The sequence below is a fragment of the Alnus glutinosa genome, chromosome 3, assembly GCF_958979055.1.
Source record: "Alnus glutinosa chromosome 3, dhAlnGlut1.1, whole genome shotgun sequence".
NCBI lineage: Eukaryota > Viridiplantae > Streptophyta > Magnoliopsida > Fagales > Betulaceae > Alnus > Alnus glutinosa.
Window position 1 is genome coordinate 32,866,543 of NC_084888.1, and position 144,179 is coordinate 33,010,721.

Sequence of the window (144,179 nt, forward strand, 5' to 3'; positions counted from 1 at the left end):
AAATATGGAAACTGCAACACACTAAAAAAAATTAGATTAAATTTAACTCCCTTACATTACTTACACAAGTTCTATATACTTGGTAAAAATGCCAAGAGAGGTTAAATATATCACAAGTTAATGTGCATAAATCATTAAATAATAAATCACACATTACCTTAAGTCTTCATGTCTTGATGAAAATAATATTATACAAAATTTAAACAAAATAACATAGTCCACCTATCCCACATAGTCCTCAAACCAAATATATAGTTATATAACTTATATGACAACACTTCAAAAAATAAAAAGAGGCAAAGAACACTAACAATCAAATTGCCTCTGGCAAAGTTATCTCCACCTCCCCTTCATTTTGATCATCCTAAGATTAAAAAAAAAATTAACTATATAAGTAATTAGTATTTAGTACAATATAAAAGTAAAACTAAATTAACAAACACCATTAGAATATATAAAAATAAAACAAAAACATACCCCACACTTCTTTTTAAGCCCATACAATGATCTGACCCAATCAGCCCCACATAACAACTTCTGAACTGTCTCAGTTGATAATGATGCTCGATGTGGATCAATAACCCTTCCTCCGGCACTAAATGTAGACTCTGAAGTTACAGTTGTAATCGGTGTTGACAAAATATCTTTGGCCACTTTAGACAAAACATTATACTTCAGAGTATTCGCTTTCCACCAATCCAAGGCATTAAATTCGATGTTCTTGTTAGGTATATATACACCCTCCTCAAGATACATTTCTAATTCAGATTTCATAGGTTGAAGCACAGTTTCAGCACTTTTGAGAAATGACTCCCAAATTTCCACACCACCCTCCTCATCATGAACTGCAAAGACTGAACGATTACTTGAAGAGCTTTCTTGAACTTTGCTTGCAAGATCCTGTTCCTTGAGATTTAAATTATGTTCATGAAGATACACATCATATATCTCTTTCAAAATTCTTTGAACATATTCAATATTCTTCGTAGCTTCAGCCTCTTGATAAATCTTCGGAAAGCAGAATCGTATGAACACCAACTTAAACCTCGGATCCAAAATTGCCGCAATTGCCATCAATAAATTGCACTCGCCCCAGTATTTATCAAACTTGGCTTTCATTCGATGTGCCATAGATCTAATGTAGTCATTTCCATCATCACATTTATTAATTAGAACCTCTTTCATTCGCCAAATTTCAGGAAGGAATAAATTTGATGTTGGATAGTCACTACCAGATACAATCTTGGTTACTCGATTGAAGACTCCCAAAAGTTCACAGACAGATTTAACTTTATCCCAATCTTCTTGCGATGGCACCCAAATAAATTGATGGTCGTTGTATCCATACATAGAAAATACGTCCTTAAACTCATATGCAGCAGATAACATCAAATATGTACTATTCCAACGAGTAGGAACGTCCAAAAATAGCTTCTTAGATGACAAATGCAAGTTCTTTGCAGTTTCAGTAAATTGCTTTAATCTTCCCTCTGATGCTACCAAGAATTTTATTCCATCCCTCACACAATCAACAATATCACCAATCTCACTAAGACCATCCTGAACCATCAAATTAGTTATATGTGCACAACAACGCACATGAAACAACTTGCCCCCAACCACAAGCGATTTTCTCATATTAAAAACATCTCTCAAGTGCCTTAATGCTACATCATTTGCCTTGGCATTGTCTACGGTGATTGAACAAACTTTACTCTCTATACCCCAGTCTCTAAAACATTTATGAAGTGCATCAGCAATAAGAAGTCCAGAGTGTGGAGGCGGAATATTACAAAAGTTCAACACACGCCTATTTAACCGCCATTCAGAATCTATAAAATGACATGTCACAACCATATAAGAAACCTTTTGACAAGAAGTCCACATATCAGTTGTGATGTTAACTTTGGGGACCCGATTCAATAAAGTTCTCAACTTCTTCTTCTCAAATTCATAAGTGGCAAAGCAAAGACTCTTAGCAGTAGCTCGAGAAATTTTTTTCCAATGCGGGGTACAAGCTTTCATAAACTTATTAAACAACACATGCTCCACGATTCTAAAAGGATATTCATGATACAAGATCATGTGAGCTAAGAGTTCTCTCACCTTACTTTCATCAAATTGAAAATTTGAAATAATGTCCACACCACCAGACTCCTTACAATCAACTGACAAAACCTTTTGCTTCTTCTTTGAACCAGCATACTTCAAACATGACTCCAAGTGTCTACCTAAAGTAGATGTACAACTTGATTTTGATATGGTAAATTTACTCTTACACCATTTACATTGATTTTTTTTTACACCACAGACCTCAACTTGCTCAAAATGATTCCACACAGTAGAAGTCTTCCTCCTAGGCTTTCTCTTATATACATTCTTTTCATTTGGATCCTCATTAATAGCAGTATCTTGAACCAACTCAATGGTTGCATCAACAGTAGCACTATTACTAATTTCAAGGGAATCCTCGTTCTCATACTCTTCTTCTATAGGCTCAAGTTCATGCGAATCACTCTCCATGCCTTTTAATTTTTAAATTCTATATTAGATATTGTTATGAAAAAAGAAAAAACAAGTATTCAAAACTTAAATGTAGAATTTAAGTTTACATATCATATGATTGTTCATTGTTTTTTTGTTGATTGTTAAAATAGAGAAATTCAAATCTGTACAGATTGTTCATTTTCTTTTTTAATTGCCAAGGAATTGCAATTTTTTTTCATCTTCAAGTTTTGTTATTAAAAAACTGTATAACTTATAAAATTATAGTTTTCTGCCCCTAATTTTTTTAGAAAACAGATTGTTCATTTTTTTATAAATTGCTAAGGACATTCAAATTTTTTATGTTCAAGTTTTGTAATTAAAAAACTGTCTAACTTTTAGGATTATAGTTTCTGCCCTATTTTTTTTTTAAACAAAAACAGATTGTTTATTTTTGATAAATTGCCAAGGAACTTCAAATTTTTTATGTTCAAGTTTTGTACTTAAAAAACTGTCTAACTTTTAGGATTATAGTTTCTGCCCTATTTTTTTTTTAAACAAAAACAGATTGTTTATTTTTGATAAATTGCCAAGGAACTTCAAATTTTTTATGTTCAAGTTTTGTACTTAAAAAACTGTCTAACTTTTATATAGTTTCTGCCCTATTTTTTTTTTAAACAAAAACAGATTGTTTATTTTTGATAAATTGCCAAGGAACTTCAAATTTTTTATGTTCAAGTTTTGTAATTAAAAAACTGTCTAACTTTTAGATTACAAAAAACTGTGTAACTTTAAAGATTATAGTTTCTGCCCTATTTTTTTTAAAACAAAAACAGATTGTTCATTTTCTTTTTTAATTGCCAAGGAATTGCAATTTTTTTCATCTTCAAGTTTTGTTATTAAAAAACTGTATAACTTATAAAATTATAGTTTTCTGCCCCTAATTTTTTTTAAAAACAGATTGTTCATTTTTTATAAATTGCTAAGGAACTTCAAATTTTTTATGTTCAAGTTTTGTAATTAAAAAACTGTCTAGCTTTCAGGATTATAGTTTCTGTCCTAATTTTTTTTTAGAAAAAAAAAAAACAAAACAAAACAAAAACCGATTGTTCATATCTTATAAAAAAACTATCTAACATAGAGCATACATTTCTAAATTCAGTAATAAAGCAAAACTCAGCATTATATAATCAGAAGATTCAGAACATACATTTCCAAATTCTAAACATTGTGAAAATTTGATAAGCATTATAAACAGTTTTCAAACATAGAGCATACATTACATAATCACAACATAATTTGTAAAACATAACATATTGTTCATAGAAGGATTTGCTAATTATAAATTTATAATCATTAATCATAACAAAAAAAAATAATAAAATAACGTAAAGAAAAAAAAAAATGTGAAACCTGAGTTGTTTATTAACTTGCAAAATCAATGAGGACCTGAGGTAGTAGTCTAGTGGAGGATCTAAGGCTGAACGGACGTCCCTGATTCCTGAACAATCATACGGCATATCAACATTAACATTAGAAATTTAGAACTTAAAAATATTGACAGATTAGCTACTAAGTGAAAGAAAAAAAAAAAATTGAAAACATGAAAATGAAATGATGAAAGAGAAGTAGAGAACAAATATCTGATACTTAACTAACTGAGATTTGAGTCTTAATTCTTGAGTACTGAGGAGTTGAGCGGCTGAGTCTTTTGACTCTCTTGCTCTCAAATTTATAATTGAAATTTGAGAACAAGAGCATCACACGGTTCACACGATTCACACGCAACTCATGTAAAGTCCAGTACTTGACTATTACCACTTCAGTCAGATCAAGAGTGTTCTTGGTCGCTGGACTTGCTGCCATCGATCCGTGTGAGAAGAATAGAAAAAAATCACAAAAGTTGGGATTTGGCTGCGCAGTGGAAAGATGGAACATCAGATGATTTAGATAGATCGGTTTCTTTTGGTTTGATTTCAACTACAAATGTAAAGAAACTCTAACGGATTTCAAAACTAAATCCTGTGAAAAGATAGAAGCCACTCGATCAAAAAAGAAAAATAAATCAAAGGCTAAAAAACGAAGAAGAAGAACTGGATAGACGAGGGTAATTGAGAGAGAAAACTTTGCATTCAAAGCAAAGCATTAATTGTGTTCTGAACCATCAGCAACCACAATAAATTTTTTGCAGGTTTCCTGTGTGCAGACTGCAGCGTGAGAGACTGAGAGTGAGAAATTAAAAATAAAAGCTAAGTTTGAAAGGAATTTCCAAACAAATGAACGGTTTGATTAGAATTTGTCTTCTAATTTTTTGAACAATCAACGGCTTTGAATCATTCGGTCAGAGAAACTGAGGAACGAGGAAGACAAAAAAAAATAACGTCCATTTTTCAAAATCAAAATTTTAAATTTCAAAATTTTTTTATTTTATCTATAATTAATAATTAAACAAAAAAATCGTTTTGAAAATTATTCCCTACCCCCGTATACAAATAAAACCGGATCCACTTATAATCCTAACCGTTGAGTATTCTAATCAATTTCAAGATCAAAACTGAAGTCGTTGGATCTCATCTAATGAGTGTTAACACGTGATAATCGAAACACCAAATAATTTCTCAGAGTAATAGTTGAGTATAGCTGTAATCCATTGTTTCAAAATGAACGGCTCAGATTCAAATGATAATTTGCCATGGACGATCGGACGACCAGAAAAATCTCGAAGATTGAAGTGTCACGCGTGTCACGGCGTGTTTCTCGGGCCCTCGGCAACTGGAGCGTCAACGCGTCAGTCGTCAGGCGTCAGCGTCAAGTCCAAATTTTTTTTTTTTTTTTTTTTTTTTTCCGTTTATCTTTAAATAAAAAAAAATTGTATGCACATGCTTACAAATAAAATTGGATGTAATTTAAATCCTAACCGTTTATTAATATAATCATTTTCAAGATCAAAATCTAAGTCGTTGGATCTTATCTAATGAGAAGTAACACGTGATATTTGCAACACCATATAATTTCTCGGAGTAAATAGTCGAGTATAGCTGTAGCCCATTATCTCCAAATGAACGGCTCAGATTCACGCATGATTTGGTTTGAATGATCGGACGATCTAGAAAAATCACGAAGATTGATGGAATACACGTGTCGGCGTCTCACGGTCTTGGCCTCGGCACTGCAGCTTCGTCACTCGACTCACTCCTCCGGCGTCAGGTCAGGCGCGTCAGGCGAGGTTACTTAGGGCATTATAACCTAGTTCCTAGACTCAGTAGACTGTTATCATTTGGTGAAAATCGGCTACACACGGGCAGACTGAAGACTACAGTTTTGTTATTATAAACGGTCACGATGCAGTGTAGGCCTGTAGCTGTTGAAATCATTTTTTGATGATTCAATTTAAGTCGTAGGATCAGATTAAATACCGTGTAATTCGTGTGTGAGAAACACTGTATAAATTGTTATACAATTCGTAATTTCAAGCGATAAAAACGATTCGTTTCATCTATCAAATATGTTATATGTACAATTGTACAAAATCAAATATGAACATTACTCAATGCTCATTTATTATTTTTGTTTTTTTTTAAAAAAAAAAAAAAAAACTACGTTTCAATTTTAAAACACAACATTAAAAAAAAAAAAAAACAAAAAAAAGCATCCTACTCACACTGGCTGAGTGGCACATCACACACTGTCTTTTAGCTCTTTTTTAAAAAAATAAAATTATTTTCTAAATTTTCATTAAGAGTAATTTTTTCATTTTTTCGCAAATGAAAAACATTGAAACTCCGGTAAGGCGGTAATAATTTGATGAGACATTGCACAAATTAAAAATAATAGTTATAATTTAAAAAATCGTATATAATATAAAGTACTACTCAAGAATTTCACAATATATTAATTTAATTGTATAGTTTATTCCCCAAGTAAAATAAATGAAATGACAATAAAAGCTTTTTCAGTTTTTCATATCTTTAAAATAAAAAAATAAATTTAAGGAAAAACAACTTTTATCTGTAATTTAATTTTTATTTATATATTAGTGATTGATAACAATTTTATAAAAAATGGCATCGTATGGAGAATAGGAAAACATAAATTCATAAAATAAAAATTGTATTATTCTGAAAATATTGACGAATTATAAAATAAGATAATTAATATATATGAAAAATTCAAAGTAGACAATACCACTAATGAATTTTATATATATATATTATCTAATATGTTGTGAAAGTATGCATTTGGCACGGATGGCAAAAGCTTGTGAATCAATAAAAATAACAAGTTCAATTAATCTTGACTCTTTAAGGTAGCCGGGTAGGTGCTACCATGGTATGTTGGCAACGCCCATAATGTCGGAATCGGAAATTCATGCTTGAGGAGGTTGAAATGAAACATGAGTTTTTCAATATCTTTTATAAATTATAATTATAAGATTACAAATTTACTATACTTACATGTGATGTGGTCCATGTGGATTTAGTCAATACTTACATTAGTTACATACTTAATAAGTTAATATAGATAGTCTAAGGTAGATATAAATCATATACATGATAATGAATCAATGATGTTTTCATATAATCTAAACACTATCATATGATCTCGAATAAAAAAATATTATCATTTTATTTTTGGCATTAAAAAAAAATGAACAGTCAATATAAAAACTAACTAACTTATATTAAGTTAAAACATTAACAATGTCTTACAATGATAATTATTATATTATCATATAGTCCTATATGGCTATATGATAATACTAATCAAATCATATCTAACAACTAACGGTTATATAGCACAAATGCACAATTTTAAATCATATGATCTAAATTATAAATTTATAATGATAATTCATAACTTGTGAATTGTGATTACAAGTTATGAATTATCATTATAATTAATATATAAGTAATTCCAATCCTAATAACTTAATTTTGGATTGTATGAATCACATTATTATTATATATGAATAATATCATTAAGTTTCATATGAATCATATGTGTCATTATATTATATGAATAATGTGAATTCATTGACTCATTGCATCTAAATATTACTAATAATTATTAAATACTTAAAATCATAAATCATACTTATTGGGTGTATGAGTGTATCTAACTAAGTATCTAAATACTAAATCATTATATTAGTATGAATTTGTATACTATAGTCTATATCATATATGAGTCATATGACACTATATAACTATAAATTCTATAATTATATATGTTACTAATATAGTAATATTACTAATATGTATATATATTTATGATTATAAATTATGAATCATATCATATCACTTGATTTATGGTATTATCTATGAATCTATAATAAGTAATTAAGTATGATTATTATAAATTTACGAGTAATAAATCATAATTATCAAATTTATCATAATTCATAATTACCTACAAATAATACTAATATTATATGATCCTATGATCTAAGTATTATCATATGATAGTATATTTAACATATTAACATGATCTAACAATCCGTATGTAATGATTATTAAATATTTAATGATAGTACTCATAGCATATAGTAAAGTGATTACATATTTTATATTTACATCAATTACATGTCATATGGTAGTATGGTACTATGGTACAATGTTATATTATTATATAATCATATAATCCTCTAAATTATAATCTTATTATATTACATAAATAATTTGATTAAGTATCTAGATTGTCATTATATCATATGACTAACAATTAATTATTTATATTATTCATTTTTACTATTTTATATAAATATGACCAATTAATATATATTGACCAATAACTATTGTTATTTGTTACTTAATTTATGCTTACATAATATACATAGTAATTAGTAATGAATCTAATGATAGTATATTATTCATTATATATATATATATATATATATATATATATATATATATATATATATATATACGAGTCGAGCCTTAATAAACGAGTCGATCCTTATACGAGCGGGTTCACGAGCTTTAGTCGAGTCGAGTCGAGTTTATACGAGTTTGCATCGTTTAATAATCGAGTTTGATTTTCGTGTTCACGAGTAGCTCATTTAATAATCGATTCGAGCACGAGTCGAGTTTATTCGAGCCGATCTCGAGTAAGCTCACGAGTAGCTCAGCTCGTTTACACCCCTACTTGCAGACAACAGAGAGAGCTCGTCGTTGCTGGGGGAGGGAGGCCTCCCTCCTTCCCCCAGGTTTTGTTTTTGTCCCTTAGTCCTCTTGGACTAAGGTTTTGTTTCCTCCTGAGCTTTTCTCAGTGGAGGCTAGCTTTCTCTCAGCCATTAGGGCTGTGGAGCTGTTGTCCCCTAGCCTTGTTAGGCTATGGTGGTTTTTTTCTGTGTTTTCTTGTCTCTTTCTTTTGTTCTTTGCAGGAAGGCCCAAATGGAGGTGTTCTAGCTTGGGAGTGCGGCGGGTTTTGTGTCTTTAACGGAGGTTCTGGCCGGTTTTATTCAAATTTTCTTCTTCAACTTTGAAGCCAGATCTGCACACCTCCGGCTATTATTCGAAGACACGCGCCCCCCAGCCGTGTTCACCGTCGTCGTTCGCTCCAACCGCCTGAAGCTCAGGCCACGTCGGTAATCGGTTCCCGGCGCGTGGCCGGCACGCGCCAGAGAGCTTGCTGCTCTTCGGCGCGCGTGTCGGCTACGCTTCGCCTTTTCTGGCCGTGCACGGTGATGGATGGGGTCTACGGTGGTCGATCCTCTGCTGGGTGGTACCGGTGACGGCGCGTGTCCTCCACGCGCCGCCGTCTCCGGCGAAATCCGCCACTGTCTCACTGCCGGCAGCTGCTTTGGGTTTTCTCTGTTTTCATTGTACATTCCTTTGTGTCTACTGTGGATCACAGTTTGTCTATTTGTAATGCACAAATGTTCATGGACTTATTTGGTGTCTGGGGTAGACTAGGCCAGTTTATTTGATGTCCTTGTAATATTTGTGGATTGTACTTAGGCATCTGCTTCAAGTCAGACTTATTTCTGACTTAAGGTTTAGGGGGGTCTTGTACCTCTAGCCTTGTTCCAGCCCTTGGGGCGTTTCAGTAATATATGGTAGCACATGCTATCTTGTTCAAAAAAAAAAAAAAAAAAAAAAAAAAAAAAAAAAAAAAAAAAGTTTATCTATTTGTCTTAAGTGATATATATATATATTATAAGGGATAATTGCACCGTTGGTCCATGTGGTATGCCATAATTATTTTTTACTTCCTATGGTTTAAAAAGTTCATGAGATGTCCATGTGATATACAATAATTACATTTTACTCCATGGGTCGATTTTTCGTCCACAATTTTGACGGAATCTATTAGCCCTACACGTCAGCGATACGTGTTGCCATCTTAATAAAAAAATATAAATTTATTAAAAAATAAATAAATAAACTTATTTTTTAAAAAAAAAAAAAAAAAAACAAAAGAAGAAAAAAGGGCAAGCTTGGGGTGGCCTAATAGATCTAGGGGTGGCCTGGCCACCCCCTTGCCCCCATTTTTGTTTTTTTTTTTTTTTTTTGAATTTTAAATTTTTTAAAAAATAAGTATTTTTATTTATTTTTTAATAAATTTATATTATTTTATTAAAATTAGACATGTCAGCACCACGTGTCACCAATAAAATAACGACACGAGGCGCTGACATGACATTTGACGGAATCTGTTAAAAACTTTAACAGAATTTGACGTCAGTGATCGATTTGTAATTATTGCATACCACAAGGATCTCCCATGTACTTTTTAAACCATAGGAAGTGAAAAATAATTATGACATACCACATGAACCAATGGTGCAATTATCCCATATTATAATTCACACAAGGAAATAAGATTCTTGAATGCAATTTTGTAAGAAGATTTCCTATATATATATATAAGCTAATCATTTCTAATCGAATTTGAGAGCATTTAAAACACCTACATACTGTCAACAAATCGGGAAAACAAAAACAAAAAATAATAATAATAATAAAAATAATAATGATGATGATGTTGGTGGGTTGGCACTTGGTATAGTTTGGACACTCAATGGACAGTATGAAAAGAAGTAGATCCAAAAGGGCCTCCCTTGGTGGAATTGAAATTGAGAGGTCTTGTGAGGTTACACTACCGACACAAACAACCAAAAGTCCAAAGCCATAGCCAGATATTTTTGTAACATGTCTAAGTTGGAAAAATATGGACAAATTACTGTTGGGTAGCCGGAAAGAAAGACCTTCAGAATGACATGCCATCATACCAAATTTCGCTACCCCAATGAATTGGGATCGCATGCAAAAATAAGGAAAGGATCACTAAAACGGCCCGCCTTGAATTAGCGGTAGCTTTTTACAGTCAAGTTAGTATTTTATCTGAAAGAGATAAAATAAAGAGGATTTTTTTTTTGTTTTAATTGAAAATGCGGAGAAATCGAGGAGAGTGGCTATTTTAGCCAAACGTGACTATGATAACACTTGTCTGTTAAAACCGCACAAGACAGGTCTAGACGGTAAAAACTTCATGTGCTTATTTAAGTCTAAGGGATCCATAGATTGACTCAGCCCTATCAAGACATAAATGAGACCGAAAAGTGATTAATACTAATCAAGTTTGTGAATTTCTATTGCAGGAGTCGAACCCACATTCACCCTCGTAGTTATCCAATTGCATAGGATTGGAAAAACTGTTAGAAATTTTTTTTTTTTTTTTTTTTTAACTTTCTGAGATCAGTGCTTTGGTTCGCTTCCGATAAAGTTGCTTTCTTTTGTTGTTATTTATTTATTATTATTATTTTGGTGGACAGTGAACTGAATGAAGGGCTATCTGAGATGGGAAATGCTACCTTGTACACTGAGATCCCACCCCCATCCCACCCCTCCTACGTGGACAGCCTTTTCTCTCTTATTTTATTGCTTAAATAAAAACCAAACCAAAAAAGTAAAAAGAGGTAAATGGGCGGACAAACTGAAGAAAAAGAAAACAAAATTCAAAATTTTGTCCTCTCCTCTGACTCTTTCTCTCTCTAAATTTACTGACTCTCTCTCTCTCTCTCTCTCTCCGGCACTCCCTCTTCCCGGCCGGTCAGCCGTCCTTCACCGGATTCCGTCTCTCTCTCTCTCCGGCACTCCTTCTTCCCGGCCGGTCGGCCGTCCTTCACCGGATTCCGTCTCCACCGGTCGGCTGTCCTTCTTCATCGGATTCCGTCTCTCTCTCTCTCTCCGGCACTCCCTCTTCCCGGCCGGTCGGCCATCCTTCTTCACCGGATTCCGTCTCCACCGGCCGGCATCTTTCTCTCTCTCGTCCGTACTTCACCGGCGAGAAACACTCTCTCTCCTCTCCCCAGCCAACCATTCCTCTTCACCGGCAGGGACCTTTCTCCACCGGCAAGGTAGCATTTCCCTTTTTTTTTTTAACAGAAGCACAACCTTCTTCTTCCTCTTTTTATTTTTTTTGCCCTTTTCTGTTTTTTTAACAGAAGTCACGACCTTCTTCTTACTCTCTTTTTTTTTTTTTTTTTTTTTTTTTTAACAGAAGGCACGACCTTCTTCTTCCTTTTTTTTTAAAAAAAAAATAAAAGAAAAACATTTTCTAACATTTTCTTTGTTCTGGGTTTGATTTAGTTCATGGGTGGAAGATGAAAGAGGCTGGCGTTGGGTGATACATTTTGACTCTCTGGGGATCAAGAAGGGTCCTAAAATCAGCTATGATGTGTTTGCCTTTCGTGCTTAGTTGCTAGAAGTGGTATATAGTAGAAGACTGGTGGATCCTAAAGCATTGCCTGGGAAGCTAAGAAATGGTCCTCTGTTTGCACACTATAAAACAGGGGAGAACAGAGGGTTTTCTAGCTCCCTTATCCTACGTGATTCCTTGGTTGAAGTTCTACGTACCGCTAGTCTATAGCATTACGCAGCATGAGTAGAAGAAAAGAAAGATCAAGAAGGAAATGTATCTGTAATCTGTGTGTGAAGGGAAACTTGCATGGGCTTGTAGAACTGAGGAAACAGCATGCAAATGTACATTCTAAACTAATTATAATATTGCCACTGAGAATTTAGATGTCTGAAACTGTGAGAAAATAATGGCTATGGTTGAATTTAGATGTCCAGAGATCTCATGGGTGCATGCGTTGAGAGACTTTGAATAATGGTTTGGAAGACAGTTTATTTTGTTAAAGCTCTCTACATTTTGGTCTGCTTGTTTCGAAACTAGATTTTATAATAAATTTCTCTTTGGTTATTTTAGTAGCCATTGGAAAACAGTGCAAGTTTGGCCAATTCTGGATATTGCAACAAATGGAAATTAGCCATTTATGAGTATTTCTTCGTTAGCGGGATGTGCATGAAGTTGTACGAAACAGAGTTGGCTAGAGAGCTTGAAAAAGTGGTGGGCGAAACAGAGTTGGGCATGCTATTTGGCCCAGAGCAAGCACTTCCTCCACCATGCTCCCACGTTAATGTTTAAGAGACTATGCTGCTAGAGTTTTCTATGATTAGTACCAACTTTGTATTCAAGACATTCAATTTAAAGAATAATTCATTGTTGTATTCCTGCCATTCAAGTTCTATTGATATGAAGTTTGCATTGCAATCAAACCTGCCAAAATCACATACCATCACAGAGACAAGTTCTGTATTTCTTATCGTTAAACCGGCAACTCAAATGTTAAAAGACAACAAATTCAATATAATAAAAACATAAAAGATTGCGCTGCCAAGAAAATATGCAAATCTCAGATAATCCAAAAGAAGAAGGTTGTGCCTACTGTAAAAAAAATAAAAAATAAAAAATAAAAAATAAAAAATAAAAAATAAAAAAGGAAAAAAAAAATTGGAAGAAGAAGGTCGTGCTTCTGTTAAAAAACAGACCAAAAAAAAAAAAAAAAGGATTGAAGAAGGTCGTGCCTTCTGTTAAAAAAACAGAAAAGGCCAAAAAAAAAAAAAAGAAGATAGAGGAAAACAGAAAAGAGAGGAAAACAGGAAAAAAAAAAAAAAAGGAGGAGGAAGAAGAAGGTCGTGTCGTGCCTTCTGTTAAGAAAAACAGAAAAGAGAAAAAAAAAATTAAAAAAAAAAAAAGACGAAGAAGAAGGTCGTGCCTTCTGTTAAAAAAAATAAAGGGAAAAAAAAAATATCTTCATTCAGAGATTTGCTGCTCTCTTCTGTTGGGGGAAAGGGCCTCGCCGGTGGAGAAAGGTCCTCGCCGGTAAAAAGGAACGGCTCTGGAGAGAGAGAGAGAGAGAGATGACGGCCGGTGGAGACGGAATCCGATGAAGAAGGACGGCCGACCGGTGGAGACGGAATCCGGTGAAGGACGGCCGACCGGCCGGGAAGAGGGAGTGCCGGAGAGAGAGAGAGACGGAATCCGGTGAAGGACGGCTGACCGGCCGGGAAGAGGGAGTGCCGGAGAGAAAGAGAGAGAGAGAGAGAGAGTCAGTAAATTTAGAGAGAGAAAGAGTTAGAGGAGAGGACAAAATTTTGAATTTTGTTTTCTTTTTCTTCAGTTTGTCCGCCCATTTACCTCTTTTTACTTTTTTGGTTTGGTTTTTATTTAAGCAATAAAATAAGGGAGAAAAGGCTGTCCACGTAGGAGGAGTGGGATGGGGGTGGGATCTCAGTGTACAAGGTAGCATTTCCCATCTGAGATAGGGCCTGTAGAAAGTGTGGAAGGACCAGGGCCAGCATCGCCTTTGCTCTTGCCCCAATGAAAGGGATTAGGCCACCACGTGCTTCCCAAGGCAGGCTTTCGAGCCTCACTCCCTTAATACATTTGTTACTCCATTGTTCAAAAGTGGACTTTTAATCCAGTATATATAGGCCGTAATTAACGTTTAATAATTATTAATAATTAATCATTTAGAGCAGGGTAATTAGTAGTTAAAAAAATAAGCAAATGCGGTTAATAACAACTAATCACTTATCTTTATATATAATATATTTTTTTTAAAAAAATTATATAAAAAAAAAAAGACAAAAAAAAGTCGTTTTGATAAAAATGTCTAAAAGGCCCATCCTTGCCAGACGGTTATCACGGTGCAGTTTAAACATTAATAACTGTTAACCCGCAAAACTACTAATGGCTTAAGATAATGTGATTATTAATTAGAGAGAATAACTGCTAATAATCACGGCGTGAACAGCCCATTGACTGTGAGCAGTGATCGTTTACATTCAAATTTTACAATACGTGGCAATATGAAACGTGTCCAATAAGGATACGAAAGACTTTTTTTGTTTGGTTTAGCAGTATTTTAAAAAGTAATTAAATATTTAATAAATCAACAAATGGGATCGAGTTTGGCCTTGTAATGAGAAAAGAATATAAATAGGGACACGTGTTGGATAAAGGGTGGAAGTGTGTCAATTGAGAAATGTATATGCCATATGGAATACATACAGCTGAAGAGTAAGCGTGAGAATTGAAGATTATGGAGTACAGCTGGAATACTAAACGCGGGAAATCGTGCAGAAGCTTGTAGAAGAAGTTTTGGGCCGGGCAGGAACCTTCTAAGAAAGGAATCATCCGTATAATGCAATTGGGCCTTTTGGGCTATTTGTTTAAAAGTCTTCTTTTCAATTTGGTTTGGAGATTAGACTATACTATTTTTAATCGGTACATTCGTCGAGGGACTTCGACCCGATATCAGGAGAGAATTCAAGACTTATAGATTGTGGACCATACTAGCTGCGTTTTCATTTGCAATAGTACAGGAAGAAAAGCTTAGTGAAGAAACACTCCAAACAACTCGGGCTATCAGTAGGCAAGCCACCGATGAGAATGGCTCTTCTTCAGCGCCAACCCTGAGGACTGCCCATTTGACCCAAGATAAAATTAAAGAAAAAACAGCTAGAAGGCTTTGTTGGCATTGTGATGACAAGTGACATAGAGGGCACGTATACAAACAAGGGAAACTACTAATAATCAAGCTGATGGTGGAACAAATAGCGCCAGAAACGGACAGTTACAAGGCTACACAAGAAGATGATGAGCCTATTGGTGGAGACGACGGTGAGGTGACTTACACAGTACATGCCTTATCCGGCTACTCAAACCCGCAAACCATGAAGGTTAATGGTCTCCTTAAGCGCCAGCAAGTTACAATATTGATTGACACCAGTAGCACTAATAATTTCCTTGATGAGAATATTGCACAAAGATTCTCAATCCATTGGAGGATTGTGAGCCGTTTGATGTCACGCAAAAGTAAGTACTCAAATGTTAAGTTAGCATTGCAAGATCTGGAGTTGCGAGCTGATTTGTACTTCTTAGCGCATGGTGATTACAAGGTGGTCATGGGCATTGAATGGTTGATGACTCTTGGCGATGTAATGTGGGATTTCTCCAAGCTAACCATGAAGTTTACTCTGAACGGGAAAATAGTGATAGTCCAGGGGAAACGTGGTAACAACATCACCACTGTCAGTAGCCACTGCATGGAACACATTTTGAAGAAGACCTGCAAAGGCTACTTGCTACAATTGAGAAGTGAAACTACAACAATGTCCAAAGAATCCAGGTCCCATGATCACCGGATTCCCCTCTTGCTCGGGAGTGCACCAACCAATGTGGGACCGTACCGCTACCCTTACTTTCAAACAACAGAGATTGAAAGGATTGTGCAGAAGATGCGGGTTGCTGGCCTTATCAGATCTAGTATCAGTCCTTATTCTTCTCCGGTATTACTAGTACGCAAAAAGGACGGATCCTAGGCATGTGTGTGGACTACCGTGCTTTAAACGGTATTACTGTTAAAGATAAGTATCTTGTTCTTATGATAAATGAGTTACTTGATGAATTGGGAGGAGCACACCAATTCTCTAAGCTAGATCTTTGCTCGGGTTATCATCAAATTCGAGCCTATGATGACGATGTGCCAAAGGCCGCCTTTTCATTGGTACCCAACCTGAGGGCAAAGTTGACTTTAAGGGTGGGGGAATGATAGGATTCTCACTTCTCGAAACTTCCCCTTTGTTGAGTCCTTATGCCTTGAACATTTCCCTTTGTTGAGTCCCTATGCTTTTGATTGTTTAATTTTTGCAAGATACAATGTCTTTCATTAATTTTTTTTCTACAAATTATAATGTTCTCATTAAACTCAATCAGTTTGTTCTCCCCTATATAAAGTTGTAGATGCCGTATGGCAAGGACATTGAAAAAAAAAAACTACCTTTGCTTGATCCCTTCGAAGTGATCTCTTCTTTCTCCTTTTCTTCTATTTCTTTAATTTCTTTGTATAGAATCCATTCGATCTTATCAAGATGAGAGGAGCTAAACGCCATTCTGAGATTGAAGATGAAGCACCGTCTGTGAGTAACAGTGTGCTCGAGCTCAGTGTTATATTTGTGTATTTTTTGGTATTTTACTGAACAAATGAGCTTATGTATTTAATGTTCTTACTTCAATTCGATTAATGAATTTAGTATGAGTTTTGGATATGATTTCAATCATGTTTTTCTCATTTTTGGAACGATCATCATTTATTTAATTGCTTGGGTTTTTCCTTTCAAAATATTAAAGTTGGATATCCTTTGTCTTTTTCTCTACGAGTGGATATGTCAAATGATTTGATTTTATTCTTTTAAGTGAAGAATAACATTCAAAAGATTGTCATGGAGTGCGTGGATTGGGAGGGTGCTGGAAATTGGAATAGTTGACGAGGTTGACAAAATCGCAGGGGCTTTAGGTGTGGTGTGGCAAATTGCATCTTGTTTGAATTGTCGTCTGGTGTGCGTTCAAGGTTGTTGATTCGTGATGCACTTCAACCTCCAACTTCTCCTTTTTTGCTGAAGATTATGGTTTGTCGAACATATGATCCCAAACAGCATTTACCCACTTGGCTAGAGAACCCATTTGATGCGAGAGAGATCGAGATCCCAGTTGCTGGATCACATCAAGTAACAAGTCATCACGTTGTTGTTAGCTTAAGTTAACTATCATCGTAAGAACGCCGCTTAGAGTATTCATCGTGTATGGTATATATCGCGATCAATAACAAGACAATTAAAGAGGCAATGTAGAAATATTAGAGAGAAAAACTAGCAAAAGAATGGTGTCATACCATCAAAGCACGAGAATCACACTCGAGATTTCTGCAAATAAACTTCTTTGTTGATTTCATAGACCAGTACATGTACATGGTATATTTATAAATAATGCCTATTTATTATTGCTAGATACGTAAAAAAAGACTACTAAAGAGATGTACATTAAATAACTTAAAGCAGCTAACATAAAGGCATAAATCCAATACTCGTGCAAATAAAAGACATTCATGACTTACAGTGTTATTGTTTCAAAAGAGATCCATGAGTAGAGACTTATTTTTCCTTCCACATTTTATGCACAAAAAAAAGACTTCTTCAAGACTTACACATCATTTTTGCGATCCACGGCCACATAAGACGCTTTAATAAACATAAAGTACTGATTGTAGGCAAACTAAAACCCTGCTACGTCAGTATGCTAGGATTTGTTAGAAGAATTATTTTTTAGAAGAGTCTAAGGTTACGTTTGGTACGCGAAACAACTATTATAATGGAAGAATGTGGAATGAAATAGCCTTAAAATAGCCATAAGAAAGAGTAGTTATTCCTCCATTTAAGGAATAAGCATTCCAAGTGTTAGACCCTTATCATATACTCTAATTAACACCAATGTTATTCTATCCTATTTGTTTAGAAAAGTCATGCAAATATCAGTTGTTCAACATCAACATTCACGCCCTCCTACAACACGTAATCATTAGCCATTCTTTGCATTTCAGTCAGCGGATACCCAATATCATCTATTACATACTTACATTCTTCAAGTAGACTTGAAGGTCTGGCTACTTTTAGGTAGCCCTTATCCCCTCATTGCGTACCCATTTTATCGTATAAGAATTAGTGTTTTCTTCGTTCGTTCCAAATCCAATTAGTATCACAGAGTGAAATCCAACTTCTTTTTATTATGTGTTTTCTTTTGTTTGGCCTTTATAGACGGAATCCTGTTACATGATAACGAAATTATATCAGGCAAATTGATAGTGTTACAAAAAATGTAAGGGAAATACACTTACCCCTTTACATTTGTAAAAGCCATTGCAAAGCTTCATACAACCGTAAAGAGGTTGTATTTCAATTCGTTCCATCACTTGTTCTTCCTCTTCGTGATCTATTTCTTCAAATCCACCACCACGTATCAAGTTTCTCATCTATAGGAAATAAACATTCGAATAAATAAAAAATTTAAAAATACATAAAATTAAGAGAGACGTTTTTATTTCTTATACCTGCTCTCTTGTCTTTCGTTTGAATTTTCATTCTTTTCTTGTAAAGGAGCCATAATACCTATCTTCTACAATTATGTTCACTTTGATGTAGTAAAGAGTCGCATCAACAGTATATGTATACACTCCCTCATGTTCACGTTTGCAACGGCCATATTCACGTTCTCCTACAACACGTGATCATGAGTCATTTTTTGCATTTCAGTAAGCAAATACCCAATATCATCTATTACATACTTACCTTCTTCAGGTAGACTTGATGGTCTGGCTACTTTTAGGTAGCCCTTCTCCCCCCATTGTGTACCCATTTTATCGTATAAAAATTGATGTCTTCTTCGTTCGTTCCAAATCTAATTAGTATCACGGAATAAAATCCAACTTCTTCTTATTATGTGTCTTCTTTTGTTTGGCCTTTATAGACGGAATCCTGTCACATGATAATGAAATTATGTCAGGCAAATTGATAGTGTTACCAAAAATGTAAGGGAAATACACTTACCGTTTTACATCTGTAAAAGTCATTGCAAAGCTTCATACAACCGTAAAGAGGTTGTATTTCAATTCGCTCCATCACTTGTTCTTCATCTTCGTGATCTATTTCCTCAAATCCACCACCACGTATCAAGTTTCTCATCTACAAGAAATAACCATTCGAATAAATAAAAAATTAAAAAATACATAAAACTAAGAGCTACGTTTTTATTTTTTATACCTGCTCTCGTCTTTCGTTTGAATTTCCATTTTTTTCCTGTAAATGGGTCATAGTACCTATCTCCTACAATTTCGTTCGCTCTGATGTAGTAAAGAGCCACGTCAACAGTATATGTATACACTCCATTGTGTTCACATTTGCAACAGTCATAATCACGCCCTCTTACAACACGTGATCATGAGTCATTCTTTGCGTTTCAGTCAGTGGAAACTCAATATCATCTATTGCATACTTACCTTCTTCAAGTAGACTTGATGGTCTTGCTACTTTTAGGTAGCCCTTCTCCCCCCATTGTGTACCCCTTTTATAGTATAAAAATTAGTGTCTTCTTCGTTCGTTCCAAATCCAATTAGTATCACAGAGTGAAATCCAACTTCTTCTTATTATGTGTCTTCTTTTGTTTAGCCTTTATAGACAAAATCATATCACATGATAATGAAATTATGTCATGCAAATTGATAGTGTTACAAAAAATGCAAGGGAAATACACTTACCATTTTACATTTGTAAAAGTCATTGCAAAGCTTCATACAACCGTAAAGATGTATTTCAATTTGTTCCATCACTTGTTCTTCCTCTTCGTGATCTATTCCTTCAAATCCACCACCACGTATCAAGTTTCTCATCTATAGGAAATAAACATTTGAATAAATAAAAAAATTAAAAAATACATAAAATTAAGAGAGACATTTTTATTTCTTATACCTGCTCTCTTGTCTTTCGTTTGAATTTTCATTCTCTTCCTGTAAAGGAGCCATAATTCATATCTTCTACAATTCCGTTCGCTTTGATGTAGTAAAGAGCCACGTCAACAGTATATGTATACACTCCCTCATGGTCAAGTTTGCAACGGACATATTCACGTTCTCCTACAACACGTGATCATGAGTCATTATTTGCATTTCAGTAAGCGGATACCCAATATCATCTATTACATACTTACCTTCTTCAGGTAGATTTGATGGTCTGGCTATTTTAGGTAGCCCTTCTCCCCCCATTGTGTACCCCTTTTATAGTATAAAAATTGGTGTCTTCTTCGTTCGTTCAAAATCCAATTAGTATCACGGAGTGAAATCCAACTTCTTCTTATTATGTGTCTTCTTTTGTTTGGCCTTTATGGACGAAATCCTGTCACATAATAATGAAATTATGTCAGGCAAATTGATAGTGTTACAAAAAATGTAAAGGAAATACACTTACCTCTTTACATTTGTAAAAGTCATTGCAAAGCTTCATACAACTATAAAGGGGTTGTATTTCAATTCGTTCCATCACTTGTTCTTCCTCTTCGTGATCTATTTCCTCAAATCCACCACCTCGTATCAAGTTTCTCATCTACAGGAAATAAACATTCGAATAAATAAAAAATTAAAAAATACATCAAATTAAGAGAGACATTTTTATTTCTCATACCCGCTCTCTTGTCTTTCGTTTGAATTTCCATTTTTTTTTCCTGTAAATGAGCCATAGTACCTATCTTCTACAATTCCGTTCGCTTTGATGTAGTAAAGAGCCACGTCAACAGTATCTGCATACACTCCCTCATGTTCATGTTTGCAACGGTCATATTCATGTTCTCCTACAACACGTGATCATGAGTCATTTTTTGCATTTCAGTAAGCGGATACCCAATATCATCTATTACATACTTACCTTCTTCAGGTAGACTTGGTGGTCTTGCTACTTTTAGGTAGCCCTTCTCCCCCCATTGTGTACCCCTTTTATCGTATAAAAATTGGTGTCTTCTTCGTTTGTTCCAAATCCAATTAGTATCATGGAGTGAAATCTAACTTCTTCTTATTGTGTGTCTTCTTTTGTTTGGCCTTTATAGACGGAATCCTGTCACATGATAATAAAATTATGTCATGCAAATTGATAGTGTTACCAAAAATGTAAGGGAAATATGCTTACCCCTTTACATTTGTAAAAGTCATTGCAAAGCTTCATACAACCGTAAAGAGGTTGTATTTCAATTCGCTCCATCACTTGTTCTTCGTCTTCGTGATCGATTTCCTCAAATCCTCCGCCACGTATTAAGTTTCTCATCTACAGGAAATAAACATTCGAATAAATAAAAAATTAAAAAAAAAAAAAAAAAACATAAAATTAAGAGAGGCGTTTTTATTTTTTATACCTGCTCTCTTGTCTTTCGTTTGAATTTCCCTTTTTTTCCTGTAAAGGGGCCATAATACTTAGCTTCTACAATTCTGTTCGCTCTGATGTAGTAAAGAGCCGCATCAATAGTATTTGTATACACTCCCTCATGTTCACGTTTGCAACAGTCTATTAGATATTAGGCTTACAATTTCTTTAGAGTTTCGCCATCTTCAATTTTTAATATTGATGCGAATACCTCTGTGGCGGTTATGACCCAACAACAATCTGACAAAAAATATAATTAATTTTTGAAAAATGGTAATACAATTAAAATGCCATATTTTAATAAAAATTACCAATAACATACTAGCAAAATTTTTTGTATAATTAATTTAATTGAAAACATAAATTAAAAGTTGTGCATCACTTACTAGTTGTGGGATTACAAATTGGATGTAGTACTTCAATAGGTTGGCGACGCCAATCCCACTCTCGAATCTATAAAATCATGCCATGTATAGATCTTCATATAAAGATTGTCAAAATCATGGTAAGCAATAATTAAACTAAATATAAAATGTCAATTCACATGGTATTAGATCTAATCGGATGCCATACCATGATGGAAAACAGTTCATTTCAACTATTTAGTATGATATATTACAATACATATTTCACTATGTATGGAAAGAAGTGTTGGCTTTAATTTTGTATGGTATTGTTATCATTGCAATTATAATTTATAATTATGGATTTTACATTTTTTTTGATAAATAATAATTATGGATTTTACATAAAGTTTACAAACATTGAAACAACCCTAATAATATGATAAATGATAAATGTTACATGTACTAAATGATGTGGCAGTAAAAATTATCATTGGATCCAAAATCAATGGTGATCTATTCAAATGTAATGGTGATTTTTAAATAACAAGAGATTACATAAATGAAAATATATTCAACACAGACTAGGGGAAGCAACAAAATTTCATTAGGAAAAAAGGAAGAAAAAAAAATCAGAACAAACGCTTAATAATAATGAGTCTCAAAAGAAATAAATCACGGTTAACTAACTGATATTAACCGATGCTCAAATAAAAACTATTTATTGGTAGAGTTGAATCTCTAGATGATAGCACCTAATTAAAATAGTCAAAATCACTTGTTGATACCATATACTTACTTGTTATTTCCTGAAGTAGATTCCCGTAAATTCTTCTCAATATGGGAAAAATAATTATCACGAAATTGTAGTGAGAATACAAATACCTATATTGTTATCTAAGCCATAAGTTCTCCACTTTTTAACAGCGATAAAAGCTTAGAAAGGGCTGTATTATCATAAAGATTAAAGACAATTTCATGTATTATGTCAAGTTGTAGGTACGCTACGTCTATCAAGTCAATGCAGCATAACCATCTTCTGCTGATAACTAAGCTTTTGAACTTCAGAGCATGACCCCAGAACCACTTTCCACGATACCAAATAAAGTCTCAAGAAAGAAAGTTTATTAATTTTGCATCAAATGCCAACACATAAGTGATAGGATATTTAACGAGGAATACATATTGCTATCAAATAGATCAAAATACCTAAGCTTCACCTACATATGTTGAATCCTCATCCGAAGATGTATCCTTATCTACATCTTCATTAGTATCTTCAGTCTTATCCATATCTTCATTAATATCTTCAGCTTTATTTGGCTCCACAATCTTCATCTGTTTTGCTGCAGTACCGTCAGGCTTTGCAGCTTGTACAACTTGTAATTCAGATTTTCCTACATGAGAAGGAACAAAACAAATCAGATGACAAGACTTAAAAATTTGGAAAAAGAAATGAGTGTTGCTTACAACTGTGATGGAAGGCGACCGACAAATCCTCATCTGAATAAGATTTTGTATCAAAGTAACCATTAGATTTTGAAAGTAACAAACACGTGTAAGCATAGAGAATTAAATCAAATATGAAATAACAGTGAAATACTAGAACAGTGACTCACCAAAAGATGTATCCTTATCCACGTCTTCATTAATATCTTCAGTCTTATCCACATCTTCATTAATATCTTCAGCTTTATTTGGTTCCACAATCTTCACATGTTTAGCTGCAGTACCATTAGGCTTTGTAGCTTGTAATTCATATTTTCCTACACAAGAATGAACAAAACAAATCAGATGACAAGACTCTTAAAAACTTGGAAAAAGAAATGGGCGTTGCCTACCACTGTAATGGAATGCGACCGACAAATCCTCCCTTGAATCAAATTTTATATCATAGTAACAACCAGATTTTGAAAGTAACAAACAAGTGTAAGCATAGAGAATGAAATGAAATGAAATGAAATAATAAATAACAGCGAAATACTAGAGCAGTGACTCACCAGAAGATGTATCCTTATCCACATCTTCATTAGTATCTTCAGATTTATTTGGTTCCATAATCTTCACCTGTTTAGCTGCAGTACCATCAGGCTTTGTGCAAATCCTCCTCTGAATCAAAGTAACCATCAGATTTTGAAAGTAACAAACATGTGTAAGCATAGATAATGAAATGAAATATAAAATAATAGTGAAATACTAGAGCAGTAACTCACCAGAAGATGTATCCTTATCCACATCTTCATTACTATTTTCATATTTATTTGGTTTCACAATCTTCACCTGTTTAGCTGTAGTACCATCGGGCTTTGTAGCCTGTACAGCTTGTAATGCATATTTTGCTACATGAGGAGGAATAAAACAAATCAGATGACAAGACTCTTAAAAATTTGGAAAAAGAAATGGGTGTTGCCTACCACTGTGATGGAGGGCAACCGGCAAATCATCATCTAAATCAAATTTTGTATCAAAATAACCATCAAATTTAAAAGTAACAAACATGTGTAAACATAGAGAATAAAATGAAATATAAAATAACAGTGACTCACCATAAGTTGTATCCTTATCCACATATTCATTAGTATCTTCAGCCTTATTCACATCTTCATTAGTATCTTCTGCTTTATTTGGTTTCACAATCTTCTTCTGTTTAGCTGCAGTAACATCAAGCTTTGCAGCTTGTACAGCTTGTCATTTAGATTCCTACACGAGAAGGAACAAAATAAATTAGATGACAAGACTTTTAAAAATTTGAAAAAAGAAATGGGTGTTGCCTACCACTGTGATGGAGGGCGATCGGCAAATCCTCCTCTGAATCAAATTCTGTATCAAAGTAACCATCAAATTTTGAAAGTAACAAACATGTGTAAGCATAGAGAATGAAATGAAATGAAATATAAAATAACAATGAAATACTAGAGTAGTGGCTCATCAGAAGATGTATCCTTATCCACGTCTTCATTAGTATTTTCAGCCTTATCCACATCTTCATTATAATCTTTAGCCTTATCCACATCTTCATTAGTATATTTAGCTTTATTTGGCTCCATAATCTTCACCTCTTTAGCTGTAGTACCATCAGGTTTTGCAGCTTGTACAACTTGTAATTTAGATTTTCCTACTTGAGAAGGAACAAACAAATCAGATGACAAGATTCTTAAAAATTTGGAAAAAGAAATGGGTGTTGCATACCACTATGATGGAGGGCGACCGACAAATCCTCCTCTGAATCAGATTCTATATCAAAGTTACCATCAGATTTTGAAAGTAACAAACATGTGTAAGCATAGAGAATGAAATGAAATATAAAGTAACGGTGAAATAATTGAGCAATGACTCACCAGAAGATGTATTCTTATCCACATCTGCATTAGTATATTCAGCCTTATCCACATCTTCATTAGTATCTTCAGCTTTACTTGGTTCCACAATCTTTACCTGTTTAGCTGCAATACCATCAGGCTTTGCAGCTTGTACATCTTGTAATTCAGATTTTCTTACATGAGAATGAATAAAACAAATCAAATGACAAGACTCTTAAACATTTGGAAAAAGAAATGGGTGTTGCCTACCACTATGATGGAGGGCGACCGACAAATCCTCCTCTGAATCAGATTCTGTATCAAAGTAACCATCAGATTTTGAAAGTAACAAACACGTGTAAGTATAGAGAATGAAATGAAATATAAAATAACAGTGAAATACTAGAGCAGTGACTCACCAGAAGATGTATCCTTATCCATATCTTCATTAGTATCTTCAGCCATATCTACATCTTCATTACTATCTTCATATTTATTTGGTTCCACAATCTTCACCTGTTTAGCTGTAGTACCATCGGGCTTTGTAGCTTGTACAGCTTGTAATGCATATTTTGCTACATGAGGAGGAACAAAACAAATCAGATGACAAAACTCTTAAAAATTTGGAAAAAAAATGGGTGCTGCCTATCACTGTGATGGAGGGCGACTAGCAAATCCTCCTCTGAATTAGATTCTGTTTCAAAGTAACCATCAGACTTTGAAAGTAACAAACATGTGTAAGTATAGAGAATGAAATGAAATGAAATATAAAATAACAGTGAAATACTATAACACTCACCAGAAGATGTATCCTTATCCACATCTTCATTAGTATCTTCAATCTTATCCACATCTTCATTAGTATCTTCAGATTTATTTGGTTCCACAATCTTCACATGTCTAGCTGTAATACCATCAGACTTTGCAGCCTGTAAAGCTTGTAATTCAGATTTTCCTACATGAGAAGGAACAAAACAAATCAGATGACAAGATTCTTAAAAATTTGAAAAAAGAAATGGGTGTTGCCTACTACGGTGATGGATGGCGATCGACAAATCCTCATCTGAATCAGATTATGTATCAAAGTAACCATCAGATTTTGAAAGTAATAAACATGTGTAAGCACAGAGAATAAAATGAAATGAAATATAAAATAACAGTGAAATACTAGAACAGTGACTCACCATAAATAAGAATTGCTGTGGATCCAGGATTCCGGAGAAGGGTTGTTCAGACAAGAATTTAAATAGGGACACGTGTTGGATAAAGGGTGGAAGTGTGTTAATTGAAAAATATATATCGAATACAGCTGAAGAGTAAGCGTGAGAATTGAAGATTATGGAGTACAGCTGGAATGCTAAACGCGGGAAATCGTGCAGAAGCTTGTAGAAGACGTTTTGGGCCAGGCAGGAATATAAAATGGATTTGAACCTTCTAAAGAAAGGAATTATCCATGTAATGCAATTGGGCCTTTTGGGCTATTTGTTTAAAAGTAAAAACTTTGTATTCTTTTCAATTTGTTTTTGGAGATTTTAATTCATTTTTTAAATTTCATTTTACAAATAATAATGCTATACACCACAATTTTATTATACAATTATCTCACAATATTGATGTGTCTCAACCGATATCTATTTTTTTTTAACAATAATTAGTTGGAACTGTCATATTAATATTGTGTGATAATTGTAGCCAAATTTCTTCCCGTCTTAAAATTGACAAAAATACAACGCATGAAAAAGAAATACAATTCAGAATTGACCGACATGATGCCTTTTTAGGTTTATTTATTTATTTTATTTTTATCTTATATAAGGTATTTGTTGTTATTTTTTATTGTGAAATAGGGACATAATAACACCAATAGTATATTAATAAAATACGTTAACCAAATTAAAAGACGTGAAAAACATTGTAGCTTGCGGGTAACGGGCAAGTATACTTTCCCTTTTTATTTACTTTGGAAAAACAGTAGTAAACGATTGACTATAACATTTTTAAAAAGCCTTATTTCTTTTTTTTAATAAAAAACACATCTTTCAAAAAACAATAAACATTTAATATTCATTTGAACAAATTTTTAGTCCCTTTCTTTCTTTCTAGTAATCATCCGTACTTATTAGACACAACCTTCATAAAAATATTACATCAATAAATTTGACATTTTCAATAATAATTTTTTGAAGCTACTAGAAATGCTTAAAAGGCCGAAACCCAGTATATTTTTTTATTTTTTCCCCACGAAACATTGAAGCCGGCTGGAATACTTATATATATATATTTTTATTTTATTTTATTTTATTTATTTGTCAGAATAACATCACTTTCGAAGACTTAAATGCATTGAGGCTAATTGGGCAGTGGAGAGAAGCCCACGTTATCTTTGATTCTCTCGCATGGCTTCTGCTTTCTCTTTGTCTTTTTTACTTTCTACTGACTTAGGACACACTATATATAATAAACAAATGTTCCGGCTGCCAAAATGCCAAACCAAACCACACGTTTTTAGAATTTTAGGGTATTCAATTAGAAGTGAAAAACATTGTGCTCTACTATGCATCAAAAGAATATAAAAATAAAAATAATTTTTTTAAAAATGTTTAGATTAAGGTGATATGTGTGTAATTTTTTCAAATTAAATAACACGTCTTAATTCAATAAATTGGGTTGGATAAAATTCTTTGAATGAAAATTTTGTCAATGCATTCTAAACATATGTCAGTTTAATGGACTGAGTTAAAAAAAATTTCTCCAAACTCAATTTAAACAAAAATTTTGTCTGTAATTTAATTAGAATTAGAAGCACTAAGGCCTCGTTTGGTTCGCGGAATACACTCCTAGAATAGAACGACTATTCCTATGGAATAATAATTACGTCGTTTGGTAGATCGAGGTCTATTCCTTGAAGTAACTATTCAGTTGCGAAGATGAATAGTTATTCCTCTAAAAAGATTAGATGAATAGCTATTCTTAAATGAATAAACTACATTTTTCAGAAAAATCACTAATTATTTTCTTCTTTCTTTCAATTTTTCATTTTTTTTTTTTTAAAAAAAAAAAGAAAACCCCAATTTACAGTGGCTAGCGATATGAAGCCGGGGTGCTGTGACCACCCCCGAAAAATTTGGGGGTGTCCTGGCCACCAACTAGTTTTTTTTTTTAAAAAAAATAATAATTTAACTTTTTTTTTTTAAAAGAAAATAATAATTTAGGATTTTTTTTAGTAATTTTGATTCGATTCCAATTAAAGTATATGAGTTGTTATCAAACTAAAGAGTAAAATATTCATTCTGCAAACCAAACGATACCTAAAAGAAATTTAGATTATATTACTATTTTAAAGTGATAAATTAGTCTTTACTTGATTGAAAAAAAGGCTCTTTAACTTTCTATTAAATGTTGAAGTCATGTGTCTTAGCATTTTTGGACTTGACTTAGGTGCGGTAAAAAAAAATTAAAATTTAATTATACATTTTTCATGAGAAAGTGAGACAGTAAAATTAAATATGAGCAGTTGAAAAGCTGTAACTTTTTTTTACGGCACCTAAGTTAAATCAACATTTTCTCAATCCCCCAAACAAATCAAATTTTCGACTTTTTGAAAACTTATGTGCCACAAATATAATACTGGAAATTGTAGATGCATAAACGTAAATTTCTGGAGAAGGAGGTCCTGCGTAATAAAATATGTGGAACTACGAAAGTTGACAGTTTCAAAGCTTGAAGCTTGAAAGTGAGCGCTCGGGCACGTGTTCGGTTGCGTCCCAAAGAGAAAGCCAAAGGAATCGTACGTGTGAGTCCGCACGTGTCGTGGCCGACGTAGGCAAAATTGTCGTTTGGTAGTTTGACTCCGTCTTGGGGCGAGCTGAAGTGGGAAAACTAGTACATTCTGGGCGGGAAGCTTGAGATTCCCAAAATGTCAGCGATTATTACTCAAATTTCTTTCAATTTTATTGCTTCTCAAAGCAGATGCTTTATAATAGACTTAATAGTTCTTTTTTTTTTTTTAAATATATAAAAAAAAAAATTTAAATAAAAGTTCAAAATAGCTTTTACAGCAAATACCATAAATATACATGTTTTTTTTTTAAATTTTTGGTAACTACAGTATTTCTTTATATATAAGGTAGTGCTGTACAGGGACGGAGGGAGGGGGGGGCTGGCAGGGGCCATGGCCCCCCCTCCCCACAATTTCCTTAAAAAAAAAATATTTTTTAGATAGAGAAAAAAAAACACTCTAAAAAATTAAAAAAAATATAAGGTAAAAATCAAAATTTAGCTTATTTGGCCCCTACCAAAAAAATTTTTTTGCCATCGGCCCCTGCCCATAAAAACTTCTGGCTCCGTCCCTGGTGCTGTAGCTACCCAATATACTTTATAATAATAAAAAATTGACAAAAAGTAAAAAAGAAAAAAAAATAATTGGTTGGTATAAAATACCGTATAATAAAATGATAAAAAGTAAGAAAGCAAACAAAATAAAAATAAAAATAAAAAAGAATATTTAATTGATATAAAAAAAGATAAGATAATCTATTGTGAAGTATTTTTTTTTTATAAAAAATAGTAATAATTTTATTTCTTAAATTTATGAAAAATTATTGAGTTTTTTTTTTTGGTTAGTAAAAAATGATTGAGTTAACTACTACCGGTTGCTCTTATAATCGTTTCCTTCCTTAAATATGAAGAAAATTTTTAAAAAAACTACAAAATAACTTCCACAGCAGTAGATGCACTAAATTTACATAACTCTCTTAGGTAGCTCGATATTTTAATAAAAAAAATGTCTCTCTCCTCTCTCCTTCACGCCCTTGTCCTCCCTTGTCCTGGCACAGATCTCTCTCTGTTTTTCTGTCGTCACACCATGTCCACAACCGCTGAAGAACATGAATTGCAGACACGAACCAGCACTCAATTCTTCACTTTTCTTTGTGGTTTGAGAGCTTACACAGAAATAAAGCCCCAATTCAACAAATAAAACCCATTGCCCAACTCGGACTTCAAAATATGCAACCTGATTCAAGAAAAGAAACTCCCAATTCAACAAAGAGAAACGTGAAATCCATTGCCCTAGATTTCCATATTCTACGCCATGATACTCGACGAGTTGCACTACGGCTCCCTGTACAAGAGGATTTGCTTCGAACAATAAGGGCTACGCCATTTTAGCCAAAAAGTCCTCGATCATCTTCGGATTCCGTCTTCGAACAGCAAGCCCTATTTGGAAATGGCGGGACAATCCACTTTTCTTTGTGGATTTGCTTCACATGATGTGAAGACGGAGATGAGAGAGAAGACAAAATAATGAAGACGCTTCTGGATACTGAAATAAAGTTAAAAAGGAAAAAAAGAAAAAAAAAAAAAAAAAGTAAAAGGTGAATAAATAATATGTTAATATATATAGGAAAATATAAAAAGAAGCTGTTTTATAAAAAAAAAAAAAAAAAGAAAAAGAAAAAAAAAAGTAGTTTGATTCTTTAAATTTTTTATAAATTAAGAAAAATGGTTGGAAGTTTATTGTTAGTGATCTTAATAGAAACAATTATTCCAGTAAAATCAAAATTAATTTCCAAAATAATTGCTTGGCCAGATTTATTTCATTAGTCAATAATCCCGGATCGAACTCAAGTAATGCTCCAACTGAAGTCCATAGTCAAACTCTGTTCATGTAAAAAGTCAACAAATTGTTTAAATTACCAAAAATGCATTAAGAAAGCATAAAATGTGTAGTGTACAATTACTAATTTAGTACCTATGTGTGATGTGTCCATTTTACGGTCTAAATTTTTTAAATAATGTAATATCATTTTGTTCATGTAGTAATATATAAACAATTGGATGTAAACTTTAATATGAAGTATGAAATGGATTATTTTTATTTCTCTGACCCTATTTTACCTTTAACTCATCTAATTCAATACAAAAAATAAAAAAATAAATTATATATCACATTTTTATCTTGCAACTATTCATAAAGTTGACATGACAATTTTGACAACCCTTAATTTTTTTTTAAAAAGATATAATAACTACTTTAACTATTTAAGGGTTGATTGTGACCAACACGTTAACATTATCATATAATATGAGATAAAAATATGGTTTTTATAACTTTTGGGCATTAATGCATAGAGCCATATAGATATAGCAAAGGAAAATAAAAACAAGAAAAAACTTGAACACCAATACCAACTATCAGTCCAACCCAAGTGAATAACTTTGGGTCTCAAACTAAAGTCAGAAAAAAAAAAAAAAAAAAAAAAATCAATCTGAGCATCAATTCAAGCTCTCTCTTGCCACATTATCCTTAACACCTAAATAAATCTAGATGGTACAAAAGCAGCAAATTCAAATTCGAAAGACATATCCAATCAAAAATTAAAAACGTAGTAACTTTGACTTTGACATCCTTGAGGATCCTAGGTTGAGATATTATTGTTTCATGGACCTAGTAAAAGTAAATCACATGTTAGAAGTAAGGAAAATGATTTTTTTACGTCACATTACCCTACATTAATTTTACACCAAGACACATAAAATGTATGATTTATGCATGTGGGTCTTACACTCAATGTGTCTTTGTGTAGAGTTAATGTAGGATAATGTGATGTAAAAATAACACATCCCTATAAGTAAACTATGGGGTTTGCCATGTGAGCATGAAAGTTAAATCAATGTCGTGGATCTTAGATTTTTATGATGTGTGTTTCTTTTCTTGTCTCAGAGGCAAATTATTATGTTTTTTTAGCCGAAGAACAATAATATACAAGTTTTGTTTTTTTGGGTATTAAATCATCATTTATTTAATTGAATTTGGGTGAATGACTGAAACAATGTTCGAATTCATGACATTTGGCTCTGATATCATGTTAAATCACCACTTATTCAAAAAGCTTCTACTGAAAATGGGAGGTCCATAGCATAGTTTTTTTTTTTCCAGTGCAATAAAGTTACATATTGTCTTTTTTTCGTTGATAAATGAGTATTTTCATGGGTTGGCCTTGGTATCGTGTTCATACTGTCGTATTGAATGATCCGAGTCATTTGCTTTCTGTCCATATAATGCATACAACTCTAGTTGTTGGTTGGGCCAGTTTGATGGCTCTATATGAATTAGCGGTTTTTGATCCCTCTAACCCTGTTCTTGATCTAATGTGGAGACAAGTTATGTTTGTTATACCTTTCATGACTCGTTTAGGAGTAACTAATTCATAGGGCAGTTGGAATATCACGGGACGGGCTATAATGAATCCGGGTATTAAACTAATAAAAAGAAAAAAAAAATGATTAATCAATACTTTAATATTTTGATATGTGAAACCACAATTCCAATCAATAGAGTGTGTCTGTAAAGTGTTTGAAGGAGTGAGCAGGAAACATCAATGAGAGAAATAAAGAGAGAAATAAAGAGAGAAATAAAATGAGGAAAAGATAGAAAATTTTGAATCAGGTCATTTGAGAAACTGGGGTTAAAAATGGACAAAGATTTTTAATATCTAGTAAATAAATTGGGCTCATAAATTTAAATTTATCATGGGTATTTCATAACTCAGTACCAAGTTTATGGCAAGCAGGGGCGGAATCAGGAAGGTGGGGTCATGCCCTCCATTTTTGAAAATATTCCCATATATATATATGTATGCACACATATATATGGGCTTAAAAATTAATTTGGTTTTTCATTAATGCTTTTATTAGTATTAAAATATTAATTAAATGATTAAATCAAAACTTTCTGATAAGTTAAAGTTTTTAGAATGACTTATGATTTAACATGATATTAATATGAGTTTGAACATTATTTTTGTTATTCACTCCGCATTTCAATAAAACATTCTATAAATTCGGGGATTGAGGAATTCTCTTTGGCTCTTATTTCTTTTATGTATAGAGAGTTAGTTTTATTTCTATCATTGCCAAAGAATCCAAAATTGACCTAAAAAGGTAAAAGCACTCATAATGAACTATTTATATTTAGTTTTTTTTTTTTTAATAAAAATTACAAAAATGTCAAAATAATAGACTCTTTAACAAACATTTGTCAACTTTTATCTTTAGATTTAAAGAGCAAAAAAGACAATGTTATAATTTTTTTTAATAATACTTTTTGTAAACCGTGTCAATATTCTCACATTTTCTAATGAATAAAAACTGCTCCACGTGATAATGTTATTCTGAATGATTACAAAATAGTATTTTATTTTAAGCAGATAAATATTTAAAAAGTTTGTTGTTTGATGGTTTAAAAAAATGACTAACTAAAACCCTTAAAGTAGATTTTGAGAGTTTAATTTAAATAAATTATGAATAGGTCATTGTAAATGCTCTAATAGTGTAAGTTATTCTTATATTGTTTATGGAAAAACTCCTATAAATTGGTTTGAAATAAATTATTCGTTTGTTAATGCTTTTTTTTAGATAATAAATTTTTATTTAAAAATTTGTTTGAATATGATATAAAAGTGAAAGTAAATTTGAATGTTTTTTGTTTTTTGGTTGTTTGTTAATATTTATATTTGGAGAAAATAAAATAAAATACATTATACACTTTGTTTTTATAACACTTTTTTTTACCTTTTTTTTTGTTTTCTCTTTTCAAAATAAAAATATTAACAAACAACCTTAACACAAAATACTCTTAAAAATATGAAAACAATTTTCACATTTATATCACATAAAAAAAAAAATTAAAACAAAAAACAAAAAATACCTCACAAAAGATATTAACAAACAAAGCACTTTTAATTTAATATATTAAATTAAATACAGGTTAAAATCAAATTATTTATTAAAAATGTATATAAATGTCACATACACTACAAATATATTTTAGTTTAAACTGAATAAAAAATAAATAAATCCAATTTAAAGGATTTTTTTTTTTTTTTTTTAACAAAATGATTTTGCTGGTCATCCTGTCTTGCAAGTTAATGTACGGGTCATGTGTTTGTAGAAAACAGTACTGATGGTCTGCAGAAGTAGTGTCTAATTGTCTATACCATTACTGACATACTTTGGAGATGCTTGTGTTTTACAGCATTGAGGCATAATTATTAGTAAAGACCTACCTTTTTTCTGAGACCAAGATGTATGCATACCTTCATGGGATGCATCCTACCCAATTCTTCCCTGTGTCGGGTCGGGTCGGGGTCAGTAATAATCCGTGCTTCTAACAAATTTGAGCGGGTGGCTCCAAACCTTACCAAAAAAAGCCAGTAACAACGAGCTTATATATGGAAGGAAATAACCTTCACCTTGTATGCATTTATAACCTCTATTCAGACTTTGTTAATTAGCTTATCTCTTATCCTTACTAATTTAAGTATTAATGGTGGTTCCTCTCTAACCTATTGTTGGAGAAATAATTGGCTCCAAAGACACGTGGGCCAAGCCCATCGGGTCGGCCCGACTAGATCAGACCTAAGTAAAAGACCATTCGTTATCTCCAAAAAGACACATATCCCGAGTATATCAATATAAGACTTTTATCAAATATGGGATAAGGTACATAATAGTATGGCATCAGCTGAAGAGATATTGTCCTATCCAGTTTGGACTTTACTACCCAATTCAAATTCTATGAAGACAAGATTAAAGACTATGTGATCTAGGACTCAGACTCCTAATCAAATTATGCTCCAAGTATTCTAGCAGTTTTATAATTGTGAATTGTGAGCCTATAAATAAGACTACTACGCCAAGTATTTGAAAAAAGACAGGCAGATTCTCTAAGCTCTGAGATTATTGATACTCTCCAGAAAATAAAAAGTTTGAATTGACTTAGGCATCGGAGCAGAGGTATGGTCGGCACCCCCACGAGAGGAGAGCGAATATCAAGGAAGGCAACGAATCACAAGGCAACACGTCACCGTACCGAAAATTGTACCAAAACCTATTATCCTACTTTTAGCTATTTTGGTTATTTATCATACCTTACTGTATCAACACACATATTTATATAACATGCTTATTCCTTTGTGTTTGGGTACCGACTATATACAAGCTCCATACATTAACTCAAAACCAAAATGTATATAAAATATTTTTATTAAAATTTCTACTCTCAATTTCAACTGTCATCCATGATTTTTGAACTCAAAACGAAGGATAAATTATGAAATGATTGGTAATTAATATCAAGATCAGTTTACTTGCCAACCACTTAATAATTTTTTATTTTTTATTTTTTGAGTTTGTTTTGTGTTTTATTTCTGTGCAACACACAATAATTAATTACTAATGTGACACCCGAATTTGGGTCAAGCGTTATTAAAAATTTAAATCGATTAAATAAAAAGCCATTTATAGACCCCCCCCCCCTCCCAAAAAAAAAAAAAAAAAAATTGTTCCTCTAATGGTTTTTTTTGGTTATTTTAAATGAGTAGACCTAATACATACCCTTTTATTTATTGGGGTTTCAGCTCTAGCCAGTTGGGATTAAGGGCCACGTTATCACGTCACCCATCAAAAAATCCATAAAGTTCAAAATTTTAAAACTGTGGCTAGGTAGTTGACACGAGGGTGTTGTCATTCTGATAAGTAACCGAGGCTAAAACCGTCATAGCGGAAGAAAAAGGAGGAATGCGGGCGCGTGCGCAGCACCGCTACCTCCTGTAAATACCCCCCAAACTAGGGGCGTTTTCCCTTGTCCTAACGGGGACACAGGGGGCCAGTGTAAAAAGAAAAAGTTGATTGATAAGAATAGAAAAAGGAAAAAAGATAGACAGAGAAATAAATTAAACAAAATAAAATCACAAAAAATAAATATTAAAAAAAACAGAGATTTGATTTTTTTATGAGCGGACGCGAAATAAGGTTGAATACAGTTTAATGGCGCCGTTGAGATCCGGAGTACCAATTTCTCTCTCTTTCTTTTTCTCTCTCTCATGGCTCTCTTTGTCCCTTATCGGCTCACGTTCTCACATTGTCGCTCCAAAGCCAGAGTTTCGTTCACCGCCAGCCAAGGCAGAGGAAGAGAGAAGAACGACATCAAGCCCTAGAAGAGAATCAGAATCCATGGCTTCGACTCTTCTATAGGTAACCTTCTTCGATCCGGTTCTGAAGAACTAGATATCAAGCGCCGTCTTCGCTCAGGTTCGTGCGGTGCGGCGCTGGGATGTGGCATAGGGTTGGCGTTCGATCTGAGGTTCAGCGCTGTGTCTTTTCGGTTCGTGAAGTTGGGAGCCCTAGATTTGGCGCTTGTTGGGTGTGAACACGGTTTCCCGTGCGATCTGGGTTTGGAAACCACAGGGATTCCTTCTCTCGACGGCGTTTGTGTTGTTTGGCTTTCTCTGTGACTGCGGATTGGGGTTGTGGCTGCCCATGCGATTGGGCTGGTTTTCATGCCGCCAGAACCATTGCCTTGGGATCGGAAGGACTTCTTCAAGGAGAGGAAGCACGAGAGGTCCTCGGAGTCGCTAGGGTCCGTGGCTAGATGGAGGGACTCGTCGCATAACGGATCTCGCGAGTTCAATCGCTGGGGATCCGCCGATTTTCGCAGACCACCAGGTGAGTTCTTACAGTGTTTCAATCAGCCTCCCATAGCCCTTTATCTCTTTCAATTAGTCCCATTTTTGGGTGATTATGATGATATTTGGTGTTAAATAAATCCATACGTGGCTCATGATTCTATGTGTCTCAGACCTTTTTTATAGCTATATATTTCTTAGATAAAGAACGTTAGGACTTTGTACGTTTTCCACGGCCCGACGACATGATGGTAAAATTTTGTGACTTTTGGGTTGATTCTGAGGGACTTTTGATAACTTGATTGGTTTCTTATCCCCAGAACATGTCTGATTTGATGTATTTGATGATCCTGTCTGGTTTTGGATTTTTTTTTTCATTATTATTGCTTAGATCTATGATTAGCGTGTCTCGTTGTTTATTTCAGATCCGGGGTTATAATTTTTATTTGGGGAATAACGTAACATTTCTGGGATTTTTTTGGGGAAATTATTGTCTGTCTATTTTTTTTTTTTTGGCGAGATTTTCTATTTAGCTTGTGTTGATATGTTGTTGTTTGTTTTTTTTTTTGGTTTAAAAATTTTCTGAAGGTCATGGTAAGCAGGGTGTTTGGCACCTTTTTTCCGAAGAATCTGGTCATGGGTATGTGCCTTCTCGGTCTGGTGACAAGATGCTGGAAGATGACAGCTGCCGGCCTTCTGTTTCGCGTGGGGATGGAAAATATGGCAGGAGCAGTAGGGAAAATAGATTGGGTCAGAGAGATTGGAAAGGTCATTCCAGGGAAACAAGCAATGGTTCTCCAAATACGTCTGGCAGGCTGCTCGATGTGAGTAATAATGATCTGAGGTCAGTGGATGATATGATAACTTGCCCCTCTCATCCTAATTCCGACTTTGTGAATACATGGGATCAGCTTCACTTGAAAGACCAGCATGATAAGATGGGTGGTGTCAGTGGGTTGGGAACAGGCCAGAGATTTGATAGAGAGAACTCACTGGGCTCGGCTGATTGGAAACCTCTAAAGTGGAGCCGTTCCGGAAGCTTGTCTTCACGGGGTTCAGGTTTCAGCCATTCAAGTAGCTCGAAGAGCATGGGGGGTGTGGATTCCAATGAAACAAAGGCTGATATGCAGCTGAAAAATGCAACTCCTGTCCAGTCCCCTTCAGGGGATGCTGCCGCTTGTGTGACGTCTGCTGCACCATCTGAAGAAATGACTTCCAAGAAGAAGGCTCGACTTGGATGGGGTGAGGGACTAGCAAAATATGAGAAAAAGAAAGTTGAAGGCCCTGATGTTAGTTTGAGCAAAGATGGGACTATTGTTACAACTTGTAATGCAGAATTCACCCATTCATTTGTTTCAAATATGGCCGACAAAAGCCCCAGAGTTGCAGGGTTTTCAGATTGTGCATCACCTGCAACTCCATCCTCAGTTGCATGCAGCTCCTCACCAGGTAGGTTTCCGAGTTTTTTCTTTTTAACATTTCTCTGAAGTTATTGCCAAGTATCTACTTTATCTACTTTACTGTTTACACACAAGGAGAGCTCTCCTTTCTGAAGCCTTTTTGAGCCACTTATATGTTTATTTTCTATAAGTTTCAAATGTTAATAAGATTTTCTTTAGAGGAATAGATTTGAAGCTAACTGAAATAAAATATATAAATTCTTTGTTGTAAGGACCATGGCATGGCATGGCCTGTGCCACTATCTAGTGAGTATCAAATGGAAGGGAATGAAATAATAATGCTTCCGTTTGTTAAACCATTTTCTCTCTCTTTTGTTTTCTGTTTTCAAAACAAAAACATTAGCAATCAATCCAAAATACAGAACACTTCAAAATATTTTCACCTTTATGTCTCATCAGAACGCTTTTTCAAATAAAAATAAAAAATCACATTCCAAAATACATTAACAAACAGAGCCAATGAGATTTATGAAGTTTAGCTGAACTATTGCATTTTGTTGGTGTATTTTTTTTCACAAGTAATTGGTCCCAAGGGGATTTTGTTGGTGTAATTTATTACAATAATTAGTTGACCCTTGGTCTGAAATATTGTTGATTTATGGTTTTATTTTTAGGCTAGAAGTTTATTACACTAGTAATTTGCATCTCAAAGAAATTTTACCCATTTCATTTGGTATATACCGTAAAAGTGATTTGTTAGGTAATCCAATTATCGTAGGACCCACGAGAAGTTTATTACACTAGTAATTTGCCTCTCAAAGAAATTTCACCCATTTCATTTGGTATGTACCGAAAAAGCGATTTGTTAGGTAATCCAATTATCATAGGACCCAAAATTTAGACTTTGTGGAAATGTCTTATTGTGTTTTTCTTCCTTCTTTTTAAATGTATTTTTCCTTTGTGGATTTTCCTTATTCATTTTTAGCTTATCATAAAGATGACGACAATGACTCTTTGGATACATTATCAAGGTTTTTTCTCTTTAAAGATTTGTGTTGCTTTTTAAGTAGTTTGCTATTTTGTAATTTGGTTACTTTGGCAAACAAGTTTTTCGCCTAGTACTTGTGTCAGAAGTTTAGGTAATTTAAATGGAGAAGGAATTTAAAATGGAGAGAGATGGGCAAGGGAGTGGGAGGGAGGTAGTAAATTGGCATTGGCCTTGGGGTGACATACCAACAACTACAAGCTACCACTGTCCTTACTGCTACAGACCATCTTTATCACCTTCCTGCCATTACTTTTTTTTGATAAGTAAGAGAATTTCATTAAAAAAGCGTAAGGCGCCCCTTTTAATGCGCTATAATCAACTCAAGGACTTAATTTTTATTTAAAAGGCACAGTTTAAGATCATACATGGCTAGGTATTTAGATAGAGATGGCCGTGGTTTATGTCTTATCAGCATGGAGAGGTTTTCTCTTTCTAATTAGGTGTTTCCTTGTATATTCCCAATGTACCAAGGGGCGCCTTACGCTTTTTTAATGAGATTGGTTTCTTATCAAAAAAAAAAAAGCATGGAGAGGTTGGAAATTTCGGTCATGATTACAACAGTGCATCTTCTTGTGTGAACCTTAAGATGGAATATTTTGTTGAAAAGTTAAGATTGTTTTGGACTCCATAATCTAGGTTATTGGGATTTAGATCCACCCCAAATCCAAAAAAGAGAAATTGTGTGGGATAGGAAAGTGAAGGTGGAAGTGGATGATAAGTGGCAGTTGTTGGTGGTGATGATGTGTGAGAGGTTTAAGAAGTTGTATGAAGTTGATAGATATGGGTGCTTGTGTCAAGTGATATGAGTTGAAGAGTTGAAGGTGGTTGAAGTCTGTTGGTTGTGGGAATTTACTGGTAGATGGAGATGGATGGCAGACAAGGATGATGCTCAAGATGAATTTTTTCTTGTTTAAAATGAATTTAATTATCACAAAGAATATGTTACTAGTTGTTTTTTTTTATAAGTAAATATGTGACTACTTGTAAAGGTCATATATTTATTTGTTTTTGTTTCAAAAAGTCTCTCTTTTTAAAATCAATGAGATTATTTCTTCTCATTAAAAGTACAAAAGGCAAAAGAAAAACAAAATCTAAATGTCTAATACATGTCACTCAAAAGAATAGTGTCATGATAACATCATAAAGACTGCTTTTGCATTTAATGTTTGTCCTGCAGTGGGTGGGGGATGTTATTCCCTGGCCAGTTAGTGTCTAATCCGAAAAAGGGAGTTGACAAGATGGAGAGAAGTTGGTGTAATATTTTTTCTGGGAGAGAACTGGTATAATTTAAACTTATGTGTGTCCATTTCTGTCTCTCTCTGCACTCCCTTTCAATGACTTGGTAATTTGACTTCCTCAGAGTTTTTGTTGCTGTGTCTTCCACTATTAAGGTATTATTGGGCATCTTGACCTTTCTTATGTTGTCTAGGAAAAGAAATAGAATGCGACGTACAGCGAGACTAGAACCTTGAGAATCTGAAATATATTTCACACATATACACTCAGACATATACACTGCACGTACATAATATAATAATAAACTGGCTAATATGTACTCTGAAAGCTTTTTAAAGATATATTTTTTTTCTTCTGATGTAACTGCTGTTTTCTAGAGCTTATTGATGGACATTTTTTCATTTTTTTTTCCTTTTTTTATGATAAAAGAAGTATTGAGTTGTTAATTAATACTTACGTTTTCGTGCTTTTCCCCTTGTGAGTAAGCATCTTATACTCCCTTTTCCAATACCTCTTCTAATGTATGTTTTTGCAATCAATGTTACAGGTGTGGAAGAGAAGTCATTTGGCAAGTCCGCAAATATTGATAATGATATTAGTAATTTATGCGTTTCACCTAGTGCTGGTTCTCAAAATCTCCTTGAGGGATTTCCTTTTAATTTAGAGAAGTTAGATATGAACTTGATAGCTAATTTGGGCCCTTCACTCATTGAATTGTTGCAATACGACGACTCAAGCTCAGTGGATTCAAGTTTTGTGAGATCCACTGCTATTAATAAGTTATCAATATGTAAAAGTGAAGTTTCAAAGGCGCTGGAGGTGACTGAATCTGAAATTGATTCACTTGAAAATGAACTTAAGTTACTGAAGTCTCAATCTGAAAGTGGTGATCCCTGTCCGGCTGCATCCAGTTCTTTGCCAGTGGAGAATAATACAAAGCCCTATAAAGAAGATGCTGTCTCCAATTTGACCCTCAGACCCACACCATTGCAAGTTGTTTCATCTGGGGATATGGCTGTGGAGAATACACCTCTCTGTAATGGTGCATTAGAAGAAGTTCATGCAACTATTAAGGATGAGGATATTGATAGTCCTGGAACTGCAACGTCTAAGCTTGTTGAACCTCTTACTTTGGTGAAGGCAGTCTCTTCATCTGTTAAGGTGGATCGTGGTGATTCTTCTGGTGATTTTGATGCAATTCAAATTCAGTCTCAAAACATGGATTCGAAATGCTCAGTGCTGGGTTCAGATGGGGAAAAGACTGGTAAACCTGTTTCCATTGACGTGAGCCTGCATACAGGTGGAGAAGATATATTATGTAATGTAATATTGAGTACCAATAAAGAATGTGCAGATAGAGCATCTGAAGTATTTAATAAGCTATTACCAAGGGATCAACATATGAACGATATTTCTCGAGCTGCCAATTTCTGGCCCTGTCAGAATGCTTCTTTAATGAAAGAAAAATTTGCAATGAGGAAGCAGTTTTTAAGATTTAAGGAGAGGGTTTTAACACTAAAGTTTAAAGTCTTTCGGCACCTTTGGAAGGAAGATATGCGATTGCTTTCTGTGAGGAAACACCGTCCAAAATCTCAGAAAAAAATTGACTTGAGTTTGCGTGCAACACTTTGTGGGAATCAAAAGCATCGATCCTCCATTCGCTCTCGTTTTTCTTCTCCTGGTAAGAAAATTTTAACATCTACTTCTTTCTACATGATAATAATTTTTATTCTCTGGATTTGCTTTTATCTGGCTACGAAATGAAGCACTCAATTTCCTTTAGTCTGTAACTTAGTATGTTTTCTGTGTAATCCTGTTCTATTTTTGTGCGCTTATTGGTGCGGATAGGCTTTTTAGAATTGGATTCATTTCCTCTCAAATTTTGTTTGTTGCACTTTGTCTAGTGCTTTGGGACTTCTATATATATTTATATTGTTGGAAAATTTGAATATTTAACTCATCCATGAACATTAAGTATTGTAAATTACATGTTGGTACGATATTACTTTTTTGAGTGTAGCATCGGAAGATAACTATGTGATTTATTATTATACAACAAAATTTTTTGGGTATGTTTGTTAGGTGTTTTGAGTTGTTTGTTAATGTTTTTGTTTTGAGAACATAAAGCAAAAGAAGATAATTTTAACAAATGAAGATACAAATGTTTTAGTGGCAAGTACACATCCCCTCAAACTATTACCCAATTGTCAATGTCCTCCCTAAACTACCAAAAAATGTTAATGTCCCGCAATGGTAAAAATACCCTTCATAAAAATATAAAACTTAAAATTAAAAAAAAAAACTAAAAACTATAAAAAAAAATCTTAAAAAACAACGAAAAATTTAAGGAAAAAAACTAGGCTGTAATTTTTTATTTTTTTAAATTTCTTTCTAATTTATGAGGACATTATTGTCTTATTGAAAAATTTTTTTGGTCATTTTTGTCTTTTGTTGTTGGCCTGGGGACATTGATTTTTTTGGTAGTTTTTTAGGGGGGACATGACACAATTTGTTGTTTTTGTTTTTTTTTTTTTTTTGGGGGGGGGGGGGGGGGATGGGGCATTGACAATTGAGTGGTAGTTTGATGGGGATGTGTACTTTTCCCAAATTTTTATTAGTGGTGTACTTGGAATGGTATATCCTCTTTTTTAATCACTGTTGTATTGGCTTATCTATTTTGTATGATATCCTATTTTTGTATTTATGCTTAATATTATTGTGGTAAATTATTCTAAACCTGACAAGGAGTGGTGGATTCATCAGGCAAAAATTATTTACACCTGACAAGAAATGGTACTATCTGCACCCAAAATTTCACCCTTGTGGAAGAACCAATCTCCACCATGATTAATGTCATAACTTTCATCTTTCTTGAAGTCTTTTTGTGCTTTTGATGGCCTGAACTACAAATAGGATGCATTATGTCAAATTACTTTGCAATTTCTTTAACTTTTTCCATGGTAGGCATGTTTTGCTTCTTTATACTTTTGCACTTTTTCAAAATCATAGTCTAATGCAGAATATTACAAGTAAATTAAGATTATAGTTCCCCCTTCTCTGTTCTTTTGTTACTTTGTTGTGCGGTACAGCACATGCTTTCATCTTCTTGGTGGTAACTCAGTTTATCGGACACATGAAAGGTTATTGTTTTTATTTAAGATTTACAAGTACACCATAGGAACAATGCACTGTTTGATCAAATTGTTATGGTATTTCAGGGACTGCCATAAAATTGAGATAGAAGGCCAAAGAAACTATTCAATAAATTATTTATTGCTTGTTCCCTGAACATTCTTATTGTTTCCCTATTTGTGAATGCCTTTCTTTAATAATGGATAGATTGCTAGCTTTAGGAGACAATCTTCGTTTCCCCCCTAATTGATGACTTTAAATACAAGTTATGGATTTCGATTTGGCTCAGGTGTTAAAGGTTGGTATTGAGTGGGGGGCCCTTGACTTTGCTTCAAGAATGACGAATATATAAGAGTACCAGGAGGTGAAGAACAATGTTATTCTTGGTAGAAATGCCCTAATATTGGCCAATTCCGCAAAGCATGAGTCCTAGAGTATTTGAGGTCTCATCTTTTCATCGTGTGCTTTACCCCCTGTTAGTTCTTCATTTCATTGGAAAAGCATTTGGAGAACTAAGGCTCCTTCGAGAGTGGTGTTTTGTGTGGATGGCGATGTTACATAAGATTTGAACTATTGATAACTTGCAAAAGAGGCATGTCATGGTGATGGATTGGGGCTGCATGTGTAAGAAGAGTGGGGAGGCCATAGATGAACTTCTGATCCACTGTGAAGTGGCTAGAGAGTTGTGGGTATTGGTTTTCCGTCTTTTTGGGTTTGAGTGGGTCGTGCCTGAAAGGGTGGTGAGGTTGGTGGTTAGTTGGAAATGTCATTTTGGAAGCCAATGTAATTTGGAAGTCTGGATGATGCCTCTATGCGAAATGTGGTGTATTTGGAGGAGCGTAATGCACGTAACTTTGTAGATTGTGAGAGAATGGTGTTAGAGTTAAAAGCTATAATTTTCAAATCTCTTTATGTTTGGATGGTAGCTTACGGTAGTTCATGTTGCTCTAATTTTCTAGAATTTCTGGATTTGTGCTCTTCTACTTCTCAATTTGGGGTCTCTCTTGTATACTTGTTGTGTACTTGGGTTGCGCCTCTTTGCATTTTTTAATAAGATTGAATTACATACATAAAAAAAAAAATTAATGCATTATAGTCTTCTGTTTTGTAGATGACATTAGAACTTTCTGCCTTGGTTGTGATATTTTTTTTTCAGCAATTGCAGTTAAAAGAAAAAACTAGGCTTAATTTGATTGTGTTGTGTATGGTTGTCTTTTCTAATATTGTGACACTAATCGTGTGTTTCCAATATCAATGCATCTTCTTTTTTTTTTTTCCTTTTTCTTTTCGTTTTTTTGGGAGAACATCCTGACGTGACCCTGGTTTAGGTAGAAGAAGATATCAATCTTAATATCGTACTGGGTTTTCCATTGATCTACAAGTAATGTTCTGGAAGATTTATGAGCTTTGATTGTTGATGGAACAATCGAGTGATACTTGTATTAGATACAAGATGAACTGGCTATCATTCACCTGAAGTAATCTCTATCAGTGGAACTGGCTATTTGATATTACCTACTATCAGACATTCATGGAAGACTAATTCAGATTAGAAGATAAGGATTTGCTTTATTATTCAATACCATAAAAGTCTTACATTTGTGAGGCTGTTCAGACCTTTATGGACATGAAAGAGGTATATGGTAGAACCTTGAAAATACTTTGATATTGCATATCATCGTGTAGTGCATGAGTGAAATTGCACCGGCATAGGCAGGCTGTATATAAAGGCTATTGAAATTTCGCACTCCTCTCTTTTCCTAGTAAAGTGATTTATGGTGCAAGAGAGATTAGCTGCGAGGTCTATGAGTTTTAGCAAGTTGAGATCTGATCAGGCAGGTACAGTTGTATATCAAGGATTATGGTGGTTACTGCATCTTATGGTACTGAGGTTTGGTTAGAGCAATTCCCTAATTTGACATGTTGATATGCATTTGATGCCACCGGGATCTGGTCAGTCACTGAAGTTGAAAAAGTCTCAGTCAAGCATGTGGGTAGTGGTTTTTTGGCCTTGAGTTATTTGAATATGAAAGGTGATGAAAAACATGGTACTGCCCCTGCTCTGAAACATCAAGCTTCTCTTGTGCTTAAATCCTTTGATCTTTCAGCAGTTATTTATACTTCCAATTTTGGGGTCAAGCTGGATTGATTCCCAAACAGTAAGGATATTTGGTCTAGATACATTTTTTTTTTTCTTTTGCAGACATGTTAGATTATTTTTAACAAATAGTGTGTTTGGATGTTAGGTTGTCAGTGAAAAATGTTTATGTTGATTTGGTTCCTGCTTGATTTCATGTTATGTTACCGACTCTTATTTTCATGATTAATTTACAATATTTTTTTGCAGCAGGAAATTTGAGCCTGGTCCCTACCACAGAGATGCTCAATTTTACAAGCAAGATGCTTTCAGATTCCCAAGTCAAGCTTTACAGCTACACTTTGAAGATGCCAGCCTTAATTTTGGACAAAAAGGAAAAAATGGGGTCAAGGTTTATCTCGAGTAATGGATTAGTTGAAGATCCCTGTGCTGTTGAGAAAGAGCGGGCTGTGATCAACCCCTGGACGCCTGAAGAGAAAGAAATTTTCTTGGATAAGCTAGCCACCATTGGGAAAGACTTCTGGAAGATTGCTTCTTTCCTCGACCACAAGACAACAGCAGATTGTGTGGAGTTCTACTACAAAAATCACAAATCTGATTGTTTTGAGAAAACAAAGAAACAGGATAGCAGTAAGCAAGCAAAGTCATTCTTTACTAGTACCTATCTGGTGACATCAGAGAAAAAGTGGAATCGGGAGATGAATGCTGCTTCACTTGATATGTTAGGTGCAGCTTCAATGATGGCAGCTCGTGCTGATGACCGTGCAAGGAGTCGGCATTCAAGTGCTGGACGAGTCTTTTTAGGTGGCTACAGTGATTCGAAAACATTATGGGGTGATAATGGAATTTTAGAAAGGTCCAGTAGTCTTGATATTCTTGGGAATGAAAGGGAAACAGTTGCTGTTGATGTTTTAGCTGGTATATGTGGTTCCCTGTCATCAGAGGCTATGAGTTCTTGCATCACAAGCTCTGTTGACCCTGGAGAGAGCTATCGGGAGTGGAAGTGCCAAAAAGTGGACTCTCTAATAAAGCGGCCTTTGACACCTGATGTTACACAGAATGTTGATGATGAGACTTGTTCTGATGAGAGCTGTGGGGAAATGGATCCTTCTGATTGGACGGATGAGGAGAAGTCTCTCTTTATACAGGCTGTGTCATCTTATGGGAAGGATTTTGTGATGATCTCACGATGTGTGAGGACAAGATCACGGGACCAATGCAAGGTTTTCTTTAGCAAGGCTCGGAAGTGCCTTGGACTGGATTTGATGCATCCTGGGCCTAGAAATGTAGGAACACCAGTGAGTGATGACGCCAATGGAGGCGGAAGTGACACAGAAGATGCTTGTGTTGTAGAGACAGGTGAGACTGGCTCAGTTATCTGTGGCAATAATTCTGGCTGTAAACTGGATGAGGACTTGCCTTTGTCCACCATGAACATGAACCATGACGAATCTGATCCTGCCAAGATTGTGAACTTGCAATCTGATCTGAACAAGTCACAGGAAAACAATGGGATGGAACATATGGACCATGAACTGGAGGCTGTAGAAAAATTGGCTTCTGATGCATGCCAGTCAGAGAATAGGCCTGAGCTAGTTTTTCACGGTGACAGCAATATTGGGGATGTGGTTAAAAACCAGTCCGATTCTGTGCATGCTCAGAAATGTGCAGTTGTCTTGGCAAATGCAGAACCCAGAGGAGATCAAGCGATTGAACAGGGTATTTCGATCACAGGACCGGTAGCTGTTGTAGAAGGAATCAACCCTGTCCCGTTGAGTTCAGAAGCCTTGCTGGAGAATAAGGCTGTTGCTTCTGAGGGATTTGAAAATGAATTAGAGGGGCAAGAGTTGCTGTTGCCAGAAAGTAGTTTGAATGACAGACAAGACGAAAAATCTGATGGAGATGCAACTGGCCCTAGTAGCTTGCAATGCTCGAATCAAGATTCAAATACAACAGGAAATGCATCCCATGTGGCTGCAGAGAGTTCTTGTTCTGGTTTCAGTCTCAACCCCGAATATCAGTATAAAGTTTCCTTGGAGTTGGATTCTATGGAAAAGCCTCATGGCATCTCTTTGCCACAGCAGAGTTCTCCTTCTGCAACTTCTGTGTCTCTAGATTCTGCCGCCATTTTGTGTGATAAAACACTAAATCAAGATAGATTGTCATCGACACTTGATTTTCATGGGAACAGGGATAAGCAGTCTCCTAAATCTGTTAGTAGAGATGACTTTCACCAGAATTTGTCGGGCAATCCTTTATTGACTCACGTTGAATCCTCCCAGATTCTCAGGGGCTATCCATTGCAGATGTCGAACAAGAAAGATATGAACGGGGATGTTAATTGCAGAAAGCTTTCTGAAGTTGAAACCCTGCCAGAGTCGGACAGGAATATTTCCCCTCGATATGTGACACAGGATTGCTTTCTTCAGAAGTGCAGCAGTTCAAAGCCTCTCTGCTCAGTGGCTGAACTTCCACTTCTGTCCCAGAAGATGGAACAAACTAGTGTTCATTCGAGAGCTCATTCACGGAGTTTGTCAGATACGGATAAACCATGCAGGTATGGTGATGTGAAACTGTTTGGTCAGATTCTCAGTCATCCATCCTCTATGCAGATGCCAAATTCTAGTACCCATGAGAATGAGGAAAAGGGGATCCATAATCCTAAATTAAGCAACAAATCTAATTTAAAATTTTCTGGCCACCACAATATGGATGGGAATTCAAATGTCCTGAAGTTTGATCGGAATAATTACCTGGGCCTTGAGAATGTTTCAATGAGGAGTTTTGGTTTCTGGGATGGGAATAGAATACAAACTGGATTTTCATCTTTTCCTGATTCTGCTATCTTGCTGGCCAAATATCCTGCTGCTTTTGGCAATTATCCTACACAGGCACCCAAGATAGAGCCTCCGCCATTGCAGGCAGTTGTAAAGAGTAATGAACGAAATTTGAATGGTGTGTCGGTTTTCCCATCAATGGAAATAAGTAGCAGCAATGGAGTGGTTGATTATCAGGTGTATAGGAGCCGAGAGGGCTCAAAAGTTCAGCCATTCGGAGTAGATATGAAACAGCGGCAAGAAATTTTTTCTGATCTCCAGAAGAGACGAAATGGGTTTGAAGCAGTACAGCCACAGGGGAGGGGGATGGTTGGTATGAATATGAATGTAGTAGGAAGGGGTGGAGTTCTTGTAGGGGGACCGTGCACTGGTGTTTCTGATCCTGTGGCAGCCATTAAAATGCACTATGCTAAAACGGACCAGTATGGCGGGCAGGCGGGGAGCATCACAAGAGAGGAGGAATCTTGGAGAGGTAAGGGGGACTTAGGTAGGTAGTAGATGTGCTCAGAGGGGGCCTCTTTAAGAGGACCTCAGCGGCAAATATCTTTCTTTTGCCGCCCCCTGTATAATAGTTTTTGTATTGTTCAATTATATGATAGGGCAGTGGACGGTTCTCAAAGGCCGTCTTTTTGGTAAAGTATTTTAGGTGCTTGTAATATTCCAGCAGCTTTATATTTGTTGTATTGGATGGAAAATACAGAAATAATCTGTGAAAGTTGGCAGGGGTAGTTCTAATTTCTTATATGCAAAATCTTTTCTGATGCCTTCTCCTATTTTGCAGTTATCCTTTTATGCTTTTATTCGGTGCTCTGGATATTTGTTTTCCTTCCAGGAATCACATGTGGAGATGACACTCCTCATATTTGGTTCCCTCTCTCTTGTTTTCAATCAGCAAAGAGATGGTTTTGGTATCTTTCTCGCCTTTCTTGCACTCCCCCCCCAACCCCCTTTTTTTTTTCTTCTGTGGTAGACTACTTACGTGGTCTGGCATAAAGGAGCTTCTTGTGCTGGACGCAAGTTTGTGAGGCAGCTGAAAGTCTCGAGAGTTTAATGGATTGATTTTATGGGTTCAAGGCTTACTGGGTCGCCTGAAGAAGGTATGGATTTGAAGTGAAACTAATGACGTCACATCACATATGAAGTTCAATGAGAGAAATTCTACTCTTCATGCTGGCTTACGTGGCCTATTTTAAGTGGCCGACATATATCACCTGGTCCTGAGTGTGGTGGATTAACAGTACTTTTCTCAGAATTTCTCCAGTGAAAGTCTCAATTGGCGGGGTTGATAGGTAGTAATTCCTACATATACAATAAGAGTACCGTTCTATTTTGGAATTATTTGACGAAACTAAGAGCGAAAATGATGGCCAAGCAATTGGGGTGAAATACAAAGGCAGTTAGCGATTATTACAGCTAATTGCCTTTATTATATATATATATATATATATATACATATGGAAACACCGCTATTTTCATCCTAAATTTAAGGCTTAGAGAACACATATAAATGATGCTTTTTTCAACCTAGCCCTAAAGAATACAAAATGAATCCTCTGACTCATCTCATTCCATTTTCTCAATCTCCATGCCGCCACTCACCTTCAACCTCTCGACTCTCTTGTCTCTCATCTCCAAGATTCTCCATAGATCACGTTCTATTGTTAATTCTTCAAGGTCTACAATGCTGACTGATACGGCAGTCGGCAGAAACCTACAGTTCCGTTGCTACATGGATGATTTCAGGTCGCCATGAACCCAATCAACACCATAGGACTTCAATGAGATCTGAATATTTTTTTTGATAAGTTCTTAGATCTGAATGTTTGTGGTTGACTATGTAAAATTTGCTATTTTTTTTTTTTTTTTTGGTATGATTGGCGATCGGCCAACAGCAAAGAGACTAGAAAAAAAAAAAAAAAATTAAAAAAAGGGGTTGCCGGTTTATAACCTCCAACCGGCAGTTATTTCCTAACCGACAACCGCCTAGGCGGTTTCCATATTTTTGATAACCGCTCGACGGTTACAGTTAGCAGTTTTAGCTAATAACCGCTAACCGTAATTACCTTTTCACCCCTATCAAGCAATAATAAATCAGCCGTTTGATTTTGCAACGTTTCTAATTTAAACACGACATGGTAAAAAAGATAAAATAAAATCATCTTGCTACTGTCGAAAGTTAGCACGGCTGCAACGAAAGCTGTCGTTTGCTCTCCAAATTTCTGCAGCCGACTGACAGCAGCATGTTAAATAGTGTTGCTGCTAATTAGTGTTGTTTACTTCGGCCTCCTCCTGTGTTCGGAGTACTGGTGGAAGAGGTGCAGTTATTTTAATTACCTGCAAAAGCGGAATTAACAGTTGGATTAGGCTGCCTCGCTTGACGATTCTTATAATGGTAACCACTAACCAGTACGGCCCAAATCGGCTAATCATTTTTTTTGAAGGGTGAGGGAAGAATAATAAAAAAACTTGAGATCCCTACTGAAGTCATTTATGTTGAGCATTGAATGGCCCAGAGAAGATGTACCTCGAGAGAGCAAGTAAACTTCATATGCCTCTAAATAACAAAATGAGGTGCATCTTCCTTTAATATATGACTTTCATATGTTAGACATGAAATTGAGTTTCCATTTGCTTTATGGTAAGAAGTAAATGTCATAAGCTGCATTCTGAATTTGTAACCACTGCATCATTTTTGACACCTATTCCTGCTCTACTCACCTGATTGGAGGATGGTTGAGAAAGAACCAGTTGATGCGCGTGCAAGCAGTAGCCGCAGTCCCCTGGAACAGGTTTTATAGGCCTTTGGTATCCTCTACAAATTGTGAAACAAATATGGACTTGCATGAGGTACTTGTATCAAACTTATAACATTAACCTATTCTTGTCTCTCAATTTCGATGGCAGCATTCGTATTGTCAAAGAAAGGAGATCGCTAAAGCTGTTTTATGATATGAATTTGGCATAGGGTAAAGAGAATGCTACTTGTACTTGGTAGATCAAACAATGCGCAAGTTCAATTCCAAAATGCTTAATAACGGGCATCACAACAAATTCATGCATGATCAGGTTCAATCCCAATGTCTTTGATCTTCACGCTTAGACATGATCATCTTACTATACTACCTCATCACAATTTAAAAAAGAAAAAGTCGAAATTTAGGAAGGAACATTAATTGCCTTGATAATTCATAATTCAAACTTTTTGTATGTTCTCCCAAAATGTGTTTTTAAGTGTGTTGAACTTTTCATTAGGTTGCAGCACCAAATGATAAAAAGCTTTCAATTCGAAATAAATATGGATAAAAAGATCCACTGCTATAAATCTGTTCTTGATCTTGTCCTTAAAGAAACAGTCAGTGATCACATCATTGCAGAAATAGACGTTCATTAAAGGACATAGAAAAAAAGAAAAGTGCTGGAACTTAGGGAGAGTGTATCGGATGAAGGTGACTAGGCTCTAGTAATATAAAGTTTGACTTTTGACTGATCTAACATTGATTTTCTCTCTTGTTTAGAAAATCCGAGTGTTTTAAGTCATATCAGTGACCTTTATACCTTATTGAGAAAGCCTTCACACATACACGCATTGCTTGAGATAAGTTGTCTATTGAAATATCCTTCTGCTGGGAAATTCTTGTGATTTTTTTAAAACTTAACTCTCACTTATATATTGGGATATGTTTGAACTGTTTATTAAACTAAGATATCAGTGATATATACATGCGTATTCTGAAAATTATCTGGGAAATATCTTGCTGCTCTTTTTCCTCTCTTTCAAATTTCTTTTGTGTGAAGCGTCCGGACGGTATGTTTGGGGACGTCCGGACGGTTATCCTGAACGTCCGGAAAGGACAAAACTTCAAAATGAGGATAAATAGGGAAAATAAAAGTTTTATACTTCCATTTTTCTGATATGGGACACACAATTTTGGCAAAAGTGTCACTTGTTATGGGACCGGGGGTTTAGTTACCAACCAATGTAGAAGAAAGTGCCTAATAAGATGAGGCAACCGTCTGAGAAGTGACCCACTAGTTGTCTGACTTGTATCAGCTCATCTACACTATAAGATGTAGTTATGAAAAGATATACATTGGTAAACGGTTTGTAGGATACTATCCTCTGCTCAGTGAGAATAGCTTCCTAATCATATCTTATCTTCTGGTGATTTCTAAAGCACCATAAGGAAAAGATTTCCATATGAAAGGGATTCCTTTAGTCTACAAAAACTGAGGAAAAAAATACTATGTAAGAGTATAAAGGTATTGACCTTGTAAATCAACATTTGCTTACCCGTCAGTTGCAAAACTTTCATCAATAAATTCAGGATCAAAGCACTTTGGTTGTCCACCACTAACATAGAGAGGATCACCTGCTAAGCGCAAAAAGATAACTCTCAAACTCTGTCCACTAACATATTTCATCCAGAATTTGCACTTCATAATCAGGCAAAGCAACTCAGCAGCTAAACAACAAACATATTTAATTATAAATTCACAAAATGTGAGATCTAAAATGCTTCTCAAATGAAAAACGGTTGATATTTGCAAGATAAAATAAGTGTTCCTCATGGAGAAGTGCATGTTCATGTTATTTTTACAAAGTGCCCAGTCTACGTGCCAATGCTGCAAAAAAGTGAAGCAGAGATAACAAGCAAGACACATTGATGTTGCTACCCATAACTGTCTTCATGCACTCTGGGCCAAAAGCTAGCATCAGAACATGAAAAACTTTGGAATGTAAGGTTGAATAGATTGAATGTATATCTCCTGAATGAGGAGTAGTCTCTTCAACCCAGTCGTCCAAGATAGTTTGCTGGACTTAGGTTGGAAGGTCTCAAGTTGTTGGTCCTCAACAATATCCTATCTAGGCAATATTCTATTAGCTTTTCCGTAGGTATGAATAGCCTCCCACAAACTAAATTTTGCTGTAACATTTTTTTCTTTACATAATTTCATAAAGTCTAAAAGGAATTGGTGACTAAGCAGCGGCAGAGCCAGCTTTGAATAGTAGTTAATAAAATAAGAGCACTGCTACGCTGAAGCAAAATTTCCGGAAATTTTGCTTGAGCATGGCAATTTTGTAAATATTATTATTTACAAAACTGCCATGCTCAAGCAAAATTTCCGGAAGAATTCCGGAAATTTTGCTTCAGCCAAGTATTACCCATAAAATAATATATATATATATGCCAGGATCAGTGGCGAAATAGGGTAGCGATAGCAATGGAGGCACAATTTATTAAAAAGCGCAATCCAAGTACACATGACGTATACAAGAGAAACACCTAGTTAGAAGAAGAAAAAAGCTCGAGAAAAACATCAAAACTAGAAATATTAGTGTCAAAGACAGTTGTCCAGAGGTAAAGAATCTTAAAGAATAAATTTTTTAGTTCCCCCAACGTCCGTTCACAGTCTTCAAAATATTGATAATTTCTTTCCCTCCAAAGACACCATAAAAGGCATGGTAGAACCATCTTCCACATAACAGTATTTCAAACCCTACCACATTGCCCTTTCAAGCAGGCGAAAAGGTCTACTACCTGACTAAGGTATAACCCAAGCCAACCCTACAAGGCTGAAAATGATATTCTAAGGGCAGTAGCCATCTCACAATGGAGTAAGTAATGGTCCACTTACTCCCCACTCTTTGTTGAGATGCCGCTTTCCAAGATATAATTTGAAAAACATTAATAAATTCCAAAAGGAAAAAAAAAGAAAAGAAAAGATTAATTACTAAGTATTGTATCAATTGCTTAGTAAAATATTAAGAAATGAAATTTTGTTAATCTTTTGATGGCAATAGCTTGTTCATTTCAACTCAATATGAGTTCATACAATGCTTTCTTAACTTTAATTTTGATACATAGCTGCATAGTTAATATATATATATAGCAGTTCATGATTGCAAATTGCAAATTGCAAATTTAGTAATATATCAATAACAGTTCAATCTTGAGCATAATTTTTTTTTTTCAATAAAATATTTTCCAAATCTTAAACAAGTAAGTAATTGAAAAGATTGACTTATTGCATAGAGAGACGATTTAATTGGAAGAGAAATTATTTAATTGCGTGTAAAGTAGTTACTACCTGAGCAACAAAAGATGCTTTTTGACTCTTTTGATCATTATCAAACCATTGGAGGTTTCTTTTTTCTTTTTTTTTCTAGCTCACATTTTCTATTTGTAGGATTATTAACAATAAAAAAATGCAAGTAGTGAAAGAGGAAAAAAAAACGATTTAAATTAAATAAGGAAGGAAAGCATGGGGTGTTGCAATGTGACAAAAGAAAAACACAAATAATAAGTACTACTAAATTTATACTTCGAAAAAAATGAATAAAGAATTATATGTTATTCTTTGAAGGTAGTGCACTTTATATTTTATTTTTCTTTAATATTGACAAGCTCTGAAAATAGTCCTATTGAAACAAAGTAATCATAGTGAAGTTGGAAAACTAAAAGAGAAAGGAATCTTTGTGAAGGAAAAAAGGGGGCATTTTGCTTTGTTTTATAGGCAGGGAGGCAAAGCTAGAATGCCCAGGGGGTTCCTCCTTAGTTGATGTTCTTCCTCTTTTGGTCATTTCCTATAGTCATTCACCTTTTCTAAAAAATAATCGTAGTTGTCTTTGTTTATACACACATAGGGAGTTTCTTCAACACTACTAACACTTCTCAACTCATTGCTCCCTTTCCACATGTTGCCCAACTATAGTGAATTCTTTAAAAAAATGGTACCAATGTATTAAGTTACTAGCTTCTGCAATGCATAATAAGCGTCTACTTATTACCTTCAAATAGTCACCTATCTCAAACTCAAACTCAATCTTAATTTCTCTTTATTCACTTACTGTCACACCCACACCCACACCCACACCCACAAGACACTTCTTCCCCATGAATTTACAACATATGCTGCAACTAGGTGGTGCTTGAGTAAAATAAATGTTAGAATATTCATTAAATAATTAAATTAACCATTTTCAATCAGCTTAAACTTTTGTGATAAGTTGTAATTTAATATGGTACCAAAGCAAAGGTCCTGGGTTCGAACTTGTCTTTGCCATTCACTTCCTATTTCAATTAAATATTTCACGTGTTGGGGTCTTACTTATTGAAAGATAGTTTGAGCTCACACCTGATGAGGAGTGTTAGAATATTGATTAAATAATTTAATCCGCCCCTTCCTTATCGGCTTAAATTTTTGGGATAAGTGATAATTTAACAATAGTTGTTCAAAATTCATTAAGATATAATAGAGATAAAAACACTTCAAACTTTACCCAACAAAGGATGCCCAATGAAAGAAAGATGGATACGTATTTGGTGGGGTCGTCCTGACTGAATTTCAACCTGTTAAATAGATCAACATATTAGAGAATGCCATATATTTACGCTATAACAAGATTAAAAAAAGAAAAAATGGAAAAAGAAAAAAAGAAAAAGAAAAAGAAAAAAAGGAATACAAATTCTTTCCTCCGAAAACTCTCTCTCTATTTTCCCAATTGTAACTGTTCACCAGGCAATCCCTGGACATGCAGGTCAACTGCTTATCAGTGTTTGCTAACATTTGACACTTGGGAAGCTGCCAAAATTAGGCCATTACTATTTAGACAATCTAAAGATTTCAAAAATTAACGAGATCACTAGTTCAATCGGCTAGCAACCATGCCTCATGAAGCGGAGGTCACTAGTTTGAATCTCTCATTCCCTCTCTCCTTGGGGACAAAAAATTATTTATTAAAAAAATAAAAAAAATTAATGACATTTCATTCAAATACCTTCAATGTTGACATTTGAAACTCAGTTCCATCATTTTTACTTTACAAAGATTTTCTAATTATATGATTTCATCTTTTGGGTTAAGAATTCCTATATAACTTAAGTGACATGAATGATTGTATGATTCCAATTACAAAATAATGACATTCCTTTCAATACTCCCCTGTTGCGAATGCTATTTTTTTGTTGTTGGGTAAAGAACACTTTTGGTCATTAGACTTTCATTCGTGTTTCTATTTCGTTCATTTCTTTCCAATTGCAACAATGTTACCCTCTGACGTTCACCATTGTTTAATGTTGTTCCTCCATCAAAATCAGTTTAGAGTTTAGTTAAAGGAACATGATATTTGGCACCATCACATGTTAATGGCCTAGTAGATGTGTTGCCAAGTGGATTAAAAGATGCCATGTCAATCTAGATGGTGCCATGTGTCATGCTCCATTAGCTAAAATCAAATGGACTTGAATGTAGGAACAACATTAAAACAATGATGAAAGTCTGAGGGTAACATTTTTGTAATTGGAAAAGACAAATGAGAAATAGAAACATTAATCAAACTTGGAGGACCAAAAGTGTACTTTACCTTTTGTTGTTTGAGGAGTTCCTTGATCTCTGTTTTGCAGAAAATAAACAAAAGAGAGAGATAGTGGATATGCCCAGGTCCCACATGGAAATGCTCTATTGCTAACATAATGTTGGATAAATGAAACTAAATAAAATGATCTTATATAACAACTTAAAGAGAGTGGATTTACTTATGCATTATCATGCAATTCTAATTTATAAACTAGAGAACCTGGACCAATGTTTTGTTCCCTTGCATGCCTCTCTCAAGAACATCAACTTTGCTCAGAGCTGGTTTCCCTGCTGAAAAAGAAAAGTTAATGAAAGGGTTAAACATGATAAGAAAGATTTATGTGGTTGAAAGCCAAGAATCAATGACAGCGAATAATGATATAGTACACGCTCTAATTCAATAAAGTGGTAGCAAAAAGACAAAATTGAAACATATATTATACTGCAAAATAGCAAGTGGATGTTACATCCAAGAAAAACATCATTTAAGACGTTACATAAATCATATAAACCTGAGGAAGAAGCAACGTACAGGCCCTTGGCAACACCAGGATAACGCACCATTCCAATGGGCTGTTTTATCATTACCTGTAATGCAAAAATAACTTTCAGTGCATAATACTGCTAATCGGAATTATAACTGAAGATATATTTTAAATATTGGTAAGTTATACGCAAACCCAATGGGTCTTGCACCCACGACCTCATTCTCCACTTCATTTCTAAAGGGGAGGAGGTGAAATTTGAGTCAGGGCTCCCTAGCAGAAGTATAAGTGAAAATATTTCAAAAAGAAGAAAAAAAACATTAAAAGGCTTGAACAAGAAGACCATCATAACCTGAGGAAAAAAAGAGAGTATAAATGAACACAATCAAATTGACAAAGTTAAAAAAGGTGGGTGGGAAGAGAAGAAAAGATGCAATAAGTGAACACATCCATTAGAAGCTATAATTAGCACTAATGGAGGACAAGATGGGAGAAAGTTGATGAAGATGATTCAGCACCAACAAGAGAAGAAGTCAAACAGTTCAAATAGCACCCTCGGCATCTATTTCTTCTTTTCAAAGTCACAAATAAGTGATCTCATTTGAAATCTGATTCTAATGTAAAATTCAATAATTTCCAGCTATCATACTTAATTCCCTGCTTATTGACATATTTCCTAATCAATTCTGGTTGATTCTATGAATGCAACTGGCTCTGTGCATATCTGTGCAATGATTTTCTTATCATTTTGTGTACATTGCTAGTGAAGTATTCAAAACTTCCATTTCACTACCTTAGCATTGGGTTGCAAACTTTTGAATTCTCTCATAGGGTAAACATATATTGTAACTGGAACTCTTTATTTTCTCCACCTCAGCTTTTAGTTGAGTCCTCCTGTCCTCTTATAAAAGAGGATAAGGTTTTAACAATCACATTAGAATTATTTAAAGTCAAATGTAGGACAGGACCCATAAAAGCAGTGGGCATCAATGGTTCTTTGAGCTATCAGTCTTATTTACTTATTTATGCATAACCTATACATGAGAGATTGAAACTGGCAATACATTCAGAAATCACAGACAGACACATAAACACACACACAAGAGGATAAGGCAAAGACAGTGTTGTGCTAGGGTGTTACCTTATCTTCATCAAGTATCCCAGTCACTAGTGCGCGGTATATCTTTGAAATTTTTCTTACTCCACAGGTCTCCACATTGGTATTTCTGTATTTGTGAGATTGCAGATTTCACCAGCAACGCATATTATGATTAAAAATGAAAGCCATCATGAGGAATACTTAATACACAGCAATAAAACACACGATTGGATTTATTTTTAGCATTTTTAGGTATTGAAAACACAGTGCGCATTTGATATTCATCTTTTAATAGTTGTGCCATTCATGAGTTGTGGATCCTTCATGTAGTTAAACCACTTTTTTTTTTTTTTTGATAAGTAAGAGAATTTTATTAGAAGAACGCAAAGCGCTATCAAGTATACATGGGGTATACAAGAGAGACAATTAAGAAGAAGAAGAAAGCAATACAAGGAAATCTTTAAAACTAATCCCTAGAGGTGCTAGATACGCAGCCGTCCATGAGTACAAAGAATGAAGAAAAAAGGAAATGAGCTCCTCTATGGTTCTTTCTTTGTCCTCAAACTGTCTATCGTTGCGTTCCGTCCACAAGCACCACATAAGACAACAAGGAGCCATTTTCCACACGACCGCGCTTCGGGAACGTCCCCCCGGCCACCAACAGGCATATAAGTCTATCACCCGAGAAGGCATCACCCAAGACAGACCGAAACGACTGAGGATGACATACCAAAGAGCGCGTGCAACCTCGCAATGAAGAAGAAGATGATCCACAGTCTCCCCGGTCATTTTACACATGCAGCATCTATCAATCACAATGACCCGCTTCTTTCTGAGATTGTCCAAGGTGAGGATTTTCCCTAACGCTGCCGTCCAAGTGAAGAAGGCCACTTTCAATGGGGCCTTGGTCCGCCAAATACTTTTCCAGGGGAATAAAATAGCTTCTTTGCAAGCAAGAGCCTTATAGAATGATCTAACATCAAAAGACCCTTTGCGAGAGAGGGACCACCATAGCCGGTCCCCCCCATCTTGAGCAACCTTGGATGAATACAGTAAGGAGAAAAAGGAAGCCATGACGTCCACCTCCCAATCGTGTACATCACGGAAAAATCTGACATCCCACTGATAGGAACCACTTACCACTACCAAGTGGTCTGCTACCAAAGTATCCTTGGCACAAGCTATATCATACAGAACTGGAAAAGCTTCCTTGAGGGACATCTCTCTACACCATACATCATCCCAAAAACGTATCCTTGACCCATTGCCCAAGATAAGTCTGGTATAGCTACAAAACAAGCTCCACCCCTTCCTAATGTTCTTCCAAATCCCCACACCATGAGACCCAAGGGGATCTAAGGAACACCAACCAGCCCTAGTAGAGCCATACTTTGCATCCACCACAGATTTCCACAAAGCTTCTCTCTCATAAGCATAACGCCACAACCACTTCCCTAAAAGCGCCTTGTTGAAAATTCTCAAGTTTCGAATGCCCAAACCACCTTCAGAAATAGGATGACAAACCTTGGACCAACTAACCAAGTGGTATTTGAATTCGTCGCCTATACCACCCCACAAAAAGTCTCGATGCAGCTTCTCAATACGACTAGCAACACTGGATGGAATGGGGAAAAGAGAGAGAAAATATGTAGGGAGGTTGGAGAGAGTACTCTTTATAAGGGTAACCCTACCCCCCTTCGACAGATACAACCGCTTCCAGCTTGCCAACTGCCTCTCAATCTTCCCTACAACTTCATCCCAACAAGACTTAGCCTTGAAAGGAGCTCCCAACGGAAGACCAAGATACTTTATAGGAAGAGAGGAAACTCCACAGCCCAATATGTTAGCCAGACCGTCCATATTATCCACATCACCCACAGGAACCATAACAGATTTGGCCAGGTTAATCTTCAATCCTGACACAGCTTCAAAAGAAATAAGAAGCATACGAAGATAATGAAGATGATCAGAATTAGACCCGCAAAAGACTAAAGTATCGTCTGCGAACAATAGATGAGAAATGTTAATTGCTTCGCTGTTGCCAGAACCCACAGAAAACCCTGAAAGGTAGCCCTTTTGGACAGTAGCGAAGAAAAACTTACTAAGAGCCTCCATCACAATAACGAACAATAGGGGTGACAGTGGATCACCCTGTCTAAGGCCACGAGAGCTACTGAAAAAACCGGTTGGGGAACCATTCACCAACACAGAGAACCGTACCGTAGATATACAGTGCGCTATCCAGGAACACCATCTCTCCCCAAAGCCACATCTTCTCAACATATACAATAAGAAATCCCAGTTGACATGATCGTAGGCCTTCTCAACATCCAACTTACAAAGTAACCCTGGTTCACCGGATTTGATTCGACTATCCAAGCACTCATTGGCTATAAGAACTGAATCAAGAATTTGCCTACCTTTCACAAAAGCATTTTGAGGGGACGATATAATCTTCTCCACCACCTTTTTAAGTCTATTTGCAAGGACTTTTGCAATGATCTTGTACACACCACTTACAAGACTGATAGGACGAAAGTCCTTTAGATCCACATCCCCAGACTTCTTCGGAATTAAGGCAATAAAAGTGGCGTTAACACTTTTGACAAACTTGCTTTGAGAGTGAACGTCCCAGAAAACCCTCATAAGATCTGTCTTGATCACATCCCAGCAGTCTTGGAAAAACGCAAGAGAAAACCCATCAGGACTAGGTGCCTTGTCTCGATTCATGCATTTCACCACCTCTAAGACCTCCATCTCCTCGAAAGGAAGTTCTAAGGTAGAGACCTCAGCTGCATCCAAGGTGTCGAAAGCCATATTATCCATTCTAGGTCTCCAAGGGAGAGGTTCTGTAAAGAGAGACTCATAGAATTGAGCAACATGTTCCCTGATAACCTGCTGGTCGGAAGAAACAGAGCCATTGATAGAGAGCGACTCTATGGAATTAGACCTCCTGTTCGAGTTAGCAATTTGGTGAAAAAATTTAGTGCATTTATCACCCTCTTTCAGCCAAAGAACCCTAGACTTCTGTCTCCAACTAATCTCTTCCTGTAAGATAGAGTTCTCCAAGTCTCTGATGACCACACATTTCCTCTCCTTTTCTTCGGAAGATAAACCTTGTTGTTCCTCCAACCTATCAAGAGTACATAACTCTTCCATGTGCATTTTTTTGCGAAACTCCACATTACCAAACTCCTGTTCGTTCCATCTCTTGAGATCAGCCTTTAAGGCCTTAAGCTTTTGAGTGAAGATGAAGCTAGGAGAACCCTGGAAGCGATAAGACTCCCACCAAAGCCGAACCCTATCCACAAACCCTTCAGCCTTCAACCACATATTCTCAAACTTGAACGGTCTGGAACCCCATTGAATGCCACCACAATCCAGGATGATAGGAAAATGATCAGAACACAATCTAGGAAGCCTTTTCTGAATAGACCCTGGAAACTTGACCTCCCAATCTGGAGAGACAAGAAATCTGTCAATACGAGACCAAGAAGGATTCTCCTGATTATTGGACCACGTGAAAGTCCCTCCAGCGAGAGGAAAGTCCATGAGGCCCTGCTCGAAAATAAAGTCTGAGAACTCCATCATAGCAGCGTTAAGACGAGCTTCCCTAGACCTTTCAGCAGGAAAGCGAGTGACATTGAAGTCACCCCCAATACACCAAGGCATCTCCCACCAAGAAGCGAGGCCAGCCAGCTCGTCCCAGAGCGAGCTTCTTAAAAAATCAAGGTTAGGACCGTAAACCCCAGCGAAGGCCCAAGTAAAATCATCGGCAACGCTCCTAAAGGAATAAGCAACAACAAACTCCCCCACATACACATCTAAATTCTCAACAACCCTTCTATCCCACATGATTAGGATACCACCAGAGGCCCCGCAAGAGGGTAAGTAGCACCAATCAACGAAGTGACATCCCCAAAGGCTCCTCACTAAGCTGTTGGAGATAAACTCCAATTTGGTTTCTTGCAAGCAAATAATGTCTGCCTTCCATTGTCTAATTAAGTTTTTGACTTTCAACCGCTTGCTACCCTCGTTTAATCCCCTGACATTCCACGAAAGAATTTTTGGCTTCATAAAAAACCTCCAAGCGCCCTCCCTTTGCACCTACTCTGCGAGCTGCTTCCGCTTCGCGCATCATAATTAATAGAACATGATAATCTATTAAGTTCCCTATTGAACTTGTTGCCCACTTTCAGAGAAGAACCCGTCTCCTTCTTGTCATTTTCAGCAAGGATAGCCTCAAACACGGCTGAAAGCTGACCTTCATAGCCATCACACGTGATCCCCACCGACTGGCTATACTCCAGAATCGCCTTCAAAAAGTCCTTTGGAGATTTTTTACCGGAAAAACCCCTGATATTATCACACGGACAGCAACACAAAGGAGCCGGCTCTTCCTCCGGGGGCTCTATAAGCTCCAATCCATTCGAGGGCCCCAAACCGGAAGGGGAGAAGAGAGTAATAGAGGCATTGTCAAATTCTGGAACCGAGGGATAAAAGCCCGAAGGAACCGAAGGGTCCAACGAACTCCGACCAGCCCAAACAACCAGCATTGTATCTGAATCCATCCGAGCTGTGGCAGGAGCATCCGGAACTTTGGGTACAACCTCCAAAATAGAAACGGGTAGCTCAGACCCATTACTAGGAACTGGCTGGGAGGTTATGCATTCCGAGGCAGGGACTACCGGCGGCCCTCCGGCGAAGAGTAGGGGTGGGCTAATGACAGCGTCCACTACGTTGATGACTGGCCCAGAACCTAACTCCAATAGATTGGTGTTGCTTACCGGTGCTTGGATTTCGAGAGGAGCAGAAATACCACCGTCAGCCTCTGTGCTTCCCACAATCTGATCCATACTCCTGGCTAAACCCATTTCTTCCTTTTCTTCCCTCATATCCGCAGCTGTGGTTTCTGGTCGAGACCCCCACTCTGACCTGGAAACAGACTCGGCGAGCGCGATCTCCGAAGATGTGATCGTCGTAGGTGGGTGACGAGTCCCGTCAGAACTCGTAGCTCTCTCCGGAACAATCTCTTGTCCACCGGAACCCATCGCCGACATCGGTCCTGCTGCTGGAAGCGCAGCCAGATCGGCCGTTGAATCACTTGGGTTGGGCTTAGTTTTCGGAACCCAACGGGTCCTCTGATTTTTCTTCTTCCTATTCTTCTTTCTCTTCCGCCTATCACCATTGGGCTTGAAGCCCGGCCCAACCAACAGTAACCCTTCACGCACACTACTTAGTGCTCGGTCCACATCACTTCTCAACTTCTCCAGCTGGCTTTGCCAGAGCAGCAGGGAGGGTAACGTGTCTTTCCCTCCAATCATCTGAAACCCAGCGCTAGTTTCACCAATAGAGCAGTCGGACTTGCCTCGGAAAACAGCAGGGAACTGTTCTACCGATTTAGGAAATCTTCTGACCCCATGCACATTGTCGGAGACGTAACGGTCATGATGGTCTTTACCCAAAGGGTGCACCGGCTGAACCTGCTTCAACCCTTCCTCCTCCGGTCGGCGAGAACCTGTGCATAGAACTTCTGTGTAAGATGGTGCATTGTCTGAGCCGTTTGAACCAGTAGCAGCATCTGTGACGGCTCCATTTCCATCAACCCGCTCCTTCGCTGGCGGAGGTCCAAGCCGAACCAAATCTTTCCCTGCTGACTCTATGAGGAAGTCCCTGATCTTACCCAGCTCTGCTAGGAACCTACTCCATCCCCACCCATTCCGACCTTCAGGAATGTATATAATCCCTCTCAGACCACCCAAGGCATAGGCTGCTACTTCGATGAATCTTCCAGCTACGTTACCTCCTCGCCTAACGATGATGACCTTGGACCCCTCCCTGAAAGACCTTACAAAATCCTTTCCTGAAAACCGCAGCACACTCTCTAGGGTCGAAAACAGCCACCCAATGCTCTGGGCACCAATCAGTACGAGCCCTGAAAAGTTCCTCCTCCTTTCCTCCACTCTCACCACCAAAGCACTTTCTACCACCGTAAACACAAACGTCTTAGATTCCACACAACACCACCTCTCCATTTTCTCCCTCACCTCAGGGAGAAAATTGTGCCTTAATTGTGCCTTAATTGTTCCCCTATGTATCTATATAGGTATCATTTATTTACCTTACACCAGATTATAAGGAGTTTTGCAAAGCAGAGCTTCTTGACCTTTTAGTGGGGCTAAAGAACTGCAGTTCCATGAATTTAGGTCAACCGTCGATCATTTTAGCCACATCAACAGCTCAGTTTATAATGATAATGGTTGTGCTTGGTGGCTTCATCAGGCCTTTCCTTCAAGTTAGTCATGCTTATCTTCAATTGAATCTTTTTCAAACAGTTTTGTGCCACCTTTGAACACTTTCTGTTTAGATATTGTGATGCGCGCCTTTCTCCACCGCACATTTCTCTACTCCTCTCTTCTTTTCCTTTATATGGGTTAAAATAATTCTAACATTTACACTAGTCACCTCAATTCTTGGTTGCGAATTGCAAATACTAAAACCTATTATACAATCCTCAAGAACTATAAGCAATGTTCAATCTTAGCCTTTTCTTTCTCTTAATAATTCTAACATTTACACTAGTCACCTCAATTTTTGGTTGTGAATTGCAAATACTAAAACCTATTATACAATCCTCAAGAAATATAAGCAATGTTCAATCTTAGCCTTTTCTTTCTCCCAAAAGATAACAAGACAAAGAAGATTCTTAATTTACTGCCTGAAGATCGTAGAAACTAACAGTAATCATCATCAAGGGAAAAACGGACTATCAATATATAAAACATATCATCTGATCATAATTATCAGCAAACATAGAAACTATAGGCAGAAAAAAGCAAGAGAAAACAGCTCATTTCCCCAACCTGTTGCCTTCAATATGAGATGTCCCATCAGCAAAGAATGCAGCAAGGCGAGTTTTGGCAAGTTTTGTCTTAGCACAAAGCAATATTCCTAGAACCCAGACAAACCAGCAAAACCAAAATACAATTAGAGAGTATGACCAGCAGCTGCTATAGTTACAAAGAAAACAAACATGTTTGACAGTAAAGCCATAAAGCGAGAACATAACAAAATATAGAGGAGCAAGAAATATTGATCTGTTATCCATGAAAGAAACAAAATAGTATCATTACTTTATCCACTGTACTCATCCTATTTCATTCAGCAGCATGAAATCTATCGGTCATAACAGTCTATGATGAGTTAACTCAGACTTTAACTGTGAGAATTTGACCACAAACCATAAAAAAAAAAATAATGTTACATTCAGCATTTGACATCCTTTTCTCTTGTTATTCCATTTCAATGCGTATCAACCACTGCCCTTGTCAAGTAAATTGCCTTTGATCAGAAGTCAATCAGATCAGCAAGCCATCCCTCTTATTGCTTGCTTGATTCATAAAACGGAAGTAGTAGATTTTAATTATCTCATGCACACAACAATGCGTAGAATTCATGGTCTAACCTGAAGTGCCCCTTCCCAGGCGATGAACAGGAACAGGATGTGGTTCTTGGCATGCTACAGAAGAGCTCTGCTTGCTTGCCCGCCATTGAAGTTGTGTTAAAACCGTCCGTTGCTGGAAAAGGCCTCCAGGTAAAACTTGTAGGCCAGAAGGCTTATTAAGGGAAACCTGAGAACATAATAATCTAAATAATCTAGTAAAAAAATTGTGCAAGACACTACCAGAATATTAGAAACACGAATTTACATAAAATCCAAAAATACCAAAGTTGAAGAAAACACGCAATTATAGACATAGTAACCCTGAACCAAAATACTTCAAGGAAAAAAATTACCATATCATCATCCTCATATAAAACTTCAAGCATGTAAGGCGCATCAGGCTCACTCCAAGGAAGTCTATGATAGACAATCTCCGAACCAACTCTAGTAATTTGATTACATAAAATTAGAAAAAAAGAAAAAGAAAAAGAAGAAGAGAGAAAGTAACATTGAGAATGTCTCAAGGACAAAGTTTATGGATAATTCACAGTCAAATAGTTTCCATCGAAGAACCTGAGGATTGTGTTGGGATCAGTAACAACAATACCATCAACAGTTATCTGTGCAGGCCAGCAAACAAAGGATTCCTGAGAATTAATAAATTTGCAGAATTCTTTGTAAAAATAAACCTTTTCCGGATTTTGATAATCGAACCTGTCCATTCCCAATTCGCTGCACCCAACTGCTCAATAATTAGTGCAGAATTAGAGAGAAAAAAATTACTTCGCGTTTCTTTGTTCATGATCATCTGTTTGGTTTACGAGAAAACAGCAGAGATAGAGATCGATAATAATGCACAGAAAATGCAATTTGATAGAATTTGACAGGCTTACCCTAGCGGAGGAGCTGAATTCTTGTATTTGCTAGAGTAGAACTCGATCAGTGTCAATTCTGTAAATCAAACGCACCGTCGAGGTCAAAGTCGGGAAAAAAGAGCAAATTCCTCTACTCAATTTTTTTTTTCCTTTTTGTATAATACCTAACCAACTCAAAAAAACAGAATTTCGAAATTTTTCTTTTTCATTCGCTTAGTTTTTCAGCAATCTAGTGAGTCATTGATTCTAACAGAGTATTTGTTGGTAGGAAATGAGAGGACCGGAATCGGAGGGTCGAACGACGTCGTTGTAGAACAAGCCGTCGTTGAGCTCGGGCCAGGGCAATCCGAATGTCTGAGGCCGACTTGTTTCAGGAGGGTTCGACATGGTACGGTTCGGACGGTGAGCGACGGCCTGAACTGACGATGACGAGGGTTTCGTCAAAACGACGGGAACTTGATCAGACGGTGATCGACATGTGTGTCTGCGTTATAATGTCAATTAGGCCTAGCATGGCACAACCTGATCTTGGCCCGAATTTGAGTTCTAGGCCTAAAATTCTGAGTAGGCTAAGCCCAACTGCCCAACCTAAATTACAAAGACTTTAAATCCAAACAAATCATTGAGTTTGATTGTACTTTTAGTCCAATTCCGTTTGTGTCGATGTAAAATATTTTATGTTGAAAAATGATTTCAGTTGAAACTATTTTTTAGCATTTAGCTCATATGGAAAATTCACAATGATGACGGCAACTCCGATGGCTGCGGCGAGTGAGAAGGAGGTCGAGTACCGTAACTTGCGAAGAAGACGCTCAAACTCAAAAAATAATTTACAGAAATAAAAAAGGAAAATCATTTTACGTTGCATAAAGCAGGTTTTTTAGTTAACCAAAAATGTTTTGGGTTTGAATAAAATTTTTGACATTCCAAACACTAAAAGAATAGGAAAATCTTTTATAAGAAAATGTTTTATGTCGAAACAAATGAAGCTCTAGATTAAACTTCCTAGTATTTATTGATACATCTAAGATATTGGGTTTTGATTTTTCATTGAGTAATGCTATTCATACACGCGTTTAATGCACTCCATATTTATGTGTTGGCGTGACACTCGTCAGCCAAAAAAATTTGGACAGCCTCTTTTGGTGGGTGCCACTCCCAAGTACCATGTGGGTGTCTGAAACCACCCAATCTGGTGGTTGCAGCCAACAAATCCAAATCAAACGTTGGAGGTGGTTGTGACCATCCCTAATGGCTCACAGATGAAACTCTACGTAACCTAAGTTTTGTCTTTGAGAGTAATAAACTCAGGAACAAATCCATGTATAGACAAAGTGGGCCATGGCCCCCGTTAGTTTTTAAATTTTCTTTTATTAAGTAAAAGATATATGTATTTTTAGGTTTAAAAACTAGGTTTCACCCGTACTAAAAATAAATTTGATCCCTCGTTCATATTTTGGTCCCTCCAAATAGAAAATCTTGATTCCGTCCCTGAATAAGCTAGTTCTTGCATAGCAAACTTTTGAGCCACAAACTCAATTCTATGTAACATTCCTTAGCAGAGGGAAGAAGAAGAAACCATAGATATGAGCATCAAGATTTTGCAAAACTATGAAACGGGAGTTTCCTCTTTATATCATAACGTGTATGCATGACTCTTAGAGAGGCAAGCAGTACTTCTAGAACAGTAGTACCATCAGACCAAGTCAAGTATATTTGGTTGAATATATACTTATTTTGCCTTATTTTATAAATAAGTGTTAGTTGACCTGCTCCCAATATACTTTCAACAAAAATGGGCTGCATTAAAGCGTGTGCTCCAGAACATGCCAGCCGGCTTTGTTGAAATTCCATTGGAGGCTGTGGTTTCACCTACTTCACCTCACTTTCCCGATCTCCATTGACACAACACGTCATTTGCAACAAACTCGAATTAATTCCACTCATGAAAAATAGCACATCAATAAGTAAATCATTGTCATTTTGCATCTTTTATTCCCTCATTTGCCGAAAAGTATATTCCTCTACAAGGAACAAAGAGACAGGACAATATGACAAAAAGCAAACATATGCTGAAGAACACAGAAATACAAAGAATTACATCTTGTAGAGCACAAGGATACAACACGTCGATGACATGACTTGAGAAAAACTAGCAATAAACATCTGCTGAAGATGGCCCGGACAGCTCAAGTGGATCCCATTTCACAATATCACCACAACGTCCGCCAGTTGGTTTGATCACATGTAGCCGATTCGATCCACCAACAGGTGTTCCTGCAATGACCAATTTCTTTGCAGCTGTTGCCTCCATTCGGCGGCGCTCTGCTCTAGAGCCAATGACCTGTCCTAACACTGATGCTGCAATGGTAAAAGCCATAGCTGACTTGGGCATCAGCACGGACTTCCTAAGTACGGCTATGAATGGAACAGCAGCATGAACTGCGGCAAACCAGGCTGGTGAGAATTTCTTAGTGTGTTCTCTCCATATCCCTAAAGGAACATTTGCTGCCATGCCCAGTAACCCAATCACAAGTACTTTTGCAGGCAGGGGTTGTGGGCGGAGGTTCTTTGCGAATGCAGTCCGTGCTAGAGCTGCTCGGGCTGCAACTATTGCAGGCGGGCACTTGATATTCATGCCTGGAGGGGGCTGAAATGCCTTGGCAACTAGTGGAAGAACATTGCTAACTGCTCGGTATGACTTAGCAATGGGGCAGTTTCCAGTTTGCAGCCACTCATTGCTCAAGGCCTCATGCTTTGAACTTCCTCCCTGAAAAATCAATGTACAAATCATCAAGGGACAAGTAAATGAGAAGCATGATTAATGAGAGAATATACGATCAAAAGCAATTACAGATCCAGTCAGTTGACCAACTTCAATTATCTAATCCACAATATTCACTACTACCGATGATACTCTGAGAAGTTCAGAGAACTGAAATTACACTTTCCTTTAGCCCATGCATAAAATTTTTCCCAAGTAAGAATTTAGACTGCGCTTTGAATCCATATAACAGAATCAAATGTGAAACTCGTAGTTTGAACGATTGCGATAAATTACCTTAGAAGAAGACTCTTTCTTGGATGATTGGGATTTTCTGTTCTGATTCTTCCATTTCTCAGAAAATGAATCAAAACTGAAGGGCCCTCCAAAGGACGACAGGCTGATAGTGGCTGCCTTTGCTGCTAAAGGATTAAACTGGGATGGGGCTGGCTGAGGCTCTACTTTCTCAGAACGCACAAATGATCTACCAGAGAGGGGGACTACTCCATCGCGCCCATGGAAAAGCCTAAATGCCGTATCAAAATTGGGACCATCTTCAAAAATGGGACCTTTGGCTCCACGTACCTGAGCAGGAGAAGTAAAAACATATAAGAAATGTTTAAATTGAACAACAGGTGAAATGGCAGGCCAACTGCAGCCATAGAAGCATAATGCCAGCCTGAGACACACATGACAAGGGTTTGAAGTTATAAGAGAAAGGTTGCAGCTTTAAATAATAGCTGGGCTTGCATCATGAAGAGGCAGCTCAAGAATACATCAATTTTGGGCCTAAATGATCAGCAAATAAAATTGTACACAGAAACATCATATACTAAGATGGGAATTCCTTTCAATCTAATACACCAAGTGATACCCATGTAAGATGCCATAGCAACATAGAGAAAATATTCTGAAACACAGTCATCGAAAACAGGTAACTTACAGGCATTGGGAAAGCCAGGGATGATGAGAAGGAGAAATTAGTGGGCTCGTTAATGTTCCTTAAGAATGGACATCTAACCATGTCGAGCTGAGAAGGCGTAGTCTGTTCATTTTGGTCTCTGAAGAAAAACTCCATATCTATTAAAAAGCAAGGTTCCCTGCACATAGGGGAAGTGCATAAACAATGTCATAATCACATTTCTAGATCAAGAAATCGCAAATTCCAAACCAAGATCAATCCATATAAAGAGTTTATAAAAGAAACCTAAACAATGAAGCCTATATAATCCTAAAAAATAAAATTTTGACAGTGTGAGCGACATTAACTAAAGAAACTAATGTCTATTGTGACTGTCCCCCCAGATAAGATTTTTATACAGTCAGGGGCTCAAATTCAAGTGCTGGTGAAATTAACTAAAGAACTAATTAATGTCAGAGGCTTACTTGTTTACAAGAAAACAAATTAAAAAAAAAAAAAAAAACACAGAGGACGAATTAATTGCAGTGAATTCTCACAGTTGACCAATCCAACCCCTTTAATCCCAAACCACGAACTGCAAAAAGCTAAAAATCGACAAAGATGCCCAAATCCCGTTGTAACCACAAGAAATCAGGCATATGACACAGCGTTTGAAAAACCAATAAAAAACCCATCTAGCATTAATAACACCCCAAAAAATTGAAGCTTTATGACTTTCAAAACCGTTGACCCACATATCATAATCTCCTAATTATCAAACTCTTGCTCCGATCCTCTAATTGATATCAGAGCGAATTCCAAGCTCAGTCAAAGCAACAGCGAAAAAACCTTGTAAGTATCAAATTTCTCAGGAGCACGGTCAACTGGGACAATTATAATCGAGGGCGTGTAATACGAGAAAATCAATTTTGAAACCAAATTCAGCATCGATATTATATAGATCATGCAAACTAAATTCAGAAGCTAAAAATACTTATCTAAAACCAAAAAAAAAAAAAAAGAACAAATTGAGCGTTGAAATAGAAAACGATCCGCAAAATGATGAACCCAGAAAGAATGGCGACCGTAGGGGAAGCCATAGATGCATTACCTTTGCGAGAGAGGAGGAAACAAAGGAAGGAATCGGAGAGCTGTAGCAGGTAGGGAAAAGATGAAAGAGGTTGAAGAGGGATGCCTTTCCTTTTGAGAGCACAATGGCGTTGTGGTACGCACACGCCCTTTTGTACGCCGTGGAACACACACGCCTTTGATTGAGAGAGAGGAGAGAAAGTTCAGCTCACCAAGGAGGAAACTTTTAACAGTGGATTGGGTCAGCGCTTACTCTGGCTTCTGCAGCCGGCGAGCTGAAACGCGTGTCGAATTTGTTTCCTTTTTTTATTTGGGAGACAAATGGGACTCTGACACGTTTAGAAACGGAGCGATTATTGCAGGAAATTGAAATTAGTTAGGTGTGGTTGGCTGTTGGCTCTGTCCGAAATGGCATTCCCAATTTTAGCCATAATTTTTTTTTTTTATATCTAAAATAATTAATTAAAAACCACTTTATCTATTTTAACTAATATTACTTTTAAAATGCACCTTACATGCCATTCGAATATATATATATATATATATATATATTTTTTTTTTAATATATATAGGTTTTCTTTTTTTTTAAAAAAAAAAAATTCTTTTGTTACTTATTTTCTAAGGATATTATATTTTCGACGGTCATATTTTTCAACTATTATTTTTGTCTTTAGTGAAAAGTGAGAAATGCGTTTTCTTTGTTGAAGACAAAGAGGTAAATGAAAAGAGGAAGAAGAAAAGTCATACGGTCCGTTTAGGTTTACGATTTCAAAAAGTATAGTTTAAAAATAATAATTTTAAAATGTGCGATTTAAAAATGTAGTTAAGCTTTTGATAAAATTGTAGTTTGGCCTTTAAAATCGCAGATTATCTTTTAAAATTTTGTGTTTTTAAAAAAACACTCATTTATAAGATTTGAAAAAGTAGATTTGCGTTTTTAAATCGTAATTTAAAAAAAACGCAATTTTCAAATAATTCATTTTATGCAATTTGGTTTAAAATCGCACTTTTTAATTTATGAAATCGCAATTTCAAACGCACCTTTAAATATAGAGAAACTAGTAAAAAAAATTATACATCAGTAACGGTGTCAACCCTAGGGTTTTTGGAAAAATGCTATTTTAGCTAAAAAGGCATCTAGTGGGTGATAGTGGCTCTGTGCGGGATTGGAGCTGGATTGCGCGGCGTTTATGTGGTATTGGGTCTTGGGTGAAGGAGTCTCCGTGTAGAATTGGAGCTATAGTGTGCGGCAGTTTTGGGTAGTGGCGTTTCTATAGTGGTAGGTCACTGGGTTGTGGATGATGGTGCCGTAGATCTTGGTTAGTGATGGCTCTGTGCGAGGAAGAAAGAAAGAGACGGTGCTTCAAGAGACAGAATGAAGGTGATGAGAGAAAGAAAGAGACATAAAGAAAGGTTAAAAACCCAAAGAAATGAGGGTAACTAATGAAATACATTATTATTCTTTTTTTTATTATTATTCATTTTAGCTAGAAAAGAGAAAAAATTAAAAAAAATTAATTAATTTTAAGGATATATTTTTCTTCAAATTAGGTAAGATCTTGAATCCACTATATTAAATTGGCATGTATCTAAAATACATACAATTCTCAAGAGTATGTGAATATACGCCAATTTAATAGACTAGTTTAGAGAAAAAGTTAAAAATTCTTTTGACCTAATGTGGAGAAAACTCTATCCGGTTGATAATGTTATATATAAGTGTATGAGGGCAGTGGAATTTGGGCTGTTGCCACCTACAGCAAATTGACAATAAAGAAAGAGCACTAATCAAGATGTTGAAAGTCTTGAATAATAATAATAATAATAATTAGATAGCTATTAGTATCTCCCATTGGATAGCTGTTGACAAATCAATTTTATTTATGAAGTGGACCACTACTTAAACAGTAGTTTTTAAAAAATTGAAGGCACGTACCAGTACTACTCCATGCCATATGAACACAGATAGAAGCCGGTGGTGGGCTGTATCTAGAAACCCATTTATGAGAGTGGAATTTCTCAACTGAATTGGAAGGCAATAAAGATTGAATCACCTACATGTTTGGAGTCAATCAAACACTCTAATTCTAATAGTGCAACGAACAAGGGACTTGGGCCGGCGTGTACCAAACACACCAGTACTGCCATTCGCCATATCTGTCTTTGTTGTCGTTGCAATTTTTTGAGTTTTTTGAGTTTTTTTATTATGTTTTTTATGCTATTTGGGTTATTGTCTCCCGTTAGGGGTAATTTTTGTATTTGAATTTGTATTGATTCTTTTCTTTATTGTAGTTTCAGTTTTGATATTTAACAGTGCTTTTACCACTTCAGCCTCCTTTGAATAGTTATTGTTAATTCCAAGTAGGGGTATAGATAGACTTGTCTTATTCTATACCTCTTTTACTTATGAAATCGCATTGTACGACCCCTTGAAAGGACCTATTTATTTATTTGTTTCATTTCTTACTCTTTGTATATATTTTAGCATTGTTTTGGTTGATGTTGAGCTATTATTGGGGAACTCACCCCTACTTCTTATATAGTGTTGGGGAATATTTGTCCCCAATTTAAAGTGGGGCCAGGTTTGGCTCTTCAGATTAGTCTTCGGAACCCGGACTCTGGATTGGACCTTGGAGCTTGAGCCTTGGTCACTAGCAGCCTTCAGTATTTATTAGGCCAAGTCAAGTGAAGTCAGGGATGATATTAGACGTCTATATGGAGCATTGTACTTGACAGGGGCAAAATGAACATATAGCATACATGGGTATAAAAGGGGGTATAAGAATCTATTTTTGACAGACTCTCTCTCTCTCTCTCCCCCTTCTTTAGACACTTGACTGACTTGACCGTCAGAGGAGGCTTCGCCGGCCTACCCTTGGCTGGTCTTTATTGTTTTGCAGGCAAAGACAAGGACGAAGGGACGTTTCTGATGATGCCACGTCACGGGACAAAAATTTGTATCAACATATAGGATCAGCCATTTTTTTTTTTTTTTTCCTTAGAGATCAGAAGGGGTAAGGATCCCTATATAACATTTTCCTTCTATCAATTAAAAAAAACAAAAAAAGCCAAGCGTTGAGTTGACGAGTCTGAAGCGCAAAACCCATGTTTGATTCATTCAGTTAAACGTGCGGCTTTAGAGTTTGCCTCCAGGAAAAAGGCGCGTGTTTTTCTTCTTGATATTTTTTCTGGGCCTTTTTTTTTTTTCTATATAATTAAATAGCATTGTTGTCCAGAAGAAAATTAATAGTGAATCGCATGGGATCAGAGTCAATCCGAGGAGCCAATGAGAAAGGGATTAGCAGGCTGCAATTCCAGAAGCAATCCCCATCCGATGCGCATGATATAAAAAGCATGACAAATAAATGAGAGCCCTTCTACTGGGATGTGGTGTAGAATTTGACACATCAGCTAAAAAATCAAATATAAATTATATGAAAACCCCCTAATATTCAGCCTTAAACCAAACCAACCCAAGCCATCGACTTTTCCAATTCATTCTAACCCCACCTCCACACTCTGACACCCACCCCCTTGAGGAAGTAATAAAGGTGGGTCTATGTTTTCACCACCCTTTCCCAATTTCTTGCATGATTGTCGATGGCTTTATAACATGGGGCTGATGTTGCTGCTTATAACAGCATCTTGACCTGTTAAAGTATTGATTAAATAATTAAATTTATCTTTTCTTATCAGTTTAAATTTTTAGAATAAATGATGATTTTACATGATCGGAATATTTTAGATCCAAGCTTCTGCTATATACTCTATATATATACTATCATTACTATAAGCATCCAAACTTGTTTATTGATTTGGAAAATTCGAAAGAGGTTGTGGAGTTGCTTGGAATGCCATGATTAAAGATAGATCTTCCTTCATTTATCTTTCCTACAAAAAAACACATGCATCACCAGATTGGTTTCTAAATTTGTTCAAAATTTGGATAAGGTAAAATGAGTTTTGAGATAAGTGGTAATTTTACATGGCTGGAATACTTTAGATTCAAACTTCTGCTATATATATATATATATATATACTATCATTACTTATATACTATCATTACTATAAGTATCCAAACTTGTTTCCTGATTTGGAAAATTCAAAAGGGGTTGTGGAGTTGCTTGGAATGCCATGATTAAAGATACAAGATCTTCCTTCATTTATCTTCCCTACAAAAAAACGCATGCATCACCAAATTGGTTTCTGAATTTGTTCAAAATTTGGATAAGCTAAAATGGGTTTTGGTTACTTCTGTTTACGAGCTCGAGAAGGACATAGTAGAGTCCATGGCCTCTCTCACTCCAATTCGTCCCATTGGTCCACTGGTGTCGCTGTTTTTGCAATTAATGCTCCGTTTGTTTCGGCGTAAAATGATTTTTGGAAAATGATTTCGGTATTTTCCGGTGTTTGGTAAGGGCGAAAATAATGGTCAACCGGAAAATGATTTCCGTTTGACCAAAAATACTTAATAAATTTCGAGAAATGATTAAAAGCGTAAATCATTTTCCATTGATGGTAGATCCAGTCGACTCTTTTTTAAACAACGCAGCCGACCTTTACATTCAAACAGTTGAATATTGTTGGATTTCGACAAACCAAATTCCGACTCCAGTCGGTGCCGGAATTCGACAAATTAGGTCGGAATCCGGCAGACATCTCCAGATTCCAGAGATACCGTGCCAGATTCCGGCCAGATAGCCGGCCATCTGGTCGGGATCCTAGACGGATCCGGCCATTCTGGCTGGATCTCCGTCCATCTAGCCGGGATACCGGCCGGGATCCTCGCAGAACGGCGGGATCCCGACCAAGACCCGTCAACTGGCCGAGATCCGGCTGTTTTTTGCTGGATTCCGGCAAAGATCGCCGGAATCCGACAAAAATGGCCAAATTCTGGCAACTTTGCCGGAATTTGTATATGCCAAATATTAAAAAAATATTTTTGTATTATTTTATATTAACATTTTTTATTTTGTGAATAAAATCTATTTATTTTAATTAATATGATTAAATTAAAATATAAAAAATATTTGTAATTTTCCGTACGCGCCAAACACAGAAAAAAGATTTCGACGAAAAATATTTTTCTGAAAAATGATTTCTCTGAAACTATTTTACGACGAAACACCGAAACAAACGGAGCTTAAAAGAAAAAACTCAGCCACTCTACTCCTTAAAGTTGATATGAGCTACGTGAGACTATAGTTGTAGTAGCAAAATTTGGTGTTAAGTGAGTAGAGTCGTGGGCACTTTCAGCCATGCTTCGGTGGGTGCAGGGGTTGGTTAAAGATTCAGTGTTTTCATTTTCATTTTATTTGATGTTTATAACTGATGTGCCAAATTTTTATTAAAGGCTATAAAAGTGGTGTTTTACACCAAATCCAGATGGAAGGTATTCTCAAAAAAAAAAAATAGTAGAACTTGAAGGTGAAAGATCTTTGAAATAGAGAGGAGCTAGTTAGTGCATTTAGAGAGGAAGTGGTGCAAAAAAAAATTATGACAACTTTACCCCTCTAAATGTACTAACCGGATCCTCTCCATTTCATATGTTGGATTACGACTAAAAACAGCATATAACTAATGAGTATTTTTATTTTATAACTATACCACAATGTTGATGTAACAGACTAACAGTCCTCAACCAATCCTTAGATTAAGAACTCCTCTGTAAAGTTATCCTAGAAAACCTAGAAATCTCATTCCATTACATGTTGCAAAGACAAGATAAATAAATAATAATAATAATAATAATAAAAACAAGGGAAAAACGGCACCATATTCTGCACAAAATAAAGTATTCTAAATCTACATATTAGACTTTAAAAAAAGTGGAGTAGCCCATCATCTATTCTTGCTTGCTTGAGGAAAACATTTTAATTGCGTATATAAAGAGGGCATTGTAGTCTGAAAGGGAAAAAAAAAGGGTAGAAGAAGCAGGATTGGTTATAACCTTGTGATCAATAACAAAAGTCTCCATGTGGAGTAAATATATACCCTGAGACCTATTTGGGAGTTGGTTCCTCATTTGTTCTCCTGTATTCTGGCTTCAGCTCATAAGATCCTTGATTGGCTCCCTTGTTATTGTAGACACAGAGGTCTTTAAGTATGTCTTTCATGAATTGCTGCAGAAGGACAACATCCGTAATGAATCGCAATGAGAAGTCAATTTAATTATTTAACATACATAACCTGATAGCCGAATGGTTCTATTTGGGAGGGAGAGAGAGATGTGTTGAAAGAGGAAAGGTTTTTTCTTTAGAGAGGAAGAAAGCGAAATGTTTTAGCTTGAAAAGAGAACGTTAAAAAGAAATCTTAAGGCTCAGGGAAAAAAAAAAAAAAATCTTACGAAAATGTAGGCTTCACCAACGTCAATTTTGGACCTCTTATTTTTTTACAGCATTGAAGCCGAATCGTTTCATTTTATGTTTTATTTCACTTTCAAGAGTCAAGTTTCTGTAATTCAATAAAATGGGAGTTTCTTTAGATTATGTTAGGTAAGTCAATAAATGGGTGTTGCCCTAAGGTTTAATCGTGAGAATTTTTTAAGTACGATATGTATTCTAATAGAAGTAGACTACTTCTATGGAATAAAATTATGACAAACTCTCTCTCTCTCTCTCTCTCTCTTCCCCTCATCTTCTTCTCTCTTTCCCGTCTCTTCCCCTCACTTCTTTCTCTCTCCACTTTTAACTTCTTTCTTCTCTCTTTTCTCTACTTTCACTGTGTGAGTTTTGTGTTTATTGTTTGTCCTACATCAAATTAGTATCAGAGCATTTGGGATTGTTTGTCCTGCCGTGCACAAATCCCTTAGGCCACACCACCAAAACCCAATGTCCCCATCTCCTGTTTCAGTATTCAAACCATCATATGCATGTTTCCATCGGTCCCAAACAACCATATCAATATTTTAATTTTCTGCGGCCCAAACACCCAGCCAAAAACACCCAAATACCCAACCCAAACACCCACCGTAAGAGTACCACCCACCACATGCCACCCATTGCAACAACCTCACCCACGCTAGAACCCACCACATCACCCAACCACTGGCGTCTAAAAAAATTAAGCCCAAGTCCCGACCTTTTGACAAACCTACACCAGCGTCACTCATTCTTTCTTGTCCTACGCATCACCACACTCAGCCATTGGCTAGCACAGCCCTGCAAAAGCACTGGGAATGAATACATCAACGACCAACATACTCAATGAATCCTCCGTTCCCAAACACAAACCCCTCGCAGAGCAGTGTCCATGCCTCGATCTGTCGGTCTTCCTTTCCGTCAGCCCGTGGCCTGGACAGGATCTTCTGTCAGCCGACCGCTCGGGTGTGAGGCAAACGTTGACCACCATCTCACCAAAACAACAATTTTGTAGCCCTGCCAACACCCACGTCGCCTTCGCACCAGTTGTCGAAAACCGTGACCACAAGAGCCACGCCACTCACTGCCCCGTGTAACGCCCCTGTGCCATCCCTCCCAGCGCCTTACCCAGCAACACCAGTTTTAGGAGAATAGTTGTGATATTTTTCTTAGTTCAACTTGTGTTGTGAGGATTGTTAGGTTACTTCTGTTCACTGTCTGACATAGGAGGAAAAAAAAAAAAAATCCTCTTTGAGACTTTGAGGTTAGGCTTGGATCCAAATTTTACTGAGCATATGTTTTCAACTTTTCAGGTTTTCAAAACTCGAGGTCGTGTTTTCTTCAACCAAGAGAGAATGATGCAAGAAACGAAGCATGAAATATTAGTTCACCTAATTTTATTTAGGTCATATTAATTAATTGGCTATTAGTATTTAATTTTCAAGTGTCAAGTTTTTGTAATTCAATAAATGAACATATCCTTAAGACTATGTTAAGTCAATAAATGGGCGTTGCCCTAGGTTATGTTAGGTAAGTCAATAAATGGGCGTTGTTCTAGGGTTTAGTTGTGGGTCTTTTTTAAGTGCGATTTGTTTTCCAATGGAAGTAAACTTTGATTGAATAAATTATGAGGAATTGATTCCTTCTCTTTCTCTTCCCCCTCATCTTCTCTCTTTTTCTTTCCCCCAGCTTCTTCTCTCTTTCCCCGTCTCTTCCCCTCACTTCTTTCTTTTAGGCTTCTTTCTCCTCTCTTTTCCCTACTTTCCCTACTTTCACCGTGTAAATTTTGTGTTTATTGTTTGTCCTATATCACAAATTTAATATAAAGAGCTCACAGCCCTCAGATTCCAAGCTAGAGTATACACAGATAGGAATATAAAGTATCAAAAAGAGAAAAATCAAAGTTATGCAGTAATTAAGTGATAAAAAAAACCTACTTCAGGTTGGTCTGTCTCCTGGATAAGTTGTCTTAAAGTCCAATTTGGTTGCCTTTCAAAGAGCTTAAACATAATTTCTTCCATTTCACCGCGATCCCTTCTTGTTCTTTTCATGTCCGATCCCTTAGCTGGCATTTTCTTCTTATCCTGTTCCAAAAAAAAGCAGCTCTCTTTATACATCAGGGTGGAAAATAAATACAAGAAATATATTCTGACTTGTATATACAGTGGCAGAATAAAGTAAGTGCCCCCTGAAATATCAAGCAGTGAAATACACAATTTTAGATAAGAATATTCTACACAAAATGAAGATAGCAACACGTACACTAGGTCCAGAAGTCACAAAACTAAAAATCCCTGGCAAAGGCCTCATATGAGCCCCATTGTCATTGTCGATCACCTGAAAAGAAGGTTTGGAGGATGTTAAAGGAAATATTTTATTGATTGTTCAAGTCAAGTAGCATATAAAAATGAAAGTAACGAGGGAAACCTGTATCTGTCTTGTCTTAGTCATATATTTATTTGTCCTTTCACGGCAGAGTTTCCCATAGTTCTCAATATCCTGGTTATGGGGCTTCATGTCAAATTTGTTCAGTATTTTTCCCTCCACAGAAAACTTACCTGCAATATGAACGGAATTTTCTCAGTTTAAACAGGTCTGCCAAACTGACAGTCCTAAAAGAAGAAATAGATATGTTAAAGAACAATACAAAGTACACCTATAACTAATCAAGTCAAGGAAATAAGTGGTCTATGGTTCTCGACATTATGTTTATCTGCTCAATTAATCCTAAGGATTCTCTCACTAAGAACTCAATCCTCACAGGTATACAATAAAAATAAAATCAGCATATATATGTATTTTATGACGAGCAATTCCTCCAAGGCAGGGCCACTTTGTATACCCACTCTAGTTAGGTAAATCTCGGACCCGTATAAAGTGCCCATTCCAAACGAATCGGGTAATATTTCGGCTTCGCCGGCGGGCTAGCCTCAAAGAATTGTTTACACAATTACACCTAAGGGGATTCGAATTTTAGACTTCATGGAATTATCACAAAGACCAAGGCCTTTACCACTTGAGCCAACCCCTCGGGGTTCGGGGTTGGCTCAAGAGGTAAAGGCCTTGGTCTTTGTGATAGTTCCATAAAGTCTAAAGATATATATATATATATATATAAACTAAAAGAAAATTACTTGCATAAACATATGTGGTTGAATTTTTACCTGGGGGCAGAGTGAATTCCGATCTAGATATATATATCATATCAAGAAGCCTAACCCAGGGACTTCCATGAATTATATTCACTTCCTCTGAATGTTTAACCCAGTTTCCACATTAAACTTTGCAGGCCAGCAATATAGTAAACTTTTTCTGCAATTATATGTTGGTAGTAAAATTACCTATCAAATAAAACCGGAAACCATCTGTTTTTGTCACATATGGAAGCACAAAATTTAAATCTTTATAGCAACGATATTATTCTTTTGTTTGAATTGTTTATCTCCTCACAATGGTTGGTTGATGCATTAGTGCATTCTGAAACCCCTACTGTTGGTTCTACTACACCATTTTTGAACTATGGTTTCTAGATCAAAGCCTGGACGATCAAATCACGTGTGTCGTTAAAATCACCAGAGGGTTAATAAAATATTAGCTTAATCTGAAGTTATATCTCCCTAATATTTAAAAGTCAGATCCATATCTTCCTAGTATCAAATAACTTCAAATATCAAAAAGTCAAAGTCATCATTCATACAAAAAGTTTAAATCATTATGAGCTCTTGGACTTTGAAATTGACGTGTTCAAACCTGTTGTGGTCAAAGATATAACATGTTGTATGCAGCTGAGAGTTCATGAGACAATTGCTTCAACTAGGCACCTCCAGGTACACGCGAAGAATAAAACAAGCCACATAGCTAGTAGGGGCAAAAAGAACAAAAAAATTATGATAACTAATCACTAAAGGAGAAACAAAAACAGCTGTCCAAAGATACAATGTGTTGAAAAATAAAGACTTAATCTCCTTCAAAGTCTTTTCATAGTCCTCAAAATTTATATCATTCATTTGCCTCCATAAACACCACGAAAGGCACGAAGGTGCCATCTCTTTCACACTACAGTGCTCCGAGTGTTACTAGCAGTCCACCAAGCATACAAATCGACTACTTGTCTAGGCATTACCCAAGACAACCTAATCGACTTAAGAAAACATTCCAAATGGCAAAGCAACCTCATAATGAAGCAGAAGATGATCCACAGACTCCTCATTCCTTTTACAAATACAACACCAATCAATCGCAATGACGCGCCACCTCCAGAGATTGTCCACGGTTTGTAACACTCGCAGGGAGAGGAAATAGGAACATGAGGTACGTAGGTAAGTTGGATAGTGTGCTCTTGATAAGAGTAATCCTACTACCCTTAGACAAATACAACATTTTCCAACTAGCTAACTGAATCTTCTTTATAATACAGTCTCATATATGCTTGGCCTTATAGGATGCCCCCAATGGAAGACCAAGATACTTCAAGGGCAGAGACGCAACCCCACAACCTAAAATTCTAGCCAACCCAGCCACATTATCAACATTTCTAACATGAACCAATTCCAACTTGGCTAAGTTCATCTTCAAACCCTGGACACCTTCAAAACATAAGAATAAGCTTTGTAAATTGTGTAGATGACTTGGTTCAACTCCATAGAAAAGTAAGGTATTATCAGCAAACAGAAGATGGGAGATATCAGTCCTTTGTCCCCACAGAGAAGCCTGACAACAAACCTCCATTCACTGCAATTGAAATCATCCTACCCAACGCCTCCATCACTATGACAACAACAAAAGAGACAAAGGGTTCTCTTCCCTCAAGCCACGAGAGTTGTAAAGAAGCCTGTGGGAGAGCCATTCACCAAAACCAAGAAACACACCAAGGAAATACAATGAGCTATCCATGAACACCATTTTCCCCCTAACCTGCACTTTCTCAGCATGTACAACAAGAAATGCTAATTAACATGATCATAAGCCTTTTTCTAAGTGCATTTTACAAATAACCCTCGGTTCTCCAGATCTCAATCTGCTATCAAGGCATTTGTTGGCAATAAGAATAGGATCTAGAATTTGCCTAGCTCGGATGAATGCATTTTGTGACATAGAAATAATCTTTTTCAAACACCATCTTAAGCCTGTTCGCTAGAGTCTTTAGCAATAATCTTGTAGATGCTACCCACTAGACTCTATTGAGGTTGTGGAGACATGTATGGACAGCAGGATTGCCTGTCCGGATAGGACCTCCAGGAACTGGCTTTTGTCAGGCCCGTTCGGACAAGAGTTCCAGAAAGTGCCAGTGTCAAGGTATGTCCGGACAACGCGTTGGCATGTCTGAACACGCAGGGCATGGAGCTACGTAACCCTAATTGCGTCCGGACACACCGCGAGGGCATCCAGACATAACTGCCTAAAAACTTCAATTTTCTATTTAAAGACCTGCTTTGAGAGTTGAGAAAAGTGTGGAAACACTTATAGGTCTTTTCTAGGTTTTCTATAGAGGTTTTCTATAGGTGGTTTGAGAGTTGAATAGTTTAATCAACGTCTTTGGATTGTAAAAGTCTCTTGTATAATTTCTCCATCATAGTGAAATTTGATGCAACTCTATGGACGTTGCGCTTAGTGGTGAACCACGTAAATCTTGTGTTCTTGTGTGATTGCCTGAAAGTCTTTCATTCTACTTTCTTATTTTTCGTTCTCACGAGTCTTGGGAAATAGGATTAATTTCCTAACAGACTGATTAGGCAAAAATCTTTGGGGTTGGTAGCGCTTGGAATCTTCGGAATGAGGGCGAGGAATGTAGCATTAAGGCTTCGCTCGAACTTACCACTAGCATGAAAATCACGAAAGACCCTCGTGATGTCCTCTTTCAAAACAACCCAAAAAGCTTGAAAGAACGGTATAGAGTAACCACCAGGGCCCGATGCCTTATCACCATTCATATTCTCTCTTTAGAAATGACTAATAAAATGAATTTCTATTTCATAGAATAAATAGGTTCATATAGTTCGATCATTAATCAATTATTGAACTTATTCTTTGATTAGTGCAGCAACAGTACCAAAACAATCTCAAGTCCCATATATACAAATGGGTCAAAAAAACTGGAGCAGAAATTCTGGAAATAGATCTTAGTAACATTATGTTAAAGCAAAGTGAATAATTTAACTATCATGAAACAATCTATTCATGGCATTGGAATTTCAGGACTAGAAGGCCATAGAGAAAATGTGTACTTACCTTGTGATGACTCAGAAAACACAGACATTGGGATGAAGTCTTTAGACATATCCATAGAGTAACACTTGGGTATATTTCCAGATTCAGTGCAAGCCAATTCCATGGTGAACTGAACATCATTTAAGCAATGCATGTAAAGCAAAGGGAACAAGAATATGTATATACATAGAATAGAATCCGACGCTTCTCCTTGAGCTTGAATAATAAATATTAAATTGTGAAAATAAAAAAAGGTAATACTTTGCTCAAATAAATATTGGGCATACTCAGAGAAACAAGGATTTCTATTTACTTATACACACACACACACACATAAAAATAAAAAATAAAAAATAAAAAAAAGCTATTTTCTAATAAGTGAAAGAAAATAATCATATTAAGGCACTAGGAAAGGAAAGCATACCCAAAAGGACTCAAAAGACATCAAGGACGAACAGAAACTTGAAAGAATAAAAGATAGGACTATATAGGCAGGCCGGTTTTTAACCGGCCTTCTCCACCCTCTACCACTTGTAATAGGCGGCTAAGCTCTTCCTCTGCCTACCCCTTAATATAATTTATATTATATATAAGAAAAAATTACATATCAAAATGACGTTAAATACCAGAACGAAGCCGTCTTGTCTAGGGTATTATAAAACTTGTGGGTTTTAACCTTTATCAACTCCTCCTTCATCAGCTTCTTCGGTGGATCTAGATGCTATTGAGAAAATCTTTAATAGCCCTCCTTTTGAATCTGAAAAAGATGACCTTGAAATCGTAGGACCAACATCACCAAATCATTCTGATCCCTCTCCTGTTTGGAGCAATCATAGTCGATCAGGGAAACAATCTCCACTGCAGGTGACAGGGCGGCCTGCAGTCTATGATCCAAATTGAATTCCATCTTCCACATTTTATGCTAAACCTCCAACACCTATGAGATGGCGCGTCGCTTCCAATGAGTCATTATTCAGTAAGCACATTGGAAATCAGTATAATAGAAGCAAATCAGCCCATACACATCAGGTGGATGTGTACCTGATGTGTATGGGCGGATAGGCCCAAAAAACTGCCCGCCTGTGGGCGGTGACGAGCAATATTCACCAAAACCACCCTCCATCTAGGGCAGTGACGAAAGTGGATTTGAGCCAAAAACCGCCCGTCCAGTGCGGTGTTCATCCGTAATAATAGAGTTACACAATTTCTATTTACTGTAGGAAATTCAAGAAAGATAGTCCTATAACATCTTCCAAGCTAAAGCTTTGAACCCTCATGAATACTTTCCTCTGCTTCCCACATATAAAGGGTAAAATTGAGGAAGCATTGTCAAAAATTAAGCAAATCCACTAAATACTTAGTGTAAGCTTATGATAAGCATCTATTTGAGCCGATCATCTTCAAGATCTAATTCAAGTTCTTTCCTACTCCTAGTGCCTTCATTAATTAAGAGAAAATATGAGTGAATATTTTTTTTTTTAATGACGAGGTACCCCTCCAAGGCAAGGCTAGTTGTCATGTACCCACCCTTATCGGGTAAACCTTGGACCGGTGCAAAGTGCCCCCTCCACACAGATCTAGTAATACTCTGGCTTCGCCAGCGGGCTTGCCCTAATAAATTATTTGCACCTAAAGGGAATCGAACCTTAGACTTAATGGAATGCCACCAAAATCAAGGACTTTACCACTTGAGCCAACTCCTTGGGGTTAAGAGAAAAAAATAAGTGACGATGAGAATAGAATTAGTAGCCTACACTCTAAAAGATAAATCTATAAGTAGTTTAAATGTGAAAGAGAAATCAAGATGCCTATAGCCTCCAAAGAAGTTTTGCTTATGTGTGTGTGTGTCTATATATATATAAATCAGAATTAGTTCCAGTGGATAATGTTGAGAATATGGATGGGTTACTTGGCATTCTGAGCTATGGGGTTTCTTCTTTGCCTATAAAGTATCTTGGTCTCCTGTTGGGGGCCTCCTTTAAGGCTAAGTATATTTGGGACGGTGTTATTGAAAAGATAGAGTAGCGGCTGGTTAGTTGAAAAATGATGTACTTGTCTAAGGGGGCAGGATCACCCTTATGAAGAGCACCATTTCCAATTTGCCAGGTATTTCATGTTCCTTTTCCCTCTTCTTGTGGGTTTGAGAACCATAAAGCAATTCAGCTTCCATTCCCAAAACTGTTAAAAACAAAAATCATACCTCTTCCGATTGATCTATACCGTAAGTAAGATGATACACACTAGCTAGCGCATCGTCTACTTTATCAAAAAGTGTTGAACGGGGGAGGGGGCCTTGACGAAGAATTCAAATTTCACTTGGTAAATTGGTCCAAGGTTTGCTCTCTGATCTCTAAGGGAGGATTGGGGGTTTAGAACCTGCAGATGTTCAACTGTACTCTCATAGGAAAATGGTTATGGCGCTACGTGCATGAGAGAGAGGCTTGCTGGAGAGTTGTGGTGGACACTAAATTTGGCATGGACGGTGTTCTAATGGTCCTGTTGGGGCATATGGGGTGGGGTTATAGAAGAATATTAAAAGGTGTTGGAGGAAGTTTTCTAGTCATTCAAAATTTGAGGTAGAAGTTGGCTCCGATGTTAGATTCTGGCATGATCTGTGGTGTGGGGATAAGGCCCTAAAAGAAGCCTTTCCAAATTTATATGGTATTGCATGTGCGAAGGATGCCTCTGTAATGGCCCACCTGGAGCTTTTTGGTGGCTCCAATAAGTTGAACATTAGCTTTGCTAGGACGGCTCATGATTGAGAGGTAGATATCTTTGCTTTGTTTTTCAGCTTGTTGTATAGGAGTGGTTAATACAGAATGGTCATGGTCATGGTCTAGAAGCAGACCTCGTTGTGGATAAGTGTCCTGTTATACTTACCGAGATGATATGTACCAAGTTTTGCTTAACTCAAGAAGTAAACTTTCATTAATGATTTGAAACCGTCATTCTCTGAGTTTCTAAAATTTTTATATCTATAGAATTTTTCGCTAATACATACTTCATAAGTGAGTTCGTGATGTTACAATTGAGCAAAACACTTAGAGAGTACGGAGCCAAAAGTTCAAACTAAAACGTGGAAAAATCAAATCCAAACAAATGGAAAGTTATTAATAAACAGAGTGCTCATAAAATCCAAAAAAAATTAAAAAGTGATATAAAAATGAAACACAAAAAATATCATAATACTCAAAGCAATAAAATCCGAACAGAGCATAAACCGCTGAGAAATTCCACACAGTCCGAACTAAATAATCCAAAATTCTGTTTCAGAAACAAATGCATGCAAACAAATAGTGAGAAAACCCAATAAGAATTGCATATTGGAAGTACGAGACTTCCAATCATCACAGGTCCTAAGCACCAGTGAAAAACCATCCAAACAAAGGGAAACAAGAAGGGCGAAATCCAAAACCCAAGCCACAATGAATGTTAAGAAACTGAAATTAATGCAGAAAATTAAAAAAATTCAAACAATAAAAGGATCCATAAAAAATTTAAAAAACGGTTTAAGAAAATGTCAAACGCAAAAAAGAAAAAGCAAAAAAGAACAATTTCAGCTCAAAAATCTAATGCATGCCCGGCGACAAAAAGCACAAAACCCTAGAATCCACATGCAAGAGAAAAACAAAGATTCAAATCCAAAATCGAAATGTATGCACGGAGATAAACCACGGAACCCTAAAAATCCACACAATGCGAAACAGAGACAAGGCCTTAAGAATCCCCCCCGCGCGCGCGCACTCACAGATATAAAATAATGTAATGCATTTTTCTGTGGAGTACCTGAGGAGATGAGTTGTCGTCGTTGGAGCGAAGGGGGTCGATGGAGAGGACGACCTTGCCAATGGGGCGAGAAGGGTCGGAGACGTCGTGTGGAGACTGGAGAGAGCGAGCGACAAGAGGAGGGCATTTCATGAGCCACACTGCTCTCTCCGCTTTGCTCGCGTCCAAGAACCCACTGCTATCATTGGCGTTGTCCATGGCGTTACACAGAGAGAGAGAGAGATTGGAAATGGTGAGGGAAAAGAAAGAAAGGAGGGCTCCGAAGAGAAGACGAAATATAAACGGATTTTCAAGTTTTTGCTTCTCTGATTCTGTGTGGTAACAGACCAAACTAAAAAGGCGCAGCTCGTATTTATATTATACGGATGCCTGAGGGGGCCACAAGACTCCTATCCTTGTATCCCACCTGGATTCTCTCTCTCTCTCTCTCTCTCTCTCTCTCTCTCTCTCTCTCTCTCTCCCACAATTTCATTTTATTAATAAAATTGTTACTATAAACCTATGGACATTATCAAACTGTAAATTAGACAACACTTAAATTCGAGAAATTTTATATGTCCATAAAATAATAAGAAGACTTTTCAAATCATTATGGGACGTGTGATTAATCAAATGGTGATTTTAAAAATCACTTCATTTTTTTATGGACACTTGATAGATACTTAATGTAAATGTAGAATTACTCCTGAAATTCCAGCAGCCAGTTTTGGGGTTCATTTGCTGCTTTGGACAGGTGAATCACGCATCTTAAGTTGTTTGGGATATGTGGGTCTTACAGTTCTTCTCCTTTAAACTGCTGAATTTTAATGAAATTTAAGCAACCTAACTTTAGAGGATCCTTATCGAACATAATCTAACCATAGTCTCGTTTCTCAAACAAGGTTTAGCCCAAATCAATACAAGATTTATTCAATATCTAGAGCGTCTTCTTATGTACAAGCTCAAATAGAAACACATACGAGTCACAATTGTGACGACCAAGAAAACGTTAATCACATCTATGCTATTATTATTATTTAAAAAAAAAAAACTCGTTAAGTTACAATTAAAACTTTTTATAATCACTATAAAAATTAAGTCTCACTTAATAAGAAATCAATATAGAAGAACATAACTCCATGAACACCTTATAGTCTAGAGAAATAAGGTGTTCATGGAGTTATGTTCTTCTAAAAATTATTGTGTGCAAACCTTGGCAATGAAGCACACAACAATTATGCTAAGTAATCTATAGTCTATAAAAATTGTTAGTGCAATTATTCGAGAGACTATCACCATTAATTGTAATATGTTGCTTTATTAAACACCTTAACCCAAAGTAGAGCATTATTTGGATTTATAGAGGATAATCGCATATGGTTCTTGAACACCTTAATAGAGCATATAATTCTTGCATGCATTTTTATGTTCTAAGAAATTCTTCAACCCAATTAAAAGGAAAACTTTGTCCAAAGCAAATATGTGGCAAGATCCATTAGAAGATGGGAGTTGGGTCTGTTAGTAATGCAATAATACTAATATTTGATTGATATTTGCTTGAAAATACTAATATTTTCTCATGAAGACGATTACAGTTGGAAAATGAAGTATATTTTCTTATTTATGAGACTGGTATTTGTAATATGGATGATCCAAACAGTAGAATCTCCATAGTAGAATGCAGGGGAGGTGATCAACACGTACAAAGATTCTTACAACTCTTTAATGGTCTCTTGTCATTTTTAATAGAAGGGATGAGATATTAATCGTCTTCCTTGGTTGCTTTTAAAGCATGTTTGTGGTGCTCAGGACTTCAACTTAGCTTGTCAAAATCTGTGCATCGTTGTGAAAATTGATTCACATAAAAATATAAAAAAGCATCCCCTCAAACCAAGGGGTGTTCCGCCACCCCATTGGAGGGAGTAGCTACAATAGTCTGACCATCTTTTTAGTTACTTTACTTTTTTTTTTTTTTTAGGGTTAATTACATTTAATATGAACTACTTCCTGTCACACTTAACCCTTTTAACTATCAATTGTTGGCACAAAAAAAAAAAATCCTTTTGTTAGTCAAGAATGTTAAAAAGGGATGAAATATTGCTCACGTGCCATACACATGCATTTTTTAGATGTGAAAAAAACAAAAATACCCTAAGTTTATAAACTAAATTTACTTAAATACCCTTAAAGTTTTATTTTAAAAAAAACAAACAAATAAATAAAATAATTAGGAAAAAAGCACCTCAAATGCCTGTGATTAGTGGCCGGACCATCTCCGAATGGTTCAGGGTGACCGAGCCACCCTAAGACACGCTTAGGAGGCCACCCCATGTACGAAATATTAACAACGATAAATGACATTCTAACTTAACTTTTTTGAAATTCATATATGGATAAGGAGTAGATATGAAAGGCAATACAAATTAAAAATCTCAATAATAAAATATTTCATATAATAAAATTCCATATAGTTACACTCTGGGAGAAAAAAATAAATAAATTATCCTTTTATGCCGTCTTTTGGCAAGAAGCCACACAGCTGAACGAAAATATGACACAAAATTTGAAATGATAGATCCAAAATTCATTTTGAGTTTCTTAGTTCAACCTTTTGGTATTCATACTAGAACTCATTCTGGACTTTTGATCTCGATGGAACTTTGTTTCTTTTCTGCCCGAAGCGATCGGCACAATGATTCCAACTTTTCTTTCTGATTCTTTGTTTTCTCCAACTGTTTTTTCAAGTGCTCGCGCTGCTCGCACAAAAGATAAACTTTAGTTTTGTTAGTTATGGCAAGCAAACAATATAATTACATGACAAAATTTGTAGGTGAGCTCACTAGTGATAGAGATATCAAATCTATGAAAAGGTTTTAGGAAAGACTGACAAATTTTTAAATGACTCGTAAACCTAACACGATTCTCAACACGAAATTAGTGGGTTAGGGTAGAGGAGTCTAACCCGTTAAATTAAATGGGTTGGATTAAGGTTAATCTATATAGTCTTATATCCATGTCTCAATACGACCTGAACCCGACACGAAATTAGCGGATTATGGTTCAAGGGTTTGACTCGTTAAATTAAATGAGTCGAGCTAGGGGTTAACCGATGTTATCTTATACACATGCCTCGACACAACCTGAACCCGACACACAAACACAAATTGCCCACCCTAGTTTTAGGTCTACTATAGAACCCCTTCAGGTAAAAAATATTCATCTGTTCACATTAATCCAAATTGTAGAACCTTTAAATACATAAGAGTATGAGCAACTCTTATGATTCTGCTACAACAAAATACATTCAGTTTTCAAAAAGCTAAAAACTGCATAACCAATCTAAAGCGCTTTTACGGGCTAATTGCAGTGCCGACACTGCATCAACCCAATAAAGATTTACCTCCCACTTAGAATCATGCCCAGAGGATTTGGCACTAGCATAGACTGCACAATATGGCAGGGGCAGCAAGATACCATCTTTAGGCTAGTTCAAGCATGTGAAAATAAAAGGATAGAATTGAGACTGCCAAATGTCAACCTATGATTATGAAGCCAATTCCGAGCATTTTGCATATCTGGCTTTCCTGAGTTGTGAATGTGGCCTAAATCTGACAATGACTATGGCCGATGAAAGTTGACATCACATTCTCCAACAAAGGAAGTTGACCATTGCACAATATGGAAAAATGTCCAAGGAATAGTGTACTAGAAAAGCTAACATGGCTAAAAAAGATCCTGTACAGGGTATAAGAATGTTTTAATTCAAGCCAAAGCCACCCTAGTGTGAGTAGAGAAGGCATTGCCGAAGGAGGAAAGGAGGTGTCGCATTGTGTATGGGGTTCAACCTCACCTGTTGACTGATGCAGAATTAAAAAGAAAAATAACATAAACAAGCAGGAAAACTATACCTCATCAACAAGTTCTATAAGAGTAACGTCAGATTTCTCGCATTTGCTCTTCAAGAATGAATTTTCCTTCTTGAGTTCCTTGATTGATTTTGCCATCTAGTTTTTCCATACATAACCAGAAGAAAGGTAGATTAATAGAACACATCATGCAAGTTGCATTGCAACATAAAGCAACAAGGAAAGATTCATCTTAATAATTTGGAAGAAAACTGTAATTGATTGTTACCTTCTCAATCTCCTGTTTAAACGTTTCAAAAACCTCATTGCTCTTTAACAAGGCATCCTGCCAAATCAATTTAGCAGTTTAGATCTGGCAAAGTTGACAAGATAGATTCATACATAGATGACAAACAAACTTTTTCTTATGGTGTGAGTGTATGGAAGTTTATTTGAAGGGGGTGGGATCCTTTTGCTAAGTATGTGCGATTGGAGGTGGGAGATGGGTATCATGTTCGTTTTTGGCATTATCCGTGGTGTGGAGATAGGCCTTTCAAGCTATGTTGTCCAGTTTTGTACACTCTTGCTCGTTTTCCAGATGCTTGGGTGGTTGATAATTTGTCGGTGGTTGATGGAGTTGCTCATTGGAATGTTGTCTTTACGCATTACGCTCAGGATTGGGAGGTGAAAATGGTTCTTTCCTTTTATGAGCAGTTATATTCTACTCGGATTCGACATGGAGAGGTTGATAGGTTGGTGTGGAATCTTTCTAAGAGGAGGAGCTTTGAAGTGAAGACTTTCTATAGAGCCTTAGCTTGTCAAGAGGCGATCTCTTTTCCTTGGAAGGGTATTTTGCGTGTTAAGGCTCCGAAGCGGGTGTCGTTTTTTGTGTGGACAGCAGCATTAGGAAAGATTTTGACACATGACAACTTTGAGGCATCATATAGTGGTGATAGAGTGGTGTTGTATGTGTAAGAAGAATGAGGAATCCATTGATCACCTTCTACTTCATTATGACGTGGCACATGTTGTTTAGAGCTCTTTCTATAGTTTGTTCGGGGTGGAGTGGGTCATGCCAAGAAGAGTGCTGGATTTGTTGAGTGGTTGGGTCACCTTACTGGGTCGTGGTCATGTTACGCATCTTTGGAAGCAGGTTTCCTTGTGTGTTATGTGGGGTTTTTGTCGTGAGAGGAATGCAAGGCTATTTGAAGATGTGGAATTACTGGGTGTGGACTTGTGTCGAAATGTCCTTAATATGTTATATGTTTGGGTCTCGGCGCATAGCTCGAGTCATATTATGTTGGCTGAGTTTTTACATTCATGTTCTTTTGTTTTCTTTGATTATGAGCACTTTTGTATACTTCCTGTATATTAGGGTTACGCCCCTTTGCTCTTTTTATTGAATTTTATTACTTATCAAAAAAAAAAAAAAGAGAGGGCGAGAAAGGTCTGCACATCTAAAAGAAGGTATCAAAGCAAAGACTAGCTGCATAGTTACTGAATTTCTACACAAATCACTATTAACAATTAGCAATAATTTTGAAAGTCAATATGAATGAGCCTGACTCTTCTTTTGTGATGCTAGAATTATACACCTCAGAACTCAAAGACATTATTTATATATCATTAAATAAAGGACAGTGTGTGATAAAGAAACCCAGGTGCCACATAGGATTGGGATTCAAAAATAAAAATACACATACACTAGGTTGAGAATAGTCCTGGCTAAAAGATGGGAATGCATAAAATGTTGATTCATAGACCAGGAACCAATTTAATACTAATTTGTAAAAATTATGATTGACAGCCAACCCTTCTATTAGTATAATGCATATGTGGCTCAATGCCTACTAACTGATGGACCCACCCATATCTAAAAGTTCAAAGGCAAATAAACCTAGTAACATTTAAGTTGCCCTGAAGAACTACTTACGCAATAAATCATTAGATTGTGATGATATAGTTTTGAAATGACGTTGCAAGGCAATATATGACATGGAATGAAGAAGACCTGGAATTGTTGGAATTTTTCTCCATCAGCTGTCAATTGCAAGCGCAAATTCTTTTCTGTAGCCAATAATTGTGAGACCTGTTCTGCATATAATTTCATCTGGGACTGTTCCTGGACCAATTTCTCCTCATGTTGCTTAATTTTCAGATCAGCAAGCTGAAGTTCCAGCGACTTCTGCTTTAACTGTGGATTCAAATTCCAAACAACTAAATCAAATTCGAGCCCTTTAAAATTAATATATGTCCTAAGCAATAATACTAACCCAGCTTTAAGTGAAAAGGGTGCACTTTACCTTCTGTGCAAATTGCTGTTCAGAAAGAGTATACTGATCAGCGAGTTGCTTTAGCTTATTTCTTAACCTGAATATGAAGAATTTGTAAATAATTTTGAATACCATGTAAGAAACCATTATAATGACCCATTGAATATAGCATCAATGGATGAATGCCATATTCTTTTTGTTGATAGGCAATTAAGTAGTACCATATCAGGGTAGGAGACTCTTATATAAAAAGGTCAAAGGACAAATGGAATGATTCAAGAGATATACATGAGATTAAATATGGAAAAGCAAAGGGGAACCAGAAAGTGTGATCTTATAGTAACCCCTGGGTGAGAATTTAACTTAGGCTCTTCTTCTTTTTCCACAAAAAGATGCATAAAATATTTCCACAATGTAAAATCTTTGATATTACGATGTTTAAAACAAATTGGGAAATGTCACCATTAGCCTTAACTTCCCAAAACTTTCTTGAAATTTTTAATTATGCAAACAGAAGTTCATGTTGAGAAGTAATAACTTTGGAGAATAACCCTAGCACACAAGGAGTATACAAGAGCAGAACATGTTGAACATGATCTTCCGCAACTCTATCACGGAAGTCTCTACATCTTCAAAATTCTGAACATTTTGTTCTCGCCAAAAGCACCACATTAAACACAATGAAGCCAACCTCCATACTTCCATAACCGTAGCACGCCCAAACTATCCTCCCTAACTGACCAACAAATCGATCACCCGTCTAACCCACGCCACCAAACACATTAAGAATGGAACTCCATAACTCCCTTGCTACTTCACAATGAGGGTGATTAGATTTAGAAATAATGGCAATTAAATCTATTAAGATATACTTTAAAAATAAGTACGAATTTTTTATTCTATGATTGATAATCTTAAGGAGCATTTTTGAAACACTATTTATGTGTAGACCCATAGATTCACAACGCTGGATATCTTTCTATAGGTAGTAATGGTATCTTCAATAAAGTCTTCCGGAAAGGCTATAGTATAAGAATAATTAACTATACGGCGTGAAATGAAGTTGATTCCTTAAAAAATTATTAGTAATAAAAAATATTTAATAATAGGTTATTACTTAGAGTCAACTGTATCTAACACATAGTTCATCTAAACAACAGTAATATCCACAAACAATCCCAAGGGGTTGTCAAGGTATTAAATTCCATTATCTTTAGTTCCCATGCATCCAATGTGGCAATATAGCTTTATCATCACAAGTTGATGGCATCATGTTCTTTTTCTTTTTCTTTTTTTCTTTATGAAAAATATATAATATTGACATAGTTTCTCATGAATTTGCTTTATCTTACATCTCATTCTCCCTTAGCTGAGAAAGACACTCCTCCTTTTGCTCTTCTAGCTTATTGCTCACATCCTACAACCACAATAAATAAATAAAAATAAAAATGTAATAACAAAGCCCACAAAATTGGAATGAAACAGGAAAAAAAAAAAAAAAAATCTTATCACATCACAGGAAAAGAAATTGAAACTTTTAAACTGAGAAAGAAAGAATCTATGCAAGGAGGATTCTCCTATTCGAGCGTTATCACTGTGATGTCAAACACGGAGTTACCTCAACTACATCTTATGATTTTTCTCATAGGAATTAGAGAAAAACAAGCATATCAAACATAACCTATTGACCTAATTTTATGTCAATATAAGTCAGATGCTCAATTGAATATGAAAAATCAATTGAACCTTGATTGCATCTTGAAACTTGACTGATAAATCTAATCTCAGGCTTTGCCCCTCCATGGATGCCCGTTTGCATTCATCCTGTAATATAATTAAGAATCCATCAGTCTTTCCAGTTTCCAAGAAGATAAATGCTATTTATAGCTTGAACTAGAAAAAGGATCAACTCTACAACTTCCTGAGAAAGGATCAATAAGAGTAAAGAAGTAAACATCAGCAGCTATGAACATCTTTTACAAATCAAAATATTGAATAGAGAATGAAAAATAGTAGAGATAACAGTATGTAAAAGGATCAACATGCAAAACCTGAAAAACAATCAGTTAAAGCAGATACAGTGCATGAAAGAAAGTATACCATTAGCATTTTGTTCTGACGTTGTAACTCCCTACACAGTGATTCAAGCTTATCTCGAACAGCAATGGCTACATAAGCAAGGGGAAGTAAATGGAAGAAATATCAGAATACATTGAACGTCGTTAGAAGACATGTACGGACTAATAATGTCACCAGATTATATATGGCACTAAAATTCCTCATAAATATTATTCCAACTTTCGATTATCTTTTTTTTTTTTTTTATAAGTAAATTTAGTCTTATTGAAAGCGTAAAGCGCCCCTAAGTACACTGGAAGTATACAAAAGGAAACAACTAAAATTACAATTACTTGCCTGTTAACACTCCAGAAAGGAGAGACATTGGCAACATCTCCCAAATGATAGGTGTCATCTTTGCAGGGGTCGCATTGCATAGGAAATGCAAGTGGCCAAAAGAAGCAATTTTTACGTAAACTAATTTCTATCAGAAGTATGGGTTTATATTCTTGTATACCATCCTTGTATACCAATCGAGTGCAGCATAACTATACCACCACATAGATGGTAGACTCTTAAAATCTTTCAAACACTTTTATAAGCAGGTCTAAACATTGTTGGGTTCAATTTAATTTACCTCCATCTCTTTCTGCAAGAACTTGTTGATACTTCAAAGTGAACTCCAAAAACTCCTTTTCTGATTTGAAGGATCGCTTCACATTCTTACGTTTGGCTTCAGAGATTTCCTGAGGAAAAAAGAGTCAAACTTACACCTTACTGAACTATATTCTAACATTTCGCATAAAATCCACAAACAAAGCTTCTGAAAGATACAAAATATCAAATTAAACTTAAGACATTCAAAAAATTCTCTGGCATGTTCTATGAATGCTAAACAATGACAGACCTCAAAAAAAGAACAGAACAAACAAGTAGGAAACTTGAATAAACTACTACTTATCAAAAAAAAAAAAAAAGGAAACTTGAATAAACTACCAAAATTAATCAATAGCAAAATAAGGATATTTAGACGGGTAGCAGGCATAAATAATTGACTATTTCCTTTCTGATAAATAGCGGAAAGAACAAACAAGCTTTAATTATTCTAGAACATTAACTGAAATGGGTTATAGAGATGGTTTAAATAAGCAAGTTAAACCTACCTTTCCAAAAAACCTACATAATCCACCCAATGACAGTATTTGCGCATCCAGGGGATCTAATTGTCATCCTAAACAAAAAGGCAATATAATCACATCTCACTGGTTTCAGCTAGATACTACATAGTCACAACCAAATGACTTTTTAAACAGACAATAGTTTAAACTATTAAAAAACTAAATCTTTTGTCGATGAAATGTACAGTAATTGATGCAAATATAAACAATTAAAGTAACAACTAATTTACAACCTTCAATCTATATGTAAACTATTCAAAAGATGATTCAGAAGTGTTAATTATTGTGACAATATAATTCAGAATGTTCAGATAACAATGATGGATTCTTAATGCAGCACATAATGTGTGGCCGAAACAGTTGCTTTATTAACAAGAGTCTGAATTTATTCTTCCTCAGTTGACTTTCAGAGAATTCACTGTGGACATTGTCATCCAAACTAAAAGTTGGGCAAATTACAATATTATACTGCATAAAATAAAATAAACAAAAGACAGGAAAAAAAAAATGAGTTATGTAAATAGCACTAACTAGCAACACCTCACATAAAGAATGAAAGCTTATCATTTGAACATAAGTTTAAGGACAAAAGTGGAAAGAGAGTTCTTGTTTACCGGAGGATGAACATGTCACCTGCAATTACAGAAAGCTTATCTCCAGCTCAATAGAAGATAAATTTAAATTGCTCCAAACAACTACTCATTGCATACAAACAGGAAAATAGTTATGTCCATGCACCCACAACCTCCACATTGGAGTTGAGTACCCAAAAGAGAGACAGAGAGCAGAAAACTAATAAAGAAAAAACAACAAAAAGCTAATTCAATTTACTATCATATATATTAAACATATTAATCATGTAAGATCATAATACTAACTAGTTTTCTATTTTTTGAAGTATCAACACTCTCTGGTGAAGATATATCCTTCATATGGGTTGCTGATGCTTCTGAGCCTCCTTCAGTGGCTGCAAGAAGGAAATAGTGATAAAGGGCAACAAACTAATATAAAAAACTTACAGCCAAAAGAATCATCAAATAATTCAATAGACATCTCAACTACAACACCACATACACACACATGCAATTGACTTATATTCCATTATTTTTATTGCAACTCATAGAAGATAAAAGTTGAATTGCAACTGTATAATTCTTTCTTGTCTCATTTGATTTCAGGGAGAACATCTTTCCGAATTATCCTAGGAGTTATTTTCTGAAAAAAAAAATGATACTTGTATATTGTGAAGTTGATAACAAAGAAGAGACACCCCCCCACCAAAAAAAAGAAAAAAAGATGAAGAAGATACAAATAAAGCACCAGAAAGTGTGACAGCGTCCTTCTTCACCTTCACTCAATGCAAAACATCTAACCCCTCCCCCCACTATCCCAATCCCCCCAAAATATTCTTAATGTAATGGGAAAATGAAAAACATATCTTTTTTACCTTAACAAACAGGCTTCACCAATATTTCTTTTGAAATCTGGTTCTTTCAGCAAAGATGTTATTACTATATCCTCATTATGAAGAGAAAGAGTTCCTATAGTAACTTCTATGCAATTTACCACATAAAATATGCAAGCAATCACTACAAATAAAAAAATGAAAATGACAAGGTAAAGATAATTACATCTCTCTGAACTTTGACAATCTGCTTGAACTTGTTCTTTTACCTTGCTGCCTCCGGATACCCCGGCTGAAGCTGAGTCTGAAGAGACCAATGCCGGCTGCATAGGCTGCATACAGCCCTTACTGGGCACTTCCACCGAGCCCTCCGAAGCATCAAAATTCTCTGTTTCAGATAATGGTACAGGAAAAGTCCTAAGTTTCTGGGTCTTCTCTTCCCTACCCTGGCTTGTTTGAAACTCATTTGCAGCCAACTCATCTGAATGATCAAGTTCGGCGAAACTATCCTCCTTGTAATCACCCAGTGGTTTCTCTTTTTCAACTGTTGGAGTTAGAGGAGCCACTGGTTCCATGGAGCTCTCAACAAACCCATCTGGCATTGAGTCCACTTCAGGAAGCTGGTTTGCCTCTGGGTTCTCCATCGTACCTACAGTTTCAACATGGATTGCTAAAAACCATCTAAAAAAATATACTGACCACTACCCTCAATTGGTTGCCAGAAAAAAATTGGGGGAGACAATTAAAACTAAAGAACATGTCTGATTGAGGTTCCGAAGTTAGTATTTCAATTTGAAATGACTTGGTGATCCCAATTTTCCGACTTTTTAAAGTGCAAACAAAAGTGAAGAGAACTAAGAATTCTCAGCAAAATGAATTCAGATCTCGCTTATATGACCCTCTTATTCAAATAAATATAGCAATAGCTTCAACTTTATTGCCGCAAATCAAAAAAAAAAAAAAAAAAAAAAAATCCATGCGAGATATACCGAAAGGCAGCAATCTCTGTATTCAACATAAGAAGCCAAAACAAAACATTTCCTATGAACCATCAACCTTCACTTTTGCCCACGTTAATCGTCGAACCAAAACACTGAAGCAGAGCATTTTAACCAAGATTACATTCCTACAAGAGAACCCAAAAAAGCTAGAAACGGAAGAGAGCACAAATTAAAACCCCATTTTGTTACTTACAAAAAAAAAAAAAAAAAACATTTTGCAGCTGGGTTCTCCATTTCACCAACACTTTCAATATATGTGTCTACGACGAGAACCAGAAGAATCAAAAGCAATCGTTAAACGGTCTGAGTCATATAAAGATTTACCAGGAAGATGTGACGATGAAAGTGTTCAAGAGAATGAGAGAGAGATCCCAGTTGCAATAATAGTTGCTTTTGTTGTCGTCGTACTGCTTGAAGCGAACTGAGATATGTCTCCCTCACTCTGAGCCCCCTACAGTACTGGGTTCCACAGATTATTTCTGCGCTGCTACTCTGGTCTGATCGCCTCCTTGTGTTGTAGAAAAAAATTGCGTAATTAGTAAAGAAAAAGCACCATTTCAAATTCAATCATTTAAAAAAAAAAAAACAAAAAAACAAAAAGATTGCGTCTTTAAAAAATTATTATTTAAGAATACGTAAAAAAAATTATGATGTGTTTTTTTAAAATACACAATTTTTAAGATTAAATTATAATTTTAAAGGTTAAACTGCATTTTTAAAAATTACATTTTAAAATCGTTATTTTACAATTATATTTTTTGAAATTATAAATCTAAATAGGCCCAAAGATGAAAATTCCTAATTATTTTAAAAGTATAATAAAATTATCCAACTAATCGTACTTATATTAATTTTTTTTCAAATTAGAGACTACAATTTTTATATTTTTTCCTAGCCCTTCTTTTTTTGATATGTGCTTGTATTCTCATTAAGAAAGAGACAAAAGTCTCTCAGCCAATACAACATCAGAAATACAAGACGGATACGAGTCCATCCAGATTTTGTTTAAATTCTGACTGACAGCAAGCTTAGCAAGTAGGTGAGCTACATTATTGCAACATCTTCTAACCACCCCGACTTTCCACGAAGGGAACTCCATAAGGATCTTCCTAGTTTCTGTGATGATACTCCCCATCTTACTGAACTCTTCCTCCTCCCGGTTAAGTGCCGAAACCACCACACTCGCATCACCCTCCAGAAAGATGGAATAGAGACCCAAAGCACGGCCAAGCTCTGCACCCATTTTTGCGCCAATCGCTTCAGCAACCGACGGATCCAAGATGAACTTCTGAACCGCAAATTGAGCCGCGATAACTACCCCAGAATTATCACGAGCGATGATACCCACCCCCATGATGTTCTTGTGCTTGTCCACGGCAGCATCCCAGTTCACCTTGACGGTATCAGCATTGGGAGGATTCCAGGAAGGGCTGGGGACAGAAGCCCGGGCACCAGGATTTGAAGGGAGGGTATTAACCTCCTTAAAAGTCTGAAGGGATTCTTTCGCACCCGTCAGCAAACACTTGGGGAGTGCGAAAGAATCCCTTCAGACTTTTAAGGAGGTTAATACCCTCCCTTCAAATCCTGGTGCCCGGGCTTCTGTCTCCAGCCCTTCCTGGAATCCTCCCAATGCTGATACCGTCAAGGTGAACTGGAATCCTCCCTAGCCCTTCTTAACTCGCTTGTTTTCGGCGTCTATGGCTTCTACGGCAACTCTTATCGCCTTAATAGACACATTTCACATTTGTTAAAGCCATTAAAGCGTGAGTAAATAAATTAATTGAGGCAACACTTTGACTGTATTAATTTAGTTGCTGAGACCTAGGGTTGTAAGGACAACAACACATTTCTATGCACCTTTAAGCGTCTCGCTCACTAAATTTAGTTGCCAGACTTGGGGTTGTTAATGAACAAATTTGTTTGACAACTCACTTGATACTCACTCGTATAAATTTGATTTGAATTCAGTTCGTTTAATAATGAGCTGACAGTGAATACAAAATTATACTCAATTATTAAACAAGCTATACTCGTATAAACTCGGCTCGACTCGTAGAAGCTTACACAAACTCGTATAATTTTTTTTATTTTTTTTATAATATAATTTTAATTTCGTAATTAGAACCTCTTAAGATCCCTAAACGATATAAAAAGCCTGAAGCATATAATTCAAAATTTCGAAGTATTTATTTTATCGAGTTACAAAGATCTTTATACGGGTTAAAGCAATCTAGGTGCATGTGATACACTATTGAAATAAGACTTTGAGAATAATTCAATCTGTTCATGCGTTTTTATTATAAATTTAGAATATGTATTTGCTATTGTTGCAGTATATGTGGACAATTTAAATCTTGTTGGGACTCTTAAAAAGCTCACAAAAACATGTCACTTATTTAAAGAACGAGTCTGAAATGAAAGATCAAGGAAAAACAAAATTTTGTTTTGGCTAACAAATTGAATATTTTCCAGATGGAATTTGTTCATCAATCAACATACATATACAAATAATAATAATAATAATAAAAGAGTTTTGAAGCACTTTTATATGGATTAAATTCATCATTTGAATACTCCAATGGTTATTCAATCACTTGATGTAAAAAAAAGGACACATTTCGCCCTCGAAAAGATGACGAAGAAATCCTTCGTCTTGAAGTATCATATCTTAGTACAATTGGTGCTATGATGTATCTTGCAAATTGCACACGACTTAATATAGCATTTTCGGTCAACATACTAGGAAGACACAATTCTGCACCAACTCGAAGATATTGGATTGGGGTCAAACATGTTTTAAGCTACCTTTGTGGAACAATTGACATGTGATTGTTTTTATCCAAGTTGATCAAATTCTCAGTTAGTTGGATATGTAAACGCAAGTTATCTTTCTAATCTGCATAAATGTTGATCACAAATGAGATATATATTTACCCATGGTTTGTTGGTTCTTCAAATCACTCAAAAATTATTGCAATTCATGAAACAAGTCGGGAATTAATTTGGATTAAATCAATAATTCAGCACATTCAAAAAAAGTATGATCTATCCACAATCAAAGATAGCTTGATAGTGTTGGACGAAGATAATGCTGCTTTAATAAGAACTAAACAATCAAGTTTAATTCAAATTAATCATTTTGACTGACTGTTTTTACATATATTATAAGTAAAAAAGCAGTAGGAACTAGAATGAACGTAGCAATAAATGCGAGAATATTTACGTTCATAATCTGATCGTTTCATTTTTAATTAATTCGCAATAACTTCAGATTTCATCTCATAGAGCTGATAAATCTTTCGCCTGTAAATTCAATATTCAATGGGATGAATTACATCTCGACGATATTGAATCGGAGCAATATCATGAATAACAATATCTGAGCTATCAAATTGATTCATCGTCGAGCAGCATAACACAGGTAAGAGGATGCTATATCAAAGGTATAGAACCAACTACATTTCATCGAAGTTCTTTTATACACGTGCTCCAAAAGAGTGGTGATATTGATGCTAAGCAGATACGATCGAGTGATAATTTAGTGGATTTATTCATTGAAAACTTTACCAACGACAACATTCAAGACGTTGGTGCACAATGTTGGAATGCGTCAACTCAAAGATCTTTCATCGTAAACAATCGAAACTCTACGTACTTATGAGGAGTCGATGATTATGTAAATTGTAATTTTTTTTTTTTCTTTCTTTCGCTAAGGTTTTTTCCTATGGGATTTTTCGTTGCAATGTTTTCATGAGGCAATCTTAAAGCATTCGAAGCACACAAGAATATAGTACTATTTTTCTTTCGCCACACATTTTTTCTTATTGAGTTTTCCTTGGCAAAGTTTTAGCTAGACATATTCTTAGTATGTGATCATCCAATGAGTAGTGTATGTCTCTTAGCATGATCAGTAGCGTTATAAACGCATCCATGCATCAAGTGGCTGACCACTTAGTTTTCACCTCTTGGGATCCTTACAACATTCAAGTAACCCATTAAATTTTTTACAACATTCATATAACCTCTTGATTCATGTAATCACCTAGTCATATTCCTTATCCTTCTATTATGATTTTATGCCTATAAAAGGGAGTTCAGGAATATGAGAGACAACAAAAAAGGAGATGAATGATACAAAATTCTTGTAGAACTATTCTTGCTCTTTTCTTTGATTTCACTAGCAGTGTGAAGCAGCAAGGAAAATTTCATGCTTTTGTATTATGCATACATATTGAGCTCATAACAAAACCATATTGCGGGGACATGACATTCCTGAAAATAAATACTTAAAAACCTTTTAAAACAACACCAATGGTTATGTTTAAGCATTCCACTCTGGTCTACATCTCTCCTTCCCATCTCCCTGATTTTGGCAACCAAAAATATTCCCTGCAGAACAAAATACATATCCATCTTGTACAGAAACAAAATTACAAAGAAAAGTCATGATACAAGGGATCGGTGCTTGAGCGATTCAGACGGAGCCCAAGACTGAATTAGAGTAAAGCAGTTTATATACAAACAAAAATAGAAATGATAGTTTCGAGCAAGAAACCATGTTCATCATATAACATACAAGATCGCATAGCATTGCTTATACAAATCACATGCCTTCAAGGACCACTCAGCTCCAATAATAAATTTCTACTCAACAAAAAGCATGAACAACTAACTAGTTCTTTCTTAGTAGTCAAAATTTACACTTTGAAAAGAGCTAGTATGGCATAATTATCAACTTTGTAATGTAACGCTTCCTATTTATGGATGAATCTTGGCATGCTAAAACATTTACAGGTTGCTTACTCTAGTAGGTCAAAGGAGACAAACAAATATGGGCTCTACTAAAAGTTGCAAGTTGAGGCCTACCACAATATCCAAAGTCAAACCTGCAAATGATACCAAGAAAGAAAAAGAAAAGAATGTATGGTACCTGTCAAGCAAAAAATAAAAATGATGTTAAGAGTCCATAGTCAAATTTTGTAGGGTTAATAGATAGCTAGTTGGATTTGTGGAATGTCAGTTTATTATTTATTTTGTTGGAGAGGAGAGGCTTTTTCTGCATCCATTATCAAAGAGAGATAATATAGCTGATGCATGAAACTACTTAATCAATCATATACCTGTGTTATTATGACAAGTTTCAGAATTAACACTAGTATTAAAATTTTACAACTAGTGTGGTTCTCAAGGTTATAAACCAACAAGCATGGTTTGTTCATCATATTACAGAATACGACTATATGAAGTTTTGGGCTTGGCTCCCCTCCCGTCCCCTACCATTCATGTCTAAGATTTGACATGTTATTTACAATTTTCATCTTACAGCTCAAAATAGGCCACATCATTATAATTCAAATAAGATTTAGCATGTTATGAGCGATATTAATTGCAACCTTATTGCCACAATACAATCCCATCGGATCCTTAATCATATCCGAGTTCTTTTGATAGTATCTTCAATCACAACAATTTGCATACCCCATGTGTCATGACTCGAAACTCAGCTTCTGCACTTGATCTAACAACCATTGATGGTTTGTTATTACATTAGGTGACTAGATTTTCTTCCACAAAAGTGAATTATCCCGAAGTGAATCTTCGATCCCTAATTGACCTAGCCATTTACAAGGTATGAGATTCAATTTTCAAGTGATCATGTCGAGCGAACAACCCTTTACCCGGTGAAGATTTTAAATACTGAAGAATTTTGTAAACTACTTCCATATGAGATTCCTATGGTGAATGTGTAAATTGTCTCACTACACTAACTCAATAGGTGATAGGCGATGTCTTGACGTGTGAGACAAATAGATTAACAATATTTCCACTGAGATGAATATACCATGTCTCGATCTAGCAACCTCAATGCCCATAAAATATTTTAGACTTCCCAAGTCTTTTATCTCAAACTCGTGGGCGAATATTTTCTTAACTTTTGTATTTCGTCATCATCATTTCTGGTCAAGATTATGTCATCCACATAAACATTAGAACAGTTACCATTCCTTGTAGAGAACGTTTGATGAACAATGTTTGATCAGTTTGACTCACACTTATGCATGGCTCGAAAAAATCTCTCAAAACCACACTATAGAAGACTATTTTAGCCCATATAGTGCCTTCTTCACTTTACACACTTTACCATTGACCAAAGGATCTTGAAACCCAGGAAGGACCTCCATGTATACTTCTTCCTCTGGGTCTCCAAGAAGAAATGCATTATTCAAATCAACTGTTGAATTGGCCAATCCAAATTTGCTCCCAACGAGTGTAAGACCCTAATAGAGTTCATCTTTTCCATCAGAGCAAATGTCTCCTCATAGTCTATCTCATAAGTTTGTGTAAAGCCTCTCGCAACCAATCTAGCCTTACTATATTTCTACCGAACCATTAGCTTTATGTTTCACTGTAAACACCCATTTGCATCCTACTGTTTATTTTCCTTCAGATAATTCAACCAGATCTCATGTGTTATTTTTACGAAAGACTTTCATCTCTTCATGCATAGCCTCCCTTCACTTTGGATTCCCAAGTGCCTTTTGGACACTATGGGGAATAGACACTGAAGATTGTTTGGAAATAAAAGTACGATATGATACTGAAAGATTGTTGTAAGAAACAAATTAGATATGGAATTTTGAGTACAAGATCCAATTCCTTTGCATTGCGCAATAGGAAGATCTATATCATTAACTACAAGTATTGAGGTATCTAAAGTAGAAGTAGGCATAGGATTAACTGAATCAGGAGTTGATGTTTAGCTAAGGGATTGAAGAATAGTCTTTCTTTTCGAACGTTTGGAATAAACTCTTAACTCCTCCACTGGTGGCTCACATTGCTCACCAAATGTTAACTGAGATTGTTGACTATCAAATTTTGGAACATCTTGTTCCGGTAACGTGGTAGGTATAAATAAAGGATCAGACTAATGACTCGAGTAGGATCAAACTAATGACTTCATGGGTGAACTACTCGAGGTAGTATTCTTTTTATGGAGAAGTTGTGTGTTCTCAATGGGTTGGAGAAAGTGAGAGCTTTAATTGCGGAAGAGAAGTTGAGGAAATCCTTGGTTATTAGCGAATTGGAAAAAGTCAGACTAATGGAGGAGGTTAGTTGGCGGCAAAAGTCTAGGACTCTTTGGCTTAACGAGGGTGATAAATGCACAAAATTCTTTCATCGAGTGACCAACTCAAATAGGAGAAACAATTCCATTGAAGCTGTCAGTAAATGGCTTTGTTCAAGGTAGGCAAATCCTTGACTTTGTTCTCATTGCTAATGAATGTTTGAATAGAAGAATCGGATATGTTGAGCCAAGGGCGATTTGCAAACTGGATATTGAGAAGGCTTATGATCATGTCAATTGAGATTTCTTACTTTTCTTGCTGAGGATGTGTGGTTTTGGGGAGAAATTGTGCTCTTGGATAGCACACTGTATTTCTTCGGTGCGCTTTTCCGTCTTAGTGAATGGCAACCCATCTAGTTTCTTCAATAGCTCCCGTGGCTTGAGGCAGTGATATCCTCTATTGTCTTTTCTCTTTGTTATTGTTATGGAGACCTTAAGTAGAATGCTTTCGGCCTCTATTAATGGGGGTTTTCTCCCAAGCTCTTCTATGGGGTCTAGGCATTCGGGTGTGGTTGACATTTCACACTTGTTGTTTGCGAATGATACTTTGGTTTTTTGTGGGCCTAAGCCTGACCTCCTCTGCTACCTACGTGCTTTATTTTTATGCTTTGAAGCTACCTCTGACCTGAAGATCAGCCTAGCCAAGTAAAAAATGGTCCCTATGGGTAAAGTTGAGAATGTGGATGGATTGGCTGGCCTTTTGGATTGCAGGGTTTCTTCTTTGCCTTGAAAATATCTTGATTTTCCGTTGGGGGCCTCCTTTAAGGCCGTCTTTTTGGGACGGAGTTATTGAAAAGATAAAACGCCGTTTGACTAGTTGGAAAATGATGTACTTGTCTAAGGGTGGTAGGTTTACCCTTATAAAGAGCACACTCTCCAATTTGCCTACATATTTCTTGTCCATCTTCCCTCTTCCTACGGGTGTTGCAAACCGTATAGAGAAGCTTCATCATAATTTCTTATGTGGTGAGATTGGTGATGAGTTCAAATTTCACTTAGTTAGCTGGTCCAAGGTCTGCACTCCGATCTCTGAGGGAGGTGGATATGGAACGTAAGCTTTGTTAGAGCAGCTCATGATTGGGAGGTAAATGTCTTTGTCTCGTTCTTCAATTTGTTGTGCTCAGATAGAGTGAGATGGGATGGTGAAGACAAGTTTTGATTGTTCCCCTCCAGAAAAAGGTTGTTCGCTGTTAGCTCCTTCTATTGTGTCCTGCTTATAACAATGGCAATCCTTTCACTTGGAAGAGTATTTGGAGGACTGAGGTTGCCTTGAGGGCGACCTTTTTTGCTTGGTCGGCAGCTCTAGGAAAGATTCTTACTATGGACAATCTTAGGAAGTGGCATATCATTGTGATTGATAGGTGTTGTATGTGCAAAAGTAATGGGGAGTCCGTGGACCATCTCCTCCTCCATTGTGAAGTTGTTTGCACCTTATGGAATGTCTTCAGTCATTTTGGGCTGTCTTGGGTGATGCCTAGTAGTGTACCTGACTTGTTTGCTTGCTGGTGGACTAATGGTAAACCCAGGGTGTTGCTGTGTGGAAGAAGTTGCCTTCTTGCCTCTTGTGGTGTCTTTGGAGAGAAAGAAATTACAGAGGTTTTGAGGACAGTGAGAGGTTGTTGGCGGAGCTTGAGTCCTTTTTCTTTATAACTCTTTATACTTGGACAGCTGCGTTTGTAGCTCTCTGAGAGCTTAGTTTTTTTAATTTTCTTTTTCTTTTTTCTCTTCCCACCTAGGTGTTTCTCCTGTATATTCTCTGTGTACTTGAGTAGCACTTTTCACTTTTAATGAAATTTCGATTACTTATATAAAAAAATAAAAAAATAAAAAAAATAAAAAAAAAACCAAGCTGAAACTCCAACCAAAAAAAACCATAGTGGACATTAAATATAAATATCATAATTTAGCACTCACCTATAGATAAACTGGTTCCTGAACTGCCAGTAATACTATGATGCAGATGAGAGATCAATCCAATCAACTGAAAATGAACAAGATAGCCAGAGACTGCTTCTATGTAACTTCAACCAAGGTCCAGTTTATCTACTCAGTCTGATTCAATGGAGAAAGAAGTCCTTTGCCTCACAGTCCGTGGCTGGCGAGGAAAGGAGAAAGGGCCGCCTGAAAATTTCCTAATATTCATCCTGTTAGACCTAGCCTCATCATTCATATCTGTATCTGTAGCAGCTGCAAAGGACAAAAATAACCAGATGAAAATCATAAGATAAAAAATAGGAAGGAGAATGTAACAATCTAGTAGGACATGTAAAACTTTGTCAGCCTGAGATTATTATCATTTAAGAAATAGATGAGGTTAGACGAGGAGCAGCAATTTCTACTCTTTAGTTTTACACAGGTGAAAAAGCTGACCTGTTACGCTACCCACACAGGGAGCCGAAACCCAATTTAAGATAGATATCACCCAATCTACTTCACCGGTTAGCATAATATTACAAGTATCCTATGTCCACTTGATCTGCTCTGGAAGCTCTAAAACAGATTCATTTGTGGGCACACATTGAATTACATGACTCCCGTGTCAGGTCATAACATTTTTTCATGCACACTGACAAGAAAGTGACATCTTTTAATAACATGGGATGGCATTTTTTCATTAACTTACTGACATGAAAGTGACATGTAGTGCACAATCTTTCCACCCTCCATGATGTAGCACAAGTGAACATAAGTTGCAATTCAGTTTCTATGTCAGTTCATGCCCTGAAGAACTCAGGATAAAGTTTTCGACTGGAGGTCATAACAACTAAAAATTTCATATTACAAAGAGGTGAAGGTTTAAATTATTATGATTATATATATTTGAGAAGGATTTGAATCATATGAAACATAGAAACTTATAAATTCCTTTATTGTACCTTCGTTTGATCCATTAGGGTTTATCAAATCTAGCCCATTTGGAGCTGCAGCCACCACATGAGCCCCAAAATCACCGTGAACACTTTCACCTTTGCTTCCAACCCTAAGAGATATCCAATCCTCGTAACTGCCAGGAGGCTGGTGTTCCATAATAGACTGATCCAACATATCAGCTGGCTGAGTTGGAAGGAAATTTTGCATTGAGGGCTCCTCGCCAACAAATGCCAAGGGATTATCAACCAAGGCTGATTCTATTCCATTATTGGTATGGCAAACAGAAGAACTTAAAACCTGTACACCAGAATTTGCAATTGACGTTGAAGCTTGTACTTTATCATTCATCTGTGCTAGAAAAGAAACTGAAGTATGCTCCAAATCAATAAATGCATCTGAGACATCTGAATCTGGCCCAAATAGTTGGAAAGCAGGACCTGCTTGAGGACCCAATGAATATGGCCAGGAAGACAATTCAATCTCACTGCCATTGCCACTGCCACTGCCACTGCCATTAAAAAGACCCAAACAAGAACTCACACTCACATTAGGAGCTGGATCTTCCACATATGAGTCTGGAATTCTGGGAAGGGCAGACAGAGAATGCACATGGTCATTCTCTTCTTCTGAATCACTAAGTACTATGATGTCTGCATCCTCCCCTAGTCCAGAACTACCATTTAGAATTCCAAAAGCTGGGGGAGAATCATGGGGAATTGAAATGATCTCATTCCCATCATTGATAGAGATATCAATATGCCCACCACAGTCCTGATTAATACTTGGGTTTTCATCATCTTTGCCACTTCCAGTGGCACTGCTGGACATTGTTATGACATTTAGGCCACTCTTCTCATAATTTTCCTCCATTTGATTCCTGTAGGAAAGGACTACATGCTGACGTTCCGTAAATCTAACCCCACAGTGATTCTTCTTTATACCGACTTCTAGATTACCATGTTCCTCGATATTATCTTCCAGCTTTATCTGCCTTAAGGATTCCAAATTTGATGTAGCTTCATCTTTAGCAATGTACAAAGAACCATCAGGGAAATGCCACTTCTCAAGATCGCTGTATTCACCCCTGGTTTTTGCACTCCAAGAACCATCAGGCTTTACATTAATCTCTGTTATGTCTTCTCCACAGTGCCTCATCTGTCCCACCAGATAAACAACAAATGTTTTTTATTCCATTAGTTGTCAAAAAAGGAACTACATAAGCTAAGATATTCAAGATGTCAACTGCAAGAACTACCATAGTCACAATGCGATTGAAATAAGGGTCAATGATGATGTCCTCCAAGGAGTAGTTCTTGAGGCAAATGGGACATTGCCACTGCAATCACAGTAAATTACTAGCTCATATTTATAGATTTTGAAATAAAACAAACACAAATAATCAAAGAAAAATGGCAAATCAACACACCTTCCTAGAGCGTTGATTTAGCTCTACAAAAACATCAAGATCAAAACAGCCCATGTGAGCACAAGGTTTGAATCTACCAGCCACCTTCATTCTAGAGCCACTCATCTGCCAATTAAATGTAGGCATAACTCAGGAGGCAAAATAATTATGGAGCTCTAAATTACACAATTGCCATATAAATCACTTCATGGATATTTTCAAAAGGCCATTAGAACAGAAACGGCCTCATTGAACAGTTTCATGAAACATAATTACATCAGCATGATGACAGTTTATTTATAGACTAACCATCAATTTGATACTAAAATTTAAAATAACAAATTATTAATTCTGCAACAACGAGAGCATTTTTTATGCATAAGGATGTGCTGTTCTCAACTGATACCAAGGGCAAAGGCATGGTAAGTAAACATAAATTAGCTGATGTAAAAGATTTTGAAATCATTTTAGCTGATGAGCTTTTTTCTTTCCTTTTTTGCTGAGCTTTAGCTGGTGAGCATGCAAAAGGTCAGAAACTAAACTTCAGAAATAGCCAAATAGGGCATTCCAAACAATATGATATTTCAACTACCGAAAAAGATGATAAGAGCAGCCTGAACAACATTTCAGCACATTCTAACAACCATGAAGCTTCCACCCTATTAGACATGAGAATTCACAAATTGACCTTCATGATCAACATAAATATGATACCTAAAAATGACCTCACTATTTTTGAAAGCTGCTCAATGTCCTTGCATGATCCTGGCATCATACTGATCATAGCTACACAAGTCAGATACTCTTTTTCATCCATGGAAGGAAGTTGTGACACATTTGCCTGAGGATGACAGGCAGCCGGTCAGAGTATGGTCCATTATGCGGCTAAGGTCCTAGTTGAGGTTTGCAGTTACCTGATACCCCACCTTAGTACTATGCTCCAACAACCTGTCGAGTTCTAGACCTCTCATATTATCCTACCCTTATCATGACATTAGCTCACGGCAAACATGGGTCACCATGTACTTGTTCAGTCTAACTGCCACTCAAATCAGAATATATGTTATCTGGCAGGCATTAAAAGACTTTTTTTATATGAATAATAATTTATTAGAAAAAAAGCTTACATACACGAAAAGTATACAAGAAAAGCAACCACCTTATTGGGGTCGGAAATCTAGAAAGTCAACAAGATCTACATGATTAGAGGAAGAGAAATTAAGAACAAAAGTTACAGCCCCATCTAAGAGGGCACTCGAGAAGGACGATTTTTAAGCACATTAAATTCGTGGCCCTCGAAAAGACGTCGATTTCTTTCTCTCCAAATGCTCCATATTAGTAAAGTAGGGATGACTTTCCATATGGCCTCTTTGGATTGTCCCTACCCTTGCGCCTTCCAACATTGAAGTAGCTCAACGACATTGCTAGGCATGACCCACGACACTCCATAAAAGATGAGAACCAAATGCCATATCTAGCTAGTAAACTCACAATGGAAGAGAATGTAGTTTACGGTCTCCTTGCTCTTCTTGCAAAGACAACATCAATTGACAAGGGTAAGACCCCACCTCATAAGGTTATCAATCGTAAGAAAGCGATACAAGAAGGAGCTTTCACCTTCGAAACGCTTTTTTTTTTTTTTTATATAAGTAATAATCAGTCTTATTAAAAGCATAAGGCGCCCTTAGTACACTGGAGGTATACAAAAGGAATCACCTAACTAGAAAGAGAAAAACGAACGAGAAAATCAACAAAACTAAGTGATAGTGGCGACACAAAAGCCACTGTCCAAAAAAAAAAAAAAAAAAGCTAAAATATCCTTCAAGGACCTCTCAAAATCCTTGAAACACCTATTATTTATTTACTTCCATAAACACAAAAAAAGGCAAATCAGCACCATCTTCCAAATCGCATCACTCCTCGGCCTTCCAGACGTCCACCAACAAGCAAACAGATCGATAACACTTCTAGGCATAACTCAAGACAAACCAAAGCAAGTAAAGAGAGCACTCCATAAAGCGGAAGCCACATCGCAGTGAAGAAGAAGGTGATCCACTGATTCCCCACTTCTTTTGTACATGCAACATCTATCCACCATAATAACTTGCATCTTCCGGAGATTATCCAAAGTAAGGATCTTGCCTAGGGCCGCCGACCACGCAAAAAAAAACCGCTCTCGAAGGAGCTTGATTCTGCCACACACTCTTCCAAGGGAAACAACTACCTTTAGAGCTAGACAAGGAGTTAAATAATGACTTGACCTTGAACAAACCTCTTTTGGAAGAGACCCACCAAAGCCTATCTTCACTACCTCTTCTCATAATGACTGAGTGCAACACCTGAAAAAATGAAGTAAAGATATCCACTTCCCAATCATGCACCTCTCTTGAAAAGCTCATGTTCCACTAATTGGAACCGCCCAAAATCTCTAGATTCTCCGCAACTGAGGCATCCTTCGCCCAAGTAACACCAAACAAAGCAAGAAAAGCTTCCTCAAGAACTGTGTCCCCGCACCATGGATCATGCCAAAACTTGGTCCTAGCCCCATCCCCCACCTCAAATCTAGAACCCTGATAATGTCTCCCACTCTTTCCTGATGTTCTTCTACAACCCCACCCTAAAGGCACCTACAGGCTCAAGGGGACCACCGCCCATCCCATAAACTGCCAAACTTAGAATCCACTACAACTCTCCACCAAGCTTCTCTCTCAATCCCGTAACGCCACAACCATTTTCCTAATAGAGCGTGTTTAAACATCAACAAATTCCTAATACCTAGCTCCACAACATTTTATCTGCCTCTCTTGGAAGGGTTTTCGATGAGTACAAAAGATCGAGGAATGCCACTAGGGACTCAAGCTCCCAATCCTAGATCGCTCTGATAAAACTTGGGTTCCAATGGACATAGATGCCGAAATAGTCCATGTAATCTGAAACTAAAGCCTCTTTGTTTCAAGCTATAGAATAAAATTCTGGGAATAAGGACTTGAGAGTCGCTTTCTTTCATAGTGGTAGTTAACCGGGACACCCCATATCTTTCATTCAAGTAACAATTATAACATTAAAGTCCCCTCCAATGCAACAAGGAATATCCCACCAATTAAGAACTCCTAATAACTCCTCCCACAAGTAATGCCTATCAGAATCCACATTAGGGCCATAAACTTCCGAAAAAGCCCAAACAAATAGGTCCAAAATGTTTTGGAATTTATAAGTGATGGAAAAAGAGCCCACCAGCACTTCTATGCAATCGTATGCGCTTTTGTCCCACGTTAATAGAATACCTCCCGAAGCTCCTATAGCTGGAAGAACTAATCGCCCCATAAAGGGGCCACCCCACAATCCCCGAACAAGACCAACTGGAATATGGTCCATCTTAGTTTCTTGCAAACATACAATGCTTGGCTTCCAACTTTTTAGGAGGTCACAAATTCTAAGTCTTTTCCCTGCATCATTAAGCCCCCAAACATTCCAAGAAATAATCTTCAGATTCATAATAAAATAAGAGCTTTACCGCGACACTGAGGAGAGGGACTAATTTTACCCTCACATTTCAACAGTTCCAAGTATCATAGTTAGTTTGTAAACGTACAACTAGAAAAAAAAAAAAGAAAAAAAAAAAAAGAAAAGAAAAGAAAGTAGAATACATCCTGTCAAAATGTGCTAAAAATGTCCTCAGAACAATTAATTTTAAAAAGGCAGTATTAACAACACAAGGCGACCGAGTCTTCCACAGAATGGAAGTAAGATGTCAATAGTTTAGAACCGCGGGGCCCCCTATATGCTCCGCAAATCCTGGGTACATTTACAGGAGCAAACTTCTCGAATGGATTGCATTCTCTCTCGCCTCTCTCCTTTTTTCATTCCTGTCTCACTCACCCCAGCGGTGGCATGTGAAGGTGCGTCCCACTAGGGTTCCATTCTCTCTCGCTACTTTGAAGCTCGGACGACATTGGGTTTTCGCATAGCTCTCTATTTTTGGTTGTGTTTCTGGTTTGGTTTTGGTTTTGGTTTTGGCTCTTCAGTTTTGAGCTTGGTTAGTGCTAGTCTCCAGCTGGTGGTGGAGCAGGGTTGCACGCGAAGTTACTATGCGATGTTGATATGGAGCGGTGTTTCTCCGTGGAAGCGCAAAAATTCTTCTTTTTGGTGCTAGAAGATAAGGCAGAATTTCGTTTGGAGGAAAGGAGGAAAGATTTTGTTGGGTATGTTCTTTTGGGTGTCCAATGCTCCGTTTGACTAGCGGATACGGTTGAAGAGGTGATGAAGTCTCTAGGTTAAGAAGACTTCGCCAAGTCGTACCGTAAGGTTGAGAAGATGCTAATGGTTTGTGGGGGTAGTAATAAGGCCGGCCGTTATCTGGAGGTGGCGGTTTATGTAGAGGGTGGTCGGAAAGGTATCATCTGGCTTCCCGAGGGTGGGGATGACGTCGGTTTGTGGGAGAGTTGCGTCAGATGTTGGTGCCTTTTCAAGCCAAGTCTGAGTTGCAGGGTTCTGTTGAGATTTCATTGGCGGGGAAGCATGTGGGAGTAGGCGTGAAGGCTTCTTTGACTGGGTGCTCCTTTGTGAAAGTGGTGTGGGCTACAACCAGTTCTACCGCGGACTCTGGTGGGTTAAAGAAGCTGATTTTGGGTCACCTAGATCTGTTTCCAGTGGCGGTTTGTTTTGAGTGGGCGAACGGAGGTGAGAATCTGAGATTGGCGGTGGATTGCTCAGAGATGGAGAAGGATCTGAAGAGGGCGGAGGCTGGTTCAGAGAAGAGCTCTGGATCAGTGAAGAAGGCGAAGAAGATGAAGGGTACACTCGTCAATTGCTCGCAAAAGAAGATTCTGGGGTTTGCGTGGAGAAAGATGTGCGATCGGATTAAGGCCGAAGTGGGTCAGGTGGGTGGTTGGTTTTGGGTTGGACAAATTACCCACAATGAGTTTTAAAGATGTTCGTCTGGGCCGGTTTGCATCTAAGCCCAAATTGGTTTGTGAGAAGATGGGTTCGGGATTTGTTGAGGGTGATGTGATTACGGATGTTGGATTGGGTTCGGGACTCGGAGAGGGTCTTAGTTCTCTTCAAATCCTGGGTCCACATCTTCGCTTGAAGATGCCTAAGGTCCACAGGCGAGGCTTGTTATGTTACGGACCTCCGTAACGAGGATGGACGATGGCGATTTGGATGGGAAAGTGCGTGGGATAGTAGGGTATTCGAGGTACCCTGGGCCTCCTAAAGTTAGGGTTATTCGAGAAACCCTAGAAACTCCAAAACAACCACAAGAGTCGAATAATATTTTTCTGCTTCCTTATTTCATTTTTCAATACCCCTATTTATAGGGTTACAAAACTGGAATTACGGAAACAATAAATAAATAAATGTTACAAACCTAAATAAATATTACTAATTCTAAATACGACTAATACCAAATTAATAAACCCTATTATTCTCTTAAAGAGAGAATATGACTCTTACCTTATTTAAATCTAATAATAAACCCTATTATTCTCTTAAAGAGAGAATACAACTCTTACCTTATTTAAACATAATCTAATTATTCTATTAAAGAAGGCATTAATATAATTCCTATAATACCCTTGTCACATACCCTAGGTATGTAACACTCCTACCCTCTTCAAATGGACCTTGTCCTCAAGGTCCGAAATATTGTTCCAATAGCTGCTGCTGACGTGGCGGTAACACAAAAAAAAAATTCTTGATATCCAAGTGCCACGTGAGCCCTTTCCACCCATAATTTCCTGATTTCTCTCAGCCATTTTCAATTTAGGGATAACCCGATTGGACAAAATATTTTCCCCTGCTTCCCCGCTGACTTCTGCTCCCCGAACGTGCGCCCCTTTTGTCCCGGCTACAACTCCTTTCCATTTCCTCTAACAGCAGATTTCGGGTTTACTTCTCCTTCAACAAAAAATCCGAGACTCTCGGATACTGCCATAATCCCATTCAATTTGCCCTCATCTACACAATCCGGATTTCCTTCTCTTCTCCCAGAAATTTCAGACGACCTTCCTCCTCTGCCAGTGAAGCCCAAAATTGCTCCTCTGTCCATGGCTTGCCGAAAAAACTCCATGTTTTGGGCGACAAGGTCTGGGCTGCCGTTCTTCATGCTGGAATCTCCATCCTTCGCGTCATCACCGTCTGGGGGGCGTCTGGGTGGCCGTCGGTAACCGAAAAAATAGCCCAGTGAAGAAGCTTGCTCCGTTGGACCTCCCTCCATCGTTCCAGCATCTGGGTCTTGCCGCCGGCCAGGGAACAGTGATCTGAGCCACGGCCCGGTTTGCTCCCCGAGCCTCTTCCTCACAGAACGCCGAATTTCCGGCACCTTGAAGCCCCGGACATTGTCCCGCCGCACCTGCCTCTTCTTCTTCGGTCCTCTTTTGCCCAAGCCCAGGTCTTTCTTCCCACGGCCCGACCTATTCACGCCGAACTTAGACACTGCAAGGGGCTTTCTTCTTGCCAGGAAATGTCTTGTTTTGAACCTTGCCCACTTCCTTCTTCTGGACCAATCAGTGTGAAAGAGGTAGGGTCTCAACGGTGGGGGTGGTTTTCTTGGTTTGGGTCTTTTGTTTTGTGGCTGATAGTGGGCGGTCTTGATGTGTAGGGAACGTTGGGTTGAGAAAATCGTGAAGAGGGTGGCTGGGCTTTGAGGTTTCGGGGGTGGGTACTGTGAGTGATGGAGTGGCTGGGTGATGGGTGAACATGGTTGGAATTTTGGAGGTGTTGGTGGGGCTGTGGGTTTAGGCAATGGTTCTACTGATGGGTTGATATTTGGTGGGGCTGTGGTTCTTTTTTTGGAAGATTTTTTTGGCAAGATGGATCTTTGGCTGGGTGTCCAAATCTAATTTGTATTAGTTTAACAAAACTATTCCAATCTGTAAGATTTGTAAAGACTCCCCTCAATTCCATTTCTTCCAACCAAGTTACAGACTCACCTTCCATATGATATGAAGCTACCATATACCTGTGATAATCGGGAGTATCGTAATGGTTGAAAATTTGTTGTATCTGGTACATCCAATCCGAAAGATTTTGACCATCAAATTTTGGAAGATTGTAACCCGCCATTGTAGGAACGACGGCTCTGATACCAAGTTGTTACGGACCTCTGTAACGGGGATGGACGATGGTGATTTGGATGGGAAAGTGCGTGGAATAGTAGGGTATTCGAGGTACCTTGGGCCTCCTAAAGTTAGAGTTATTCGAGAAACCCTAAAAACTCTTAAACAATCACAAGAGTTGAATAATATTTTTCTGCTTCCTTATTTCATTTTTCAATACCCCTATTTATAGGGTTACAAAACTGGAATTACGGAAACAATAAATAAATAAATGTTACAAACCTAAATAAATATTACTAATTCTAAATACGACTAATACCATATTAATAAACCCTATTATTCTCTTAAAGAGAGAATATGACTCTTACCTTATTTAAATCTAATAATAAACCCTATTATTGTCTTAAAGAGAGAATACAACTCTTACCTTATTTAAATCTAATAATAAACCCTAATATTCTCTTAAAGAGAGAATACAACTCTTACCTTATTTAAACATAATCTAATTATTCTATTAAAGAAGGCATTAATATAATTCCTATAATACCCTTGTCACATACCCTAGGTATGTAACATGTTACTTCACCATCGACGGTCGATGTGTTATGATAAGTCTTGAATGTTGCACATTCAAACCCCTTAACTTGCAATTGTTAAACCCTTAGTCTCATTGTAATCTAACATTTTGCATGGTTCAAGTGGTTAAAGGAAAAAGACTCCAAAAGCCCTTAGAATAGAGCTTAAAACGGATAGAAGAATTTCTGCCAAGTCGATGTCAATCGAGTGCCAGATTCAGTGGATTGAGCGACTTGTCGATCGATCGACTGTGCAGCGCCGAAATGCAGAACTACACGTTGCAATTCTGAAAAATGGAAAAGAATGGAATATCAGAAACAGCAGGCGATTCCTGACTTATGGGCGGCATGGGAAACGATTGGAGGATACCTTTCCTCCTCTTGAAGTAATTTTTGGCCATAAATAGAAGTGATCCAACGTTTGGGCCACTCTCTCTTACACTTAGCTTAGTTTTAGGTTAGAAAAATAGAAGAAGAAAGTGAGGGCTTGTTAGTTTGAGTTTTTACAAATTCGTGGACAGCAACTCATGATGGATTGTGCTTCAACATCAAAGGATCCAAAGACCTCCATGAGTGGCTAAGCTCTCCCTAGGGTTTTGATGAACCCTATCCAAGTATCAATGACTTAAATTGTGTTTTTCTTTGGGATTTTTCTATTTAGGCTTGATGATTGTGTAACTTTGAGGATTATAAACTTTGTAATTGATTTTAATGTTTTATGCAATCTTGATGAATTTATGATCTTGTCTTAGAAAGCTTTTTATCTTGATTGTACTCAAATTATATTTATTGTTCAAAAGATGATAAGTACAATGGTTATGCAATGGTATTCCTTGAACATGCAACAAGAGATTTTAATAGTTCATGCCTAGGGAAGACAAGTCATGCCACACCATAGATTAGTGTAATTTAGGTAGATGGTTTGTGCTAACCAAAGATGAGTTACACTTAATCCTTGATTGTGTGTGACTAAGTTAATAAATTTGATAATCCATGCTTAGGGTAGACGGATCGTGCTACACCCTACCTTAGGTAGACGATCCGTGCTAATCGAAGATGGGTTACACTTATTTTTAATGATGGTACTTTCTTGACAACTTTGTTGTGTGATTGACAAACACACACAAGTAATATCATGCCTAGAATGAATATCCCTTGTTAAATATAATAGCCATTGTTACGAGGATAGTGGTGAAATCAATTCTTTATTTTCTACTTCATTAAGTTCTACTTTAATTTATTTTCCAGTATTTAATTTAGTGTTTAGTTTACAAAACAAAAAATCACAAAAATATCATTTTCTAAGGGATAAATTAGAATTGATTTTTTTAAAGCTTGATAGATACAACCAACTCAATCCTCGACACCCTAAATATAAACACTATTCTACAGTGGTTCGTGCTATTGCGAGTAGTATTATTATTGAAATTTGAAAAAGAACCACATCACACTAACTTCATTTGCAACCAGGGATTCCGAAGTCTAGCAGTGTGGGTCTTCTTAGGTGAGGTCTCCTTTCGCCGATGGGTGTGTTTCAGCTCCGGCGGTCACAGTAGATTCCATCTTAGTGTCGTCGTTAGAGGACGTAGCTCAACCTTCTCACATCATCTAAAACCCTGTTGCTCCAAGGTTTGTCTTTCCTCCCTTGCTGACATCCTCTTCTGATCCGTTGTTTTCTGCCGCTATGCTCTTTGCTCCGACAATAGAGATGTTGTCTGGCTAGAAGTTCCCTCAAGTCTGAGGGGCCTTTTTTGGCACCAGTTGGTATTGGTGTCGGGTCTGTTGAACATCGGATTCAGTCCACCTCCACTAGGCAGGAATCATTTTCTTCCGGTGACTAGTTCTTTAGGGCGGCTGAGTTGGGAGAAAGGTTACGTCTCTCTACTCCAGCATCATCAATATCTAAGCCGTTTCAGAGTTACTATAGGAGGGCTAGAGAAGGCAAAGCAGTGCATTTGGATGAGAGCTTATTTGCTGAGTCTGTGACGGCGATGAGGATAGATATTGTTGGTGAGACCAAGTCTTTGTAGCGCTCTAAGGTGGAGGATCCCCTTCTTGTCGAGGAAGTATCGGTGGATGCAGTGCAGCCACTACTGGATTCTGTTGGAGTGGCAATTTCCATGAAGGTTGTTGTTAAGCAATCTTCTCCTGCGAGGGGTTTCCTTCTGACGGAGTTTCTCAATCGGTCAATGCAACCCCTTCTCTCGCCTAAAGTGTCGATTGTGTCGTCATCGACTCTTGTTGCTAAGGAAGTTGAGGTGGAAGGGACTCCTTCCCTTTTGGGTGGTTGTGGCACTCCTAACAATGAAAAGGGTGAGGATTCCAGGATTAATGGTTTGATCCAGTCTCAGAAGTGGCCGGTAGGCTTTGGCCTGGATGTGGAGATCATAGTGTGGGATCAGGGAGACAAGATTTGGAATGGGGAGGATGGAAAATCCCCTTACCCCGACATGCCCTTGGATTGGGCGATGGATGGTGATGAGGGCGAGGATCCATCCTTGGCAATCCTGGATGCTATTGAAGAGGAGTTTTATCGAGAAACTATGGTTGCGCGCCAAAAGACCAAAGGTATGAGGGAGCTGTTGAACTTGAAAAGCTCCATTAACTATGGCAATACAAGCACACCCTCTCGGCGTTAGAAAGGGAAGGTTCACATGATGTAGTATTGAGTGCCTCATGTGGGTCTTCGGTTTTAGGGTTTTAGGGTCTAGTGGGTTTGTTGGGTATCTTTGTTTGTGAGGGCTGATTTGGTTGTTCTTGTGTATACTACATGTGTATTTAGAGACGCCTTACGCTTTTTTTAATATATTTTTATTACTTATAAAAAAAATATATATATTTTACACAAACCTCGAGAGAAGACATTTCAAGGACCCTTCACACAACCAGAACCTTGAAGGCATGCCAAAGTCCCAAAAAAGAAAATCAAATAGAGTCCCAAAACTAAAAAGGAAAATCAGACAAAAACTAAAAAAGAAAATCAGACAAGTTCATGGCTTGCCTGTTACGGATATATGAAGAGGGGCTTTGCTACTTTCTGTCCGATACCATGTGTGATCCAATATAACTATATAAACCAGGTATTCACTAGAAATTTATAAAAAGAAACACATGCTTAATTGGCCCAGAGTTTGGGTTAACCAACAAGAAGACTGCTTACAATGTATTAAAAAAATAAAAACTGCTTTCACTGCAAAATTATAAAATCTGATCAACACATGCATATTCATGCCATTGAATATATTACTTTTGCATGAAAATAGAATGGAGAAGAATAAACTAAATGGGTTAGATGAAGTGATCAACATCATACCAGCTCTTCCCTAGCAAGTAGAACATGATCGAAGAGCACAAGTCAAGAAAGAACAACTACAATATAGAGTGGTTATCATTAATCACTTACAGGGCAGCGGAGATTAACCGTAATTGAATCAGCGATGACTTCTACATCACTATCAGTGTCTTCATTTTCTGCGGCAACCCCACCATGGATGCAACGGCAAACACGTGCAAGTCCATCCTCAAAATGCTCGCCATCTGCTTCTCTGGGAATCAAGTCGAGAACCTTGGAATTGAATGGACGAAAAGAAATAAAATTAGTTACATGACACTTAAAGACCAATTATAAATGAAATTACATGTAGTCAAAGTTTAATCAGAATGATGCTGTAGATAATGTGCCTACCATAATACCAGTTGAGTTGTGAGTCCCGTGAGGCAAGGGTAAACCAGAACATTAAGCGGGAGTCACGAGGAAAAAAAAAAGGAAAAAAAAAAAAAAAGAAAGAGAGGAGAAGAATATACAGAATTAGAAAATGAACTTCAAGAAGCATTGTGTCAAGTGCTGAGATTCGAGAACACATGCCTAAAAACTGACGTAATGAATATGAGTACTTGATGAAAAAAGTCTGTAAATTATTAATTTTATTGTCAGTAATAGCATTTACTTGTATCCTAAGGGATGAGACAGAGCATATGCCATCTTGTTATCAATTTACTCGAATGGTATAGATCCATCTAAAATCAACAAACAATAAAGGATTTATGACTATGCCAAGGCACACTGATCTAAACGTGACAAACGCAGTAGATCTTCCATAAATTATAACGACAACAACAACAAAAACAACAGTAGCAATAATAATAGTAATAGCGAGAAAAGATATTCAGTTAGTAAACCACTAAACGCCAGATAATTAACAATGTCAACATGACAAAAGCTACCAAAATTTTTATTTTTGCTTTTAATTTCTTCAAGGTGTTTTGAGAAAGAAGAAAGACATGAAGAGGTCTTGTTTTTGTTTTAAAATTTATCTCATGAGCAGCCCTGTCACGTTTTTGAGCTCCTTCGTCCATGTTAAAAGTAAAAGCAAAAGTGTTTTCCATGAATGGCATAACTTGTTGATAGTGCTAAGAAATAATGAAGAGAAATAGATATTCAGTTAGTAAACTAATAATAGTTAGTCAACACGACGAAAGCTCTACCAAAAGCTACATATGTAAGTGTTTCCCATGAAAGTCATAACTTGTTAATAGTGCAAAACAGTTTCCCTCCTCATCAGAAGTTCCATGGAAACATGATTTTTTCTTCCCTCCTATTAAAAACAGGTCACAATACCTGTTGAACAGTACGCTGCTTTACAAGTCTGATACCAAAGCAGAAAACACGAGCATCACATCCTGATAAGGAAATCTTATTAATCCTGTCCCCAATGTATAATGCGATCTGACAAGAAAAAAAAATGATTAAATTAAAACCTATTATTATCAAGGCATGAATCTAATTAGTATAGTCAACAAACTTGGGGAGGGGGACAAAATGGAAAAATGAAAAACACGACTACATTCACAGGCTGTAATATCAACAAATTCATCAGCAAATGAAAAAACGAAAGTTACTCACTAATGCACCATCATCACGACCATTGGCACCTAACAACTGTGATCCAGGTCTATTTACTGCCCTAACTGCCAAACCTATAAAATTATATACAACAATAAAACCAAGAGCATGTTAAGTCAGTAATGAGCATTATTTAATTTATTGAAATCCAAACCAATATGTGTGTGTGCATAGGCCAAACTACACATATACAACAACCAAATTAACTCACTGTGGGGCCAAGTTACGCACAAGTTCAGGTAAACCTAGTGTCATGTACTGAAACGTCCAATTAAAGAACCTGACTGACTGAGCGCCCAGTATACCCTTCAACCAACTAGGTAAGTCCGGGTTTAATAACCATGACCATGAACATACTTTAAAAGTGTTATTAGGGTTTTGTGAAAAGAAAGAGGAGGCACGTTATATTATCTTACGTAGCCTACCTCACACATTATTATATAGGCTTTGGAGAATATTACAATGACCACAATACCCTCAAACCCTAATATATTATTCTAACACTCCCCCTCAAGCTGGAGCATATATATCATATAAGCCCAGCTTGTTACAAATACACTCTAACTGGTTCCGACACAAAGCTTTTGTAAACACATCAGCTAACTGGTCTCCAGACTTCACGTATGCTGTAGATATATCTCCATCGAGTATCTTGTCTAAGATGAAATGACAATCAACCTCAATATGCTTAGTCCTTTCATGAAAAACTGGGTTAGATGCAATATGTAAAGCAGCCTGATTATCACAAAATAACGGAATAGGAGTAGGAGCTGAGAACCCAATCTCTTGAAGGAAATGTTGTAACCAGGTCAATTCAGTAGCAGTATGAGCCATTGCCCTGTACTCTGCTTCAGCACTAGATCGTGCCACTACTGTTTGTTTCTTACTCTTCCAAGTGACAAGATTACCACCAAAGAATGTGCAATAACCTGTAGTAGATCGTCTATCTGAAGGAGAACCTGCCCAATCTGCATCAGTAAAACCTTCGACTCTAAGATGTCCATTTGGTCTATATAGTATTCCTAGACCAGGGGCTCTCTTCAAATACCGAAGAATGCGAGTAACAGCTTCCCAATTTGAAACCCGAGGAGCCTCCAAGAACTGACTAACAACACTAACTGCATATGAGATATCTGGCCTGGTGATAGTAAGATAGTTCAACTTCCCAACTAGACGGCGGTACCTGCCCGGATCTTCAAAAAATTCACCTTCACCCTTCAATAATTTCTTATTTGGATCCATCGGAACATCAACTGGTCGAGAACCCAAGAGACCTGTCTCTTCTAATAAATCAAGTGCATACTTTCTCTGAGATAAGTTGATACCTGTTCGAGATCTAGCAACTTCAATACCTAGGAAATATCGAAGTTTGCCCAAATCCTTTGTATGAAACTGCTGTTGTAGAAACTGTTTTAAACGAGCAATGCCTTCTGAATCATCTCCAGTAATAACAATATCATCTACATATACCACAAGAAATATATAGCCTACACTAGTGTGTAAGTGAAATACTGAATGATCCGTCTGACATCTCTGAAGACCAAACTTCAATACTGCTTTAGAGAATTTTCCAAACCATGCCCTCGATGATTGCTTGAGACCATACAATGCCTTTTTCAACTTACAGACACGGCCTGGAGACTCCCCCTGAGCAACAAACCCAGGTGGTTGCTCCATATAAACCTCCTCATGCAAATCCCCATGCAAAAAGGCATTTTTGACATCCAATTGAAACAAGGGCCAATCCAGAGTAGCAGCCAAAGAAATAAGAACACGAACAGAAGAAATTTTGGCAACGGGTGAGAAAGTTTCATCATAATCAATACCATACGTTTGTGTATAGCCTTTAGCAACCAGCCGAGCTTTCAATCGATCAACAGAACCATCAGGATTAAACTTAACTGTGAAGACTCATTTGCAACCAACAGTCTTCTTATGAGGTGGTAAAGGAACAAGCTCCCACGTCCCATTTTGATGCAAGGCGCTCATTTCCAATTCCATAGCTTGCCTCCAACCGGAGTGAGATAAAGCATCATGCACTGTCTTTGGAATGGAAATACGAGAGAGGTGGGAAATAAAACAAGTAGTGAAGGAGATAAAGAACTAGTGGATACAAACTGACTGATAGGATGGTAAGTAGTGCAAGAACGTGTACCTTTCCGTAGGGCAATGGGCAAGGAGTCTGATGCAGGTGGAAACACTGGATCTGAAGACGGTGAGGACGATGATGGAGGAGCAGGAGCTAATGGGCATGGTCGACGCGTATAAAGCTGGAGTGGGGCAAGCGAGTGTGGTGGCGACAAGACTGGAGGAGCAGAGGTAGGCTCAGAGAGAAATGGAATAGGCAGCGGAATGGACGCAACATCAGGTGCAAGAAAAGAGTCACCCAAAGAAGTTGTAGCAGGGAAATAGGGGAGAGACTCAACAAATGTGACATCGGCGCTAGTGAAGTAGCGTCGAAGAACAGGACTATAGCAACGATATCCTTTCTGAGTGGAGGAATATCCAAGAAATACACATTTAGTAGCACGAGGGTCAAGTTTATCAAAACCGGGACCTAAATTATGGACATAGCAAACACACCCAAATACCTTAAGGGGCAAGGAGAACGGGGAGGAAGAAGGATATAAAAGGGAACGAGGAGAAACACCATCTAAGACCGAGGAGGGCATCCTATTAATGAGATAACAAGCAATGAGAACAGCATCACTCCAAAATTGTTTGGGGACATGCATATGAGACGAGACAACGTGTAACATCCAATAAATGACGATTCTTGCGTTCGGCCACACCATTTTGTTGTGGAGTGTGAGCACAAGAGGTTTGATGGATAATGCCTTTATCAGACAAATAAGAGGTAAAATGACCGGATGTGTATTCTTTGGCATTATCCGAACGCAAGAGACGGATTTTCTGAGCAAATTGAGTTTTAACCATATTGCGGAAAATTTGAAAAATAGAGAATAGCTCAGTACGATTTTTCATTAAAAATAACCATGTCATACGGGAAAAATCATCCACAAAAGTCACAAAATAATGGAATTTATTGGACGCGATATTAATGGGACCCCATACATCAGAATGAACCAACTCAAAAGGACTCGAAACCCTACGGACAACTATAGACAGAAAAGAAACACGACGATGCTTACTAAGCTGACAAGCTTCACAAGACACAGATAACTCAGAACGAAGACTTGGGACTTGATGCTTCAAAGTAGGAAGAGACGGATGACCAAGACGACAATGCCATTGAAGAGCGGAGGCCGAGGACTGCAAAGCGTGAGAGGCGGGTGTAGGTGCGAGGTCCAGATAATATAAGCCACCAACTTCATGCCCCATACCAATCATCCTCTTCGTCTTGAGATCCTAAAAAATGCACAAAGAGGAGTAAAAACTAACTGAACAATGAAGGGCTTTGGTAATTTTACTAATAGATAACAAATTAAATGGAAAACCGGGAACATGTAGAACAGACAACAACTCAATGTCAAGACTCAAATGGGTAGTGCCTGAGCCGGCCACATGGGAGAGGGAACCATTAGCAAGAGTGACACTTTTAGGTGTAACAACAGAATGATAATCAGAAAGGGAAGTGGACGAACCAGTCATGTGTTCATTTGCGCCAGAATCGATAACCCATGGGTTGCTAGTGGAGGATAAAAGACAGTGAGATGCAGTACCTGACTGAGCAAGAGTAGCAATGGAAGAGGAAGAAGCTTGCTTATGGGCCAAGAATTGAGCATACTCATCTTTCGGAATGGAGATGACATCACACTCCAAATTGAGGCTGGACGGAGCAGGGGGTCCAGAGGTGGCTAGAGAATCTGCTTGAGAAGACACCTGATTGGCAAACCCAGATGGTGTGCCATGTAGATCCCAACAATAATCCACAGAATGATTGTTTCGGCCACAATGAGTGCATTTGCGAGACCCACGACCGCCCGTACGACCACTACCTCGAGAATCACGTCCACCGCGAAAACCACGACCACCTCTACTGACACGTCCTCCACGGGAACTACCAGAACCACCACGGGCAGCAATAAAAGCAGCGCGATCACCCTCACGGTCAGAATTCAACACAGGGCCATGATCAGATAGAGTAGCACGCTGAATACGAGAAAAAACCTCAGGAAGAGATGGGAGATCTGAACTACCCAAGATCTGTGCACGAACTGACTCATACTCAGGTTTCAAACCGAGAAGAAAGCGAACCACATCCACATCTTGACGTTGCTTGCCCATTTTCTGTAGATCAGTTGAGAGTGGTTGATACATATCCCGCTCCTGACAGATGGCCACAACCTGATTGTAATACTCGTCCACAGGCTGAGCACCTTGCTCGAGTCCAAAGTATTGTTTGCAGACTTCATAAATGCGAGTAATATTGCCAGTACCAGAATACATATGACTAAGATGATCCCAGATATCCTTGGCAGTAGGAAGATAAATACACGAGGATCCAATGTGAGGTTCAACACTGTTCAGCATAAGAGAGATAATCTGATTGTCTTCCTGATCCCAAAGGCTGGTGGAAGTAGAATCAGTCGGTTTGCCTGATTGCAAATGAGTATACAAACCCTTCCCGCGCAAGGATACCTCAACAGAACGTGCCCAATAGACATAATTTTTGCCATTTAATTTCACGGATGTCAGTGGTATATTACCCATAGAAGCCGAAGTGGGTATATCTGATTTAGTAGGAGTAGTCATGCTGAGTCGAAACTACCCCAAAGTGTACCAACAAGAAGAAGAAAGCCCAAAAACACAACACAAGCAATAAAGTGTGTAAAATGGACCTGAACCAAGCTGAACGGGTCTAAAATGGGTTGAACCGGGTCGGGAACTGGATGAACCGGATCTGGAACTGGATGAACAGGATCTGGAATGTCTGAACCGGGTCTGGAACTGGATGAACCGGATCGAGTTAAAAGCGGGTCGGGTTGACTGGAACACGGAGCGGTCGGAACTGAACCGAATGGACTGGGCTGACCCGTGCGGGTTTGAGTGACCCGGCCCAACGCAGATCCTCCGCAGCGACAACCGAGATGGCCGGTGACCACGTCAGTCCAATCTCCACTGAACCCACGCACTGAACAACCACCGGGAGAGCCACACCACCACTAAACGTGGCTCCGGCAACCGCAGACGACGTCAACCTCCACAGACTGCACCGACGCCACCACTAAGCACAGCTCCGGCCATCGCAACCAACACCGGCGACAACCAACGGAGCAAACCAACAGAGCAAACCATGACGGCAAGATCACGCCACTAACAACCGTGATTGCGCAGCCGCCGCTTGCCAGACACGGGCATGAAGCCCAGTGCCGTAGATTCCTTCGAGATGCAGCACAATCAGGTCTTTGGAGTTTCTATGGTTCTGTTGTGAATGACGACAAACGAGGGAAAAGAAAGAAAAAAAATATATATATTTTAGAGAATAGGGTATAGTATGAAGAACGGAATTAAACCCTAAGATTAAACCTTAGGCTCTGATACCATGTTATTAGGGTTTTGTGAAAAGAAAAAGGAGGCACATTATATTATCTTACGTAGCCTACCTCACACATTATTATATAGGCTTTGGAGAATATTACAATGACCACAATACCCTCAAACCCTAATATATTATTCTAACAAAAAGTAAACTTTTTTTGAAAAATAATTCATTTCATTGATGAGCGCAGAGAGGTACAACCCTAGTACACAAGATGTATACAAAGAAAGTCCCCCTTACATGTTAAAAGTAATCTAAGAGCTAAAAATCAATAAAAAAAGGTTTAGATAATTTACCAAAAACAATGGCTTCGGTTAAGGCCTCATTTTTAAGCACTAATTTTTTATGTAACATTTAAAATTTATGAACCCAATCCCAAATTCAAAGACCTCAACCATTGGTGACCCCAATCTTAAGGCATAAGCCTAAAAGGTTTACTTGTGGGATATACATACCTTACATCTCATGAGCAAGCCATGCCTAAAGCCATACCTTGTAGTTTATTTCAACAAAAAGCAATACAAGAATACACAGAAGCAGAGCTTGAGTTCTCCCTAAAAATGTTTTTGCATTTTCAATTGAGATGGGATGATTCTTTAAATCAAAGAATGATCAATAACATCAAAGTATCTTGTCTCCTGCTTAGAATGAAAAATCCAAGAGATATTGCTATATCTGCTCTGGCCTCAAGGACTTCTTAAAGCTTACTTCCCTAAAATCACTAGCATATAGCGAAACCAATTTTAAAACTACTAGTCAGAGACTGTAGTTCCCAGAGCCACAGATGTGCCCCCTCCCCCACCAAAAAGGAGAGAGAGAGAGAGAGAGAGAGTAAAAACAAAAGCTAGCAACGAGATACACCATTATGTTGTAGATGCAAGTCATACATCAACCAAAGTGAGAAAAGATCATCGAATTGCATACCATTAACCTGTAAATCCGCATACAGTGGCCACTGCATCCTAAATGAAACACTATCATTGAGAAGTATGCACCAAGCCTGTGTGACAAGAGTGTGTTACTTATAAATAATCCATCTACCAGAAAACGCACAACACAAACATTATAAATCAAGAAACATAAACTGCCACTTGACGGACTACCAAAGTGAAATAAACCTGAATGTCATATTCAGTATTCTGTAGCAAATCTCTATCATCTCTTGTAAGTTCAAATGTTTTCTCCACGTTCTGTATTGGATTCGTACTGAAAAATCATGGGGGTAAGGTTACCATTGAAGAGCAAAAGACCTCAAACAAAACAATATAAATATTAGATCTAGATAAGACACAAAAATAGTTGAAAAGCAAGATATGCATGGACTACTAGTCATTTTCTTGGTCTTGGGTTTTGACAATACTCCCAACCTCTTTAGTGTCGTGTCAAAGTTTTTTAATATCATATCTGTAAATTTGATATCATACTCGTCATTTGCAGCTTGTTGTGGGAGAACCAGTTTTTGTAAATTTGAAGGTAAATAATGGTGTCGTTGCTGTGAGGATGTAATATCTTGCAAATCTCTTCTTGTACTATAGGTTTTTGGAACCCGATTAGTTAGGTTAGCTGATCTTTTAGTTGTCCAGGTGATAGCCCTGATTGCTAACTAAGTTGGCATCTAGCCTAAATCATGATTCAGTTCTTTGGTTGGCACAAAAAAGTTCGGGAGCGAATTTCTTCACATAATGAGTTGTTTAGAGAGTGGGGTGGAAGGGGTAAGGGGGAGAAGAACTAACAAATTGAAAGTTCTAATCACTGTGAAGAGAAAACAGTTGGTGGAGAGAAAGAAATGCCAGAACTTTTGAGGCACCAATTTGTCACTTTATGAGAGCACTTTATGAATGGATGAGGGCCTCAAACTATCTGTCAATCTCTTCTCTTTTGGATTTTTGGGAGTAACGCAAATTCATTAAAAGCACAAAAGGGCGCAACCCTATTACCCAAGAAGTATACAAGAGAACCCCTAAAGTAGAAAGGGATTGTAACATCATCTTCTTCAGGGATTGTGACAAACTATTCCACCCTTTGTCTTTTTCTTTTTCCAACTTTCTCGCTCACTTTTCTCTTTCTAACTAGGTGTTTTCCTTGTACACTCTCAATGTACTAAGGGGTACCTTACGCTTTTTTTTAATAAGATTGGTTTCTTACTTATAAAAAAAAAAAATCATCTTCTTCAGCTCGACCATCACAGTCACAAGATCTTCAAAGCTACTTGCATTCAGCTCTTTCTAAAGACACCACAATAGATACAAAGGAGCCAACCTCCACATTTTCAAAGCTGTACAATTTTCCAATTGTCCCCTCCAACTCATCAACAACTCTCTCACCTTTTGAGGCATAACCTATGCAACACAAAACAACTGGAAAGGCATACTCCACAATTTTGTTACAACCTCACAATGAAGAAGAAGGTGATCAATAGACTTCCCATATTTCTTAGACATACAATGCCACTCCACCACAATAACATTCTGTTTTCTTAAATTATCAAAGTTAAAGATTTTTCCTAAAGTCGTCGCCCACACAAAGAACGCTATTCTCAGGAGAGCCTTAACTTTCCAAATACTCTTCCAAGGAAAAGAAGATTTTATCGAAGTTGTAACACCCCAATCCCATATTGGGAAGATGGGTATCCCACATAGAGTGAGTAGTTTATAAAAACACTCGTGCATTACTTACTTACAAGGTGAAACTGAGTTTTATAAATGATTATAGGAAAGCTCCAAATTAACTAGTTCTTTTAGGGTGGTAGAACAGATGTGACTAGCGCTTTCCTTGAGTCATTCAAATGGTATCAAAACTACCTAATAACGCCATGTGGTATTAGAACACTACTTGACGTGGCCCTAACGACGATGTCAGAGGTTTAAAGGGGGGGGGGGGGAGAGAGATTGTAACATCCCAGTCTCATATTAGGAAGATGAGTAGCCCACATAGAGTGGGTGGTTTATAAAAACACTTAATAAGTGTTAAATCTCACATTGCTTACTTACTAGATGAAACTATGCTTTGTAAGTGATTCTAAGAAAATTTCAAATTAACTAATACTTTTGAAGTGAGTGCGTTATGTGGTTAGCACTTTTCCTGAGTCATTATAGAAGTAGATAACACATGTCACCAGATAGTAACACTTAAATTCAAACAATTTCATTTTAGAAGGAATCCAACAAATTTTATCTTCACCTCCTTGGCATAATCTTTGATGAAAACTACATTTGAGAATACAACTCAAAGAAAACAGAGACCACTTCCACCTCCTAATCGTGCACAAGTCTTGTAAAGAAAATATTCCAATGAATGTTTCCATTCAGGAACTGCATTTGATCTACCACCCATGCATCCTTGTCACAAGCAATAGTGAATAATTCCAGAAATGAGATCTTCAAGGGCTGCTCCCCAAACCAAACATCATACTAAAACTTCACCTTAGATCCATCTCCTACCTCATACCTCGCATATTTAGCAAAACCTTTCCACCCCTTCCTTATACATTTCCACACTCCCACACCATAAGGCCCCCCAAACTATCATATTAAATGTCCACCACCGATCTCCACAAAGCCTCCCTCTCCATAGCATACCTCCCCAACCACTTACCCAAAAAGGCTCAATTAAATTGAATAAGATCTTTCACCCCCAAACCCCCCATAATTATCAGAAAAGGCATCACAAGTTGCAAAGTTGTTCGCAACTAGGCTAAAAAAAAAAACAACAAATCAACCCTTTCATCTCCTCATGATTCCTCGATCCCATCGAAAAACCCGATAAAAGCTCACTATCCACCGTAGCAAACATCATCCTGCTTAACCCCTAAAGTCTTGAAAAGGGCCCAACCAACCTTGTTCTGACATGTAGGCTAAGCAGCAAGTGTCCAAAACATTTTTCCCCCTTCTATTCTAGACACGGACTACTAGTAACAAAACAAAGGCAATATATCTCCAAAACAACACAGCATCTTGCGTCCAACTACCGACATAGCCATGGGCACCCACTTCAACAACTGGCGACAGCAGTAAGGGCGCGGAGGCGAGATGGGTTCGGTAAGGGTTGGTGGCGTAGGGATGAGTAGCACGAGCGCGTGGAGGCGGCGCAGCATGGGGAGCAAGCAGCCCAGCTGGGTGTGGCTCTCATAATTGCAGTGCTATGGTCATCAACCGGCGCAGTGGGTTGATCGAAGTGGGTCGGCAATGTGCAGTGGCTGGGGTCACCAAATGGGGACACTGAGCGTGGTGGTGAGTGGCTAAAAGTTGTAACAAGGGCACAGTGACGGCACAATGCTGTGTTTGGGTGTTTAGGTGGCGGTACGATTATGCCATGCGAAAGAACAGTCGGTGGGTGGCGATGTGGTGGGTTGCAAAGGGCCGATGGAGGATTGTGGTTCTAGGTTGGGTTGGTGCTGATGGGTTGAGACTATTGCAATGGGGTTTTTAGGCAATTTTTTTTAATGGTAGCGGTTTTGGGCGTTTGGAAGCTAGTGGGTTTCACAGTTTGCTTTGGCCGACAGTGGAAAGGATTGGGATGGTAGGCCCCTTCCAAAAGAGGGTTGTTTGGTGTTAAATCTTTCTACAATGTCTTGGGTTGTTAGGATGGTTTTCATTTCCCTTCAAAGAGTGTATGGAGAACTAAGGTTCCGTTAATGGTGGCCTTTCTTGTGTGGTCAGCGGCTCTAAGGAAGATCCTTACCACTGACAATCTTCGGAGGCGCATCATTGTGATTGGTAAGTGAGGAGCAAAAAGAATGGAGAGTCCGTGGACCATCTTCTTCTTCATTGGGTTATGCCTAGACGAGTAGTCGATTTGCTTGCTTGTTAGTGGACTGCTGGCAGCACTCAGAGTGCTGTTGTATGGAAGATGGTGCCTTCGTGCATTTTTGTGCTGTTTATGGAAGGAAATGAATAACAGGTGTTTTGAGGACTGGAGTTGAAATCTTTATTTTTCAACACTTTGTATCTTTAGACTGCTACTTATGTTTCTCATTTAGTGATTAGTTATAATAATTTTCTTGTTCTTTTTGGCCTACTACCTAGGTGGCTTCTCTTATATACTCCCTACGTACATGGAGGCGCCTTACGTTTTTAATAATATCTCGATTAATTGTTTAAAAAAAAATGCAATTCCTATTTAATTTCAATTTGGCTTTCCAATCTCAACCAGCGGGATCTTTATACACTTGAGAATCTAGACTACAAATTACTGCAATAAAATTCATTGCATGCACCTCAATGCGGTGTTGTTCCATATGGAGTGTTTGTTGCTGATGAAGGTAAACTAGAGAATATGAATACAAAGATAAAAGGAGCCAGAGCTTTCAAATTCAGCTTCTAAGAAAGGGAAGCTGAAACTTAGTCGAAGAGGTTTTCTCCTCTCCAAGCCACTTGTTCAGGTGTACGGATTTCTTCAGAACAAAAATTGTATGAGAGCAATGTAAAAAACAAAAATCCCACTTATTTACCACTCAGCTTGTGTTACTAAAAGTGTAGCACAGAGAGTTGAGAAGGGAAAACCCAATCTATCACTCAGTTTTTGTAAGACATGCAGAAGCCATTTCCAATCATTACTAAAACAATATTGACAGAAAGGGAATCTATATAACATAATAAGGTACCATGTAATCTATTTTGAACATCACTTGTCAATATATTAGATGTTTAGAGTGCGGGTGTGTCTGTGTTTGTGTACCTATCTAAGATGCAATAATTACTGAAGAACTACACTCCTTTTTATCCCACTTCTCATTCTTTTCTACCAATTTTTTGTGCACTCTAGCTTGACCACTTTAACGAATACATCATCAGGGTCTTTTTGGTAGGTTACAACTTCTTTTCCAACAGATTCATCCAAAAAAAGGTACTTCTTCCCCAACAGTAGACTCAAGTCAAATGCTGCTAATGGAAATTGCCAGAAAATGGCTGATGACTATGAGCATAACTCTTAAAATCTTAAACCATTAAAATTTTAAGGTAAGGCATGTCTTTGATGAAAATACTAACACATAGATTTAGAAAAAGAAAAAATCTAAAATTTAAGACAAAATACAGCGGTAACAGTCAATCATATGAGTGACAGGAAGAGGATAATTAAGAAAGTTGAACTCACCCATCAGTTGGAATACTCGAAGCAACCAACTTCACAGGAGATAGTAAATTTCTGACAGTCACCCAGAAACTGCATATGGACATATTTGTAAGAACAAAAGAAACTCACTTACTGAAAAGAAAAGAAAAAATAAAAAAAATAATAATAATACTCTACATACAAACCACCACCACCTCTCCCCCCCCACCCCCAATAAAAGAAGAAAAAAAAAAAAAGAGACATGAGAATTGTTTTAAAGAATCAGAATCACAACTACCAGAAAGACCTCAATTCTAGCAAAAAGGATGATTCTAGGAATAAGTCAATATACATTCATGCATTCAACAAACAATCATTTCGGCTGCCAAAGCTTGCTCAACAAGGAAATAGCGAAACCTAAAAACAGATACAAATATGCCATTCATCCGGAAACGCAAGTTAGTAATTAATTGCTTTATTATTATATCCTGTAAATCTATTGATATCACACACTGGTCAAACATAAATATTTATCTCACAACACACACATAAATGACATAATGAATGCCACAAATGAATATAAACATACAGACAGAGTTAATTACAGACATGCACATACAGACAGAGTTAATTACAGACATGCACATATATAATGAATACACACAAATACATAATTTTTTCCTCACATCTTGGAATTAGGGAGTTGGCATATCCAACAACCAAGTACATTTGTCAAATTATCATGAAAAGAAAACGAGTGCTATGTAGCGAAATGAAAATAGGCTACCTAGTTAGATATAGTTATATCATTGACATGTAGAATTAGTAATGGAAAATGCATGGTACATACGGATCAGCCCGTTTAATTCGGCATATTTCACAATAGAATAAAGGGGGAACTGGTGGAATGCCCTCCATGGTCTTATCTGGAATAATAACACAGCCAATATGTTGCTGCACATGACATCCTGGATCCACACACTGCACATAGCACATCTCTCACTTAGACATAATTCAATACCCACAAAATGATCAAAAGGAGATCTATATCACCTATGCAAAACATACAAACTCTGAAGAGCACCTGAAATTTTAATGGTTTAAGATTTGCAAAGAAACATCTCATGAAAGAAACATAAAAATGCATAAATAAATATCTTTAAATATCAAATAGAATCACTCCTCTTTCATGAGGTTGAATGAAAAGCTCACAAAGAAAAATGTTGAAGAATGTATCAAATAAGCTGGGAAGCAAATAAGTGGAGCAGAATCAAGCCAAGTACTTTATTCAAACTCATCCTTGTTGAAAGTAAACTAACAAGCAAAACCCAAGCACCATTGTTGTTAAATCTCACTTTAGGAAGGGCCAGCTCAAAGTTATTGAATAGTCTAACCCAAAGTATTTGAGCCTAAATCTCCATTCATTTGTGTTTTATTCTTTTCTTTTCTTTTCTTTTTTCAATAAGTCACTGGTCCTATAGGGAGGAGGGGAATTTGTAAGTCAAAACCAAACACTTAATGTAACTTACTAATTATAGTATACTCTGGAAGATACTTGACTATCAATATATCAAAGTCCGTGGATCTTTTTCTGACTTCTTTGATTTGTCTATATCTTGATTATTTTATGAGTACAACCACCTGAGTCCCAACTTGTTTCTTTAGAATTTAGAAGTCTTGTTGAGCCCAGGCATGTGTTTTCTAAGCTTTGCACAGTAAGCCATTGAGCATGAAACTTTAGTTTGATTTTGACAAGCTTGATTGGCAAGAAATCTAGAATGAGCTCATTAGTTTGTTCTTCCCTAACTTTTTTGACAGAAAAGCCTGTATGACACTTTTTAATGCGCAGAATTCAAGTTGTCCACAAGCAACTAGCTCAACAGCCTGTGCTGTATCTTACCATCATACAACTCGAACACCCAACTAAATAATTAGACTCTTTCAGACACATTTATCAATCCAATCACCATTTAATTTCACACATGTACCTTAAATTTCTCAACATAATCAGTACCATGATGATTAAATGTTCACATTTACACACATCAAGGGTTGGAACTTAGAACATTAAATAATTTGCTTGAGAGTGCACTATATCCCAGCAACTACTCTGCTCATGTTTATAAACTATTTACAAACATAATTAAATAAGGAGAAGAAAAATAAAACATCAGAACCATTTTGGACTCTGTATGCAATGAATCACAGCAGTCAAGTGCTCCCACAATTCATTCACCGCTTAACTCTAAAATCAACATATATATACCCAAAAAAAAAAAAAAAACCCTCGAGGTGATTTAAATAATATCTAACAATAAAGCAAAATTAACTGCTGCAAAACCTGAATCATGGACTCAGTGGGCAATGAACTTCCACAAGGGCAGCAAATCTTCACATCCAAATTGATAGATTTTTCAAACTCTTCTTCAGGCTTATGACTGCTGATATCCAAACCACTCTGTCCCTTGGCTGCCAAATCAGCTAACTCCATATTCCGTATTTTCCTGGAGCACGACAGTGGATATTGCATAACAAAGACCATGAGATGATGAAAAACACGATTGCCCAGCAACTGGAGAAGCAGAGGGTGAAGACTTAGAAGAAACAAAGGTTATGAATCATACAAAAATGACATTTCAATCACAAAACAATTCAGTAAAAATGAACTTTCGAGACAGCCGAGAACAAAATGACATATCTACCCATCAGGGCATATATACACAACATTAAAAGTCACACCTGTAAGCATCATCAATTATTTTTGCTACTCCATTCTTCCCAATAAGGTTTTTCTTTGCTGAACCATTTGTAGTGGAAACTGCACAGAATTTTACACTGTGTATAAGGTGCTTGATCCAAGGCGATCATGGAGAATTTAGTGCCAAAATGCACAAGGACAAAACCAAAGAGCAATACTATGGACTTGTAATGGAAACAAGTCCAGTCAGCTTAAGTATGAAAATGATGGAACAAATAAGTAACACAGAACTTAGCAAGATAACAACATACACAATGGAAGGGATACTAATGCAGTTCAACAGATTACCTTCTTCATCTGAAAGTAACGATAAGATTCTGTTCACAAGAGCCTGCACAGCACATAAAGATGTATAATAGTAAGTTCAGCTCATATGACAAACAATTATTCTTCAGGGAAAGCCTATGGAAACAAAAAGAACTAACACATAAGGTACAGTACTTAAATTTATATATACTAGTCTTTGTTGTTTTAGATGAACAAAAAAAAAGGAGCAGGAGACCGTATTATTGCAACAATAAACACAAGTGACTCCAGATCTCTGATGGGATGGTTGCAGGCAAACATTCAATAAAGAATAGAGAAGAATTTAAACCATACGGAGAACTGCTAGTTTATGCCACAAAATAATGAACCACATTGTCTGAACAAGTTGACGATAACCCGATGCACATCACAAGATGATGCAAGCATCCTCCAGACACAAAGCACAACCTAGCAAACACATAGTTAAAAACTTCACATTGTTATACGTTTGTCAAGATAGACCTTGAATTCTTAACAGCAAACACTTAGAAGGGTATGCATACACAAACTAGTTGTGAACCCAATAAACTAACATGCTGCTAATTTGTTGAGGCTAAGTTGGGGGCTCAGCCACCCCCTCAATTTTTAAATTTGCCTCGGAATTTTATACTTTTTTATGATATAAACCCCACACCTTAATTTCTGGTTCCGCCCCTGCTTACTAAGTATAAAATTATCCATGCATGTAACAAACATACTCATAAGCAACAAGTAGTAGATTTGAACCATACAGGAAAGAGCTTTGAAAATAACTGATTAATTCAAAAACATGCCTCCATTTAATTAATCAACGAGCCATAAATCTGAAAAATAAAATATAAAAAATATACCTGCTTCTTCCCTTGCTTTGAAAGACCAAGCTGGGAGAGAACATCCTTAAGCTCCTTAAGTCGAAAAGATCCCAATTTTCCCTACAAGTTAAGTGTATGAGTAGCATACCATAAGAAAAACAAATATGAATCCTACAAACAAATACACTGGCAACATGAATCCTACAGAGCCCTTCAGCTTCTAAAACCAAAACACATAATCAAACTGCCATATAACCAATTTCAATTCTGATACCACATTCAATCGCAGTGTTTTACCTTGCAGTCTGATACCAAATCCATTTCTTTGCGCATATACACCCCCAATCAATTAAATAAATTCCTGATCATCAAAACCAAATATATCAAGAAATTCAGCTCAAGCTGGACCAAAAGAAACAAGAAACAAACCACACAACATGGAATAGTCAAATTTAAACCAATAAAAGGAACAACATGATATTAAAAGGAATGATCATATATACAAGGCATATGTGCTTCAAGTAAAATCAAACAGTAAATTGCAACGAACGAGTTGCGTACTTGCACTGAGTCAACGACACGAGTGAAGAAGAGAATCGTTCACCGAATTAGGGTTTCAGGTGCTTTTGCTGACACTAGTGCCACTCCGAGTACTGGCGCCACCGGTGACATTGTTTTAAGCTCTGCGACGAGCCATATTGGCCGGACGTAAGGCAGTTATGAAATTCGGTTTTGGATTTTCATGTTCCGTCCGGGCTTTGTTTTAACGTACTTCCGTTGGTTCTAACTGGTGGGCGTGTGTATGAGAGAGATATCGAGTGACTGGTGGGCCAACGTTAAAAACGCGTTCTTTACTAGGAACAGCGTGGTTGATTTGCTAGCTCCGATAATTACTTCATTGCCATCAAGAAAACGCACGGTAATGTTACATATGTTAGTGGGACCCGAGCCAAATTCCGAAAAAATTAAAGGAATAATTGCATCATAGCCCCAGCAATTTTTATTTTTATTTTTTTTAAAAAAAACAAATATCTTTTATTTATTTATTTATATTTTTATTAGATTTTATATTTTTTTATTGTAATTGACACGTATCGACTTCTCATTGGGTGTGACGTGGCTGACTAACGGAATCTGTTAATTTTGTAGATAGAAAACGTGTTCAGGGACTAATTTGTAATTATAGTTTACCACAATGACCCTCTATAAACTTTTTTAACCACAAATAGTGATTTGTAATTTAGGCCAACCTTATGAACTAATGGTGCAATTTTTCCATAATTAAACTATATTTGCTTCAATATAAAAGGTTTTCTGTCGAAAAATATATTTAATGAAAATTATTTTTTTTAAAATTAATTTCTCTAAAAATATTTTTCGGTATTTAGCTCATAAAGAAAAAGGTTAGCGGCTTTTAGCGAACACAGCGGCGAATTCTAGCAAATTTCGGCTACATCTCGACAAATTTGTCAATCGAGCTTCTACCGAGGGTCACTAGAACCATCCTGGACTTTCTGCATTAGGCTTGATCAACCGATGATCGACTAAGGCATCTACCGAGGCTCTTTGGAGCTACTGCCTCAAGCTCGATTGACCAAAGTTCACATCTCGGTTGACTAAAGGGGTACTGGCAACAACCCAAAATTCCAAAAGTTTCCCTGAAACCCCATCATTCGACATCTTTTCACTTCAATGGGTCTGTAGACCTCATATACAATATGTATACAACAATTTTCTACTGATTGAAAACTTTGAAAAACCAAACTTTCAAATATAAGAGAAACTCTAAAACTTTAACTCTTAAACGTCTTTGCATTCTAACAAATTTGGGGTAGCACAATGACGTATTACTCGCGTTTCCAAAGTGCATGTAAACCCCTTTTACGGTTTTTTTTTAATGAAAATATCTACAAAAATGTTATCCTACCACAACTTAGTATAATAATACAACCACTTTCGTGGTTAATTATCACAATATTGACAATATATATCCTACAGTATAACTATATATACAACATATATACTACTTTACACGAACATTGCAACGGCTCTATAACATAAATATCAAATGGAAAGTGAGAGAGAATAATGTTATAGCTCTCACACTTCTCTACACGAGCAGTACGACACTTCCACGTTGAGTTTTCACTTTCACAAGGCTTCACCACTCCAAGACTCACCCTTTCGCATGCTCCTTAGTGTTTTCAAGAGAGAGAGAGAGAGAGTGTGTGTGATTTTAAGCAAGAAACCAAATGAACTCGTGCTTTATTTGTTACAAATTTCAAACTACTACAATGCTCGGTCGATTGAGACTCTTTTGATCAGGCATGTTCATCTAGTGCCACATGAATCGGTCGATCTACCACATCGCGCGGTCAATTGAGTCATCATGACTCGCATTTAATGCAAGTCAAATCAGGTCAAGTTTGAGCTATACCGATCTGACTCCGCAGTTGCTAGCAAAGTTTGGTTGATCGACACATGTCTTAGTCGATCAGGCTGCAAATTTTCCTGCCAAAATTTTGGGCCTGCCATGTGTCCAACGCCTCAGTCGACCAGGCTCTATTGCACGAACCCTAAATTTTTCTATTTCAACTATGATTTTTGTTCGGTTTTGTCCTATCGTTCTAGGGCATTCTCGTACTTCATATTAAAGTGTTGTAGGGGTGTATTTTATGCACTTTGTTTTTATTTGAACATTATTTCATGTTCATTTATTTTCCTGGGCATTATATGCACGATCCAACCTTTGAGATCATGTCACCATCTGTAGTTGCAGACGTGCCCTCTAACCAATTGATTAACTTCTCAGTGCACTTAGCTTGACAAACATGAAGATTGACAATACATTCACATAAACGTACTTCGATGAGTTGCGTTTCATCCAACTCTGGTACCATGACATGCATTCTCTTCTTTTAGGCCAAATACATATACATAAAATGACCACTTCTTCATGTGCCCTTAACTTTTTATTCTCCTTTTAAAATTCTTTGCTCAAAATCTAAGGGCAACATGAGAAGGGATTTTTCTCTTCTTTAAAGTAATATTCTTTCTCTTAGAGTCATACGAGTATCATGTGTATGAGTGACATTGTAGCATTTTAAAATCTTAACATAATATTCATGGAATAAAATAGAACACATGATAACATATAGTCAAAAACAATTTATAACATGGAAAAATCATAATTAATAAAGCATAACATATGCATGCTAGTATAAGTTGTAAGAAATATCACTTACCTTTCTGCTGGTAATAAGCCGAACGAAGTTCGACACGTCAACCTTAATTTTCGAAGTCTCGACATACTCTAACTCTAGTTAGAAATTGGTCACAAGCTAAGACTTCTCTTGGTTTTTCTCCTTTATAAAATTTCTTTGTAAAAATAGGCTTAGGGTTTAACTTTAATTTATATGGATTTCTCTTTCCTTTTTTTATCATTAAATTAATCTAAATAAAAAGAAAATCTCATGTGGTACTTCATTATATATATATATATATATATATATATAAGAATTATACGATATATATAAGATCCATCTGTATAGATATCATCATCTACATCCAGAATGCCGTATGCTTTGGAAAAAGCTTGTGCATTTTGGAAAGAGGTTTTGATTGATCAAAAAGAATAATCAACTTCAACCAATATACCCTTAGGCACGGCTATACATAACACAAAAATCACACTTGAAAAGGGTGGACAATTAGCTAGAGCAGCAGGTGCTGTAGCGAAATTGATTGCAAAAGAGGGGAAATCGGCCACATCAAAATTCCTTCTGGGGAGGTCCGTTTGATATCCAAAAATTGCTCGGCAACAACCGGACAGTTTGGGTAGAGCCGGATCTAAGTGTTGGCTAGGTAAGCGTCCTGTAGTAAGATGAGTAGTTATGAACCCTGTAGACCATCCTCATGGGGTGGTGAAGGGAGGGCCTCAATTGGTAAAAACAAACCCGCAACCCCTTAGGGTTATCCTGCACTTTGAAGGAGAAGTAGAAAAATGAATAAATATAGTGATAATTTGATTCTTCGTTGCCGTAATAAATAGGATAATTAACTTATAGGAGAATAAAATTTGTTTCTTCGTCTTTACAAAAAAAAAAAAAAAAGTAGTAATTATCTGTGACACGTTTACTAAAAAAAAAAAAACCTTTTGTAGCGAATCATTTGTTAAGAAAAATAAATAAACTTAACACAAAGGCCGAAAAAAAATAATAGTAACTTGGTCCCGAGCGTCTACCATTATACCCATAATGATTGGCCATACTATTGCTATACACAATGGAAAGGAGCATTTGCCTATTTATATAATAGATCGTATGGTGGGCCATAAATTGGGAGAATTCGTACCTACTCTAAATTTTTGAGGACACGTGAAAAATAATAATAGATCTAGTCGTTAAAAGTTGTTTCTATTTAATAAAATATAAATGAAAAATAAAGTAAATATAGATGCTTATCGGTCATTAGTAAAATGTGACTTATATGATAAATAAAAGAAAGAGGAATTCATATACGGAAGATATATAAGAATTAAAAGTCTTCTCAAAGTCATTATCTAGAAACTCTGAGGTGAGACAGAAGCTATCTTATGCTCATCGCTTGCTTTGCCTCATTGATCCTTTCCACGAGTCTTGTCATGAGCTTAGCTAGGCATAGGGCTCCAGGCAACCGAATGATTTAAGTGGGCTGGCAGAGAGTCAACATGGGGAATTGCACCCTGGGCTCGATCTACTTAACCTACCCCACCTTTAGCCCTCGGTATCATCGGCTTTAGCTTTTTTACCTACCCCATAGCCCTCTTTGCCCCAGTGCTCGGGAATCCATTCTTCCATAATAGCTTGCTGGAGTGCATCATAAACCTTAGAAATTTGAAATTCATCCCGGAAAATCATTTAGAAAATCGCTTATTAGCCTACTTTCACTTTATAATTTCCATAAATTTCCATAATTTTTTAAAATCATTCTCCAACCTTCTAAATCAAGGAAAAACCAAGACTTACATATTTGGAGAAAATCACTTATTAGCCTGTTTTAACTTTAGAATATTAAAAAAAATTCAGAATTTCTTAAAATCATTCTCCAACCTTCTAAATTAAGGAATCACTAAGAGATCAAGTCTTGTGCGACCGAGCCACGTGTTTGTTATGTTGTGGCCAATTAACATGGAATAACTTGATTGACTGAGCTTCGTATGAACCAACTTCTCAAAACATTTAAAGGGCCGAAACTTGAGATTCTTCCATAGGCTCCAATTGACTGATTAATTGTGAGAGCAAGAAACTTGGTTTT

General features: G+C 36.9%; 9 protein-coding genes and 2 long non-coding RNA genes across 17 annotated transcripts; 1 reads left to right on the plus strand and 10 right to left on the minus strand.

The window, feature by feature from the left end:
- Window positions 1-313: 313 nt before the first annotated feature.
- Window positions 314-2,523, minus strand: LOC133863376 (zinc finger BED domain-containing protein RICESLEEPER 1-like). The gene is made up of 2 exons (XM_062299319.1): window positions 478-2,523; window positions 314-364 (listed from the first exon to the last, which is right to left on the minus strand). Exons 1-2 carry the CDS (start codon window positions 2,521-2,523, stop codon window positions 314-316), a joined length of 2,097 nt encoding a protein of 698 aa, XP_062155303.1.
- A 14,428-nt stretch (window positions 2,524-16,951) lies between these two features.
- On the minus strand, window positions 16,952-19,348 carry LOC133862425 (uncharacterized). The gene is made up of 5 exons (XR_009899222.1): window positions 19,218-19,348; window positions 18,960-19,145; window positions 18,722-18,885; window positions 18,509-18,643; window positions 16,952-17,331 (listed from the first exon to the last, which is right to left on the minus strand). It is a non-coding gene; the product is annotated as an uncharacterized LOC133862425 (long non-coding RNA).
- A 1,287-nt stretch (window positions 19,349-20,635) lies between these two features.
- On the minus strand, window positions 20,636-21,347 carry LOC133862780 (uncharacterized). 2 transcript variants are annotated; one of them, XR_009899308.1, is made up of 3 exons: window positions 21,084-21,347; window positions 20,844-21,009; window positions 20,636-20,765 (listed from the first exon to the last, which is right to left on the minus strand). It is a non-coding gene; the product is annotated as an uncharacterized LOC133862780 (long non-coding RNA). The 2 variants fall into 2 exon arrangements; XR_009899309.1 differs by having other exon boundaries at window positions 20,904-21,009; window positions 21,084-21,341.
- A 3,481-nt stretch (window positions 21,348-24,828) lies between these two features.
- LOC133863377 (uncharacterized) lies at window positions 24,829-36,233 on the minus strand. The gene is made up of 7 exons (XM_062299320.1): window positions 36,170-36,233; window positions 26,015-26,170; window positions 25,635-25,790; window positions 25,486-25,530; window positions 25,255-25,392; window positions 25,106-25,150; window positions 24,829-25,031 (listed from the first exon to the last, which is right to left on the minus strand). The coding sequence occupies exons 1-7, from the start codon at window positions 36,231-36,233 to the stop codon at window positions 24,829-24,831; spliced, it is 807 nt and encodes a 268-aa protein (XP_062155304.1).
- Window positions 36,108-49,207, plus strand: LOC133864180 (uncharacterized). 2 transcript variants are annotated; one of them, XM_062300434.1, is made up of 4 exons: window positions 36,108-36,723; window positions 37,272-38,132; window positions 40,915-42,048; window positions 45,847-49,207. In XM_062300434.1, exons 1-4 carry the CDS (start codon window positions 36,558-36,560, stop codon window positions 48,927-48,929), a joined length of 5,244 nt encoding a protein of 1,747 aa, XP_062156418.1. In that variant the 5' UTR covers window positions 36,108-36,557; the 3' UTR covers window positions 48,930-49,207. The 2 variants fall into 2 exon arrangements, with proteins under 2 accessions (XP_062156418.1, XP_062156419.1); XM_062300435.1 differs by having other exon boundaries at window positions 45,850-49,207.
- A 1,147-nt stretch (window positions 49,208-50,354) lies between these two features.
- LOC133864181 (RNA pseudouridine synthase 5) lies at window positions 50,355-67,211 on the minus strand. Of its 2 annotated transcripts, none has more exons than XM_062300437.1 (14): window positions 66,977-67,211; window positions 66,714-66,771; window positions 66,535-66,562; window positions 66,394-66,440; window positions 66,174-66,264; window positions 65,842-66,007; window positions 65,240-65,327; window positions 58,419-58,503; window positions 57,305-57,380; window positions 57,013-57,080; window positions 55,717-55,786; window positions 52,726-52,804; window positions 51,153-51,246; window positions 50,355-50,768 (listed from the first exon to the last, which is right to left on the minus strand). In XM_062300437.1, the coding sequence occupies exons 1-14, from the start codon at window positions 67,080-67,082 to the stop codon at window positions 50,694-50,696; spliced, it is 1,131 nt and encodes a 376-aa protein (XP_062156421.1). In that variant the 5' UTR covers window positions 67,083-67,211; the 3' UTR covers window positions 50,355-50,693. The 2 variants fall into 2 exon arrangements, with proteins under 2 accessions (XP_062156421.1, XP_062156420.1); XM_062300436.1 differs by having other exon boundaries at window positions 57,013-57,083.
- Window positions 67,212-68,659: 1,448 nt separating this feature from the next.
- Window positions 68,660-71,690, minus strand: LOC133863665 (uncharacterized). The gene is made up of 4 exons (XM_062299703.1): window positions 71,472-71,690; window positions 70,403-70,559; window positions 69,757-70,044; window positions 68,660-69,465 (listed from the first exon to the last, which is right to left on the minus strand). The coding sequence occupies exons 2-4, from the start codon at window positions 70,535-70,537 to the stop codon at window positions 68,848-68,850; spliced, it is 1,041 nt and encodes a 346-aa protein (XP_062155687.1). The 5' UTR covers window positions 70,538-70,559; window positions 71,472-71,690; the 3' UTR covers window positions 68,660-68,847.
- Window positions 71,691-77,197: 5,507 nt separating this feature from the next.
- LOC133862366 (uncharacterized) lies at window positions 77,198-88,131 on the minus strand. The gene is made up of 6 exons (XM_062298152.1): window positions 87,802-88,131; window positions 84,037-84,145; window positions 80,236-80,366; window positions 80,071-80,145; window positions 79,746-79,892; window positions 77,198-77,571 (listed from the first exon to the last, which is right to left on the minus strand). Exons 1-6 carry the CDS (start codon window positions 87,997-87,999, stop codon window positions 77,452-77,454), a joined length of 780 nt encoding a protein of 259 aa, XP_062154136.1. The 5' UTR covers window positions 88,000-88,131; the 3' UTR covers window positions 77,198-77,451.
- A 2,072-nt stretch (window positions 88,132-90,203) lies between these two features.
- LOC133864490 (uncharacterized) lies at window positions 90,204-100,071 on the minus strand. Its single transcript, XM_062300840.1, has 12 exons — window positions 99,865-100,071; window positions 98,766-99,188; window positions 98,013-98,101; window positions 96,594-96,702; window positions 95,999-96,066; window positions 95,645-95,722; window positions 95,251-95,315; window positions 93,929-93,995; window positions 93,637-93,819; window positions 91,915-91,971; window positions 91,689-91,784; window positions 90,204-90,533 (listed from the first exon to the last, which is right to left on the minus strand). Exons 2-12 carry the CDS (start codon window positions 99,181-99,183, stop codon window positions 90,411-90,413), a joined length of 1,353 nt encoding a protein of 450 aa, XP_062156824.1. The 5' UTR covers window positions 99,184-99,188; window positions 99,865-100,071; the 3' UTR covers window positions 90,204-90,410.
- A 3,653-nt stretch (window positions 100,072-103,724) lies between these two features.
- LOC133864224 (E3 SUMO-protein ligase SIZ1-like) lies at window positions 103,725-139,672 on the minus strand. Of its 4 annotated transcripts, none has more exons than XM_062300505.1 (18): window positions 139,446-139,672; window positions 139,182-139,245; window positions 138,924-139,004; window positions 138,076-138,118; window positions 137,769-137,847; window positions 137,371-137,533; window positions 135,880-136,010; window positions 135,072-135,140; window positions 130,097-130,184; window positions 129,903-129,978; window positions 123,476-123,549; window positions 123,191-123,298; window positions 121,976-122,137; window positions 110,961-111,065; window positions 110,790-110,870; window positions 109,540-110,689; window positions 108,578-108,850; window positions 103,725-103,929 (listed from the first exon to the last, which is right to left on the minus strand). In XM_062300505.1, exons 2-17 carry the CDS (start codon window positions 139,215-139,217, stop codon window positions 108,711-108,713), a joined length of 2,586 nt encoding a protein of 861 aa, XP_062156489.1. In that variant the 5' UTR covers window positions 139,218-139,245; window positions 139,446-139,672; the 3' UTR covers window positions 103,725-103,929; window positions 108,578-108,710. The 4 variants fall into 4 exon arrangements, with proteins under 4 accessions (XP_062156489.1, XP_062156488.1, XP_062156487.1 ...); XM_062300504.1 differs by lacking the exon at window positions 103,725-103,929 and adding an exon at window positions 104,081-104,470 and having other exon boundaries at window positions 139,489-139,672; XM_062300503.1 differs by lacking the exon at window positions 103,725-103,929 and adding an exon at window positions 104,081-104,470.
- LOC133864225 (uncharacterized) lies at window positions 123,852-128,824 on the minus strand. The gene is made up of 2 exons (XM_062300507.1): window positions 127,081-128,824; window positions 123,852-126,844 (listed from the first exon to the last, which is right to left on the minus strand). The coding sequence occupies exons 1-2, from the start codon at window positions 128,189-128,191 to the stop codon at window positions 126,807-126,809; spliced, it is 1,149 nt and encodes a 382-aa protein (XP_062156491.1). The 5' UTR covers window positions 128,192-128,824; the 3' UTR covers window positions 123,852-126,806.
- Window positions 139,673-144,179: the final 4,507 nt, after the last annotated feature.

Coding starts and splice junctions, on each gene's coding strand:
- LOC133864181 (XM_062300436.1), bottom strand. CDS start 67,082: ATGTCGAACCCTCCTGAAACAAGTCGGCCTCAGACATTCGGATTGCCC. Junction 66,563..66,713: donor AATTCAGCTCCTCCGCTAGG/GTAAGCCTGTCA, acceptor ATTATTGAGCAG/TTGGGTGCAGCGAATTGGGA. Junction 66,441..66,534: donor AGCGAATTGGGAATGGACAG/GTTCGATTATCA, acceptor TGGCCTGCACAG/ATAACTGTTGATGGTATTGT.
- LOC133863376 (XM_062299319.1), bottom strand. CDS start 2,523: ATGGAGAGTGATTCGCATGAACTTGAGCCTATAGAAGAAGAGTATGAG. Junction 365..477: donor GGCTTAAAAAGAAGTGTGGG/GTATGTTTTTGT, acceptor TTTTAATCTTAG/GATGATCAAAATGAAGGGGA.
- LOC133863665 (XM_062299703.1), bottom strand. CDS start 70,537: ATGGAGTTTTTCTTCAGAGACCAAAATGAACAGACTACGCCTTCTCAG. Junction 70,045..70,402: donor CCCTGGCTTTCCCAATGCCT/GTAAGTTACCTG, acceptor TCTCCTGCTCAG/GTACGTGGAGCCAAAGGTCC. Junction 69,466..69,756: donor AGAAAGAGTCTTCTTCTAAG/GTAATTTATCGC, acceptor TTGATTTTTCAG/GGAGGAAGTTCAAAGCATGA.
- LOC133864224 (XM_062300505.1), bottom strand. CDS start 139,217: ATGCGCAAAGAAATGGATTTGGTATCAGACTGCAAG. Junction 130,185..135,071: donor TCGAGTATTCCAACTGATGG/GTGAGTTCAACT, acceptor ATGATTTTTCAG/TACGAATCCAATACAGAACG. Junction 122,138..123,190: donor AGCAGCGTACTGTTCAACAG/GTATTGTGACCT, acceptor TTCAATTCCAAG/GTTCTCGACTTGATTCCCAG.
- LOC133864180 (XM_062300434.1), top strand. CDS start 36,558: ATGCCGCCAGAACCATTGCCTTGGGATCGGAAGGACTTCTTCAAGGAG. Junction 36,724..37,271: donor CGATTTTCGCAGACCACCAG/GTGAGTTCTTAC, acceptor AATTTTCTGAAG/GTCATGGTAAGCAGGGTGTT. Junction 42,049..45,846: donor CTCTCGTTTTTCTTCTCCTG/GTAAGAAAATTT, acceptor ATTTTTTTGCAG/CAGGAAATTTGAGCCTGGTC.
- LOC133864490 (XM_062300840.1), bottom strand. CDS start 99,183: ATGGAGAACCCAGAGGCAAACCAGCTTCCTGAAGTGGACTCAATGCCA. Junction 98,102..98,765: donor TTGTCAAAGTTCAGAGAGAT/GTAATTATCTTT, acceptor TCCTTCTTGCAG/CCACTGAAGGAGGCTCAGAA. Junction 90,534..91,688: donor TTATAGAACTTGTTGATGAG/GTATAGTTTTCC, acceptor TTGTGCGAGCAG/CGCGAGCACTTGAAAAAACA.
- LOC133864225 (XM_062300507.1), bottom strand. CDS start 128,191: ATGACTACTCCTACTAAATCAGATATACCCACTTCGGCTTCTATGGGT. Junction 126,845..127,080: donor CGCAAATGAACACATGACTG/GTTCGTCCACTT, acceptor TGCATTTTTTAG/GATCTCAAGACGAAGAGGAT.
- LOC133863377 (XM_062299320.1), bottom strand. CDS start 36,233: ATGGATTCTGATTCTCTTCTAGGGCTTGATGTCGTTCTTCTCTCTTCC. Junction 25,791..26,014: donor GGATAAGGATACATCTTCTG/GTGAGTGTTATA, acceptor CTCCTCATGTAG/CAAAATATGCATTACAAGCT. Junction 25,393..25,485: donor GGTCGCCCTCCATCATAGTG/GTAGGCAACACC, acceptor CTGAATTACAAG/ATGTACAAGCTGCAAAGCCT.
- LOC133862366 (XM_062298152.1), bottom strand. CDS start 87,999: ATGGACAACGCCAATGATAGCAGTGGGTTCTTGGACGCGAGCAAAGCG. Junction 80,367..84,036: donor GTTTTCTGAGTCATCACAAG/GTAAGTACACAT, acceptor TTCATATTGCAG/GTAAGTTTTCTGTGGAGGGA. Junction 80,146..80,235: donor CTAAGACAAGACAGATACAG/GTTTCCCTCGTT, acceptor CCTTCTTTTCAG/GTGATCGACAATGACAATGG.